The 119,299-nt window shown below is 36.8% G+C and overlaps 2 protein-coding genes and 1 pseudogene across 6 annotated transcripts; 2 read left to right on the forward strand and 1 right to left on the reverse strand.

Moving 5' to 3' along the window:
* The first annotated feature begins 2,897 nt into the window (after nt 1-2,897).
* On the forward strand, nt 2,898-71,553 carry LOC137244834 (probable peptidoglycan muropeptide transporter SLC46). 5 transcript variants are annotated; one of them, XM_067774430.1, is made up of 15 exons: nt 2,898-3,380; nt 3,446-3,555; nt 7,033-7,183; nt 7,266-7,449; nt 9,063-9,445; nt 9,534-9,670; nt 9,737-9,926; nt 64,704-64,813; nt 64,982-65,132; nt 65,254-65,437; nt 67,684-68,261; nt 68,363-68,499; nt 69,998-70,187; nt 71,151-71,307; nt 71,386-71,553. In XM_067774430.1, exons 1-15 carry the CDS (start codon nt 3,074-3,076, stop codon nt 71,441-71,443), a joined length of 3,027 nt encoding a protein of 1,008 aa, XP_067630531.1. In that variant the 5' UTR covers nt 2,898-3,073; the 3' UTR covers nt 71,444-71,553. The 5 variants fall into 5 exon arrangements, with proteins under 5 accessions (XP_067630531.1, XP_067630532.1, XP_067630535.1 ...); XM_067774431.1 differs by lacking the exons at nt 7,033-7,183; nt 7,266-7,449 and having other exon boundaries at nt 3,241-3,380; XM_067774433.1 differs by lacking the exons at nt 2,898-3,380; nt 3,446-3,555; nt 7,033-7,183; ... (2 more) ...; nt 9,534-9,670; nt 9,737-9,926 and adding exons at nt 58,495-58,579; nt 58,941-59,195.
* Nucleotides 71,554-72,481: 928 nt separating this feature from the next.
* LOC137244837 (probable peptidoglycan muropeptide transporter SLC46) lies at nt 72,482-104,108 on the reverse strand. Its single transcript, XM_067774437.1, has 10 exons — nt 103,163-104,108; nt 102,990-103,102; nt 92,899-93,049; nt 76,152-76,335; nt 75,905-76,091; nt 75,710-75,845; nt 73,457-73,593; nt 73,199-73,388; nt 72,955-73,111; nt 72,482-72,868 (listed from the first exon to the last, which is right to left on the reverse strand). Exons 1-10 carry the CDS (start codon nt 103,461-103,463, stop codon nt 72,805-72,807), a joined length of 1,620 nt encoding a protein of 539 aa, XP_067630538.1. The 5' UTR covers nt 103,464-104,108; the 3' UTR covers nt 72,482-72,804.
* On the forward strand, nt 76,684-78,346 carry LOC137243568 (uncharacterized; annotated as a pseudogene).
* Nucleotides 104,109-119,299: the final 15,191 nt, after the last annotated feature.

Raw genomic sequence — 119,299 nt, forward strand, 5'->3', positions numbered from 1 at the left:
CACGTCTGAGGAAACTCCTGATGCTACTGCTCCCATAATCTACGATGTATCCCAGTGGCTTGATGTTGGAAGCGTATTCTCTATAAAGTTGAATTAGATGAAAAGAAATAAAAAGGAAAAAGTCTATATAAATTAAGTTGTTGTTCGAATATGTTTTTAAATACATTTTTCTTCTTAATATTATTAATTTGTAATTATACATATGTATGCACGCACGCTTCGCGTAACGCGGCGGGTGCCGAATTAATAAAAACAAATTTAATGAAATAACATTTTTTTTAAGTTAGCAAAAAATAATTTAAAATCATACTTATGAACTTCTACGTGAAAACTAAAGGGGGAGGGAGTCTTAAAATATACTACTGATGGTCACCGAGGGGGGAGGGGGATAAAAAGTTGTAGGAAATGGGTCACGTAGTTTGGGTACGTTCCCTTACTAAAAAAGCTTAGACTGTTGATATTTTCAAAAAACTTCTTTGAAAATAGCTCAAATCTAGGCAACCGTATTTTGCATGAACTTTGTTTTTCATGTATGTGCAATCTTCCACACCCTTCTCTCTTTATCAGATCTCCGAATCATTCTCATAAATATCCCTCCTATTGTTCTCCCTTTCTTTTTTTGATCCGCCCCCACTTATTCTCCTTCTGATTTTCCCTCTCTCATTCCAACTCCAACTTCCCTTTGCTTTGGTTAGGAACTCCCTTTTCTGATGAAAATCACGGTAGCCGATTTAAGGGCTCACATCGTCGTCTTACAGGATATGGGATTTACGAGCAAAGCATGAAAGAAAAAATTCGAAAGGGGCTGGATTTGAGAAAAATTATGGCGCCAGGCATGGTTGTTGGGATTGTTCTTTAAACCGAAAAATTACTTTCGAAGGCTTAGCGAGTTCTTTAATAAATCTCATACGCTCCGGCACCTATCTTACTTCCTATACCGTCGGTCTTTCGAACTATTTTTTTGACGCCTCGAGCTTTTGGGTCTGTGGAATTTTACCTCGGGAATATTCATGTCTACTAACGAGCATTGCCTTCTGATCTGGTTTGGTTTTAAGTGAGGTTTTTCAATATTATGTGCGCCTAAGATCCGACAGAGAAGACGGCCGACGTGGATAACGCCTGATTATATGATATACTTGGACATTTTTACGAAGGGTGTGCAAGGGTCTGTGGTCCTCCAGCCTAAAAAATTTTGTCTCCAGGAAGAATTGGGGCATATTCCTGATTCACCAAGTACCGTCGCAGTGAACATTATAGGTTTCCCGCGAACCTGAAAAAATGTTTACTATTTTGAGGAACGCTGCGCTGCCTTTAGAGAGGGCGGTCAAGCTGTGCGTATGTGACGTCATTGCAATGTGAAAAGGAAACGAACCTGAATAGACGCCTAGAGAAAAGGAGGAACCATGAGGGTGATATGCTGTTAAATATTTAGAAATCTGGATATCCTAATAGGCAACTGATTGATGAGGCCCACTTCCCAGGGATATAAGGGGGGCATCCCGGCAACCACTTTGAAGAAATTCGGCGCACAAGAATTCAGTCATTTGAATAAAAATAATAATAAAAAGCCCTCAACCTCAGACGAGCTCCGTTCTCGGTATCCAAGTCCCGAAACTCGATGTAGGGAATAGCTGACTTCCCAGAGAGACGCACACAATTCCGATTCGGATACTGTAATAGGTTACACTCTTACTTATCCAGGATCAACTCCGAGATACGCAAAGTATGTCCAGCATGTAATGGGTCCCCACATGACACCAGTCATCCATTTAACTGCTATGTGGAACCAAAGCCTCTTATACTTATGGCCCAACCCCATTGATCTCGTTAGAGAATATCATTGAGAATTTGTGTGCACTGCTACAAGAAGAAGAAAAAGGATGCTGCAAAAGCTTAGCCAGCTAAGGGCTAATTATTTTTTGATAACGATAATGAGAAATTTTGCTCAGTGAGCGCTTTATTATAGCAAACTTGACTAATTGTTTAATTTGCCATCTGTGTAAAATGGAAATCATAAGCAAATTTTATTTTTGAAACAATTCAAATAATGGAGATATTTTCAAATTAGTCTAAAACATCAAAATTCACAGCTTGCAAAACTTTTGAATTACCTATTATTGTAAAAAATTTAATGAGCTGATAGGTCAGACTGAAATCGAAATATCGACGAAGTAAAACTTAAACACAACTATAAATATTGTGTTTTATTTAACTAAGGCCTATCAGCTCATTAAATTTTTTACAATAATAAGTACTTACAAGGCTATCAAAAATCAGCAATACTTTTGAATTACCTTCTTTTAAAAGTGGACGGTGCCATGCCCATTGTCCAAAATTGTATTAATTTTCTATTTTGCGTCATAAGGTCAATCCACCTACCAAGTTTCATTGCTTAGCCGTCTTTGGTAATGAATTATCGCACTTTTTCAGTACTTCGAAATTTTCGATATCGAAAAAGTGACCGTGGTTATAGTCCGATTTCGTTCATTTTAAATAACGATCTGAGATGAGTGCCCAGGAACTTACATACCCAATTACTCAAGTTATCGTGTTTACGGACGGACGGACGGACATCGCTAAATGAATTTCTTGTTTCGCCCAGATCATTTTGATATATAGAAGTATATATCTATCTCGATTAGTTTATGCCGTTACGGATTACCGTTATGCGAACAAAATTAATGTACTCTGTGAGTTCTGCTCAGCTGAGTATAAAAACAAAAATATTTTCTTTTTTTTTTTTTTATTTTCTTTGCATGGAAGGTGAGGCATTCTAATGTACATATGTAAATACGTCCAGCTTTATAAGCAGTTATGCGTTTTGACTGCTCACAATATTGGCGATAATGAAGTTCGCAAAATTTACAATGAGCTTTACTTGAAGACACAGTACATTTATAGCAGTTGGTAGGGATAGTTTAGTGGACGAGAAAAGCCGGCATAATTAAAAACAATACATTACATACAAACATACTAGCGCGATATTGCATTTGCATGCAGTCACTTATAGATTTAGAACTAAATTCGATTCAAAAAGTTCAGCTAGAAGATGTGAAATATTTTCGATTGGAAAATGCAAGTAGGACCAAACGAACATAGCACACTTTTAGCAAAAAATCTATGTGCCCGAAAATACAATAGAACCGGAAGTATCAGCAGTATTGACGCGCACGATATGACCACAGAAATACCAAGTTCCGCAGTGTCATCTGTGTCTGGATCGGTGACGGGACATGACACAGACTGTTGTGGCAGTCCTGCATCGGGGTCTATCTCATCGCTCACTTCAAGTGATTTGGATGAATTTAATTGGCGACGTTTACGTTTCTATTTAGTAGAACCAATGGTATTCATTTTGCTATTTTCGTTTAATTTGTCAGGTATTGCAATACATAAAAAGTTCTAAAACAAATTATTTTAATGGAAATTTGCCTTGCTGTTACAGAAACGGTTGTGAAAAACCAAATAATCTATCAAACATGCACAACCATTTTTTTATTCAACGAAACGGATTGCCGTCTATTGGGCACTAAAAATGCCAGCGATTATATTAAGGTAAGCTGAACAGCAATACAGCAGCGAACAGCAAAATAGCAGTAAAAGTTTTCGTTTTGGATATTTTACCAAAAACTACGCAAACTGATCTCAAAAAAGTTTTCGATGCAGTTCGAGAAAGTTTTACGAATATTTCGAATTTTCTACTTGGAGCACTCTGATTTTTTTAGGATGCAGTTTTGTAGTCTAATCAAGTATAGTCTAACAAAGTACGAAACTCGCATTGATTTTTGACCATTTTCTTTCCGGAAATACCCGATTTTCTCCCGTAGAAAGTGTTGCATTTTTTTATATGGAAGAAACTAAACGAAAAAAAAGTGTGAAAAACCAATGCAAAATTCGAGAGACTTCTACTTCGTTAGATTATAATTGATTGGGCTATAAAACTGCATACTCAAAGAAATTCAGAGAGCTCCAAAGGAAAAAGTTTGAAACTTTCGTAAAGTGTTCGCGAGCTTTCGAATTTCATCGAAAACTTTTCGAGTTTGGGTTGTATAGTCTCAGTTACAAATATCATAGAAGTTTTTTCTTAAAATATTAAAAATAAAAAATTTAAGAAATTTATTGGCGATGTGATACAAATTGCCACAGCTAATTTTTCTGTTTGCTGCTCATTTTTCTGTTCGTAGCTGTATATGTAAGGTTTATGCTTGATTGTGCAAAATAGCAACGGAAAGAGCGAAACTGGAGATTTGTTAATAATAATATTAAAATGCTCTGTACCCGATAGTGTTAGTGTGGTTCTCTGCAATATTGAAGATCTATGTATGTATGTATATGCGCCCTCTAAGATTCACAAAAATAATTCAAATTGTTTTCATTAATTAAATTTTTAATTTAAACTCTGATTTTCATTTTGATCTATTGATCGCAAATGTCACGATCTGTCAGTATCATCTCAAAGTGATGTGAATAGTTTATAAAATAGTGCTTTGTAGGTTTTTCACACATTTTTCTTTACATAGTTTCCATGTACTTACAGGTCCAAATTTAATATTTTAAGGGTCTGAGGCGGCCAATAATTGGTGTCGATTACCGGTTTGAAGCTAAAACACTATACGAAAAAATATTTATGATCTGTAAACATCTTTTCTCACGTAATGGAGAGTCCTGAATGTAAGCGTAGTCTTTGTAAGATACATGTAAAGTGTGCAATTGTAGGCATAGTGTGGTATTGGTATGCTGTATGGAGAAATAAAGAATGAGAGCAGTGTAGTGACTAACTGCAGCGTAATGTGGTAAATCTGATATGAGCGAAACCACGCTACTCAAAGAAAACATGCCACCTAAATACATATAAATTAAAGTTTCTGAGCATATAAACAATTTTTGTACATGAAAGTGGTCGAACAGATGTAAACACTGCTGTTTTGTTGAAAATCAAGAGCCAGAGCAAACATGAGCAGATGGGTGATTTATATTACTGTTACAAAAAGTGGTTACAAAAACAAATCACGTGGTTAGGTATTCAGGTCTAAGCTGAAAATAGTTTCTTATTTTTAGGGTTTTGTCAAGGTTTCGACTTAGACATTAGTGAGGAGGACAGCTCCGTCCGACCGCCGCTGAGTTATTTCCTAGGAAAAATCGACGAATATGAGAATAGGGAGACGGACTTGCTATGGACCAATAGGGTTGACTGCGAAGTCTCAAGGTCCTTATGGCTATGCTTGGATAGGAAAGGCACCAGCTTCCTTCTCAAACTGAACAAATCTGCAATGAGGGTATTTACGAGTGTCATCACAGGTCATTGTGCTATCGCACCAATGCTCCAACGGTGGCGAATACCAACAAGCTCCCTCTGCAGAAGCTGTCAGGATGAGGAAGAAGGGGAGTCGATCTACCACTTTCTCTGCCGATGTCCGGCGCTTCAAAGAAGAAGGCTCAGATTTCTGCGCTCACGCTTCTTCGACAGCCTGGCAGAGGTTGGGAAGGTGGACGTCTCGCTTCTTCTTAGGTTCATCAGGGAAAGCAAGTGGTTCGTTGAGGACCACTAGGAGGTAATGGGGCTAAACGAATTTTCCGCCACCCAGTACTTACTGAGGGCACTCACAATGGACAAAAATGTCTCCGAGTGGAAGTGTGGGTAGCACCCACGCACGCCCTCTTAACCTAACCTAACCTAGAGTTTTGTTGGTTGTAACATTTTTTACATTACTTGGTTACATTTATATGAAGTATAAAATAAAAAAATAAAATAAAACAAAATGACATAAAATAAAATAAACAAAAATAAAAAAATATAAAACAGAATAAAGTGAAATAAAGTTAAACAATAAAACAAATGAAAAAAAAATAAAATAAAATTAAAATAATATAAAATAAAATAAAGAAATAAAATAAAATTAATTACTTATAAAATTAATTAAATCGATTTTTAACCCGTTTGTTATCGGTAAGTTTTCGATTTGTTATCGAAAAACTATCGATTTGATATAGGATTCTTACCAATTCGGAGTGATATCGAAAGGTTATCGATTTGCTTTCAAAAAATTATCGAACTCTTACCAAAAAGGTATCGATATATAATAAAAAGGATACCATTTGTTTTAATAAACTTACAGATTTGTTAACGGCGTGTTACGGAAGAGTTATCGATTTCGTTATCAAAAAAGCAACGATTTGCTATCGAAAAGTTATAGCTATCTTATCTTTGTTATCGGCATGCTAACGACTTGCTAACGACGATTCATCTGCTTGTTGATATAAAATAGATGACAAGTGTGCAACCTCTTTCTGTGACAATCCAATAAGACACGAATAAGAGGCCGATGACTAGGCAATAACAAGCCAATTACAAACTGATAAGTCGGTGATAATTATTCGTTATCAATAACAAGCATATTATAAATATGGGTTGTTACAAATAAGTGACCGATGAAGCTCTCATCAAAAAAGTCTTGAATTTGTTTCTGACAAAGTTGCCTATGTTGTTGTGGGTTAACTTCAACCTCTGGGCGAGCTCTAGTTAAAAAAATTAGTTTCCAGACGTACACCTATATGTTATCGCATCGAATTTTACGAGCACTTGGTACTTGCATTACTTTTCGCGATGAATCACAAAATAGTCCACGAAATTTTTACCTCATTTATGTTGATTTATCATGGGGCCACATTTAACCAGGATTAACTTTGGGGAGGTGAAGTTGAGAAATGGCATTGTGAAACTGTGGCTCTATAAGCTTTTGTATTGCGCTTAACAGCCCCTTGAGTTCCACCTATTAGGAGTAGTCCAGCTATCAGATCTCAAAGCAGTAAATTTCTAGACTTTGCTAAGACGACAGCATTGTTATATAACATAGGGTTTTTTCGTAACGCTATGTACAAATTCAGTCCATGTCAGCTCCTTATTGACTCGCCAGTTCAACTTAACCTAACCTCTCCAATGAAAGGATTTGTATTCTTTTTAATAGTCAGTTGTTGTTGCTTTGATTATTTGAATCAATTCATTTTCACATCTGCACATTCTTATCATTACAGAATATAGAAACCATTATTCAGCCATATGCTGCTAGAATTTTCATGACATCCTCGCTCATCGAAAGTTTAGTGCCCGCCTTTTGTGGTGTTTTTATAGGCACTTGGTCGGATCATTTTGGGCGGAAGCCATTGCTGGTTACAGCGTACAGTGGTAAGTATAAAAAACAAAGTTAAACTTATTATAATTAATTCCTTTTGTGCAATAAATTTATACAAGGTCAGTAATTTTGTAGGTTTCGCATTGTATTATGCTATTACAGCGATAATTGCGCAATTCTCAACTTTTTGTCAGGTTAACCCTTGGTATTATATATTGGCTGCGTTGCCACTTTCATTAGTTGGTGGTCGTGTTACATATTCTGTGGCAGCCTTTTGTTATATTTCCGATGTGTCCAGTGCGCAGGAGCGACCATACCGGTGAGTGATTGCAATCGTTGACTTCGCATTTCTTTTTGTACATTGAGAAAAGCTATTCTAAAAATAGAATTTAAATTAGAATGCCAATAAAAAAAAAAGCTGTTCTCGCAAAGTTCGATGTGTAAACACACATGTGTAACGTCTAGGAAACTAATGCTTTTAAATTAATTAGAGCTCGAGCAGGGGTTGAAGTTAACCCGCAGCTGAGCTAACTTTACTAGAAACAAACAGTTTCGGGCTGTTTGAGAAGAGCTTCGGGGGCTTCTTATCGGTAGCAACCGATGGCTTATATATCGTGAAGTTTTCGATTTGTTATCAGAGAGAATATGACATTCTTATCAAAAGGTTACGCATCTGTCATCGGTTTTATATTGAAGTTTTAGTAATTAACCTTCCGATAACAAATTGGTAGTACCCCGATAAGAAATCCATAACTTTTCGATACAAATCGATAAATTTTTTATAAAAAAATTGATAACTTTTCTATACCACGCCAATAAAAAATTGGTTACACAATTGATATCCTTTTGTTGACATATCGACAACTTTTGAGTAAGTAATCAATAACTTTTTGATAACAATTCGATACTTTTCTATAATACTCCGATAAGAAGTCGGTAACAATCTGATAACAAATTGATAACATTTTGATAGCATATCGATAGTTTTTCGATGAAAAACGGATAACTCGTCGATTAAAAATCGATTTAATCAAATTAAATGTAGTTCAGTTTAATTTAACTTACTTAAATTAAATTTATTTTATTTTGTTTTACCCTATACTGTTTTATTTTATTTTATTTCATTTTATTTTGCTTTATTTTATTCTACTTTATTTTATTTAATTTAATTTATTTTTTTAGACTATTTTACTTTTTTATTTTATTTTATTTTTTTGCTTTTCTCTTATTTAATTTCGGTTTATTTTGTTATTTTATTCCTATTTTATTTTATTTTATTACAATCGTGAATTTAATGAGTTTGGACGTATTCACAATAATTTTTCTTATTAAATTATTGTATATTTATTATGATGGAAAAACTGAAAGGAATTAAACTTTCTTTTCTTTTTTTTTAACTTAAAAATACAAAGATATCTGGAGAGATCCGTGACAGGGTGTAAATAACTATAACATCAGCCAGTATATTTAACTCCTTTCAATTTAATTGTGAATACGTCTTGAACTGATTAAATTTACGAATGTAACAGATCAACAAACGAGTAAATCAAATAACATTTTATTTAATTTGTTTTTTATTTTATTTTTTATTTTTGTACTATTTTATTTAATTTTAACTTATTTCATTTAATTTTATTCTTTATTATTTCTTATAAATCGAACCAAATAATGCACAAAGATGGTAGATCCAACCAACCCCTTAAAAGAAACAAATTTCAACTTAAACCTGAATACCTGAATACGTGCCTTGCTTCGGTAAAACTTTGTGTATCAGTAATAAAATTCACGCATTTGCTCCTTTTTGCCATTATATCTCCGGCCCTCTATTTCCAACACAACAGCAGTTTCAGCTAGTCTAACAATCGTTAGATATTTTTCAACTAAAAAAGCACAGCCAAATTTTTTTTAATGTTACTAAATATCTACTTCCAGCATGGCCACCTACCAAGCCGCTTTATTTATGGGCCTGATGACTGGATCATTTACCGCCGGTTACCTTTACGAAGCTACCAATGCGACTTTTGTTTTCTTGACTTCTTGTTGTTGTATTTTTGTTGCCACCTGCATTATACTTTGTTTTGTACCGGAAAGTTTAAATAGACGACGGTTTCCTCTAATAAGTAATAGTAGTTTTATAAGTCAAACAACAAATGAAATGCAACCAACTGGAGCACAACTAACCGAATTTAGGAAATTATTCGACCTAAAAGCGGTGAAAGAAATGTGGAATACGTGTTTTAAGCAGCGTGAATGTAATGATCGTTCTATTGTTTGGTTGGCAATGATTGCGCTTTTGATTTCGGTTTTTGTGATAGGTAATGGACATTTCTAACTTTTCAGTCATATTTAATCACAGGTGCATAGTATTTACCAAAATAATATTATATTCTATTACTTACATAGACGGCTCCATGATGGTGTTTTATTTGTTCATACGTGCGAAGTTCCATTGGTCAATCAAAGAGTTTACAACGTACGAGACGACTAGCACGTTTGTGTCTACACTGGGTAATGTGATTGGTGTTATTATTTTAAGAAAAGTAAGCAGTGGTTAATTTACACTGACAAATTATTGAATGTAAAATTATTGTTTTTATCCATCATAGATATTTAAATTATCCATTGTATATTTGGGCATTTTGGCATTTCTAAGCGAATCGGTTGGCTATTTTACGCGGGCATTTGCTGACACAAATTGGCTTATGTATCTGTCTGTTGGTCTCAGCGCTTTGAAGTCTATGGCACAACCGATGTGTCGCACTATAATTTCAAATGCGTTACCAGCTAACGAGTTGGGTAAGAAAAATTAACTTATTTTACTTATATGTTTTAGGCCGACTGAAGTTTTACGAAGGGTTTTTAAGTGGCTGGATGAACTTGGATTTAGCGTACAAACCATGTACGGCCGCAAAGATTTCGCTTGCTTAGCCATTTTATGAGAATGAAGGAAAGGGGGTTGAGCCCATGTTTTACATATCCGTAGTTGGAAGCATAGAAAAGAGGCCATCACTGAGTTGGGAGAGATACGAGTATGTGATCGGCCTCTCTTTTGGCTCCAAATTGGTGTCAGGGATAGATAGCGTAACTTCTTACGCAAGATCTAAAACCAGCAAGGCACTTAAACGCCAAGTTATAATGATGATGATGATTAGGCCTGCTAGTCAGATAAAAAAAAATTTCCAATTTTCGGAGCTCTTGACTAAGTGTTCATTAGGGCCACACAAACATTTAATAGCCGTTTGCGGCGCTGCTTGAGGTAGTAAACTGCATCATATGTATTTCAATCCCATTAAAGCCTTATGTAAGGCTCAGGGGTTTCGATTCTTAATAACATGCGATATACTATCGAGATCGCTGAACAAGATGTTTTTTTAAAGGCCAATATTTTTTCAAGTTCCTAAAATGTAAATGAAATAAAGAAAATATTTGAAAAAAGGGGAAAAAATAAGTTGTGTAAAAACGGCAATGGAAAAATACAAAATAAACAAAATAAAATTTAATAAAAAGAAAGGATATACAATAAAATTTAAGATATGAAGATAAAATAAAACGACATAAATTAAAGTTTAGTAAAATAGAGATAAAGTAAAACAAAAATAATAAGGTCAAACAAAATAAAAAAACGAAAGAAAATTGGTATAGCGAAGTAAAATAAAAAACCAAAATAAAGAAAACTAGAGTAAAAGACAATAAAACAAAATAAGCTGAATAAAAAAGTTAAAAAAAAATTATTTAAGATGAAATAAACCAAAATGAACAAGAAAACAACAAAATTAAAAAATATGAAAAATAAAAAGAAATAAAATAAAACAAACGGTTTGATGAGATGAGTAACGAAAAGGATGCAGTGAGGAAATGTATAGCTTTGAGGAAATTTTGTAAATTTAATTAAATGTAATATCTCCCTGAGGAATGTACAAAATATACCGAAACGCGTAGGAAGATTAAGAAAACTTCATTTTTCGCTTAAACCACCGGCCAAATAGCTCTAATTAAAATAACCTAAAAATAATAAACTGAAAAAATAAAAATAAAAAAATAAAAAATAGAACAAAATTAGTATAATCAAAAATTAAGTAAAATAAAAAAAGTAGAACAAAAATAATAAAATTAAATAAATAAAGAGTAAAACAAAATAAAATAAAAAAAAAATCGCTTAAAAAGATTGTTTGAGGAAAAGCGGCCGTAAATGTTATATTCCTACTTAATTGGTAGAAGAAAAGGGAAAATAGAATAAGCTCCCAGGAAAAATTCAATTTAGAATCTAAAAAATTAACTTTGTTTCCTTGCTCACAGAGACCGAAATTACTTATTACTTCAAATTTTTAAATTGAAAACGTTGCTTTGTAATAATTACAAGTATTTTTGTTTTTTGAATTATAATTATAACTCAACATTTATTTTTACGTTGCTTAATAATTATTGTGACCCATAAGTATTTTTTTCGTTTGCAATAGGAAAATAATTTGATTTCTCTTGTTCATAATAGTGCCGCTAAATAAAGGTGTTGTGTGCATAAAACTTTTGCAAGATCTAAGCATGCTGACTTATTGTTTGCGTGATCGCATGTCCTAAGGATTATACGATCGTGTAACCATATTTTGCAAAAGCGTTAATGTAAGCTTCCAACCAACTGCTTATCTCCATGTTAGAACACATTAGGAAATAGTGTATTATTTCCTGGGCCAGTGTTCTTTGCCAACCGAATTGTTACCATATTTATTTTTCATAGTCCGACGGGGTATGGCCCATCTTATGGAATTAGGGAATCGAGCTCATCGACGCCTTGCCGCTTAGAAATGAGAGAAAGTGTTAACTCTATACATTCAATTCAATTCAATTCAATTTATTTATAAGACTCGTTGGTAGAGCGTAAGGCTAATGTCTTTTAATCCCATCATCATTAATTAATTTACAATAGTTTCATACATAATTAATAATAATAATATCTAATAACAATAATAATTACTGTATATGCATATCATAAAAATTTGCATTAATTTAAATCATAATTAACAACTTATAACAAATATTTTAGGTTTAGAAAGATTTATTCCTTAAAATATGAAAAACAGAAATTAAGGTCATAAGAATGAAAAAGTAAAAGAAAATAGGAAGAAATATTTAGATATTTAAAAACTTAAACACTTCCAATTTAAAGCGCCTGGGATTTGTTATCGATTTAATTGTGTTTGGTAAAGAGTTCCAGAGTTTGACAACACTGACAAAAAACGTTCGTGATGAAGTATTATAATGGTGTTTTGGTACGATGAGGTTGCGTGTTCTAATCGAATGGGCAAAAGCCAACTTTTCAAAAAGGTACTTTGGATTTCTCATATTAATGAGTTTATGCATATATATAAGATTACGGTACTTCAAGTAGCAAGTCAGATTGCAATCGAGTATCTTGTAACTAAATTGTGAGATGTGGTCATACTTACGCCTACAAAATACATACCTTGCACAGCTGTTTATGGCCATTGCAAGTTTTCGCTCAGATGCGCTATCTAGGTGCCCGTAGATGAGTTCGCCATAAGAAATGAGTGGAACTATAAAGGTTTTCACCAAACGTAATTTTGTGTCCTGCGGGACGAAGTTAGCTGTGTACCACAGCTTTCTTAGAATGAAATAAATTCTAGATATGATTTGGTTTATATAATCGGAGCACCCAAGGTATGAATTAACTTTGTAACCAATGCTAGTTACAACTGACTCGAAATTTATAGACGAGTCCTCTAAAATTATTGGGGGAAAGAATTCCTCACAATTCCGCCTGTGTGAAATACATATGGCTTTGGTTTTTTTTGCGTTAAGACTCAAATTATTACATTTGGCCCAAATAGAGATTGATTGCAAATCATCATTGATTCTAGCTATCAAATCTTCACATAGTCCTGTTGGACGGGATAGATATACTTGTGCATCATCCGCATACAGGTGTATGGACACATTTTTACAGCAGTAGACCATATCATTAATAAAAATACTGAACAAAATCGGGCCCAAAATGGATCCCTGAGGTAACCCCGAATGCAATCTTCTTAGCTCAGAAGCCATATTTTTAGTCACAACCTTTTGCCAACGATTACTAAGGTAGTTTTTGAGCAGATTTACCGCGTTTCCAGAAAACCCAAAATACTTTTCAAGCTTGTGCAAAAGTATTGTATGGTCAACTTTGTCAAAAGCCTTGGAGAAGTCCAATAGAGTTAAAACAGTTAAATCACCTTTATCGAAGGACGGTCTAATATCATCAATTATTTTAAGCATAGCAGTTGCACAGCTGTGACCCTTTTTATATCCTGACTGGTTTTCGGCAAGAAGATTATTGTTGTATAGATAATCAACTATTTGCGTAACCATTAGCCTTTCCAAAACCTTTGACAAAGAAGGAAGTATGCTAATTGGCCGAAAATCTGAAGGAATGGCACCCGAACGATTTTTAGAGATTGGATTAACTTTAGCTATTTTCCAGGAGTCCGGAAACGTCGAGGTAGTGATGGAAAAATTTAAAATGTGTGTTAGGGTTGAAAGTATGAATGAAATTATCAGCTTTATAAATTTTAAGCTTACGTTGTCCTCTCCAATGGCATTCGATTTAATTGAAAAAATACTTTTTAGAATATCATACTCAGTCACGGTTGAGAAGTCAAATGTTTTTATACTCAGTTGAGCAGAGCTCACATAGTATATTAAGTTTGATTGGATAACGGTTGGTTGTACATATATAAAGGAATCGAGATAGATATAGACTTCCATATATCAAAATAATCAGGATCGAAAAAAAATTTGATTGAGCCATGTCCGTCCGTCCGTTAACACGATAACTTGAGTAAATTTTGAGGTATCTTGATGAAATTTGGTATGTAGGTTCCTGAACACTCATCTCAGATCGCTATTTAAAATGAACGATATCGGACTATAACCACGCCCACTTTTTCGATATCGAAAATTTCGAAAAAACGAAAAAGTGCGATAATTCATTACAAAAGACAGATAAAGCGACGAAACTTGGTAGATGAGTTGAACTTATGACGCAGAATAGAAAATTAGTAAAATATTGGACAATGGGCGTGGCACCGCCCACTTTTAAAAGAAGGTAATTTAAAACTTTTGCAAGCTGTAATTTGGCAGTCGTTGAAGATATCATGGTATATCATAGCAAAATCGGAGAAGGACCACGCCCACTTTTAAAAAAAAATTTTTTTAAAGTAATATTTTAACAAAAAATTTAATATCTTTACAGTATATAAGTAAATTATGTCAACATTCAACTCCAGTAATGATATGGTGCAACAAAATACAAAAATAAAAGAAAATTTCAAAATGGGCGTGGCTCCGCCCTTTTTCATTTAATTTGTCTAGGATACTTTTAACGCACAAAAATTAACCAATCCTTTTGAAATTTGGTAAGGGCATAGATTTTATGACGTTAACTGTTTTCTGTGAAAATTGGCGAAATCGGTTGATACCACGCCCAGTTTTTATACGCAGTCGTCCGTCTGTCCTTCCGCGTGGCCGTTAACACGATAACTTGAGCAAAAATCGACATATCTGTAATAAACTGAGTTCACGTGCTTACTTGAACTCACTTTATCTTGGTATGAAAAATGAACGAAATCCGACTATGACCACGCCCACTTTTTCGATATCGAAAATTACGAAAAATGAAAAAAATGCCATAATTCTATACCAAATACGAAAAAAGGGATGAAACATGGTAAGGTAATTGTATTGTTTTATTGACGCGAAATATAACTTTCGAAAAAACTTTATAAAATGATTGTGAGACCTACCATATTCAGTAGAAGAAAATGAAAAAGTTCTGCAGGGCGAAATAAAAAACCCTTAAAATCTTGGCAGGTATTACATATATAAATAAATTGGCGGTATCCAACAGATGATGTTCTGGGTCACCCTGGTCCACATTTTGGTCGATATATGGAAAACGCCTTCACATATACTACCACCATTCCCTTTTAAAACTCTCATTAATACCTTTAATTTGATACCCATATCGTACAAACTCATTCTAGAGTCACCCCTGGTCCACCTTTATGACGATATATCGAAAAGGCGTTCACCTATAGAACTAAGCCCCACGCCCTTTTAAAATACTCATTAACACCTTTCATTTGATACCCATATCGTACAAACATATTCTAAAGTCACCCCTGGTCCACCTTTATGGCGATATCTCGAAAAGGCGAACACCTATAGAACGAAGGCCCACTCCCTTTTAAAAATACTCATTAACACCTTTCATTTGATACCCATATCGTACAAACAAAGTCTAGAGTCACCCCTGGTCCACCTTTATTGCAATACCTCGAAAAGGCGTCCACCTATAGAACTAAGGCCCACTCCCTTTTAAAATACTCATTAATTCCTTTCGTTTGATACCCATATTGCACAAACGAATTCTAGAGTCACCCCTGGCCCACCTTTATGGCGATATCTCGAAACGGCGTCCACCTATGGAACTAAGGATTACTCCCTTTTAAAATACTCATTAACACCTTTCTTTTGATACCCATATTGCACAAACAAATTCTAGGGTCACCTCTGGTCCACCTTTGTGGCGATATCTCGAAACGGCGTCCACCTATGGAACTAAGGATTTCTCCCTTTTAAAATACTCATTAACACCTTGCATTTGATACCCATATCGTACAAACGCATTCTAGAGTCAACCCTGATCCACCTTTATGGCTATATCCCTAAATGGCGTCCACCTATAGAACTATGGCCCACTCCCTCATAAAATACTCTTTAATGCCTTTCATTTGATATACATGTCATACAAACACATTCCAGGGTTTCCCTCGGTTCATTTTCCTACATGGTTATTTTCCCTTATGTTGTCACCATAGCTCTCAACTGAGTATCTAATGTTCGGTTACACCCGAACTTAACCTTCCTTACTTGTTTCTGTTGCAAGTATTAAGCTTTCATTCAGTTTAAAATCTCTGCTGCTTTGGATAATGTTAGACTCTAATAAGTAATCATTCATAGAGTTGGCGTCTAAATTGCATTCTATACTAGTTTTACTACCAATTCCAACAGACTTTAGATGGTTCCACAATACTTTGCCAGATAAGTTTACATCTAACTTGGTACGGTAGTGCTGCCTTTTAGAGTTTTTCGTGGTCATATTAGCTTTGTTACGGGCAACGCGGTATGCTTCCCAGTTTTCGCGCGTTGGTGTACGTTTCCAACGTATGTATAGCTGGTTTCTCGTTTTGTACTTTGTAATACCACTCTTGTAAACCATGGAGGTTTTTTATTGGAGACTTTGGCCATTCTTACAGGGATATATTTATCATAAAGATAATTTAAGCTTGAAGTGAAAAAGTCTAGTTTTTGGTTTATATCTGGAAAGAACCAAGCTGTGTTCCAATCAAGGATGCCAGCCTCATATCTTAATGCATCAATATCAACAGATTTAAAATCCCTGTAATAAAATTGTTTGTGTACATCAGTATTAAACTGTAAATCATACGCTAAAAACATCATATCGTGATCTGATACTCCTGGAATGGAAGACTGATCACAATGAAGTACGTTTGAACGATCAGACACACATATAATGTCAAGCAGACTTGATTTACAATTATGACCAAAGCCGGTGGGAAATTTATTTATTACTTCCAAACCAGCAGAAATCAGCCTATCTGTTAAATCAATGGAACTGCTATCACTATTGAGAAGATCAATATTGAAATCCCCACAGAGTTTTGTTGCTGCATTTTCGTTAACTGAATTTTTTTTTGATGCCTAATATGATGATCCCAGTCGATACTTGGATCTTCCAGAGACATCGATCATTTTGTCATTGATTGCCATTGATTTCGTTCAGGGATTTTTGATCAGGACAAAGCCAAGATGCTTGATGGGTTTTTCCGATCTGGTACATGATAAAACTGATACTCATAGATCAAGACGCGTCGAAGGCGAAGGGACTTTAGTTTTCAATTCCCTCTAAGTCCAGTTACCAAATAGAGTCCATTCCTTTTTAGAAATTATGGAAACTAACATTAACGTGGTTACCAAGACAAGATTTTGATGACCCTTTACATAACGGAAGCCTTATTTCAAATAGCATAGTATATTGCAAAGGCTGAACCAAATCGTAAATGAACCTATTCGGCAAAATTTTCTTCATACTCAAAATCTTTGAAAGTGGATATCCCGAAAACGAGCTGCTAATAAACCTTAAATTATTAGAAAATGATAGTTCGAAGGCTTTGCTGGATCATGGTACACTCCGTAGGAAGTTTACTGAATTGGGATAAACAGGTTATTAAAACTGGTTTTCCGGCTAATTAATAAGCGTCAACTTTTTCTAGGAAAATATTGCTGGCGTGCTTTGTTGTATACGGTCAAAGTCATCTCTACCAGCATTCTAGACTAAAAGCTATAAAAGAAAGAAATCAATAATATCTACTCTCAATTCTATTGAAATTATAATCATATAGTATATTATTTCTAATTGCTGTTTTTATTTACGGGTTCGTTTTTCGCTCTTTTTGGAATTGAAATCTATAAATAAAGTTTTGGTTGTAAAGATGGAGATTCGGGCTATTAGCGAGCTTTGGGCTATTTTGGTCGTAGAGCTTTCGCTTTTTTATTAAAATAATTTGTTAAAAATAAGCGATTGTGAGCACACAAAGAAATCAGAAACTTCTTGTGTGACAAACGTAAATGATGTAGTAAATTCTCGTACACCTAACAGGAATGCATGCAATACAAGCAGTTGTGGAAAAGAATTCGTACAAAGTCAGTTTTACAAGTTTAGTCTTCCTTCATGTAAAAATGCGGTATACCCGACAGTCGGACCAGCAGTACAACAAATCGAACAAGCGAGCAACACAGGCAAGTACATGATAATAAGAATCAACCTAATGATCAGAATGGTACCTATAATCGTTGTTATGATCACAATCAGAATAGTATGTACTGGGGGTCACCCTTGCGTGCTGAGCAGATACAAGCAAGGTATGCCATTCCAAAAGAGCTGCCAACATTCAGCGGTAAGCCGGAAGAATGGCCAATTTTCATTAGCAATTATGATAGCTCGACACGTATATGTGGATTCACTAATGACGAAAATATGCTAAGACTACAGCGCGCACTAAAAGGCAAAGCCCTTGAATATGTAAGCAGTCAACTGCTGCTACCTGATTTGGTACCAGAAGTTATTGCCACGTTGCGAATGGTTTTTGGTAGGCCTGAATTTATCATTAATAGCCTTCTTGAAAAAATTCGCTCAGCACCAAGTGTCAATGCAAATAAATTAGAAACGTTAGTTTCTTATTCAATGGAGGTCAGAAACTTAGTTTCATCAATGCGAGCTGCCGGCCTCATGACACATTTGAACAATCCAATCCTTCTGCAAGAATTAATTGGTAAATTGCCAGCTAGGTTTAGCTTGGACTGGGCACTTCATTGCAAATACGTTACCGGAGCAAACTTGTCAGACTTTAGTGACTGGTTGTTCGAGTTAGCGCAGGCAGCAAGTTCTATCATGATGAAACCACCAATCTCTAGTCAACAAGAAGTACGTCGTACGTACCGGGTGGGATTTCACGAAGAAGAGGAAAAGATATATACTAAGAATACCAAGGAACGTAAATGTGCAGCATGTGACGAAAATCATTTTATAGCACAATGTGAGAATTTTCAAGGGATGAGCTATGACGACAAGTGGAACATAATTCATCGCATGGAATTGTGTCGCTCTTGCCTTAAAAAACATAATCCGAAATTTTGTAAGGAGCGCAACGAATGTAGTATAAACGGCTGCACCGCAAAACACCACCCTAGTCTACACAAGCCGGTGGCAGTAAACAAAAAAGCTGGTGCGGGAGCAAGTCTGCTTGCCACGCAGATGCGTACTACATCAAAGGTGCTATACAGGATTGTACCAGTCACGATTCACGGCCAGCATGCTGACGTTGAGGTGTACGCATTATTCGATGATGGGTCAGGACCAACCACAATCGAACACGACGTAATAAAAATGTTGCAATTGAAGGGCGAGGTGCGTCCATTACACCTTCGTTGGACTGATGGGTCCACTCGAGTTGAGAATGATTCGGAACTGGTAAATCTGCAGGTATCAGCAAAAGGAAATAACAAGAGATTCACGATGAACGACGTTCGTACAGTAAAAAAACTTTATCTGCCTGCACAAACGCTTGTCATGTCAGAATTATCAAACAAGTACAAACATTTAAAGGGATTGCCCGTTAGGTCTTATCAAAACGCCGTACCACAACTAATTATCGGTGTAAATAACAAGCACTTGGCTATGCCATTGAAGTTTAGGGAAGGAAAGATTCACGAACCAGCTGCTACAAAAACACGTCTGGGCTGGACAGTGTATGACACCGTGGAGGGTAATGAGCGTAATATAAACAATGATTTTCAACTACATGTGTGCGAGTGTGACAATAACATGGCACTTGATAGACTAGTAAAAGAAAATATGAAACTCGAAAATCTAGAGCAAGCTGCAATATCAAGTTTACGTACTATCCCGAGCCAGCTAGATATTTTGGACAAGAACGTTACGCGAACAGGATATCACTTTACAACCCGCCTCTTGTGGCGCTCTGACGATATATCACTACCAAACAATTTTGAATTTGCAATGCGCAGACTTGTGTGTTTTGAGAAAAAGTTGGGAAAAGATAGCGATTTAAGAGGCCGAGTAAATGAGTTAATAGGTAGCATGGAAAAGAAACAGTACATACGGAAGCTCAGTGAGGGCGAGATCAAGCAAGAATTTCAACGTAAGTGGTACCTACCCATATTTTCAGTTAGCAATCCAAACAAGCCCAATAAAACACAAGTGGTGTGGGATGCAGCAGCTAAATATCAAGGAAGGTCCCTCAATAACTGCCTTGAGAAAGGCCCGGACCTACTGAGACCACTTATACACATACTTTTCAACTTTCGCATAGGAAAAATCGGTATTTGCGGCGATATATGTGAGATGTTTCACAGAATAAGAGTACACGAAGAAGACCAGCGACTTATTTGGCGCGATTGCGATTCGGCTCGAAAACCAGATATATGTATATGTGCTAGAAGTAATGTCATTTGGTGCAACTTGTTCCCCGTCTATCGCGCAATATGTTCGTAACAAAAATGCAATGGATTATGCCAACGAGTTCCCACGAGCTGCTAAGTCAATAACAGAACGTCACTATGTAGATGACATGCTGGATAGCGTTGATACCGTTGAGGAGGCTACCAAGCTAATAAGTGATGTAACTGAAGTGCACAAGCGAGGTAATTTCCATATTAGAGGATGGCTTACTAATTCGGGTGAGGTCCGGTAAGTGATGGTTCACAACGTGAATACTTTTGTACCGCTGGGAAAATTGTTGACCAAGTTATAGAACCGGATAAGGTACTCGGGTTATGGTGGAAAACCAGCGCTGACGTGTTTACATTTAGCACAAGGTTTACTAAAGCAAGTAAAGAAATTCTAAACGGACACAGGCTGCCAACCAAGAGAGAAGTTTTACGGTTGCTCATGTCAATATACGATCCACTAGGATTCTTGTCCTTCTACACTATACAACTAAAAATACTACTACAAGAGATCTGGCGCAGTGGGATTGATTGGGATGCACACATTACTACAGAACATGTTAGTGCGTGAAAGCAATGGTTATCTGTTTTCGAATTCGTCAAACCAGTACACGTTCCTAGGTGCTATTCAGGTACGTTGCCAAGCAAGATGTGTCAGATCGAGTTGCATGTGTTTGCGGATGCTAGCGAGGCGGCATCTGCGGCGGTGGCGTACTTCAAAATTACAAACGGCAATCAAGTTCAAGTTTCCCTCCAGAACTAAGGTAGCACCTTTGCGACCCATTTCGATCCCTCGTATGGAGTTACTGGCAGCGGTACTAAGTTCCCGTCTTGCTGCGGAAATCACTAGAGGCCATGACCTCCAAATTCAAAAAACATATTTTTATACTGATTCTAGAACAGTTCTTACATGGCTAATGTCAGACCCACGGAAGTATAAGCAGTTTGTTATGTTTAGAGTTGCTGAAATTCAGGAAAACACAAGGGTTAGTGAATGGAAGTATATTCCATCTAAACTGAATATAGCAGACGATGCCACGAAGTGTAAGAACACCACAGACTTTAGCCCCACCAGTAAATGGTTTTGTGGACCAGATTTTCTACACGCACCTCAGACAAAGCTGTCCGACTATGCATCAGATAGTAGCGACGGTAATTGCCAGGACGAAGTTAACTTGCTACAACCAGAATATGTTTGCGTCCACATAGAGAGACAGCCATTGATTGATCCCGCCCGATTTTCCAAGTGGGAACGTCTTGAAAGATGTATGGCATACGTTAAGCGTTTTGTAGAGCGCTGCAAAGACAAGATACGAGGAACCAGAAGCTCGACAATGGTATCCCTTACCTTAACCTCCGAAGAACTACACTGGAGTCAATGCTTCCTTTATCGGCTCGCTCAGGCCGATTCATTCCATGAGGAGTTTAAGTCACTTAAGAGTGACATCAAGTATATTTTACCAAAAGATAGTGCTTTACGAAAGCTGTCCCACTTTATTGACGAAGAGGACCTCATACGACAATGCAATCGCCTAGAGAAGGCACCAATTAAGGATGCGGCAAAAAATCCAATAATACTGCCTAAAAACCATAAAGTTACGCAACTCGTTATTGAATGGTATCACCGCAAGTATAAACATTTCCTTCACGAAACTGTAGTGAACGAAATATTTCAACGATTTTATATACCCGGCTTGCGACGAGCATTACGTACAGTGCGTCAAAATTGTCAATATTGTAAACTGCACTCCACTAAACCAGTTCCACCACGAATGGGAGTGTTACCAGAAGCACGCCTATCGCCGTACACACGACCGTTTTCATTTGTGGGAATAGATTTCTTCGGACCATTTCTAGCCACCGTCGGGAGGCGTACAGAAAAGCGATATGGAGTCTTATTTACTTGTATGACATGCAGAGCTATACACGTCGTGATGGCGTATTCCGTATCCATGAATTCATGTGTGACGGCTATCAGAAACTTCATGAGTCGACGGGGAATGCCAATACAGGTGTTCACTGACAACGGAACAAACTTGATGGCGGCAACACCACCTTACATTTAAAACAAGAAGTGTGGCAACACTAAAACAAGAATAAGAACCATTTTGTAATGAAGACGTATATCAACGCCAGAACGACTGAATAACACAAAGATTTCTCTTTTTATACTCAGTTGAGCAGAGCTCACAGAGTATATTAAGTTTGATTGGATAACGGTTGGTTGTACATATATAAAGGAATCGAGATAGATATAGACTTCCATATATCAAAATAATCAGGACCGAAAAAAAATTTGATTGAGCCATGTCCGTCCGTCCGTCCGTCCGTTAACACGATAACTTGAGTATATTTTGAGGTATCTTGATGAAATTTGGTATGTAGGTTCCTGAGCACTCATCTCAGATCGCTATTTAAAATTAACGATATCGGACTATAACCACGCCCACTTTTTCGATATCGAAAATTTCGAAAAACCGAAAAAGTGCGATAATTCATTACAAAAGACAGCTAAAGCGACGAAACTTAGTAGATGAGTTGAGTTTATGACGCAAAATAGAAAATTAGTAAAATTTTGGACAATGGGCGTGGCACTGCCCACTTTTAAAAGAAGGTAATTTAAAATTTTGCAAGCTGTAATTTGGCAGTCGTTGAAGATATCATGATGAAATTTGGCAGGAACGTTACTCCTATTACTATATGTACGCTTAATAAAAATTAGCAAAATCGGAGAAGGACCACGCCCACTTTTAAAAGAAAAATTTTTTTAAAGTAAAATTTTAACAAAAAATTTAATATCTTTACAGTATATAAGTAAATTATGTCAACATTCAACTCCAGTAATGATATGGTGCAACAAAATACAAAAATAAAAGAAAATTTCAAAATGGGCGTGGCTCTGCCCTTTTTCATTTAATTTGTCTAGGATACTTTTAACGCCATAAGTGGAAAAAAAATTAAGCAATCCTTTTGAAATTTGGTAGGGGCATAGATTTTATGACGTTAACTGTTTTCTGTGAAAATGGGCGAAATCGGTTGATGCCACGCCCAGTTTTTATACACAGTCGTCCGTCTGTCCTTCCGCATGGCCGTTAACACGATAACTTGAGCAAAAATCGACATATCTTTAATGAACTTAGTTCACTTGCTTACTTGAACTCACTTTATCTTGGTATGAAAAATGAGCGAAATCCGACTATGATCACGCCCACTTTTTCGATATCGAAAATTACGAAAAATGAAAAAATGCCATAATTCTATACCAAATACGAAAAAAGGGATGAAACATGGTAAGGTAATTGGATTGTTTTATTGACGCGAAATATAAATTTAGAAAAAACTTTATAAAATGATTGTGACACCTACCATATTAAGTAGAAGAAAATGAAAAAGTTCTGCAGGGCGAAATAAAAAACCCTTAAAATCTTGGCAGGTATTACATATATAAATAAATTAGCGGTATCCAACAGATGATGTTCTGGGTCACCCTGGTCCACATTTTGGTCGATATCTGGTAAACGCCTTCACACCACTCCCTTTTAAAACTCTCATTAACACCTTTCATTTGATACCCATATCGTACAAACAAAGTCTAGAGTCACCCCTGGTCCACCTGTATGGCGATATCTCGAAAAGGCGAACACCTATAGAACGAAGGCCCACTCCCTTTTAAAAATACTCATTAACACCTTTCATTTGATACCCATATCGTACAAACATATTCTAAAGTCACCTCTGGTCCACCTTTATGGCGATATCTCGAAAAGGCGAACACCTATAGAACGAAGGCCCACTCCCTTTTAAAATACTCATTAACTCCTTTCGTTTGATACCCATATTGCACAAACGAATTCTAGAGTCACCCTTGGTCCACCTTTATGGCGATATCTCGAAAATGCGACCACCTATACAACAACCACCACTCCCTTTTAAAACCCTCATTAATACCTTTAATTTGATACCCATATCGTACAAACACATTCTAGAGTCACCCCTGGTCCACCTTTATGGCGATATTTCGAAACGGGGTCCACCTATAGAACTAAGGCCCACTCCCTTTTAAAACACTCATTAACACCTTTCGTTTGATGCTCATATTGTACAAACAAATCCTAGGGTCTCCCCTGGTATACCTTTATGGCGATATCTCGAAACGGCGTCCACCTATGAAACTAAGGATTACTCCCTTTTAAAATACTCATTAACACCTTTCTTTTGATACCCATATTGTACAAACAAATTCTAGGGTCACCCTTGGTCCACCTTTATGGCGATATCTCGAAACGGCGTCCACCTATGGAACTAAGGATTACTCCCATTTAAAATAATCATTAACACCTTTCATTTGATACCCATTGCGTACAAACGCATTCTAGAGTCACTCCTGGTCCACCTTTATGGCGATATCTCGAAAAGGCGACCACCTATACAACAACCACCACTCCCTTTTAAAACCCTCATTAATACCTTTAATTTGATACCCATATCGTACAAACACATTCTAGAGTCACCCCTGGTCCGCCTTTATGGCGATATTTCGAAACGGCATCCACCTATAGAACTAAGGCCCACTCCCTTTTAAAATACTCATTAACACCATTCGTTTGATGCCCATATTGTACAAACAAATTCTAGGGTCACCCCTGGTCCACCTTTGTGGCGATATCTCGAAATGGCGTCCAACTATGGAACTAAGGATTACTCCCTTTTAAAATAATCATTAACACCTTTCATTTGATACCCATATCGTACAAACGCATTCTAGAGTCAACCCTGAGCTACCTTTATGGCTATATCCCTAAATGGCGTCCACCTATAGAACTATGGCCCACCCCCTCATAAAATACTCTTTTATGCCTTTCATTTGATACACATTCCAGAGTTTCCCTCGGTTCATTTTCCTACATGGTTATTTTCCCTTATGTTGTCACCATAGCTCTGAACTGAGTATGTAATGTTCGGTTACACCCGAACTTAACCTTCCTTACTTGTTTTCTAATATTATTCATTTTAACGGAAAACTAAAGTAAGAAAATGTTGTATTATACTATGGAAATATTGTAACACATTTCTCTATTAAACAGTTTTTTAAAGCTTCTGTAAGCACAAATTTACGTCTTATTTCTGGTGTGACAGTTGCTATTAAAAGGTGGTGGACCAACACATACATAGTATGATAATTTTCTATACCTTCCCATTTTAGGAAAGTTTTTCTCATTCCACAGTGTTTTGGAATCTTTCTTGCCGTTCATCGCCACGCCAGTATATACAGGCATTTACAGCATAACTCTCATCACATTTCCAGGCTTCTACAATTTACTGAATGCCAATTTGTTTTTGTTGGCAATCTGTTGCTTACTGTAAGTAAATCGAAATTAAGTATACAAAAACATATATTAGAGTTGAGCATTATTCGAATACATTTTTATTTTGATAATTATTCGAATAAAAATTCATCATAAGAAATTTATTCAATGTTAATTTATTCGTGAAGTATTCCTGAATAAGATTTCGATAGAAACTTTTATTTTTGAATAGTTTTCCAATTGAAAATTTGTTTTAAAAACTCTATAGTCTACTCATATAAATATGAAGCAAACAAAATTATTTAGCTAACACCTGAACGAAAACTAGTGTTTACTTTTCGTTGTTATTCATTATTCGAACAACAAACAAAGTAATTTATTCGTCACTAGAAACAAATTTCTTTAAGTAAAAAAATCTTTTTATTCGTGAATAACCAACAAAAAGTTATTTATCTTGTATGCATTATTCGTATAAATTTTGCCCAACTCTGCTTATATTCATATAATATATACTTACATAAATATTTAAAATTTTTAGCATCATTTTACGTAAAAAGCGTGTCTTTTCTTCACATTACCAAGAACGGTTCTAATATTACTGCAATATCAATTTTTTGAGTGTAATGAAGTGTGAAACAATTTTTGATAAATAAGAATGCGCGCAATAAATTACTCATTAATGAAAGTGTTTGTTTTTAATATAATTATAGTTAAAATTTTGTTTTTATAAACGTTATATAATTAGTAGCTGCGGTGGCCATAGTGGCCAATGTTAGCAATTTCGAACGATATGCCGCTAGTAAATAAAATAAATGCTGCACAACTACAACAGCAATAAAAGCAGGTGAGACAATAAACAACTACGTACCCATGTACACAGCAGCTAAGAGCGCAGACGACATTGCTTACACATAAACATATAAGATAACAGTGATTATGAGATGCAGAAAGATGAGAAAAGTAAGCAAGCAACTAATCGAGAAGGCTATTCGCGAGAAGGCTATTCGCGAGAAGGCTATTCGCGAGAAGGCTATTCGCGAGAAGGCTATTCGCGAGCAGGCTATTCGCGAGAAGGCTATTCGCGAGAAGGCTATTCGCGAGAAGTCTACACCATGGGAGTCGAACGAGACAACTGAGTTATAAGTGAAGTATGTGAATATTTTTAATTGTGAAGTTCTACTACCATAGTAGTGGTATAAATAAAGAATATTTTTTGTACGGAGCATTTGATGCTATTCATTCGACAGTTTAGTGTTTCGAACATTAACAGAAGTCAAAGGAATGACCGAGAATATTTAGATTTGCTACATTTTGGTAGCATGCACGTTATAAAATCTGCAAAAATTATGGGGATTTTTTCTACCGCTTACACATTTTTGCTGCTCTTTTAGAAAAAAAAGGTCAATTGGAAAACAAAAATTAATTAATTAGTTTCAATTAAATTTTTTTCTCTGCGAGCATAAAAAGTTTAGGAGCGAAAGAAAAGGAAGCGACCATTGTACAGGTTTACAAGTATGATATGTGTGAGAAGGAAACAATTCCTTTCTCTTTCTAACACACAGCCGTTTGACAATTCGGTCAGTGTCAAACTAGCGTGGAACCCAGTGGAACCTGCGTGGAACATGAGTTTGACACTGAACGAAGTGTCAAAATTACAGGGGTTGCTGTCGCCGAAAGCGATGCAGGGAAAGAAAAAAAGGAGCGGAATATCAGAAATGAGTTGCTGTGATGGTAAATTTTTTGAACGAATTTAGTATCAAAATGTAAAGTGCACCTATATGGGTCCTACAGACAATTATAGAAGGCTTCGAGTGGGATAACTGAGGATGCGTAGTTATGCCAGCATTAACAAGTCAGGAAGGTTAAGTTCGGGTGTAACCGAACTTTACATACTCAGTTGAGAGCTATGGTGACAACATAAGGGAAAATAACCATGTAGGAAAATGAACCGAGGGAAACCCTGGAATGTGTTTGTATGACATGCGTATCAAATGAAAGGCATTAAAGAGTATTTTATGAGGGAGTGGGCCATAGTTCTATAGGTGGACGCCATTTAGGGATATAGCCATAAAGGTGGATCAGGGTTGACTCTAGAATGCGTTTGTACGATATGGGTATCAAATGAAAGGTGTTAATGAGTATTTTAAAAAGGAGTACTCCTTAGTTCCATAGGTGGACGCAGTTTCGAGATATCTCCATAAAGGTGGACCAGGGGTGACCTTAGAATTTGTTTGTACAATATGGGCATCAAACGAATGGTGTTAATGAGTATTTTAAAAGGGAGTGGGCCTTAGTTCTATAGGTGGAAGCCGTTTCGAAATATCGCCATAAAGGTGGACCAGGGGTGACTCTAGAATGTGTTTGTACGATATGGTTATCAAATTAAAGGTATTAATGAGGTGTTTTTAAAAGGGAGTGGTGGTTGTTGTATAGGTGGTCGCCTTTTCGAGATATCGCCATAAAGGTGGACCAGGGGTGACTCTAGAATGCGTTTGTACGATATGGGTATCAAATGAAAGGTGTTAATGAGTATTTTAAAAGGGAGTAATCCTTAGTTCCATAGGTGGACGCCGTTTCGAGATATCGCCATAAAGGTGGACCAGGGGTGACCCTAGAATTTGTTTGTACAATATGGGTATCAAAAGAAAGGTGTTAATGAGTGTTTTAAAAGGGAGTAATCCTTAGTTCCATAGGTGGACGCCGTTTCGGATATCGCCATAAAGGTGGACCAGGGGTGACCCTAGAATTTGTTTGTACAATATGGGTATCAAAAGAAAGGTTTTAATGAGTATTTTAAAAGGGAGTAATCATTAGTTCCATAGGTGGACGCCGTTTCGAGATATCCACATAAAGGTGGAGCAGGGGTGACCCTAGAATTTGTTTGTACAATATGGGTATCAAAAGAAACTTGTTAATGAGTTTTTTAAAAGGGAGTAATCCTTAGTTCCATAGGTGGACGCCGTTTCGAGATATCGCCATAAAGGTGGACCAGGGGTGACCCTAGAATTTGTTTGTACAATATGGGTATCAAAAGAAAGGTGTTAATGAGTATTTTAAAAGGAAGTAATCCTTAGTTCCATAGGTGGACGCCGTTTCGAGATATAGCCATAAAGGTGGAGCAGGGGTGACCCTAGAATTTGTTTGTACAATATGGGTATCAAAAGAAAGGTGTTAATGAGTTTTTTAAAAGGGAGTAATCCTTAGTTCCATAGGTGGACACTGTTTCGAGATATCGTCATAAAGGTGGGCCAGGGGTGACTCTAGAATTCGTTTGTGCAATATGGGTATCAAACGAAAGGAGTTAATGAGTATTTTAAAAGGGAGTGGGCCTTAGTTCTATAGGTGGACGCCTTTTCGAGGTATCGCAATAAAGGTGGACCAGGGGTGACTCTAGGCTTTGTTTGTGCGGTATGGGTATCAAATGAAAGGTGTTAATGAGTATTTTAAAAGGGCGTGGGGCTTAGTTCTATAGGTGGACGCCTTTTCGAGATATCGCCATAAAGGTGGACCAGGGGTGACTCTAGAATGAGTTTGTACGATATGGGTATCAAATTAAAGGTATTAATGAGAGTTTTAAAAGGGAGTGGTGGTAGTTGTATATGTGAAGGCGTTTTCCAGATATCGACCAAAATGTAGACCAGGGTGACCCAGAATATTATCTGTTGGATACCGCTAATTTATTTATATATGTAATACCTGCCAAGATTTTAAGGGTTTTTTATTTCGCCCTGCAGAACTTTTTCATTTTCTTCTACTGAATATGGTAGGTGTCACAACCATTTTATAAATTTTTTCTAAAGTTATATTTCGCGTCAATAAAACAATACAATTACCTTACCATGTTTCATCCCTTTTTTCGTATTTGGTATAGAATTATGGCATTTTTTTCATTTTTCGTAATTTTCGATATCGAAAAAGTGGGCGTGGTCATAGTCGGATTTCGTTCATTTTTCATACCGAGATAAAGTGAGTTCTAGTAAGCACGTGAACTAAGTTCATTAAAGATATGTCGATTTTTGCTCAAGTTATCGTGTTAACGACCATGCGGAAGGACAGACGGACGACTGTGTATAAAAACTGGGCGTGGCATCAACCGATTCCGCCCATTTTCACAGAAAACAGTTAACGTCATAAAATCTATACCCCTACCAAATTTCAAAAGGATTGGTTAATTTTTATTCGACTTATAGCGTTAAAAGTATCCTAGATAAATTAAATGAAAAAGGGCGGAGCCACGCCCATTTTGAAATTTTCTTTTATTTTTATATTTTGTTGCACCACATCATTACTTGAGTTGAATGTTGACATAAATTACTTATATACTGTAAAGATATTAAATTTTTTGTTAAAATTTTACTTTAAAAAAAAATTTTTTTTAAAAGTGGTCGTGGTCCTTATCCTATTTTGCTAATTTTTATTAAGCGTACATACAGTAATAGGAGTAACGTTTCTGCCAAATTTCATCATGATATCTTCAACGACTGCCAAATTACAGCTTGCAAAAGTTTTAAATTACCTTATTTTAAAAGTGGGCGGTGCCACGCCCATTGTCCAATATTTTACTAATTTTCTATTCTGCGTCATAAGTTCAACTCATCTACCAAGTTTCGTCGCTTTATCTGTCTTTTGTAATGAATTATCGCACTTTTTCGGTTTTTCGAAATTTTCGATATCGAAAAAGTGGGCGTAGTTATAGTCCGATATCGTTCATTTTAAATAGCGATCTGAGATGAGTGCTCAGGAACCTATATACCAAATTTCATCAAGATACCTCAAAAGTTACTCAAGTTATCGTGTTAACGGACGGACGAACATGGCTCAATCAAATTTTTTTTCGATCCTGATTATTTTGATATATGGAAGTCTATATCTATCTCGATTCCTTTATATATGTACAACCAACCGTTATCCAATCAAACTTAATATACTCTGTGAGCTCTGCTCAACTGAGTATAAAAATGCAAACACGGGTGCTAAGTTTTTCTACCCGTTCAAAAGTTCTCCACGAAAAACAGTTTGAAACCATGGATGACTGCAATAACCCGCCCAAAAATGTGGAAAGAGGTCTATTAATACCTTCCCCGATGGTTCGGTCGTGTTTTACCAACCCTACCCGGTAATAAAGTATCAGGATTTTTTAACTAAAGCAGTCCAAAACATATGGGTTTTAAAGAGAGATGTTTGAAAGTAAATAAGGGTATTTCTTTGTAATTTTACAATAAAAATTTTAGGCACTTTTCGTTAGCAGCTCCTACACTTTTCTTGGACCTAAAGGGCGAATTAATGGTGACTTATAACCATAAAGCCATAACCAGATAAATCAGCTGATCGAACCTACCTTATGGAAAGGAATGTAATCGATTAATGGTGCCATACCATAACGCTAACGCCATAGCCAATCAATTGGTTTTTGGTTTCTCGCCATATCCATAACCTAAAAATATTTGAGTTGGTGAATTTAATAACTTTTTTTAGATTTTCTTCATTGTTTTGGATACGTTATGACTAGGATACTTATTTTTTGTGGAATATCTTTGCAATTTTTTGCGCTTTTATCATGTTTATGAAATTTTCACGATTATTAGGTTAAGGCACCATTAATCGATCACATTGAGATGGTTATGGATATAGGTATGGTTACGACTATGGCGTTAGAGTTAAGGAAGTTTAATTTGGCTTTAAGAAGTACAACAGTGCCAAATAGCATCCACAAACAAAAACGAACAAGATCAAGCATTTTATCAGGTGAGCGTGGATGTGTGTGTACGCGCTGCTACATCCCAGCAAAAAACACGATTACCTTAGAAGGGAAAGATGAATCGGAATAAATTTTCGGAATCGCTTCCACTTTCCCTTCTTTTCTTTATTACTTAAACATGGGCATGTCATTGGAGGTAAGCCCCTACTTTCTGGACCACCGTCAAACGAACTGGAACCAATTACAGCTACTATTGAAGAAGCTACTGCAGCATGCCTTACAGAGAAGCGGATGTAGAACGCCTTGTTATATTTAATCCATGGAAGCAAAGCAAGAACGCCATCGTAAAAACAAATGCAGAACGCCCTTCTTCATGAAACCCATGGTATCGAAGCAATAACCCCTTCCGGAGAAGAGGGTTTAGAATGCCTTCCTATATTAAATCTTTAGAAGCGAATCAAGAACCCCTTCCGGAGAAGAAGGTTTAGAATGCCTTCCTATATTAAATCTATAGAAGCGAAGCAAGAATGCCTTGCAGGAAAATAGAGTGAAACACCTAGAACTACACTGAACCAAAAATTTCATGAAAACCTCTACAAAAACCGGTGTATGAAAAAAAATATTTCTTAAAATATATATAATATATATAGATTTTAAGAAAAAATATCTATATTCTAAGAAATATTTTTTTTTAATTCTATGAAAACTGGTTTTTGGAGAAATTTTCATGAACTCTTTCTTAGAAAACATGTATTTTTTGGTTCAGTGTATTTAATAGGATTATATAAATAGTGTTTTAAAAAGTTTACATTTTATTTTATCTTTTTTGATAGCAGATCTTACAAATTAATTACCAATTATTGCGAAGGACTGCAAATTATGATTATATTTTTAACTTACTCAAGAATCAGTTTTTCATAATAAAAGAAAAAAGAAGAGTCATACATCCTGAACTACGCGGAACTTCGACTTAAACATTTTCAATTCTTCATACTAAAGTTAAGTTTTTGAAAATTTTACTTTAAATGGGGGAGCAGGTATTCAATTCATACCGATTTTCCGACACTTATAGTAGCATTTTCAATAACTTATCTTTGATATCAACACTTTCAGAGCAAGAGGGTGTTCGTTCAAATGTTTAAAGCGAAATTCAGCATAGTTCAGGATATATGACTATTTTAGTTTTATTATGAAAAACTCATTATTGAGTAAAACAAAACAAAAAATAATCATTATTTCTAGTCCTTGATTGTTACAGAAATTAAAAATTGGTAGGAATTCAGTCTTGTACGCAGTATATCAATAAAATTTAGTCTTGCATACATACTTATCAAATTAAACCTTTTATGACATAACATTATTTAGGCTTTGTTTCCTTGCTTTTATTCTGGAGTAGCTTCGGTGTGCTTTTTCTTTAAACATGAGACCTTGTGGTAGCAGTATTTTACGGCTTTCATTGCGTGTCGCAGCTGGTCTTTGTATTCCTTTCCCCAATTCCCAACTTGTTAGCAGCTTCTGAAATAAAAATATGAAAAGTTTGTAAACATATATAAAATAAACATCTTTTAAAAAGTGATTGTCAGCTCTTTAATAACTCGACTTACCCCCTTATTCTGCCATGGTTACACTCTTATTATCTTCTGGTAACATTACTATTTAGAAACTTTTGCAGATAGACCACCAAAAGATTGTAAAATTTCTTGTAACCAGGGTGTTCATTAAACTATAACCATGCCAGAACAATGCTCAGTTTTTCAGTGCGTGTTTAAACTACATTTAAAGTTGACTAGAGTTCAACCTTGCCATTATCTTCTTTTCCATAACATCATCTTAGGTTAAGCGGCAATACTGACAGGGTTAAACTCTAGTCAACTTTGACTGTAGTTTAAACCTGCACTGAAAAACTGTGCCTAAAGGCTGATTTACACGAGTCGATTTTACTGGTAGATTTTTGTCGTTCCACTGTGTAAATAGCAATTCGACTGATAAAAAGCATGTATTTGATGGTTGAACGCAGTCGAACGAAAAAAATCGAATTGAAAATCGACTCGTGCAAATCAGCCTAAAGGGTGTTAATTTACTGATATATTTATATTTTTTAAATATACTTACCAAAAAGTACTTTCATTAGTTTCGCGTATCAAAGTATTGACGTTTTCTCTTGTTTCTCATCCATATTATGTTGTAATATTATATCTTCACCCAAACTGGTAACACATGGTACCGGGGGAAAGAACTCCAGAAACCAATCCCTCAACTTGTTCCTAAGTGGTATCATTCCTAACGCAATATTTTCTTTATTAATTTCAATATTATTTTCCACTGATTAATCACGGTCACTATGTTGTCCTACTCCTGACGAAGTATTGTCTATATTAATTTCATTTTGTTCAACACTCACTAAAGTTACGGTCTATTTCGCTCTTTTTTATTTTTATTAAACGTTTTAATTGTCTTTTGCTTAACATTTTTATTTTATTTTAATAACTCACTTTTTTATTTGATCGCTTATAAAAGACGCGTCACAGACGGATAACAATTGCAGACTCAATTAAACAATTCCAAACATGATTGTTGTCGAATGGAAATTTCCACAGAAGGTAACGGGAATTAAGATTTTTTTTTTATTTATCTACCTATTGCGCTTTTTTGCATTACCCGTAATTGATAACAGAAGTGAATACAAATTAAGGTAGTGTAAATATGCGCGTCTCTGCGTATTTTATGTATTACCAGCAATGACAAATACATTATACTTCGAACTGAATAGCGATTCTTTGCAGCATTACCAGCAATGGGTTGGTGAAGTGAAACTACCCTTAGAAGACATTACCTTAGAAGCGATTACCCTAAGTAGCGACTACCGATTTTTTGCTGGGATATGCTACTTGTAAACCATTACAATGGGAAGCGACCTATGGTTCGGTATTTTTATACTCAGTTGAGCAGAGCTCACAGAGTATATTAAGTTTGATTGCATAACGGTTGGTTGTACAGGTATAAAGGAATCGAGATAGATATAGACTTCCATATATCAAAATCATCAGGATCGAAAAAAAATTTGATTTAGCCATGTCCGTCCGTTCGTCCGTCTGTCCGTTAACACGATAACTTGAGTAAATTTTGAGGTATCTTGATGAAATTTGGTATGTAGGTTCCTGAGCACTCATCTCAGATCGCTATTTAAAATGAACGATATCGGACTATAACCACGCCCACTTTTTCGATATCGAAAATTTCGAAAAACCGAAAAAGTGCAATAATTCATTACCAAAGATAGATAAAGCGATGAAATTTGGTAGGTGAGTTGAACTTATGACGCAGAATTGAAAATTAATAAAATTTTGGACAATGGGCGTGGCACCGCCCACTTTTAAAAGAAGGTAATTTAAAACTTTTGCAAGCTGTAATTTGGCAGTCGTTGAAGATATCATGATGAAATTTGGCAGGAACGTTACTCCTATTACTATATGTACGCTTAATAAAAATTAGCAAAATCGGAGAAGGACCACGCCCACTTTAAAAAAAAATTTTTTTTAAAGTAAAATTTTAACAAAAAATTTATATCTTTACAGTATATAAGTAAATTATGTCAACATTCACCCCCAGTAATGATATGGTGCAACAAAATACAAAAATAAAAGAAAATTTCAAAATGGGCGTGGCTCCGCCCTTTTTCATTTAATTTGTCTAGGATACTTTTAATGCCATAAGTCGAACAAAAATTTACCAATCCTTTTGAAATTTAGTAAGGGCATAGATTTTATGACGTTAACTGCTTTCTGTGAAAATGGGCGAAAGCGGTTGAAGCCACGCCCAGTTTTTATACACGGTCGTCCGTCTGTCCTTCCGCATGGCCGTTAACACGATAACTACAGCAAAAATCGACATATCTTTACTGAACTTAGTTCACGTACTTATCTGAACGCACTTTATCTTGGTGTAAAAAATGAACGAGATCCGACTATGACCACGCCCACTTTTTCGATATCGAAAATTCCGAAAAATGAAATAAATACCATAATTCTATACCAAATACGAAAAAAGGGATAAAACATGGTAATTGGATTGGTTTATTGACGCGAAATATAACTTTGGAAAAAACTTTGTAAAATGGTTGTGACACCTACCATATTAAGTAGAAGAAAATGAAAATGTTCTGCAGGGCGAACTAAAAAACCCTTGAAATCTTGGCAGGTATTACATATATAAATAAATTAGCGGTATCCAACAGATAATGTTCTGGGTTACCCTGGTCCACATTTTGGTCGATATCTGGAAAACGCCTTCACATATACAACTACCACAACTCCCTTTTAAAACTCTCATTAATACCTTTAATTTGATACTCATATTGTACAAACTCATTCTAGAGTCACCCCTGGTCCACCTTTATGGCGATATCTCGAAAAGGCGTCCACCTATAGAACTAAGCCCCACGCCCTTTTAAAATACTCATTAACACCTTTCGTTTGATACCCATATTATACAAACGCATTCTAGAGTCACCCCTGGTCCACCTTTATGGCGATATTTCGAAACGGCGTCCACCTATAGAACTAAGGCCCACTCCCTTTTAAAATACTCATTAACACCTTTCGTTTGATACCAATATTGTACAATTCTAGATTCACCCCTGGTCCACCTCTATGGCGATATCTCGAAAAAGCGACCACCTATACAAATACCACCACTCCCTTTTAAAACCCTCATTAATACCTTTAAGTTGATACCCATATCGTACAAACAAATCCTAGAGTCACCCCTGGTCCACCTTTATGGCGATATTTCGAAACGACGTCCACCTATAGAACTAAGCCCCATGCCCTTTTAAAATACTCATTAACACCTTTCATTTGATACCCATATCCTACAAACATATTCTAGAGTCACCCCTGGTCCACCTTTATGGCGATATCTCGAAAAGGCGTCCACCTATAGAACTAAGGCCCACTCCCTTTTAAAATACTCATTAACACCTTTCATTTAATACCCATATCGTACAAACAAAGTCTAGAGTCACCCCTGTTCCACCTTTATTGCGGTACCTCGAAAAGGCGTCAAGCTATAGAACTAAGGCCAACTCCCTTTTAAAATACTCATTAACACCTTTCGTTTGATACCCATATTGTACAAACGTATGCTAGAGTCACCCCTGGTCCACCTTTATGGCGATATCTCGAAAAGGCGACCACCTATACAACTGCCACCACTCCCTTTTAAAACCATCATTAATACCTTTAATTTGATACCCATATCGTACAAACAAATTCTAGGGTCATCTGGTCCACCTTCATGGCGATATCTCGAAACGGCGTTCACCTATGGAACTAAGGATCGCTCCCTTTTAAAATACTCATTAGCACCTTTTTTTTATACCCATATTGTACAAACAAATTCTAGGGTCATCCCTGGTCCATCTTTATGGCGATATCTCGAAACGGCGTCCACCTATGGAACTAAGGATCACTCCCTTTTAAAATACTCATTAGCACCTTTTTTTTATACCCATATTGTACAAACAAATTCTAGGGTCATCCCTGGTCCATCTTTATGGCGATATCTCGAAACGGCGTCCACCTATGGAACTAAGGATCACTCCCTTTTAAAATACTCATTAGCACCTTTTTTTTTGATACCCATATTGTACAAACAAATTCTAGAGTCAACCCTGATCCACCTTTATGGCGATATCCCTAAATGGCGTCCACCTATAGAACTATGGCCCACTCCCTCATAAAATACTCTTTAATGTCTTTCATTTGATACACATGTCATACAAACACATTCCACGGTTTCCCTCGGTTCATTTTCCTACATGGTTATTTTCCCTTATGCTGTCACCATAGCTCTCAACTGAGTATGTAATGTTCGGTTACACCCGAACTTAACCTTCCTTACTTGTTCATTTTAACACGATCTTTCACTAACGAATTTATTCTACCCAGGTAACCACATTCGTAAAACCGTTTACAAAAATTACAAGCAACTTTAACACGTTTTTCGTATTCGGCTTGTGAATAATAACGATAATATCAGAGCAGTGAGAATTAATAATGTAAGAATAGTCATAAGTAAATTTTCGAACCATGCATCGACTCTGAATATTTTTAAAGTAAATTTTTTAATTTTCAACATCTTTAGTTCAATAACACTGTGTCACAAATTCCAATTTTTTTTCTGCACCAGAGACGCCATTATGAAATTCCTATGTAAAATCACCCCCTGATTTCGAAAATCAAGGTTATTTTTAATTCTATGGTAACGTGTTTGAGATATTTACAAATAACGGTTTGGAATTGCTCAATTCGTTCTTGATATATATGTGATTAAGTGGACCCATTTTTTTTTTTTTTGAAAAAACCGTTATTCGTAAATACAAATACCATAGAATTAAAAATAACCTTGATTTTCGAAATCAGGGGGTGATTTTACATAGGAATTTCATAATGGCGTCTCTGGTGCATTTTGGCTGTAAACCAGTGTAATTAACATTTGCGTTTCATAGTGTTTATTAATGTAATTAGTTATACATACATACATACGGTGAATCCCATTCAATTGTTTAACAATAGTTTTCTCTTTTGTTTAATTGGCACATTACCTAAATTTATCGCATAAATATATATACGTATGTAGCTATAAATTTTGCTTTCCGAAAAAGTCCCATCCATTAGGTAATGACGAATGTGTGATATATGACATTGAACCTGCATTGGATTCGCGTCCATTTAGTGAAACATTTAAAAAAAATCTCACGTACAATTGTGAACGTGTGTATGTATTTTTTCGCACATACTCATTAACATTACTGTTCAGTAACAGATCGAGTTTTATTAAAGAACTAGCATTATTATCAAGTCGCAAACTTTAGCTCAATCCTAGATGTTTATTGGTCATGCACTAGAAATTTTAAGGCCTATTATATTGTTGATTGTCGGTATCGCCCGGACATCCAAGATCCGCCCGGACACCAAGTAGCAAGTAAGGTGCCATTTGGTGCATATATATGCTGAATCTGCTGATACTTTTTACAGAGCCAGTGTCCCATGATTGTGGCAGTGATCATAAAGATCCAGTTGAAGACTGCTAAAAAATTGAATCTAAAATGCATGCTTTCTTTGATTGCTGTGAACGGATGATGCTTCTCGACCGACTCCACTGCCCTTGAGAGTATGTCTGGTTTCTCGTTGCCCTCGATGCAAAGTAAGCTGCGGGTTGAAGCGACCTCTTGCATATGCTGATGGCCTTTGATGAAGTGATGGGAGAGTTAAGGCGCCATGAGCGCTGCTTGGCTATCTGAGTAAATATACACCTTAGTTGGATGAGATATAGATATAACAGTTAAAAGAAGCCCAACTTATTTTGCCGCTTAAGTAATTTTTCGGCCACTTCCAGAAAAAAGTAGTCAACTTTTTTCAAAGAAAATAAACAGATAATAGTGTTTAGATAACAGTGGTGTGGTAGTAGCGTACTCCGCCTACACCACCGAAGGTCCTTGTTTAAAAAAGTAAAATCAAAAATTTAGAAACAAGTTCTCTGATTTAGTAAACACTACGATTGTATTTCTGCCATAAAAAGATTTTCAGATGCCTTTCGGAGTCGACATAAAACATGTAGGTCCTGTCCCGCAAATTATAAGAAAAAACAAGTAAGGAAGGCTAAGTTCGGGTGTAACCGAACATTACATACTTAGCTGAGAGCTATGGAGACAAAATAAGGGAAATCCACCAAGTAGGAAAATAAACCTAGGGTAACCCTGGAATGTGTTTGTATGACATGCGTATCAAATGGAAGGCATTAAATAGTATTTTAAGAGGGAGTGGGCCACAGTTCTATAGGTGGACGCCATTTAGGGATATCGCCATAAAGGTGGGCCAGGGCTGACTCTAGAATTTGTTTGTACGATATGGGTATCAATTGAAAGGTGTTTATGAGTATTTCAAAAGGGCGTGGGCTTAGTTTTATAGGTGGACGCCTTTTCGAGATATCGCCATAAAGATGGATCTGGGGTGACTCTAGAATTTGTTTGTACGATATGGGTATTAAATGAAAGGTGTTAATGAGTATTTTAAAAGGGCGTGGGCCTTAGTTGTATAGGTGGACGCTTTTTCCAGATATCGCCATAAAGGTGGACCACGGGTGACTCTAGAATTTGTTTGTACGATATGGGTATCAAATGAAAGGTGTTAATGAGTATTTGGAAAGGGCGTGGGCCTTAGTTCTATAGGTGGAAGCCCTTTCGAGATATCGCCATAAAGGTGGACCACGGGTGACTCTAGAATTTGTTTGTACGATATGGGTATCAAATGAAAGGTGTTAATGAGTATTTGAAAAGGGCGTGGGCCTTAGTTCTATAGGTGGAAGCCTTTTCGAGATATCCCCATAAAGGTGGACCACGGGTGACTCTAGAATTTGTTTGTACGATATGGGTATCAAATGAAAAGTGTTAATGAGTATTTGGAAAGGGCGTGGGCCTTAGTTCTATAGGTGGAAGCCCTTTCGAGATATCGCCATAAAGGTGGACCACGGGTGACTCTAGAATTTGTTTGTACGATATGGGTATCAAATAAAGGTATTAATGAGGGTTTTAAAAGGGAGTGGTGGTAGTTGTATATGTGAAGGCGTTTTCGAGATATTGACCAAAATGTTGTCCAGGGTAACCCAAAACATCATCTGTCGGCTACCACTAATTTATTTATATATGTAATACCACGAACAGTATTCCTGCCAGTATTCCAAGGGCTTTGATTTCGCCTTGCAGAACGTTTTCATTTTCTTCTACTTAATATGGTAGGTGTCACACCTATTTTACAAAGTTGTTTTCTAAAGTGATATTTTGCGTCAACAAACCAATCCAATCGCAATGTTTCATCCCTGTTTCATATTTGGCATAGAATTATGGCATTTTTTTCATATTTCGTAATTTTCGATATAGAAAAAGGGGCGTGGTCATAGTCGGATTTCGGCCATTTTTTATACTAATACAAAGTGAGTTCAGATAAGTACGTGAACTAAGTTTAGTAAAGATATATCGATTTTTGCTCCAGTTGTCGTGTTAAGGGCCGAGCGGAAGGACAGACGGTCGACTGTGTATAAAAACTGGGTGCGTGGCTTCAACCGATTTCACCCTTTTTCACAGAAAACAGTTATCGTCCTAAAGTCTAAGCCCCTACACAAGGATTGGTAAGTTTTTGTTCGACTTATGGCATTAAAAGTATCCTAGACAAATTAAATGAAAAAGGGCGGAGCCAGGCCCATTTTGAAATTTCTTTTATATTGTAGTTTGTTGCACCATATCATTACTGGAGTGGAATGTTGACATAATTGAGTTATATACTGTAAATATATTAAATTTTTTGTTAAAATTTGACTTAAAAAAATTTTTTTTAAGTGGGCGTGGTCGTTCTCCGATTTTGCTAATTTTTATTAAGCATACATATAGTAATAGGAGTAACGTTCCTGCGAAATTTCATCATGATATCTTCAACGACTGCCAAATTACAGCTTGCAAAACTTTTAAATTACCTTCTTTTAAAAGTGGGCGGTGCCACGCCCATTGTCCAAAATTTTACTAATTTTCTATTTTGCGTCATAAGCTCAACTCACCTACCAAGCTTCAGCACTTTATCCGTCTCTGGTAATGAATTATCGCACTTTTTCGGTTTTTCGAAATTTTCGATATCGAAAAAGTCGGCGTGGTTATAGTCCGATATCCTTTATTTTAAATAGCGATCTGAGATGAGTGCCCAGGAACCTACATACCAAATTTCGTCAAGAAACCTCAAAATTTACACAAGTTATCGTGTTAACGGACAGACGGACGGACATGGCTCAATCAAATTTTTTTTGATACTGATGATTTTGATATATGGAAGTCTATATCTATCTTGATTCCTTTATACCTGTACAACCAACCGTTATCCAATCAAAGTTAATATACTCTGTGAGCTCTGCTCAACTCAGTTGCTCTGTCTGCTCTGCTCAGTTGAAATGGAAACAATATGAGTCGGATATTTTTTTATTTCCCACAAATACGATACTGTTGTTCCATATGTCTTAAAAAAACTTATATTAAAAATCCATTTGCTGTTTATTTTAAAGGTGAGGGGTTTCTAAGAAATAAAAATTTCGGGACAGGCAATAAGGGATGCAGAAAAATGAGAAGGAATTGAGAGAAGAGAAAAGAGAGAAGGAGATTGAGAAAGAGATAGAATGAGACGGAGATGGAGGTAGATGAAGCGAAAAAGACGTAGGGAGGAGTGAATAAAAGGATTAGGAAAAAGTGAAGAGGGTGGGAGGGCAGAGTCAGACGAAAAAAGCTTGTTAAAATGTATGCAGATAGGCCAAATTTAGGGCAGGACAACGTCTGCCGGGTCTTCTAGTTGTATATAAAATTGTTTAGCACAGCTCTTAAATATGTGTACGTCATCATTTTCGAAACAGTTGTTTGATAGAATAATATCCACATTAACACGGCAGTAAACTTCATTTGGGGTTAAGTGATTTTCGGCTGAATCAATATTTAACAGCCAAATAGGACTGGAGTCTAAATAAGATTTTTTTTTATAAAATTTTTAATTTGGTAATAAGTGAATGTGTGCGAATATTTTCAGACCGCATTTCTGTATTCACATTATTTATTTCATTTAAAATATAAAAAAGCAATGTAAACTATACTTTATAAATAGGACCTTGAAAATTTTCAGATATAAGATTAATATTTTGATTACTGCTTTTATTTTCAAATACGTAAAGATTAAAATAATACTTGAGGGCATCCCATTGCTCAAGAATTCTATCTATGACTGCTTGTCTAGAAATCCACCTTGTGGGGGCGTACTTTAGTATAACATGCATTTCTGTACCGAAATGTTCTTGAAAACTCTGAACGTCTGCCCTCCTAAGGGGGCTGTTACAAAAATGATAGTTAACGTATTTTAAAAATTTAGCAATTTTGTTGGGAAATACATCACAAGCGGCCATTGAAGCTAAATTTAAAATGTGACAAACACATCCATTAACATGCAGATTTGGAACAACTTTCTTCAGCCTTGCTTGCACTCAGCTTTTTGCTCCCATCATAACCGAGCAATTGTCGGCAGTGAAACCAATCATTTTTTCAAGTGGTATTGAATGGTATTTCAAAGATTTAATAATGACATTAAAAATACCCTCCGTGCTACTATAGGTCAAAGGTATCAAATCTAAAAATCTATCAACGCACTTTTTATCAAAAATTCGAATCGAAACTGCCAAATTTTTTGATATACGTATATCAGTCGTTTCATATATTATTAGAGAGTAATAACTCTTCTGACAAAATGCAATTGGCTCATTCCATTTCAAGACACCCGGTCCGCGCAGGACATGATTTTTGATTTCAATGAAATTATAATATGTTGATCTTTGGTCAAAATAATGAAACACGTGTATTTTTTTTTTGCCTCAAAAAATTTTTTTTTCGGATTTATCGGCAATTGAGTTCCATAAAATGCAATTGGTATTTTATTCACCTATTTTTTCAACTGTCGATAACTTTGTCAAAAATTAACCGATTCTCATGATTTTTTCTTTGAAATGTTCGCTATTACTTTATAAACAATTGCTTGTAGTTACAAAAAAGTTATTTTTTAGTATTTAGTAAACATTTATGACTTTTTTTCAAAAATTTATATTTCAAAAAAAAAAAAAAGGTTATTGTTTTTTGTTTAAACTTTTTTTATATCGAGTGAGCAGTTTATATTTCAACTTGGGTAAAAAATATCCATTGGCCAACGCTCGTTGCTTTCGAAATATGAATTTTTGAATATTAATCTTTTTTTCCATATATTAATGCATTACATATCAGCATACAAGGCGATCAATGCCAAATGCTTAAAACTAATTAAAATATCACATTTATTATTAAAAAAATTCATTTGTTGTTATTTTTCAGAATTACAGTGATTTTGTGGACATGGCAAAGGCTCTTGTGACGGCATTGTAGGTTTAGTGAAATATTTTGCCATAATCATGAGAATCGGTTAATTTTTGACAAAGTTATTGACAGTTGAAAAAAATAGGTGAATAAAATACCGATTGTATTTTATGGAATTCATTGCCGATAAATCCGAAAAAAAATTTTTTTGAGGCAAAAAAAATACACGTCTTTCATTATTTTGACCAAAGATCAACATATTAAAATTTCGTCCAAATCATGTCCTGCGCGGACCGGGTGTCTTGAAATGGAATGAGCCAATTATGGATTTATAATTTTCTGGCCCTGTTATTTGAGTTATTATTTTTTGTGCTTTAATTCTATTGATGCAAAATTTGTTCACAATTTTAGAATCAGTTATGCTATTTTTCATAAGCATATTTCAATTATCCATAATTGCAAATGGCAAATTGTGCTCGGCAACAAAACAGCTTAACTATGTACATATATATTTTCTTCGAAAAATTTAGAATTTTTTTGTACATTCAAATCGGCTTTGCAAATGACTTGAATTGTAGTGCTGTATGTTACAAAAATGTACCAAATATGTCAATGTAGTACCAACGTACTTTCGGGAAGCGAAATGTACCAAAAAAAGTACAAATGTACCATGATTATCATCACCGCTTCAAAATAATCGCGTGAATAATTTTGTGCAAAATTTAATGAGTAATTAAATACTAATTACTTTATCAACTTGAGCAAGCAAATTATTTTAAATATATCATAAATATGTATGGCACCACAGACAAATATTGATACTAACATGTATGCGGGTTAGGGTGGGACAATTTTATTGATATAATAAATGTTCATTTGACCATAGGTCTAAGATCATCCCAACCTCACCAAAGTACCTCGTGTGCAGAGCTCAGAAAAGAATAAGAACATAACAAAGTCTGGTTATGAAATATCGATTGAATATAAAAACCCAAGTAGATTTTTTCAAAGTTGATTGTCATTGAAAATTGACGATATTGATAATAAACCGATAAATTATCGATACCAAATCTATAACTTTTCAATAACAAACCAACACTTACTTACTTACTTAATTGGCGCAATCACAGATCTTCAACACTGACATTTCTTTAAAAAAATGGATGCACTACTGAGAGCAATCAATCCATGCCCATCAAGTTTATTAAGTTTAATTAATTATGAATTACTTTAAAAAAACACAAATTTGTTAGATGTATTCTAATATATTGAATGCTAAAAAAAAAAAAAAATGCCGCTTAACCGTTTAAACGGTTATGGCTCCAACAAGGCGCGCCAGTCGCTCCGCCTATCTGCTAACCGGCGCCAATTGGTCACACCAAGGGAGTTTAAATCGCTTTCCACCTGGTCCTTCCAGCGGAGTGGGGCCGCCCTCTACCTCTGCTTCCATCTTTCATTCGCATAACATGGACTAGCCAGCGCAGCCGCTGCGTTTTAATTCGCTGGACTATGCTGATGTCTGCGTAGAGCTCGTACAGCTCATCGTTAAATCTTCTTCGGTACTCGCCATCGCCAACGCGTAGAGGTCCATAAATCTTTCGAAGAACATTTCTCTAGGAAACTCCCAGAGCCGCTTCATCTGATGTTGTCATAGTCCATGCTTCTGCACCATATAGCAGGACGGGTACACTAAGTGACTTGTAGGGAATGATTTTGCTTTGCCGAGAGAAGACTTTACTTTTCAATTGCCTACCTAGTCCAAAGTAGCATTTATTGGCAAGAGTGATTCTTCGCTGGATTTCAGAGCTGATGTTGTTGCTAGTGTTGATGCTGGTTCCAAAATAAACGAAGTATTTTACTATTTCGAAATTATAGCTGCCAACAGTAGCGTGGTTGCCAAGGCGCATATGCGCTGACTCTTTGCTCGATGACAGCAGGTACTTCGTTTTGTCCTCATTCACCATCAAACCCAACTTTACCGTTTTTTTTTCCAGTTAGGAGTAAGTAGAACTAACGGCGCGGGTGCTTAGGCCGATGATATCGCACGATAGGGGATCACCCTGTTTGAAACTTCGTTTACTTTCGAACGGCTCGAAGAGGTTCTTCCCAATTCTGACTGAGCTGATGGTGCTGCTCAACGTTATACGTCAACAGCCGTATAAGTTTTGCGAGGAAACCAAATTTAGACATAGCGGCATATAGGCAGCTCCTTTTCGTGCTGTCGAAGGCGGCTTTTAAATCGACGAAGAGGTGATGTGTGTTGATTCTTTTTTCGCGGGTATTTTCCAAGATTTGGTGCATTGTGAAAATCTGATAGATGGTAGATTAACCAGGTCAGAAAATGGGGCCTTGTTGTTTTTCAATCTGGTTATTGCTATTCTGACTTCGTCAAATAACAAACCGACAACAAGACGATAATTCGCCGATAATAAACCGATCACTTTTCGACAACAGTTGTTATCGATAACATGTTGACATCAGAGTTCGAAATAGAAAAGTAAGAGATAACGAGAAAGAAAAAGAGGTGGAGTGAGGGAGAAGAAAGAAAGTGTAAGTAAAAAATGGAGATAAAAATGAAAGTGCGAAGGGAAGATAGGAAGGAGAAGAAGCAAGTGAAAGACAGGCGACCAAGAAAAATATATGGTAGTTGAGGGAGAGAAAGGGAAGTAGAAGAGAGAGACATCGAGAATGTGTAAGCGGGAAGATACGGAGTAGAGACAGGTATCAATGGGGAGGATGGCGAAGAGGCAAGAAGATTAAAACTTTTTTTCCCAGAAGAGACAATATGACAAATGCTTCTGTTTATATAAAAATGAGTGCAATTTTAAAAAGGCGTTAGTTTCATAGTGGTTTATACTACGCGGAAGCGAGGCCCAATTTTCAAATGAAGTCAAACCAATTTTTGGGCAAAACAAATTCATACATGGGTCCAGTGCAGTATACAGACCAGTTTACTGTGTACCAGTGTTATCAGAACAAACATCTGAAACAAGTGACCAAAAGCATATTTTTTATTGACCTTAACAATTCTTGACATTAGAAAGACACAAAAAGTACGGTCGGTATTGATATCTAAGCAATATTACTTTTTTTTTAATACACAGCCAAGTAATCGATTTCTTCAAAAATGATCCCATAAGAGATCTAAAATACTTTTGTACTTTATAAAATTTCCAACAATTTTTGAGTATCTTCTTTGTAGGCATTATCTGTGATATACAGATACTCATAAATGTTTGAAAACAACGATTAACAGCGATTATCAGCTGACAAACAAGCAATGGGTGAATGAAACCGGAACAAATCACACTTGATACGAAAATAGAATTTTTTATTTGTATAGACGAATTACTAAAATGACTACATACATACAAACATATGTAAATACAATTTAACCATTTTAAAATGTAACACAACATTTAGTATTGATAAATATGCATAAACGTAAATAAATACAAGGACACAAACAAAAAGGTGCGACGTCATCGATATTATCTTTGCTAAGCATTTATGGATTTACATATCAATGTCTGTAGGAACGTCTGTATTTACATATGTACGTATGCAAATATATAGGTATGTTATCGGCGTACTATGGCGCCTTTGCCGAAAAAGCCTGGCAAAAATCACAAATTTCAAAATACGGAGGTAGAGCTGCAAGAAGTTGAATAATTTTCAAAACTGGGAAAATGTGTAATTTTCGTTCGTTATCGATGTATTTAAAATGGTTTAATCTGTAAGTAAAGGGGCCGTTTACTGCTTTCGTGTATTGTAACGAAAGATTAGTATCTAAATTTCAAATTTAAAAAAATTTAAATCCTTTTTTTTTGGCAAAATTAGTTTTAACAAAAAAAGTCATTTTGTAGGCCCTTTTTAAAACTCTGATGGAAAATAAAAAAAATTCACAGAAACACCTCTGTGAAATTTACAGTAGTTGTTTGCTAAAGGTGCGATTTCACTTTTCACATCAAATAAAGTGAAACAACGTTCATTGTAAATGCGTGCTTGAGCAGGTATAGATCAGGCGAATTTTGTACGGTCGTAAAGTCCCCATTGCATTGGCTATTGCATAAAAAGTACGAAGAAAACCTTAAGTCTCATGTTACATCTGTAGTTGCGTTAGCAAGTCCAATGCCACTAGTAAGGGTAGGGATCCTAAGCAGAATTCCACAACACAATGACTTTTTCAACCATCTCTTCTAAACAAGTCATATGCGTACAGCTATGAAATGGTTTTTTTATTACATATATTTTCCAGTGACGATGATTTCAACTTAAAATAAAATATCCACATTTTTTTTAACCCAAAATGATTTATCGACAGTAAATTGGATTTATAAACCCAATGTTACTAAGCTATTAGCGCGCTTATAATTATTCCACACAATTAGGATTAAAAAGCACATAGAATTAGTTGCTGTCATCCGGTGGCAAAATCCTGGGACAGATAAATAATTTTGCATGTAAATGCAACAACAACGATTTGAGCCAGATAAATCCAGATAGAAGTGTGGTTCAATTTGTGAGCCAGATAATTTGTTAATTACTTCTTTTTAGGTTGGCAACGCGGTCTTTAATAAACCTACTTTTTCAAAAATAGAGGTCGCTGCTTAGCCTTTCGCCGTATGAGTTAAATGAAAAACAGAGGCGATATCTGTCTATCACATTTCACGTCTGCGAAAATTTCACGACATCTGCTTTTCAAGTCTCTCAATGACCCAGAGCATTCCCGTGAGAATTGAGCGTGAGCCGGAGCTGTAAAACTCACTGGAAGACGGCAAGTATGGCGAATAAAGCAACAATAGCAACAAAAAGGCAACACTTTGAGACCAATTTCAAAGCGAGCAGCGGGGCATTCATATGGCTGAGTGGAAAAAGGCATCTGCCTTTACACTAGTATAACGTATGAATATTGGAGATTTCGAGTACAATACTCGCTCCCGAAAAGCTAGTGAAAGTGAAATTAAGAAACATATCCTAGCACCCATCACCGCTTGTAAATTTTGTAATTTGGTTCTAATATCAATTTAGGTTATTTTGTTCAAAAAAAAAAATACGTTTTTATTTTTTATTGTAAGTTAAATTCGTAATTTATAAAAATATAATTATTATTATTATCGTTTTGCGTTTTTCAAAATTTTATGAAAATTTTTGATGGCATTTCTTTTTCAGAAGATTACTAAAATTTTACGGAAATCGATACGACTAAGAAGCTTTGTTAAATTTGGTAAAACGATCACTAAGAAAAAACTATTACGTATATAGTTTGATTTACCTACCTTCAATAACTTTTATTCGGTAATTAATAAAATATTTAGTTTTTGAATTTGTCAAAGTATGCAAATTTTACGATGAATTTTTAAGAACCCTGTTATTGTGAAACCCTGTATATATATTCATTTTAAAGCATGGACATTTGACTGTTATAACTTTTTTATATATTAAAAGAAGCGATGCGTCTATAGAATTTGGAACAGATTGATAACGCATATAGCTACTAAATTTTTTTGTTTATCATAAGTGGGCAGTGCCTAGCCCTTTCATAAAAATCATATCGTTTTGTCGGTTTACGCTAAAATTCATCTTCATGGACCAATTTTCATTTGTTTTCTTTAGTTTTTTTAATGGTGATTTCTTTTCTACACGAAAATGTCGCCACTTTCAGGGGCAAACATTTTTGAGATTCTCACTTCGCCCTGTGAAATTGTAGTAACTAAAAATGTTCAGTGCCACCCTGCATGACATGAAAAGAACAAAAATTGTAACCCTGTCACGTAGTCAGTTGTTTCTTCATGCCAAATAAACAAAAACTTTCGCAAATTATATTTATTCAAATAAAATTCATTTTAGTATACTGTTTTTAGTATACTGTGTGTGTTTATCAATTTAATTCATCAGCTGGTTGACAGAGCTGTTCTCTGCACCGTCAATGGCAGCGAGGGCAAGTAATGTTGCATTTTTGGCCATTTTTAGGGGTAGGTTGTTGAAAAAAGATAATGATGCCCTCTATTGAGGCTACACTGATTTTACAACAGAACACAACTTTTTGAAAAGTTGACGTGAGGCGACATTTTCGTGTAGAAAAGAAATCACCATAAGTTTTATTTTTGAATTTTTCTGAAATTTTTCAACTCTTACCACTTTTTGTATGTCACCCTGTTGCACTAGCACCCTGTGTTTTCAAATAAGTTCGAACCATTAGCGTCCAGGCTCAATTTAAATCTTTAATCTTGATATCTAGATTAGTTCAAATGTTATGATTTTTTAACAGAAAAATCTTAAAAGGCACCATAGTGCGGCGTTAAGGATGCTTTGATATATGTATATTAACCTGGGTCGATTTGAATGGACGAAAGTTAACCGATATCGCGCCATCGATTTTTCGATAGGATTTGGGCTCAGGAAAAAAAAGTTCCACTACGCATTCCCAAAAAAAATAATTTTCGAGCCTGCAAAAAAAAATGACAAAAGGATAAATTTTTCGACCAAAACACTCCCCAAACCCCAAAAAATATTTTTTTTCTTCAAAAAACTGTTGTAAAAACGTTGGCGATAACAGATTTTTGAAAAAAATATTTTTGGGTTTTGGGGAGTGTTTTGGTCGAAAAATTTACCCTTTCGTCATTTTTTTTTGCAGGCTCGAAAATTATTTTTTTGGAAATGCGTAGTGGAACTTTTTTTCCTGAGCCCAAATCCTATCGAAAAATCAATGGCGCGATATCGGTTAATAAATCGACCCAGTCTAATGTATATAGCATATATGGTCCTAACGATGATTCGGAAATATTGCAAAAAAGTCTTTAACAATGTGTATTTAGAATTATAATATTAGGCCGTTTCGATGTTTTTTTTTCAAACTAAAAAATTTCAAAGTGGCTATTTGCCGGCAAAAAAAATATATCCCAGTTCTCAAATTTACGCAAATTTCGCAATTTCCCTCGAAAAGCTGTTCCAGTCCGAACAAATTGAGGAAACTTATCGATTTAAAATTGAGTAGCATGTGAACTGAAAGTAGTTAAAATAAAATTTAAAACGGTTGCTAGTTTCGATTTGATAATTTTGTTTACGTCCAGAATGAAGATTACGAGAAAAAACATCAAAAAAAACAAATTTAATTAATGTTTGAAAATGCTTGTTCTAAATTTTCCTGTAGCGGTCCACGTCACGATTTATGCTTATTAAGGCAAACTTGCGCCATACATGGAAAAACACTTTCGTTTGGGATCAATGACAAATTGAACTTTGCCAACTTTATCAAAACTACTTATGATGTAAAAGTTTCATTTGGATGTGTACCTCCTGGAATATGAGCCTTTAATTGAATATTAAGTAGGTTGACGAAGTTTTTTTTCGATATGAAGGAATGTTCCCAAAATAAAGTGCACACTTCTGGAAAGTTTGGGAAGATTCTATTCTTTTTAATTCATCGTTCATGCGTTATTTTATAGAATTCTGCGGTTGAACTGAAGAAATGTGCAGAGACCAAATTAGGTCAAAATAAAGCTTACATAATGTGCTGCAATAGAAAGGCGCCAGACGTTACTAAAACCCTTCTCGTTTCTTGTTTCTTAAATTTAGTACCTCTGATACAAATTGTTTGCAAATAGGCGCTTGTCACCAAACTTTGCTATTTAAATTGCCGACACTGGAATGTATACAATCACATCCGTTGCTTTAATGTAAAACCTGAACTAGATAACAAATTTTCTTCTATTATAACGTTAAGTTTGACTAATATCAATAATTATCTAAAAGTGTGCAATTTCGGAACAGTCCTTATATAACACTGCCACTTTTATATTGTAGCAATGCTTCTCGCTTTAACTCTGTCTTCAGTTTAGAAAATTTATTCTTAATAAGGTCACCCTTATGTGAATGTTTTTTATATAGCCTTCGCTGGTCTTTTCAATTCAAAAAGAAAAACATTTATTTTTCCTCCAGGTTTACCCAACGTTTCCCCAAACTCCTTGGCATTCACAGGGGTTAAATCTTTTATTTGCACCGAAAAAAATGATAGAACAAAATTTATTTTAACATATTTTCTCACTATAACAAAAATTTTGACAAAGCAAGTCCAAGTTTCCACTCGTCATTCAGCAGACTTCATATGCTTTGCCCGTTCCAATTTGTCGGAAAAATAAAAAGCAGCACACCACAAATCGGGAGAGAAGTTTGGCCTTAAACTCAATAGACATTCTTTGGTTTGCAAAAAAAGTTAACAGATAATTTTAAAGTAATAATTAATAAATAAATATTGACCTTAAATAACACACGATTGAGTGGTCTAATTTATTTTTATTAAAATGTGCAAAAATTGTCAGTAAATTTTAAATCGAATCGTCCATTTATTTTGAAGTAAAAAAACTAACTGTTTTTTTTTACAAAACGGTCTAATGTTAATACATACCAAATCAATATTGGTTTATTTTTCTTCCAGTAATAAGTAGACATATCGGCGATAATAAGTAGGTAGACAATAATGTAAATTTACAAATATATTCCTTGTCACTGTGCTACAAGCAACAAAAAAAGACGATCCCATATCAGCTCATGAGTAAACTTAAGTGAGTGATTTGTGCATTCTACCCAACCAAGGTTTTTTGTAATAGTTTAGGAGGTAAAGCTAGGATGAACTGGCCGGTCAATAAAGACCTTACATAGACTGATTGTGTTCATAGTGTTACCAGAATTTGTTTGACGACCAAATATTAAAAACCTCAAATTGGTACCAGGACTTATGTTATAAAACAACTCTGTCCTCTTGGCGAATACTAAAAGTCTTCTAGGACCTAGCTTAATCGCGATCTGGCAACTCTGCCGCCCTTAATAGCTGGAGCCTTGACCTGGCGAGCGAAGGACATGAATACAAGACGTGCTCAACCATATTTTCCTGCAGCTCGCACTTCCTTCAGGAGACAAATTTCTGTAACAATATTTTTTAATTTGAAAATTAACGTTTGAGATTTTAGAAAAATTTTTTTCCAACTTGAGATCGAACAAAAATGTTTGTTGGGTAGTAAAAAAGAAATCAATGCAATAACCCGTTTATATTTTACTTTAATAATAGCCGTGTTTTTTTACATGTACGCCAGTGGCGTAGTGAGGTTTTCTTGCGCCCTGGGACCTTGCCCCATCCTTGATCGTAAATATGACAAAAGCAGTTATAATTTGCTGAATGAACGTTCGCAGCTAGCAATTGATACTGAGAAAGTCAAGAGTATTTGATAGGACTTCAAGTATTTGATAGGACTCGCAGGTTTGGAAAAACATCTTCTCCATATGAGATTATAAAAGTAAGTAATTCAACGGAGTTTTAGGTTCAATTTATATTCTACTGCGAAGTAATATTTTGCAGTCACACACTTCGATAAAAAGTTCTGTTCCATCGAAATCTGTATTATAAAATTCACCCAAGTTCTTGTTTAACAAATTTCCAACGTCTAAGAGAAATCCAAATTTAAAATGAAGGTCATTTAGTCGTGTAAATCTTGTACGTATATCTTGTTGGAGACGATCGAGAACACTTTTCATAACGCGAGGCATTTCACATTCTGCGGAAAGACCAACATCTCAAGCCGATTCTCCGAGCATTTTGCGGCGCCTTCTTACTCGTTTTACTATATCAGTATCCCATTTTTCACAAAGAGACTTCGCTTTTTCTTTTGCTTCTTCACAGAGATTGTCTCGAATTTCAGATAGTTCAGTCGATAATGATTTAAGATCATGATACGCTTCCCTAAAATTCATCCCCGGATCTTGTAATCTGAGCTACACACGATCAATCCTCCTTAGGATTTCATACCAGAAATGAACTAATGTTACGAAATTAAGTATATTTTGCAACAAAATTGTAGCTTCGCCTCTGGTGTCACTTGTGGTGTAGTGTCCTCTGCTAATTATTCTACTACATTCTTTAGCCCATCGACAATAATGCTAACCGCTTGTATTATGACGCTTCATCGTGTTTCAGATTCGCGTTTGACAGTTTTTGTTAAAACATTTTTTAATAATTCCCATCGTAACGTGGAACGTGAGAAAAAAAAGATATATGCTTTCGATTATTCCACAACCTGTCGCAAGTGTTCCGCATATATGCATGCATTTTTAGTATAGAAAATCCAGAAATCAGTTATAATAAAAATATAAATTATCCAGGAAGTTTTGCTTTGCGGACCATTTGCCGCCCCCTGTGAGTAGCGCCCAAGGCAAGATGCCCCCGTTGCAAGTCGCTCATCATATCTGTCTAATATATGGCTCGGAGTCACGGACGGTGTTGAGAAAATGTGAAATGGCCCGTGGAGTGTTCGAGAGAAAAGTTCTCCGTAAGATTTATGGTCCTGTCCCCGATACCGAATGTAACGACGAGCTCTATCAACTTTTCACAGATAATGAAGATAGCGCTAGGAATAAAAGCCCAATAGCTTCGCTGCCTAAGTCCGGTTATAAGAAGGGACGAAGACGCTCCGGCCCAGAAGGTATTTTTATCGACATCTGCATTTGGAAGCAGGGGAAGGGGAGACCTACATACACTGAGTTGGTGGAGGCAGGTGAAGAAAGACTTAAAACACTTTAAGTTCTTAATTGGCGCGAGTTATCGCTCGAAAACCTCGAAAACTTTTTCGCAAAAATTCAAAAACTTGAGAAGTTAATGCGAAAAACTTCTATAAACATTTTAAATTTAGTTTTCTTTGTACTGTGTCTTCGCACACGCCATTGTTTTTAACTCAAATAAACAGTAACAACGCTTTTAAACTAAAAAACATATTACAATATTACAAATCTAAAATATTCTTGTTGTCGAAACTCAAGTTTAGGTTTTTCAGAAAACTAACCAAATTTTTTACATTGGAAAATATTAAGCCTGCTACGTTCATAGAAATGCCCTTCACTCCAATGTTTCTCAACTTGTTCTCAAGTTAAAATTAACATTATATGTGAGGCATATACTTATCAGTAAACGAGAAGACGGATGCGTAGCCCATTAGAGTGAGAGTAGCCATAGAGCTCACGTAGCGTGCACCCGTACCCGAAGTAATGATAAACGCGGTCCGGTACGAGGATTTGCGCGGGCCGTGGGAGGTTAGGTTTTATTGGGTAGGCTTTCATGGAAGAAGGGAGTGCTACACTCGGAGAGTATCGCAGTGAGGCTTAAATATCCCGGTCAGTGCATAAAGCATTTCCTCCTTCCACGAAACAAAAAAAAAAAATTTACATTTGAGAAAACGTTGGGAAAAAGTTCTTAAACATAAACGTAAAGTATAAAACGAGACGTCTTGAATTGAAGCATTTTGGTTTGAATTTTCGTTCAGAAAATTTCCATTTTTAAACTTAAAACAATAAATAAATAATAGGCCGAGCTTCTTCTTCCAATTCGCGTCGTGCTCCTTTTTTTAATTTTCCCACACATTGGCGGGACGGGACTTACTTGTTTTATCCCGACTCCGAACGGCATCTGCAAGGCAGATGAGTTTTCACTGAGAGCTTTTCATGGCAGAAATACACTCGGAGGGTGTCGAGGGCGACCCCGCTTAGAAAAATTGTCTTCCAATTGAAAAAACTTGTTTCTAAAATTGTTGATGTTGCTTTGCCCGGGGGCGTTACCCCAGGATCTTCGGTGTGGCGGGCGGAACACGCTACCATCACACCACGGCGGCTTGTGGACTAAAATTTAAACCCAAATATCTTAAAATTTGGGTTTATCCTCTCATAATTTACATATAATAAAGGCAAACAAGTTTATAAACACGGTACGCGTTAAACTTTTTGTGCAAATCAATACGAGAATTAAAAAATGTTCTCGAACGTTTTAGAATTTTCATTCTGATCTTTATTGGGTTGAAGAACGACCGGAACAAAGCGGAATCGAAATATTATTCTCAAATGAATCTTCAACTCAATCTGAAAACTGTCGTTTGAAGCAAGTATGTGGAAAGTTCAAGTCGCAAACGATAAACAGCCTTATAAATCAAAATAAGAATAAGCATTTACTCCAAGCTTTGAGGTTTTTTTTCTGCTGTTGATTGGGAAGAAACTTGTTTATGGGTAATTAGCTGTATGGACGAGTCGAAGGTTATTAAGTTTGCATTAAAATATTCAAAAATTTTATGAACACAATCGAATTATGGAGTTTTTTGACGCTGTGTTTAGCATTTTTTTTCGAGCGATTTAAATATTTTAGGTATAGAGTAGAAAGCCAATTTATATTTTGAACTTATATTCTCATTGGTGAATTACAATATTTAATTTAGTAATTTAACCCTGTGCTTTATGTGCTTTGAGCAAGCGGCTGGCGGGCTTAAACCAGGGTTTTACGTTTACAGAAACCTCCAAATCATAGGCATGGATTTCGAAGTTGGAAATTGAAATATTACGCTTTATAAAATTTTTGAAAACTGGTTCGATTATGCCTTCTACTGCGGAAAAGTCAATATTTCAATATTTGGTATATTAAAATACTATATAAGGATGGGAGATATGTTTTGTAAATGTAAGCAATTAAATTTTAGTGCAGGACATCCTCTGCAAGCTTGATTGTTTAGAACAAAGATATACATATTTCATAAATTATTATTATTTAATTCATTGTGAGTTGGGCGTGAAAGCGAATCAATCCCATCAATCGGTATACAAGAAGCATTGATTGAATACAAAATTAATTATTTTTAAATATATGTAACGATCTTCTGATAATTTAATCGCCGTAGTCGTTCCGTATCGTGTTTATAAAGAAATATACCAACATACATAGAAATGCACTTATTTTTATTGTCATCTCACACATTTGTATAAAAAATTCTCTCGTTACATGGACATATATATGTATGCTTTTTTCTCGCATACTGGTGTTCATAAGCATACATATATTTACATACACCCAAAAAATTTTTTTAAACTTGAGGGGCTATTAAAAAGATGTGACTTAATTTTCGTCCCAGAAATGGGTTTCGAACTTAAGAAAAAAAAAATTTTAGAAACAAGTTTTTTTAATTAGAAGAACATTTTTCTAAGCGGGTGGCCCCTCAGCAGTGTTTTGGAAGCACTCCGAGTGTATTTCTGTCATGAAAAGCTCTCAGTGAAAACTCATCTGCCTTGCAGATGCGATTCGCAGTCGGCATAAACAAAAGTAGGTCGTGCCCCGCCAATTTGTAGGAAATATCAAGAGGGGCAAGACGCAATTTGGAAGAGAAGCTCGGCCTAAAATCTCTTCGGAGGTTATCACAGTACATTTCATTATTTTATAAAAATAAAATAAAGTTAAATAAAATAAAACAAAATAAAATAAATAAATTAAAATAAAATAGAATAAATGAAATAATACGAAACCAAATTAAATTAAATAAGATGAAACTAAATTAAATCAAATATATAAAGAAAAATAGCAAAAAATTTAAGAAAACGAAAATAAAAAAATGAAAATAATAGAACACAAAATAAAAAAGTTAAAATAGAATAGAATAAAATTATGTAAAATAACATAAAACAAAACTAAATAAACTATTATAAAAGTAAACAAATTAATAAAAAAAAAATAAAAATAAAACAAAATAAATAAAATTTAAATAAATTAAATTAAAAAAAAAAAATATATAAAATAAAAATTGAATTAAAATATATAAAAATAAAATATAATGAAATAAAATGAGGTAATATAAAATAAATAAAATAAAGACAAATAAAATATAATTTTTGATTTCTGATGGCCTTGTTTATTTAAAAAATATAGGGTTTTGTGAGCTCGAGGCCTTGCTTTGAATAAAACACTATGTTAACAACTTCCCTGTCCCCATACAAAGCGCTTTGAGAATGCCCCACGCCCATTATTTTTTTGTATTGCTTAATTGAACCATATAAATATATATTATAAAATATTATTTTTATAAATAATTTGACATATATTTACCTTATTTTGGCTATTTTATTTTGTGAGTCAAATGTGACTCCTGAACGGAGCAAAAACAATTTTGTTTACCACGTTCAATGAGTCACCTGTGAACATATAGGGCCATAAGACCACGTTTAATAACGGTAAATTGATATATAAATTTCAAAAGCGTGTATTGGTGTGCTTTTTTGTTTAATTGAAGTTAGAAGTATATACCAAAATTGAAGAAAATGAGAAAAAGGTATCAGAAAAAAATTTCGAAATGTTCTTTCATTTTCCTAAAGTTTAGGTCTTTTGATATACGCTCACATAGAATTCACAAATATATAACGTCACGTTCATACCAAGAAAGCGTCTTTAAATTGTATAAATAAATGAGTCACACGTGACTCATGAACTTATTTCAATACGCTCTTGTGAGTCGCATGTGACTCATTGGACAGGGAAGTTGTTAATATTCATACATTTATTTGGTCGATATTTCGACTGATCGACTCGATCAGGCATTTCCATGCAATCTTGAAAATGACTTCAGATTGAAGTCGAAATATCGACCAAATAAATGTATGAATATTAACATAGTGTTTTATTCAAATCAAGGCCTCGAGCTCACAAAACCTTAAATTTTTCGAAAAATAAAAAAATATAAACAATAAAATAAAACTACTATAAATAAGCTAATATACCGAATTCGCCAATAATGGGATTCCATAACATTCCTTCATGTAAAAGAAAAGTACACTTTAAAGTTTATCTGTCGCCTAAATTAATTTTTTGTGAACAAAAAGCGTCTATAAATAAATAAATGAGAGGCGTGATAACATCCGAAGAGATTTAAGGCCGAGCTTCTCTTCCAATTTGCGTAGTGCTCCTTTTAATTTTTCCTAGAAATTGGCGGGACGGGACCTACTTGTTTTATGCCGACTCCGAACGACATCTGCAAAGCAGATAAGTTTTCACTGAGGCTTTTCACGGCAGAAATACACTGGGAGTGCTTACCAAACACTGCCGAGGGGCGACCCCGCTTAGAAAAATTGTCCTCGAAATGGAAAAACGTGTTTCTAAAATTTTGATGTTGCTTTGGGGGGCGTGAACCCACGGTCTTCGGTGTGGTAGGCGGAGCACACTATCACTACACCACGGTGGCCGGCTTATAATAATTCGTCATGTAAGCCTTATTTTATGTGGACAAAAAGTCTATAGATAACCTTATCTATCAGATAAACCTTATGCCTGATGACATAAGTACAAAAAAATAAGGAGTATTATAAGGAATACGCCAAACAACTAATATTCGGTATAGATATAAGACCTGATGTCATAAGCCTTTTAGCCAAATGAAATAAGCTTTATATAAGGTTAACATCTGTTTACTGTGTACATACACACAAGCATTACTAGCAACTTCACATGCGATTTTTTTTCGTAATAACTGCCACAATGAAGTTTTGCTAGTATCAGAGTAATATCGGCTTGAAACGGATGCGTGTGTGCGGCACTTAAAACAGTGCAAGCGGAGATGATCAGTAGTAGCTTGAATTTGTAAATACAATAAACAATCTATGGGATTGATAGAAAGTGTAACAATGTACCATAAATCTATGTAGATATGTACTTAAGCACAAATGTCTACAAATAATTCGACAAAACTTGTGACGAACCAGCGAAGCGTAAATGCAAAAGGCGGTTCTATTCTAAATTTTTTTTCGAAATATTGGGTTAAAACATTCATTAAACAATTCATTCATTCAAAGCGGAACTTCAACTCGGATCAAGCACATCTATTTCGGACCTAAACGCATAAAATTTAGTGACAGTTACCCAAAGTTATTAAAAAACAAGTCTGGAAGCGCAGGCAATTAAATAAATTTTAAATAAATATTTATAGTGTTTGTTATTACAGTTATATTATGTACCAGCTGGGAATAAAAAAAGATTTGTGAAAGTTTGAATTAAAATTATGTGTTTATAATTGTGTTAACATTTTTTTTATGAAACAAATTATAATACAATTGTTGAAACAATATTACAAAAATGGTTGAGAAGGCGGCGAGCACGCTTGTGGCACGCATAAAACAGTTGCAATGGGGAAACATCTTCTATATGTATTATATAGAACCGATTGTTTTTACTTTGGTTTTTGCTCATAGTCTTTCAGGTAAAAAACGTGAAATAGCCGAATAGTTTTATTGAAAATAATTGTATTATTAGTTAATATAAATCACGAGTGTGTACTAACTGCTAGTCTGTCATCAGCATGGCTTTAGAAAACTCCATAGCACCACCACCGCGCTAAATGCCATTAGCACCCATATAAATTGCGGTTTAAATCAAACCCCCCACCATAGAACAGTACTGGTTGCGCTAGACTTATCTGGGTGGTCGGCAGGCATCGGTGCAATTTAGAAACAAAACATCAAAACCAAGAAGAATTGAACAAGGAGTGCCACATTATGGTGTCCTATCACTACTTTTGTTTAACTTCTACATATCAAAGCTACCTTCGCCACCAGAGGGAGTTACTATCATTTCCTACGCCGATGACTGCACAATAATGGCCACAGGCCCAGGCCCACAGATCGATGAGCTTTGAAAAAGAATAAACGGCTACCTCCCTGATTTCTCCAGTTTTTTCGCCTCGTGAAACCTGGCATTATCACCGAATAAATCCTCCGCGACCTTATTTACAACATGGACGTCCCAAATGTCGACCATTTTGAACATCCACGTCGATGGCACTACGCTACCGACTGTCCTACACCCCAACCTCTTAGGTGTGACGTTTGATCAGTATCTACATTTTGGTGAGCATGCTACGCGTCCCCTATATGGTCGCCAAGCCTAAAAACTACTCACTGGAAGAAGATACAGGCCTGCCAAAATACTGCTCTCAGAACGGCCACGGGCTGTCTTCTTATGTCCCCAGAATACCATCAACATAATGAGGCGAGAATACTCTCCATCAGTGAGAGAAATAAGATGCTAACCACACAGTTCCTGTTGAATACCCAAACACGTGGGCATCCCAACAGACATCTGATTGATGAGCCAACACCGCTCAGGGGCGGAGTCATCTCCGTAAGCATTATGAGGAAATACGACACCTGAGAACTCAGCCGTATGAAGCCAAAAAACACAAGCAGGTCCTCAGTGAACTCCACAAACAGACGTCGGAGCTTTATGCCATGAACTGCCCGGTGAATCCAGTACTCAAAGAACAGTACCCAAAAGTTGCTGAAGAGGAACGCATAATCCCCAGGGAAACGCGAGTCACTCTAGCTCAACTTCGATCTGGATACTGCAACAGGTTAAACTGTTGCCTACCCAGAATCAACCCCGACATACAAAATGTATGCCCCGCTTGCAATGTGTCCCACATGACACCAACCATCTCTTTAATTGTAATGTGGAACCAACGCCTGTAACACCCCTCTCATTATGGTCCACCCCTGTTGAAAGAGCAAGTTTCCTTGAACTTCCGTTAGAGGATATTGATGACAATTTGTGATCGGTCGCACCTATCGGATGGGGCGAAGCACTGTTACAACAACAACAACAGTCTGTACTAACGATAATTTGATTAATAAACGAGAAGGCGTGACTTGAAAAAGAAAACACTTTTTATTGAATACATGGTTTGAAGTTTGAGAGTAAATTTTAAACCATTAATCGATTTGAGCATTTTGCCAAGGAATTCAAGGGGTTGTGTGGCGCAACCCTCTCAAGGGGTTACCAGCCCAATATATAGCTTCTCCAACCCAATTGTCAACCTCACCTACCCGCGGCGAATCCTGTTTCATTAACAGACGAGGCTCTGATGACCCCAAGCTCCTCATGGAACTAGGGGGTGGGGAGGGAGGGATGGCCTTGAAGGTTTAATGTGTCCATATAAATCGTTCCCGAGATGGTCGGGCTAGTACCTTAATGGTGCTTTGTTACCGAAACGTACCGGATTTATATCCGGCAAAGGACCATCAACACCGATAAAACTCCCAAAAGCCTTCGGGGAGTGTCTTTATTGTTAATACAACAACAAGAACAGCATTTTTCCACTATTCTTTTATTTTAAATAGAAACATCTCAATTTACTACTACGTCTTTTAATTTTACTTGGTTAGGTAGTATTCATACCAAAGCTAGGGAAACCCGAGAAACTGCCCTTGTCGTAACCACCAATTGGCCTCAATTCGTTTCTCCTAAAGAGTACGGAAAAAAATTTGCATCAGTATATTAGGGCTGTCAACGTAAAGAAACCCCTCTAAGTAGGGCTCAATTTGCCTATTAGTCAGAAAAGTCCATAGAGATGGCTATTCATAGCTTCACGGAAAAAATTTAAAAGGCTTTGGAGTATAAAAATATAGCCTTCTGCGCCTTTATTGACATGTCAGGGGATTTCGAACCCCACGACACATCAAGCAATTGAACAAACCATGATTGGCCAATGATCATTTGCTGGTGATATAGAGAAAAAATCTTTAGCTGGCACGGACAACTGAGACAATTATGGCCACTAGGGGATGCCCTCAGGGGGGTGAACTATGTCCCCTATTGTGGATCCTAGTCATAGATGGCCTCCTTGACTTACTGAAATTCATTGGACTTGGCACGCAAGGGTATGTAGGTGACTTTCTTTTCTGAAAAAAGTGTTACGCTTTTAATAGGATGCGCACGGTTTGTAAATCTATTTTGTTCTATTTTAAAAGCAGGCAACACCTTTACGGGGTGTTTCGTTCTTTTGTAAAAATTGTTGCCTGCTGGCAACGCGAAAGCGTTACACTTTTATCCTGCATATAATGACGGTGTGGCAGTGTAAGCCTGCTAAATCAGTGATCGGAACAATTTATTTTCGTAACTTCACAAATTTTTAGCGAAGAAAATTGAAATAGAAAAGAAAACGATATTAGTAATCTCCATCGGGAGCTGGCATCTATGGGCCGAATTTCAAGAAATCGATACCAATTGGATGCTGCCCCAAATTTTTTTCAAGCAGACATCTATCCAATAGAAGTTTGCGTTAGATAATGTCTGCGAAGGGGCTTGTCCTCGCGCAGTATCCGTATTATGTCAGCCTTAAGTGCCTTGCGGTCTTACACAATTCCTTCTAAGCTAGCGGACATGAGGGTAATGTACAGGCAGACTATATAGCCAGGTAGGGTACTTGCCAGCATTTTATGGTACAGAGCCCTTCTTTAAACTCATAAAGCCACACACTAGGGAAACCATAAGTTACTTGGAAACAAAGCAGTTCAGACAACACTGGATGGAAAACCGAAAACCGAGCCAAATTATTTACACTCCCAGCAACGAGAGTATCAGCCAAACCCATTAATCTAAGCAGATAGGACCTACGAATTCCCACTGTATACTATACCCGACACTGCATTCTACCATATTACCTTCAATATACCCGAGACACAAATCTCTCGCTTTTGCGTGCGTTGCTCTGACAAGGAAGATACTCTCACATCTCGGTGCTGTGACTCTTACATACAGTAATATACTGAAAGGTCAAGCACAATAGATCCAAATAATGGTAGCAGTGTATCGAGGCTCATTAATAATAATAATTTTGTGTTAAAATCTACTAAGATGTATATGTTTCGAAGTAGAACTACGCGATAGCATTTTGAAAGATAACTGGTTGGGTTTTTGTTTGGCAACAACTGATATTGACCGAAATTCGGCACGTTCTTAAAAAAGCGTTCTCTGCTCCCTTTTCGGATCTGTCCATATTCGATTCTTATTTTATTACCAAACATGTTCGTTTTTTTTATACTCAGCTGAGCAGAGCTCACAGAGAGAATTTTGTTCGCATAACGGTACCCCGTAACGGCATAAACTAATCGAGATAGATATAGACTTCTATATATCAAAATGATCTGGGCGAAAAAAGAAATTCAATTAGCCATGTTTGTCCGTCCGTCTGTCCGTGAACACATAACTTGAGTAAATTTTGAGGTATCTTAATGAAATTTGGTATATAAGTTCCTGGGCACTCATCTCAGATAGCAATTTAAAATGAACGAAATCGGACTATAACCACGCCCACTTTTTCGATATCGAGAATTTCGAATAACCGTAAAAGTGCGATAATTCATTACCAAAGACGGATAAAGCGATGAAACTTAGCAGGTGAGTTGACCTTATGACGCAGCATAGAAAATTAGTAAAATTTTAGACAATGGGCGTGGCACCGCCCACTTTTAATAGGAGGTAATTTACAAGTTTTGCAAGCTGTAATTTGGCAGTCGTTGAAGATATCATGATGAAATTTGGCAGGATCGTTACTCCTATTACTGTTTGTGTTCTAAATAAAATTTAGCAAAATCGGATGACGAACACGCCCAATTTAAATTTAAAAAAATTTTAAAAGTAAAATTTTAACAAAAAATTTGATATCTTTACAGTATATAAGTAAATTATGTCAACATTCAACTCCAGTAATGATATGGTGCAACAAAATACAAAGATAAAAGAAATTTTTAAAATGGGCGTGGCTCCTCCCTTTTTCATTTAATTTGTCTAGAAAACGTTTAATGTCATAAGTCGAACAAAAATTCAACAATCCCTGTATAATTTGATAACGGCATAGCTTCTATGACGATAACTGTTTTTTGTGAAAATGGGTGAATTCGGTTGAAGCCACGCCCAGTTTTTATACACAGTCGACCGTCTATCCTTCCGCTAGGCCGTTAACACAATAACTTGAGCAAACATCGATATATCTTTACTAAATTTGGTTCACGTACTTATCTGAACTCACTTTATCTTGGTACTAAAAATGGGCGAAATCCAACTATGACTACGCCCACTTTTTCGCTATCGAAAATTTCAAAAAATTAATTATGTTAATAAAAAATGAGCTTAAAGGCCATGGTTAAATAAAACACAATGTTTAAAATTTCATTAGTTTTTTTAATTTGTCAATATTTCGGCTTCAGTCTGAAGCCACCTTCAGGAACTTGTGGTTATTCTTGATCGACGGCCTTTAAGCGCATAAGGCTATAAAAATTACCAAAAAATTAATTAATTAAAAAAATGCCATAATTCTATACCAAATACGAAAAAAGGGATGAAACATTGCGATTGGATTGGTTTGTTGACGCAAAATATAACTTTAGAAAAAACTTTGTAAAATGGGTGTGACACCTAAAATATTAAGTAGAAGAAAATGAAAAAGTTCTGCAGGGCGATATCAAAAGCCCTTGGAATCGTGGCAGGAATACTGTTCGTGGTATTACATATATAAATAAATTAGCGGTACCCGACAGATGGTGTTCTGGGTCACCCTGATCCATATTTTGGTCGATATCTCGAAAACACCTTCACATATACAACTAAGGCCCACTCGCTTTTAATACCCTCATTAATACCTTTAATTTGATACCCATATCGTACAAGTCACCCCTGGTCCACCTTTATGGCGATTTCTCGAAAATGCGTCCACCTATAGAACTATGGCCCCCTCCCTTTTAAAATACTCTTTAATACCTTCCATTTGATACACATGTCATAAAAACACGTTCAAGGGTTACCCTAGGCTCATTTTCCTACATGGTGATTTTACCATATTTTGTCTCCAAAGCTCTCAGCTGAGTATGTAATGTTCGGTTACACCCGAACTTAGCCTTCCTTATTTGTTAATTTATGCGCTTTTCTCCCTCAGGTACTATACTGCGAAATCAGATCATATATCAGGCCTGCACAACGGTATTTAACTATAATGAAAGCATTTGCCAAGAGTTGGGCACAAAAAATGTCAGTGAACAAGCAACGGTATGTAACAGTAACTCTCTCTAATAACAACAATAAACAATAAAAATTCTTACAAATGAAACTAACGCTTACATAGTTATAAAAAAAAATAAATAAATAAATTAAAATATGTTTTTAGTTATATTTATTACATCTGATTTGTGTTATTTCGATTTTTTTATGCACTAGAAAATTGAAACCGAAGTGCAGCCATACGTTGCAAATCTGTTTATGTTACGAACTTTGTTGGAAAGCATTGTACCGGCTTTGTGTGGTGTTTTTATTGGCTCATGGTCGGACCATTATGGACGTAAACCATTGTTAATCATTTCAATGATAGGTACGAATTGTATTAATTATAATGACACACAAAATTTCTGGTTTTTGCTTATATTTATTTAATGAACATATAAACATACGCAAATTTCTTTTTGCGCATTTCTATATACCAATTTCAACAGGTTTCTCGTTTACCTACATCATTGCTGCTGTCATATGTGAAATAGCCATCTACCAGCCCGTGAATCCATGGTATTATGTTTTGGCTGTTGTACCACACTCTATTCTAGGTGGTAACTGCGTTTTTTCAGTGGCTGCTTTTTGTTTCATATCTGATGTTACGGACACTAAGACTAGGCCCTACAGGTTGGTTATACTATTATGGAATGTGATTCATAAGTATACAAATGTGTGTTTAATTGACTTTTTAAAACAGGGATATTGTACTTGCAGCTTAAGTAAGCGGTTTGATAAAAAAAAAAAAAAAAATAAATAAAGCTTACCTCTCTAAGAACAAAGTTATAAAATTATATATATTGTAACGAATTTTGCGAAATTCCGCTTATTTGAAACCTTCTGCTAACGTTCGAATCGCTAAACTCTTGAATAAATCACTTAATATCAATATTCACTATTGCAAACTGTTCTTTATTTAGGTTACTTTGGGAGTAGTTCTTCACAATTATACTTCACAACCAATAGCGTGCTTAAATCAAAACTGATTAGTTATTACTCAGCTTCTGCTGCTTTTATACAATCGGTTTCCTCGTTCACCCATTTCTCCTAAGGTCTAGTAAATTCGCGAACAGTTGTATCTCATGCTGGGTGAGTTACCAGCTATATACATGTATATCTGTAGTCCACAGCTCTCCCATAGCCATAGGCGTGTGTATGTGTGAGTAACTACATCGGCTGATGACTACATAGTCGTGTGTGTGAGATATCTCTTCTTCGCCTTCTACATGCTTTATTGTTGTTGTGCACTTATTTAGTAGCAGCTTAGTGATGCTAATGTTCGTAACAATATGTAGGTCTAAAAAAACACTAAAAATTCATTTGAAAATTTTATCAGTTATTTTGTTCTTTTTGTATTATTGATATAAATTAAAACCAAGTTTATATAAATCAATTTCAAAAATGTTTTCGGAAAAATTCGAAAACTTTGACGCATACTTTATTCGAAAACCTCGATGAGCATTTCCAAATTTTTATTAAGAATTTTAGGAAACTTTTTGAGGCATGCTGCTCAAGACATGAACTCTTACAAAATTCACATTGATTTTGGACAAATTTTTATTCGAAGAGTGTTCTTAGTTTGAGTATTCGAAATTTGTTTAAAGTGTACGCTTTTTTTGTTTGAATCACCTTAAGTAAAAAGAAGAAAGTAACTGGTAAAAGTTACAAAAATAATTTTAGCTGCTATTTTTAAATCGGAAGTGTATGTATAATCTACGCAGAAGTGATATCTTTCAACTAATTACTAAATTTCGTTCCTATTTCAATACTACGATTATATGTTTTGAATTTTGTTCACATCTTTTAAGAGTTAAAATAAATTAAGAAAACTAAATTTTTTTAAAATCTTTAGTCAAAACCCCGAAAACACGTAAAATTCTAACAAATTGTGACTTTTGTATTTGGGCAATTTACAAGGCCTCCTATTCGTCGAATGTGCTAAATTTTAATCCAGGTTTAAATTGGACGACATTGAAATAACTGAAAACATAACACTTTAATAAGACACTTTTGCAAATTTGCCCAATTGAGATATAATCCCGTAATACTTCCAATATAATCCCAAAAACAAACCAGAAAAAGTTCCGGAAACTGTACTGAAATAGTGTGTTGCTACTAAGGATATATGTAGATAGTCCGAAAATAATAACAAAACAATCTCGAAAATATGCTGTGATAGTTCCGAAATGCCCTTGAAAACAATCGCGTTCTATTTTAACGATCAAACTGTTTCGAAGAAGTTTCTAAATGATCCTTAAACAATTCTCATACATTTCAGAACTATTCCCGAAAGTATCACGAAATCCTTTTCTGTGTGTGTGCTAACTCCTTTACTCTGGCATAACTCATTTTGTTAAAAAATTTCAAATAGGTGACAAGCTCGCCAGAACATCCTAACTAGCCACATAGAAATAAAAAGGCTTAGCATATAGAGCGTTACCTAAATATAAATTTGCAACCAAATCGGTCAAGCTGTTCCCGAGATAATAGCGGATATGCGGAGGATTATAAATAAAAAGCTTAGCGGCAGACATTTTTGTAGATAGCAAAGGATACACAAATATGTGAGAACTTGAAAAAGTGGACCTAAATGAGTAATTTAAAACGTTTAAATTGGCCTCATTCGCATTTCGCTTAACATTCGACTGCCAGGACATCACTCCAGGCGATCAAATGAGTCATTAAGGAAATGCTATTTGTATGAGGAAATGCATAGCATTTGAGTTGTTTACTCAAAATTAGATGTTTGATGCAGTGTAAATGTAGCATAAGTTTAAAACAGAAAGGTTTTAAGTTTAGAAAACTTATACTGTAGTTTAAACTCGCACCAAAAAAAATTGTTTTAACTCAATTCTTATTTTACTTTCTTCCTTTAGAATGATATTCATGGAAGCATTCTTTTTCATTGGCCTGATGGGTGGTTCATTGCTCTCAAGTTTCGTTTACGCTGCCACTGGTGCAACAACAACTTTCATGATATCTGGTTTGTTAATGTGCGGCGCCACAATATTCATAATCATTTATGTGCCAGAAAGTTTACATTACAATAGAAACCAAGAGATTCTCGCCGCGACGAATATAAAAGAAAAACAAATAGAAAATATACCAATAGATACATTAAGTAAATCTGTAGATGGCAAAGAAAAACGTAGAAGTGAACTTGTAATAGACGAAAATGGCAAAGTAGTTGAAATAACAATGGGTTTGGATGGCAAGATCTCACTGGAACAAGAAAATGAAGCGAACAAAAATTTAAGCAACTGTGAAAAGGCCAAGGTACCAGAAAAACAAAAGGCAGGTGCGATTGAGACGGGAAAATCTAAGAAAGCAGGACTCTTTAGTTATATTCATGTTAAAGATATGTTGGTGACTTGTTTCAAGGATCGTCCATACTATGATCGCAGCATTATTTGGCTTGTAACTGGGACAATGTTTTTATCGATATTTGTACTTGGTTAGTTGAATTCAATGTCTATGTATTTAATACTGTAATTGACAAATAATTTACAGCTGTTTTCAAATATTTATTAATACAACTTCATTTTTTTTTTGCAGATGGCGCAATGACGGTCTTTTATTTGTTTGTGCGCGAAAAATTCCAATGGTCTGTTCGTGATTTCACGTTTTACGAAACAGTTAGTCATATGGTGCCAATGTTGGGTGCCCTAATTGGTTTTCTCATATTGAGAAAGGTAAGAACGAAAATAGAAAAAAGTTGCTTTCAATTTAAGGGCTAATTAAACTTCCTTAACCCTAACGCCATAGTCGTAACCATATCCATATCCATAAAGCTGGAGACATTGGTGCTTTATCGGTAACCGTATCGGTAACCTTATAACAGCTGATTCGACCAACCTTATGGGAATCAATGCAATCGATTATTGGTGCCGCTAAAGTCGTAACCGTATCGTAGCCAACCAATTGGTTTTTGGTTTACCGTCGTAACGATAAACAGCTGATTACGTTAGGGATACGACTACAGCGATTCGACATACGGCACCAATGAATCCCGCTTAACCATCTCCCATGTGATCGTTTAATGGTGCCTTAACCTAAAAATCGTGAAAATTTCATAAAAATGGAGAAAAACAAAAAAATACAAACATATTCCACAGAAAATAAGCCTCTTAGTCATAACGTATCCAAAACAATGAATAAAATCTACAAAAAGTTATTAAATTCACCAAATCAAATATTTTTAGGTTATGGATATGGCTAGAAACCAAAAACCAATTGGTTGGCTATGGTATGGTTATGGCGTTAGCGTTATAGTATGGCATCATTAATCGATTACATTGATTTCCATAAGGTAGGTTCGATCAGCTGTTTTATCTGGTTATGGTTTTATGGTTATAAGTCACCATTAATTCTCCCTTTAAGATCTGTAACTTAGCGTTCAGTAGCGCCTAAAGCTAGACTTTAACACAGCGGCACGCCAAAACATAGCCCCAGCTGGGCAACAAACAGAAAACACTCCCTGAGTAAGCATCAGCTAAGTATCAACAGCAAATTCACACAAATGAAACAGGCAATCCAGCAATGCAAATTATCACTTTACAAATATAGGGTACCCGAAAGTAACGAAACAAAAAGAGTCAATACCAATATCACTAGCTGAACGATAAGTTTTCTTTTTAACTCAGAGATAACCTGGCATAGGGCGTAAAAAAGGTAACTTGCCGTTCTGCAAGTGGGCCGTAGGCCCTCTCAGACCTGAAGGTTCGAGGAGTCAAAAAATGTTGCTCCCGGTAGGCGGGCTTATACCAGAGCGTACGGAATTCATATCCGGCAAAGGACTGACTAAATTAACTGCTCGTTAAAAAAAAGACGCAGGCCTGAAAAGTCTAGCCCCTTTTAGAGGCGATTAGCTGAAAGAATTTGTTAGGAAAATATAGGAGCTCGTCGAATGTTACTAAACTGCTACGGGGTTAAGCTCTCAAATGATACCGCATCCACAATGAACCGTGATCTAACCTATCTGGAGGGGCAATCCGGCAACGTAATCAACTAGACAGAGAAAAGGCCAAGTACTATCCTTTTTCTCTCAACCTCGATATCAATTCCTGCTTTCCTTTACTATAGGAATTGATTTATATTAAACTTTAATAATGTTTGCTACTTTTACGTATGTACATATGTAAAAAAAAATTAATCTTTAATTTTTTTCAACTTTATTATCTTTCCTCGCAGGTTTTCAGCATGTCCGTTGTAACGCTTGCGCTCCTGGCGTTCTTTAGCGACATCCTGAGTAGCATCGTTAGAGGCGTCGCATATGAGCCTTGGCATTTGTATTTGGCTGTTGGTTTGGGCGCCTTTAAATCGGTTGGCGGACCAATGTGTCGTACAATTGTCTCGAATATAGTGCCGGCAACAGATTTGGGTAAGATATAAATGTAACAATGGTAAATTCAGCTGTGTATATGAAAATCGCCTTAAAAATTGTTTAAAATATTTTTATTAGCTATTTTTTAAAATTATTTCGTTTGGTTAATTTTAGAAAAATGTGAATGAATTGTATAACGGAAATCCTGGGAAAAAAGTTTTCTAAAATCAAATGGCTGGACTTTAAATCGATTTTTCTACAAACTGTATATAAGTTTCTAAAAATACTAAACCTTTTTTTTAAGTTTTATAAATATTTTTAAACGCCTTTTGAAACTGCGCTTTGTGGGGCCTTTGTTCCTCTGGTGATCTCATAAACATCATATTCGTACCTTTAAAAAAGAACCAACAAAGGCGCTTTCATGATGAAAATTTTTCATGTAATTATTCATTGTTCTTGGGAAAATCTTTGTACAAAGAATAGAAACGAAAACTTTGCGCCTTGAAGTATGCAATGTATTTTCTGTTCAAACAGGCATTGCTGGATTGTTAGTTTAGTAGATTTTCAATCAATGATACACCTTTGTAGGAAGCAAAAGGTCTTGGTATACGGACTTAACTATTCCGGGGGCAACCTTAGTCAAATTCCTTGGGCAACATTTTTATAAAACAGGTTAGCTCCTAGTGACTTTCTCACAAAAGAGATCTACAATTAGAAATAATTGCATATTTCAAGGCGCAAATATTTTTCTATTCCTCTGTCATCCGTAGTACAAGGAATTCCTCCAAGAGCAACCTTTCATTTATTCGGACCTCCAAAAAAAAGGACTGCAAATGCCTCTTAATAATACACGTAAAGGGTTAATTAAAAAAAAAATAATGTACTGAGATATGTATTTTTAAAACAGTCTAAAATTTTCTGAGAGGGAGCATTTTCGAGACCGACGACCGACAGTCTATCCGCTCGATATTTTCAATCTACATTTATGTATATATAATTTTTTTGTATATATATTTTCAGGCAAAATATTTTCTATTAAAAATGTCTTGCAATCCATTGCTCCCTTTATGGCGGCACCCCTCTACACCGTTATCTATAAGGAATCACTAAAAACATTTCCTGGTCTATTCAACATTGTAAGTGCTGCGCTATATTCAATTGCCTTCATTTTTCTGATGTGAGTAAATATAAATAAGCCGAAATCGGACTTTGAGTATAATTTTAATATTTTGTTTGTTGCTTTGCTTTCTTTCAGCATTGTATTACGGTTCAAATATTCCTACAAAGAGCATTATGCGTCAATATTGAAATAATGCAGCTATTAACCTCGGACTACCTCTATGTTACATACATAATGTGATATTTGTTAGAATTAAGATTAATGTCTTTTTGAATAAATGTACTGACTATAAGAAAACTTGAATGGAGGAATGAATTTTATTCTTCTTTCAGTTTTTGTAACGATAAGGAGACCCCCGAAGGTTTTGGGGACTTTTATCATTGCTGATAGTCCTTTGTTGTTGTTGTTGTAGCGATAGCGTTACTCCCCGAAGGCTTTGGGGAGTGTTATCGATGTGATGGTCCTTTGCCAGATACAGATCCGGTACGCTCCGGTAACACATCACCATTAAGGTGCTAGCCCGACCATCTCAGGAACGATTTATATTGCCACATTAAACCTTCAGGCCATCCCTCCCTCCCCACCACCAAGTTCCATGAGGAGCTTGGGATCGCCAGAGCCTCGTCTGTTAGTGAAACAGGATTCGCCGCGGATAGGTGAGGTTGACAATTAGGTTTGGAGAAACTATATATTGCACTGGCAACCTGAAGGGTTGCGCTACACAGCCCCTTTAATCTGGTATTTTTGTCGCCTCTTACGACAGGCATACCTACCGGGGGTATATTCTGACCCTCTTACCCGCTGGGGGTGATGGTCCTTTGTCGGATATTTATCTGGTACGCTCCGGAAAATAGCACCACTAAGGTGGTTGACAATAGCGGAGATGATTGATTCAACCATGTTGAATCTTCTTTACGAAGAGCTTGGGGTCAACAGAGCCTCGCCTTCTTAATAAACAGGATTCGCCACGGGTAGTTGAGGTTTACAATCGGAATAGAGAAGCTATACATTGCGGTGGCAGCGCCTTGAGGTAGTTGCACTACACAAGCACTATGCTATTTGGGTACAGCGGTTTTAACGGGCTGAATTCGAGTTCGTCATTAGAAATGGCCTTACAAGTTTTTTGATTCAGCCCTTACCTCACAGGTCTTTGTTCAGCCATAAACCCTTTTAAACCCTATTAACACTTTTTTTTTTTCAATTTTCGAGATTAGGGCCAAGCCCGTCAAAATGCAGTACATGTGATACGTTTATTTGTGACTGTGTTAGTTTTAAATTTGTTTAATACAAAAATGTATGTATATACAATTGCCTTTTAAAAATTACTTCACTTTTATTATAAAAATATTTTGTCTCAAAGTAAATTTTTATACATTTTTTACTCTGTTCTCACTTTTAATATGATACTTATAAAATATTTTTCACATCACATGAGATAATTTGCTAACAATGTAACTATGAACATTCCAACATCGCTTAATTATTATTGCATAAGAAACGAAATAAAAAGTATATATGTACATAAGGATATAAAACTCATATTTGTGACATTTTCTAACTACTGATTGCTTGATAAGCGGCAGTACTGCCTAATGATTTTTGAATGCCATAAATAACGCTGCAACGAAAAAAAATTACAATACACAGTCATTATTTTAATTATTCTTTACAATTTAAAGTTTGATTAGCAGCACTAAAACTTACGCGATCAATGTGAAGCAAAGCAGGTAGAGCCCCGCGCTGATGAAATTAAAAAGACCGGGATAGAATTCGAGCGTTGAATTGTAGACAATCGTATAGAGTGGTGCAGCACCGAGGGGTGAAAGTGATTCCATTGAAGTGGTGAATGCAAATATTTTACCTGTTTTTTTTTTTTGATGGAAATTAAACATATGAAATAAAAATGTTAGTAATATTCCATTTAACAATTTGTTTTCATGCGTCTTACCAACTTCTGTCGGTGGCGCTACATGTGAAAGTATAGCGCGTGCCATTGGTCCCATTATACCGCGCATACCACCAAGTATCATACCCAAATACAGCTCCCACCAAAATACCGCAGTAGCACGAACGGTGCTCTCGAGCACACAGCAAGCCAAAGATAACATTGTCATTGAGACAATTGAGAATTTTAAAACCTGTTAATATATTAATTTGTATTTACTTCAATTTATCGCCATCATGTTTGGCGTCGTTCAAAACTCACTTTTCGTAGAAACACTAAACCAAAAATGCTTCCAATAATTTGCACAACGATACGTGCTGCATTAAATAAAGTGTAGTCCTTCAAAGTCCACTCAAATTTCGCACGGAAAAATAGATATGTTACATTGCTATCACCCTCTGCAAAAAAAAAAAATGAGTAAAATTATTTATTAATAAGAATTAATAATTGCTTTTGTATGGAAAGTATTCATATGGGCAAATCCAACGTATTTTGTGTAGTACAATTTCGATACAGAATGCATTTAAAACCCTGTTCACAGGAGGAAAAACAATTAAAAATTTTTTTCGAAATAGTTCCGATGTAATCCTAAAATCAATCCCCAGGCAGTCCTGAAAGGAACATCGAAATATAGTCGAAATTATCCCAAAACAGCTCAAGATTATAATAAAAACATTACCGAAATGTTGCGGAAGTAATCAGAAAAATAACTCCGAAATAAACCCGAAAACAATCTTGAATGGTTCAGCCCATTATGATTCCTAAAACAATCCCGAAACGACCGTTAAATTATCTTGAAATCCACCCAGGCGTTACCCTGTAATAGTCTGGAGATGATATTTAAATAATTCCAAAATCGTCTCGAAATGATGTCTAAAATAATTCCAAAATTTTCCCAATGGTTGCCAAAATGTCTTGAAATCACCCGAAATAGTATCAAACCTGTCTGAAGAACAGTCCCAAAAAAGTTACCATGATCCTTAAAAAAGTCCATTCGAAATGATCCCTAGCACAATCTCGAATTACTGACGAGATTACACAGAAAATAATTCCCAAAATCTACCGCGATTTTCTCACAAACAATTTCGAAACAGTCTCGATTTTGTTCCGAAAACAATCTTAACATCGCACAGTGCAAACATGATAACGAAATAATTCCGAAATAGCCACGAAAAAGACTGAAAAACAATCCGGAAATGATATCGCAAAAATCCCTAAAGGGTCTCGTAATAATACTAATCCTGAAAACATTCCGAAATTACCAAAAAAAAAAAAATATATCTTAATAGTTCCGAAATTATTACGGAAGTGATCGGAAAACAGGTCAGAAATGATCTCGAAATAGTTCCTGAATAATCTCCCATGGCGGCCATTGTGGTGTGATGGTAGCGTGCTCCGCCTACCACACCGTATGCCCTGGGTTCAAACCCCGGGCAAAGCAACAACAAAATTTTAGAAATAAGGTTTTTCAATTAGAAGAAAATTTTTCTAAGCGGGGTCGCCCCTCGGCAGTGTTTGGCAAGCGCTCCGAGTGCATTTCTGCCATGAAAAGCTCTCAGTGAAAACTCATCTGCCGTGAAGATGCCGTTCGGAGTCGGCATAAAACATGTAGGTCCCATCCGGCCAATTTGTAAAGAAAATCAAGAGGAGCACAACGCAAATTGGAAGAGAAGCTCGGCCTAAAATCTCTTCGGAGGTTATCGCGCCTTACATTTATTTTTATTTTTTAATCTCCCTTTATGATCCAGAGGTAGTCCCGAAATGATCTATTACGAAATGGTCCCTACACAACTTCGAAACAATCCTGAAATATTCACACTAACTAGCCCCAAAATAATACGGAGATATTACTGAAATGGTAACGAAGTAGCCCCGTAAAAATTTCGAAATAATTCTGAAACAGTCCGAAATTTATCCTGAAATTATTATGATTATCCCGAAATAGTCACCAAATGATCTATAGCTTATCCTGAATATGTTTTGAAATGATATGATCTCAAAAAATTGTGTGAAACAGAATTTCTAAAATCGTTAAAAATAATGTCGAAATATTAAGTTTTGTATCGTACTGCGAGAGACGAGGATTTTTCAATAGGGGGACTCATGTAACCGTATAAATGCCTTATAAAGTGTTTACGCACGAGCTGTCAAATTTTGTATGAAAAATCATTTACACAATTTGTATAAATTTACGCGCACATTTCATTGTGTAAACGCGGTAAACTCAAAGGAATGCAACCTTGCAGACATTACAGCAGGCATTTTCATCAAAAATCTCCAAGATCAGCAAGTAAAGGCGTTTTAGTTTTGATTTTTCACTTAGTTTTGGCATTTTTTAATTTGTATAACAATCAGAAAATGTTGTTCGGCAATAATACAGCTGATAAACAATCAAGTTTATCAAGAGTATTACTAGGTGCGTTCATATAACAGCGTGTGTAAATGGATATAATTTTACACCTTATAAGTTTATATGCTATCATGAGTCCCCCTAATATGTATCTTTGAATTTACCCATGGTGAATATTGCAATTGTCAATGTAATCATCGTTAGCCAAATAATAGCGCGATCATAGCTGGGACGTCGTTCAAAGCATGTATGCACCAAATCTTTAACCAAATCGAAGCGAAAGAATTCGCGTATTTTAGACTAAAATTTGAAATAGCACATTAAACTTTTATTAGTCGAATAAAATATGTTAAACTTACGCCTGTATGTATTTGATCAGGTCTCAAACTTTCAACTACAAATATGAACACATACAGTAAGGAGAGCAACATTAGCAGCGCTGATATACCAAATACAGTAACTACATTTGTAGCAGCATAAACATAACCGCTAAGTACGTTGCCAATCATCATGCCAGCCAATAGTGATGCTTCATTCATGACCATTCTGTAAGTTTGGAAATAATTTCATTATCATTGCATGAACATGTAACAAAATTGTCCTTACCTTACTGCTCGCGCTTTCTCCTTAGCAACGTCTGATATGTAACAATAAATTCCAGTTATAAGCGCACAAGTACCACCACTAAGCACTGACGGAACGGAAGCCAGTAGAAATAGCCACGGACTTATTACAACTTTGGTAGCAATAAAAGCTAGAATCGTTAATATAATACACCCAGTGAGATAGCCTTAGGTAATGAAAAGAGTTGAAGATTTAGAAATATAATAAGTTTGATATATTGCAACAAAATTTTAAAGATGAGGTGTTATCCTGTAAAGCTTGTGATATTTTTTCCATACACACAGAGCCAAAAAGTTCACCTATAATCAAAGGGATCGACGTCTAAAAAAGCTTTTTGGGCGAGGAGAGCGAGACGGGACATAACTGAAGAAATTTTTGCTAGAAAATCTTCTAGATATAGATAAAATATAGTGGACAAATTATATTAATTAATAATAAAATATAGTACGGTGATTACTTTCGTTTTAATTTTGATGGTGCAGTACATGTGTATCCGAGAAAAGTGGAATTGAAGATGTTGAAGCTTTTTTTGATCGATTGGATACAAAATATTTCGGAGAGCGCATCAAATTTAAGGCGGGTTTGAGAGAGTGGCGAAAACAAAAGGTTTTATTGTTAAATAATATACTAATTTCTTTTTTTAAGGCAATTCCATTTATTTGTGACCAAGAGATTTTAGCGACAAACAACAAAATTCTGAATGGCTCGAAAAAATTTCTGAGGATTTATCTTCCGCTAAATCAAGAGAATCCAGTGCACCACCTTCTTGTTCTGGAAATTCCAGCTGTTTGTACCTTGTGGAGTTGTTAAAAAAAAACAGTAAAAGGTCAACTTGTTTTAACTTTCCACGAAAAAAATGGTTACCTGGATAGTAGAAACCAGAAGAATTTGACTCATTGCATAGTGGATAATTATACTGCCTTGGGGCGTATTGTTACGGTATTTCCAAAAGAAAACAAGGTAATTGCATGAGTTCGATGATAACTATCAAAAACTTACAAACATCCTTTGTTATTCTTATATTTTAGGAGTTTTACTTTTTGGAAAGGAAAAAGGGGAAAAAGAATCCTAGTGGGAAATTGTTCTTCCGTTGGGCCAATGCCATAAAATTGGAAAAGCAAGTCACTTCTGATACGAAAGATGCTCATGAAGATAATTTGGATGGTATGCTATACTTACTAATACTTTTTTGAGAATTTGTTCTTTGAACAATATTTAACTTTTTATATTGCAGATAATGTTTTGGAAAAACAATGTTGGCTAGCCCATAACTGTACTCCTTGGGAAAAAGTAAAACAGTATTGGGCAGATACATGCGTTTTTAGAAATAAGTGTAAGGGCTCTCTATCGGATTTGCTGGCAGCTTGGCGGCGCTACAATGATTTTAACGGTTACGAATTGGTAAGAAAAATGGGATAACTCAAAGTTTTTATTTTCATTACATTTTTTTTAAATTTATTAAATATATATAATTTATTAAATATTTAGGGAAAAATTAAAACGCGATATCAGTTGACCGTTTCGATGTCGCGTTGTTTAAATTTTTCCCATAATATTTATTAAATTAAAATTTTTTTAAATTGAGTTAAACATTTTTTCATACATTAAGCTTAAAAATAACAACTAAAAATTATTTATATATAACATGTTGATATTGATTTCAATATAATGCATCCAGGTATTGGAAACCAGCTATTTTTAAAACTGGGGAAATTTTATAAAATAATCCTTCCTATCTTAAATGCTGAAATAAAAGATCAAGCCAGCAGAGAGTTACTACTTTCGAAACTCTATTATAAAGATTTATAAAACGGTAAGAAAGCATCAAAATTATAAAATATTTATAAATTTTAATTAATTTTTTTTTCATATTCTAAATATTGTATTGTGTTGTTACTGCTTCATGCTGTTCTTCAACCACAGCGTCAGAGTAAAACCCAGAAGCCAACGATTACTGATGCACAATCGGAGTTTATAACACTAGCAACTACACCAAATGATGTTTTACCAAAAATTTCGGCTAAAATTGAGCAGTACGCGAGTAGAAAACAGCCATTGCAACCTCACATCATTGCAGTTTACAAATATATCAGATTTTTTTATATTTTGCGACGGGCTTAAGTGGAAGTGCGGAACCTTAATGAAACGTGTCGATTGTATTACTAAGCTTGAATATTCCCATAATAGCAAGCAAGTATGGGTATTTTTAGAACAATACTTTTTTGGTCTTAAATCTGAAGATTTTCCTTCAGTTTCAAATTTACTTAGCAAATTAGATAACAAATCCTTTATTTTCTTAATTGTTAAAAATGCCAAATTTTGCTTGTTATTTATGTAACAAAAACCACTTAACTTCATGTTTACTTATCAACCATTTAAAAAAAGATCAAGGGCTTCCACCCATAGTGAAATTTGTTTGCAATGAGCAATATTGCAATCAAATATTTCAAAATATGTATAGGCTTCAAAAACACTTAGGGAAACATAAACCTGATTGTTCTTCCCCGGTAAATAATATTTTAAATCAAGGTTCAGTTTCACAAGAGTCAGTTAAATATCAAGCTTCGGTTTCGCAAGAGCCAGTTACACATTTACAATGCCCTGATGAGTCTCAACTTACATGTCTTTCAAACTTCAAAAGCATTCAATCCTTGCATTTACTCTTGAACTTCACAATTATACACATTTTTCGAGAAAAGACATTCTGAATATTCAAAAATCTGTAACAGAACGTATTACGGCTCCAATAGCTGAAATTATTAACCCGTTAACTCAAAATTATGAAAATCAAGTTGTATCTCAAGAAATACTTCGAAATATATCTGAACCATTTCTGAACGTGCGTTCTGAATATAAATTTCTTAAAGAGTTGGAGGATTTGAAGCATTTTAAACATCCCAAAAATATGTAATTAGCAATGACCTGTCTGGAATTATTTTAAACAATAATCTGACTTTGACTAGCGCTAAGGCAGAGATAGTATTGACTGAAAAGTTCTTTGGGAGTGAAGAGATATGGGAAGAAATTATTGCTAATGTTGAAACCATATCAAAATTTACTGCTTATTACAACTTTATAAATGGAGATTTTTGGAAAATGGCGAAATTTGATGAAAACAAGTTGGCAATACCACTTTTCTTGTACATGGACGATTTTGAGATCAACGATCCTTTAGGCTCAAAAGCCTGCCAACAAAAAATATGTGGAATCTATTACACTTGTCCGACAATCCCTATTTATCAAGCTGGAAGGCTCATGAATGTATTTGTATGCGGATTTATGAAAAGTACAGATATATCTGAGTATGGTATTAATATTGCCTTCACTCCACTAATAGATATTTTCAAAAAATTATATGTAGATGGTTTGAATATTGATATAAGAGGCGAACAATTCAAAATTTATGTGCAGCTTGTTCAAATTTTAGGTGACAACTTAGGCCTCAACACAGCTTTGGGATACAAAAGCTCATTTTCATCAAACTCTTTTTGTAGAGTATGCAAGCGCAGCAAGAACGAAACACGCGTTGATTGTATCGAATATCCCGATTCTTTAAGAAATAATATTAATTACGAACTTGATATTACATTAAATGACCCAGCGTCAACTGGTGTTAAAAATAGTTCTATATTCAATTCTCTTCCATATTTTCATGTCACCGATAACATATCATGCGATATCGTGCATGATTTATTCAGTGGTGTATACAAATACAGTTTTAGTAAAATATTACATCTAATCTAATATCTAATCTAATATATATTATAAATGGGAAAGTTTGGATGTTAAGATGTTTGGATGTTAAGATGTTTGGATGTTTGGATGTTTGTTCAGACGTTTGTCTTTGTGACTCAATAACGCAAGAACGGCTGGACCGATTTGGATGAAATTTTGCACACATATAGCCAATAGTCTAGAAGGATCTACTAGCTATATATTTTTCAAAAGGGGCGTGGTCCCCGCCCCCTAGGAACAGTTATAATTTAATTATTATATTTTTTCGTCTTTGCGACTGAATCACGCCAGAATGGCTACACGGATTTTGATGAAATTTGGGACACAGACAGTAGTCTACTAGAGAAATTTTTTTCGAGCATGGAAAGAGGGGTGGGGGTCCCACGACCCCTTCGAGAAATTATTTTTCATAATTTTTACATATTATAACTTCACCAATATCACAGATTCAAGGGGTCAAATAAGTCGAGGGCTTACAAAGTAAGCAGTGACACTCTCCGCCCGCCCCCCTTTATCACCCCCTCTGGTGTAAAATCCATAAATTGTTATAACTCAATCTAAATTTTCTCCTAAATCAATAGTTTTTGGTATCTGGTACATACAGAACAAGATCTAGACAATTTTGGAGGAACGATCAGTGGTCCTCTCCTCTACTCCCGCCATCCGCCCTCCATCAATTGTTTTTATTAGCACGCTTTTTTTAGCTTTACCTGTATGTTTCTATCTATTTTTTTATTCGCTCCAATGCGCCTGCTGCCTTATTAACATGGTTTTATAATTAGCTTCACCTTATTTGTAATCCCGTAAGGGTCATATCGAGACCCTTCCGGGATCATTTCTGGATGGTTTTCGGGATCGTTCCGGGATTACGCCGGGGTAATTTCGGGACTTTTTCGGGACTATTTCGGGATCATTTTGGGACCCTTCCGGGATCATTTCTGTATAGTTTACGGGATCCGTCCGGGATCCCGTCGGGGTTATTTTGGAATATTTTCGGGACTATTCCGGAATCATTTCGGGACTATTTCGCGATCATTTGGGGACCCTTCCGGCATCATTTCTGGATGGTTTTCGGGATCCGTGCGGGATCTCGTCGGGGTCATATGGGGACTTTTTCGGAATCATTTGGGGGCTCTTCCGGCATCATTTCTGGATGGTTTTCGGTATCCGTCCGGGATATCGTCGGGGTCATTTGGGGACTTTTTCGGGATCATTTGGGGGCTCTTCCGGCATCATTTCTGGATGGTTTTCGGAATCCGTCCGGGATCTCGTCGGGGTCATTTGGGGACTTTTTCGGGATCATTTTGGGGCTCATCCGGCATCATTTCTGGATGGTTTTCGGGATCCGTCCGGGATCCCGTCGGGGTCATTTCGGGACTTTTTCGCGACTAATACGGGATCATTTGGGAACCCTTTCGCCATCATTTCTGGATGGTTTTCGGGATCCGTTCGGGATCCCGTTCGGGATCCCGTCGGGGTCATTTCAGGACTTTTTCGCGACTAATACGGGATCATTTGGGAACCCTTTCGGCATCATTTCTGTATGGTTTTCGGGATCCGTCCGGGATCCCATTAGGGTAATTTCGGGACTATTAGGGGATCATTTGGGAACCTTTCCGGCATCATTTCTGGATAATTTTCGGGATCCGTCCGGGATGCCGACGAGGTCATTTCGGGACTATTTCGGGATCATTTGGGATACCTACCGGCACCATATCTGGATGGTTTTTGGGATTCGTCCGGGATCCCGTCGTGGTCCTTTCGGGACTTTTTTTCGACTAATACGGGATCATTTGCGGACCCTTTCGGCATCATTTCTGGATAGTTGTCGGGATCCCGTCACGGTCATTTCGGGACTATTAGGGGATCATTTGAGGACCTTTCCGGCATCATTTCTGTATTGTTTTCGGAATCCTTTCGGGATCCCGTCAGGGTCATTTTGGGACTTTTTCGGGGCTAATACGGGATCATTTGGGGATCCTCTAGGGGTCGTTTCGTGACTTTTTCTGTTTTATTTCGGGATCATTTGGGGACCCTTCCGGCATAATTTCTTGATGGTTTGCCGGATCCATCAGGGTCATTTCGGGACCATTTTGGGATCATTTGGGGACCCTTCCGAGATCATTTCTGGATCCGTCCGGGATGCCGTAGGAGCCATTTCGGGATTTTTTGTTACTTTTCCGGGATAGTTTTTGAACCCTTCCGGGATCATTTCTGGATCTGTGCGGGATCCCATCTGGGTCATTTCCGGACTATTTCGGGATCATTTTGGGATCCTTCCGGAATCATTTCTGTATGGTTTTCGCGATCCGTCGTTGATTCCCTCGGAGCCATTTCGGAACCTTTTCTGGAGTATGTCGGGGTCATTTGGGGACTTTTTCGGGATCATTTCGGGCTCTTCCGGTATCATTTCTGGATGGTTTTCGGGATCCGTGCGGGATCTCGTCGGGGTCATTTGGGGACTTTTTCGGGATCATTTGGGGGCTCTTCCGGCATCATTTCTGGATGGTTTTCGGGATCCGTCCGGGATATCGTCGGGGTCATTTGGGGACTTTTTCGGGATCATTTGGGGGCTCTTCCGGCATCATTTCTGGATGGTTTTCGGGATCCGTCTTTGCGACTGAATCACGCCAGAATGGCTACACGGATTTTGATGAAATTTGGGACACAGACAGTAGTCTACTAGAGAAATTTTTTTCGAGCATGGAAAGAGGGGTGGGGGTCCCACGACCCCTTCGAGAAATTATTTTTCATAATTTATACACATTATAACTTCACCAATATCACAGATTCAAGGGGTCAAATAAGTCGAGGGCTTACAAAGTAAGCAGTGACACCCTCCGCCCGCCCCCCTTTATCACCCCCTCTGGTGTAAAATCCATAAATTGTTATAACTCAATCTAAATTTTCTCCTAAATCAATAGTTTTTGGTATCTGGTACATACAGAACAAGATCTAGACAATTTTGGAGGAACGATCAGTGGTCCTCTCCTCTACTCCCGCCATCCGCCCTCCATCAATTGTTTTTATTAGCACGCTTTTATTAGCTTTACCTGTATGTTTCTATCTATTTTTTTATTCGCTCCAATGCGCCTGCTGCCTTATTAACATGGTTTTATAATTAGCTTCACCTTATTTGTAATCCCGTAAGGGACATATCGAGACCCTTCCGGGATCATTTCTGGATGGTTTTCGGGATCGGTCCGGGATTACGCCGGGGTAATTTCGGGACTTTTTCGGGACTATTTCGGGATAATTTTGGGACCCTTCCGGGATCATTTCTGTATAGTTTACGGGATCCGTCCGGGATCCCGTCGGGGTTATTTTGGAACATTTTCGGGACTATTCCGGAATCATTTCGGGACTATTTCGCGATCATTTGGGGACCCTTCCGGCATCATTTCTGGATGGTTTTCGGGATCCGTGCGGGATCTCGTCGGGGTCATATGGGGACTTTTTCGGAATCATTTGGGGGCTCTTCCGGCATCATTTCTGGATGGTTTTCGGTATCCGTCCGGGATATCGTCGGGGTCATTTGGGGACTTTTTCGGGATCATTTGGGGGCTCTTCCGGCATCATTTCTGGATGGTTTTCGGAATCCGTCCGGGATCTCGTCGGGGTCATTTGGGGACTTTTTCGGGATCATTTTGGGGCTCATCCGGCATCATTTCTGGATGGTTTTCGGGATCCGTCCGGGATCCCGTCGGGGTCATTTCGGGACTTTTTCGCGACTAATACGGGATCATTTGGGAACCCTTTCGGCATCATTTCTGGATGGTTTTCGGGATCCGTTCGGGATCCCGTTCGGGATCCCGTCGGGGTCATTTCAGGACTTTTTCGCGACTAATACGGGATCATTTGGGAACCCTTTCGGCATCATTTCTGTATGGTTTTCCGGATCCGTCCGGGATCCCATTAGGGTAATTTCGGGACTATTAGGGGATCATTTGGGAACCTTTCCGGCATCATTTCTGGATAATTTTCGGGATCCGTCCGGGATGCCGACGAGGTCATTTCGGGACTATTTCGGGATCATTTGGGATACCTACCGGCACCATATCTGGATGGTTTTTGGGATTCGTCCGGGATCCCGTCGTGGTCCTTTCGGGACTTTTTTTCGACTAATACGGGATCATTTGCGGACCCTTTCGGCATCATTTCTGGATAGTTGTCGGGATCCCGTCACGGTCATTTCGGGACTATTAGGGGATAATTTGAGGACCTTTCCGGCATCATTTCTGTATTGTTTTCGTAATCCTTTCGGGATCCCGTCAGGGTCATTTTGGGACTTTTTCGGGGCTAATACGGGATCATTTGGGGATCCTCTAGGGGTCGTTTCGTGACTTTTTCTGTTTTATTTCGGGATCATTTGGGGACCCTTCCGGCATAATTTCTTGATGGTTTGCCGGATCCATCAGGGTCATTTCGGGACCATTTTCGGATCATTTGGGGACCCTTCCGAGATCATTTCTGGATCCGTCCGGGATGCCGTAGGAGCCATTTCGGGATTTTTTGTTACTTTTCCGGGATAGTTTTTGAACCCTTCCGGGATCATTTCTGGATCTGTGCGGGATCCCATCTGGGTCATTTCCGGACTATTTCGGGATCATTTTGGGATCCTTCCGGAATCATTTCTGTATGGTTTTCGCGATCCGTCGTTGATTCCCTCGGAGCCATTTCGGAACCTTTTCTGGAGTATGTCGGGGTCATTTGGGGACTTTTTCGGGATCATTTCGGGCTCTTCCGGTATCATTTCTGGATGGTTTTCGGGATCCGTTCGGGATCTCGTCGGGGTCATTTGGGGACTTTTTCGGGATCATTTGGGGGCTCTTCCGGCATCATTTCTGGATGGTTTTCGGGATCCGTCCGGGATATCGTTGGGGTCATTTGGGGACTTTTTCGGGATCATTTGGGGGCTCTTCCGGCATCATTTCTGGATGGTTTTCGGGATCCGTCCGGGATCCCATCCGGGTAATTTCGGGACTATTAGGGGATCATTTGTGGACCTTTCCGGCATCATTTCTGGATAATTTCGGGACTATTTCGGGATCATTTGGGATACCTACCGGCATCATTTCTGGATGGTTTTTGGGATTCGTCCGGGATCCCGTCGGGGTCATTTCGGGACTTTTTCTCGACTAATACGGGATCATTTGCGGACCCTTTCGGCATAATTTCTGGATAGTTGTCGGGATCCCTTCGGGATCCCGTCAGGGTCTTTTCGGAACTATTGGGAGATCATTTGAGGACCTTTCCGGCATCATTTCTGGTTAGTTTTCGGGATCCTTTCCGGGTCCCATCAGGGTCATTTCGGGACTTTTTCGGCATCATTTAAGATTGGTTTTCAGGATTCCTCCGGGATCCGTCAGGTTAATTTCTGGACCCTCCCAAGATCATTTCTGGATGTATTTCGGGATCTGTCCGGGATGCCGTCAGGGTCATTTTGGGACTATTAGGTGATCATTTGAGGACCTTTTCGGCATCACTTCTGGATGGTTTCGGTATCCGCTCAGGATCCCGTTGTAATTATTGCGGGACTTTTTCGGGATCATTTGGTGTCCCTTCCGGCATCATTTCTGGATGGTTTTTGGGATTCGTCCGGCATCCCGTCGGGTTCATTTCGGGACTTTTTCTCAACTAATACGGGATCATTTGCGGGCCCTTTCGGCATCATTTCTAGATAGTTGTCGGGATCCGTTCGGGATCCCGTCAGGGTCTTTTCGGAACTATTAGGTGATCATTTGAGGACATTTCCGGCATCATTTCTGGATGGTTTTCGGGATCCTTTCGGGGTCCAGTCAGGGTCATTTCGGGACTTTTTCGGGATTGTTTAGAGATGGCTTTCAAGATTCGTCCGGGACCCGTCAGGGTAATTTCTGAACTTTTCCGAGACTATTTCGGGATAATTTTGGGACCTTCCCAAGATCATTTCTGGATGGATTTTGGGATCAGTCCGGGATGCCGTCAGGGTCATTTTGGTATTAGGTGATCATTTGAGAACCTTTCCGGCATCACTTCTGGATGGTTTTCGGTATCCGATCAGGATCCCCTCGGAATCATTGCGGGACTTTTTCGGGATCATTTGGGGTCCCTCCCAAGATCATTTCTGGATGGATTTCGGGATCTGTCCGGGATCCCGTCAGGGTCATTTAGGGGTGCGTTCGAGATCCCGCCAGGGTCATTTCGGGACTTCTTCAGGACTATATCGGGATCATTTCTGGATGGTTTATGGGATCCGTCCATGACCCCTTAAGGGTCATTTCGGGACTATTAGGTGATCATTTGAGGACCTTTCCGGCATCACTTCTGGATGATTTTCGGTATCCGTTCGGGATCCCGTCGGAATCAATGCGGGACTTTTACGGAATCATTTGGGATTCCTTCCGGCATCATTTCTGGATGGTTTTCGGGATTTGTCCGGGATCCCGTCGGGGTTATTTCGGGACATTTTCGGGGCTAATACGGGATCATTTGGGGATCCTCTAGGGGTCGTTTCGTGACTTTTTCTGTATTATTTCGAGATCATTTTGGGACCCTTTCAGCATAATTTCTTGATGGTTTGCCGGATCCATCAGGGTCATTTCGGGACCATTTTGGGATCATTTGGGGACCCTTCCGAGATCATTTCTGGATCCGTCCGGGATGCCGTATGAGCCATTTTGGGATTTTTTGTTACTTTTCCGGGATAGTTTTTGCACCCTTCCGGGATCATTTCTGGATCTGTGCGGGATCCCATCTGGGTCAATTCCGGACTATTGCGGGATCATTTTGGAATCCTTCCGGAATCATTTCTGTATGGTTTTCGCGATCCATCGTGGATCCCCTCGGAGCCATTTCGGAACTTTTTCTGGAGTTAGTCTGAATAATTTAGGGACCCTTCCTTGATATTTTCTGGATGGTTTTTGAGATCCGCCCGGGAGCTCGTCAGGGTCATTTCGGAACCTTTTCGGGATCATTTTGGAACACCTTCAGGGATCATTTCTGTGTGGTTCTCTGGATACGTCTAGAATCGTGTCGCTCTCATTTCGGGTTTTTTTGGGACTATTCGGGGAACTTTTGGAGACCCTTTCGGGGCATTTCTGGATGGTTTTCGGGATCCGTCCGCGATAGCGTTGGGGTCATATCGTAGCTTTTTCTGGATAATTTCGGGATCATTTGGGATCCTATCAGGTTATCAGCTCATTTAGTTCTTTTTTTTACTCAATTACAAAAATAAAATGCATTAGACAGAAAACAAAATTTTAAACAGATAATAAGCAGGCTAACGCGAATAGCCCATATATTTAAAATTTTCCTTGCGGACGGGGCCACGGGTAAAGGCTAGTATATTATAAATGGCAAAGTTTGGATGTTTAGATGTTTGGATGTTTGTCCAGACGTTTGTCTTTGTGACTCAATCACGCAATAACGGCTGGACGGATTTGTATGAAATTTGGCATGCATATAGCCAATAGTCTAGAAGGATCTACTAGATATATATTTTTCAAAAGGGGCGTGGTCTCCGCCCCCTAGGAACAGTTATAATTTAATTATTATATTTTTTTGTCTTTGCGACTGAATCACGCCAGAACGGCTTCACGGATTTTGATGAAATTTAGGACAGAGATAATAGGCTACTGGCGAAATTTTTTTCCAACATAGAAAGGGGGTCCCACGACCCCTTCGAATAATTACTTTTTAACAATTTTTACACATTATAACTTTACGTATACTGACCTTCACCAATATTACAAACTCAATGGGTGAAATAAGTCGAGGGCTTACAAAGTGAGCAGTATGGGTTATTTCGGGACTATTTCGGGATCATTTGGGGTACCTTCCGGCATCATTTCTATATGGTTTTGAGGATCCGTCCGGGATCCCGTCGGGGTTATTTCGGGACTTTTTATCGACTGGTGTCGGATCATTGGGGACCCTTTCGGCATAATTTCTGGATGGGTTTCGGGATCCGTCCGGGATACCTTCGGGGTCATTTTGGAACTTTTTCGGGATCATTTGGGGTATTTTCCGGCATCATTTCTGTATGGTATTCGGGATCATTTGGGGTCCCTTCCGGCATAATTTCTGGATGGTTTTCGGTCATTTCGGGACTATTAGGGGATCATTTGAGGACCTTCCGGCATCATTTCTGGATAGTTTTTGGGATCCGTGCGGGATCCCGTCGGGGTAATTTCTGGACTTTTCAGAGATTGTTTCGGGATTATTTTGGGCCTTTCCAAGATGGATGGATTTCGAGATCTGTCCGGGATCCCGTCAGGGTCATTTAGGAGTCCGTTCGAGATCCCGTCAGGGTCATTTCGGGACTATTAGGGGATCATTTGAGGACCTTTCCGGCATCATTTCTGGATAGTTTTCGGAATCCGTCTGGGATCCCTTCGGGGTCATTTCAGGACTTTTTGGGGACTAATACGGGATCATTTTGGGACCCTTCCGGAATCATTTCTGTATGGTTTTCGCGATCCGTCGTGGATCCCCTAGGGACCCTTCCTGGATATTTTCTGGATGGTTTTTGAGAACCGTCCGGGAGCCCGTCAGGGTCATTTCGGAACTTTTTCGGGACTATTTTGGTACCCTTCAGGCATCATTTCTTTGTGGTTCTCTGGATAAGTCTAGAATCGTGTCGTTGTCATTTCGGGTTTTTTGGGACTATTCCGGGAACTTTTGGTGACTCTTCCGTGGCATTTCTAGATGGTTTTCGGGATCTGTCCGCGACAGCGTCGGGGTCATTTCGTGGATTTTTGTGGATAATTTCGGGATAATTTGGGGATCCTATCAGGTTATCAGCTCATTTAGTTCTTTTTTTACTCAATTACAAAAATAAAACGTATTAGACAGAAACATCTTTTTAAACAGATAACTTGATAAGCAGGCTAACGTGAATATCCCATATATTTAATTTTCTCCTTGCGGACGGGGCCGCGGGTAAAGGCTAGTTATTTTATATACGAAAAAAAATTTTTCACTTTGGAAACTTTCAATTCTCGGAAGCCAATGTTTCAATATGCACAAACAGAAATCGGTAATGAAAACTTTCTCCCACTTTGTACTGCTAATGATTGGCGATCTTATCCCCCCGAATGATTCTGTTTATAAGTTTTTAATTCGTTTCATTAAAATAATTGAGTGTGTGTTATTGCCAAATTTTGATGACGATGTCTTGATTAAACTTCAAATATTGATTGAAGAGCACAACAAACTATATCAATGTTTATTTAAAGATACTTTAAAACCCAAACACCACAATCTTGTACATTACCCGAGTATTATTAAGAAATTAGGACCCCTTAAATGCTTATGGTCATTCAGATTTGAAGCTGAACACCAAATTCATAAAAAATATGCCAGAAGTATAACGTCCAGAGTAAATATTCCTTTATGTCTAGTAATAAAATCAGCAGTAAGATTTGCAAACTCAGTTTTAACTAATAACTTTTTTCAACCCGAATTTGTTTTAAAAAGAACTAGGTCCTATTTCACAGGAAATTACATTCCGTCATTAAAACTATCCGATTTGAATTTTTATAAAAGAACAAATGCCGTTATTTTCCGAGGGAAAGCTTTCCAAGTTGGACATATTGTTTCAGTTACTGAAGATTGTTTTCTTATTTACGAAATATGCGATTTTTTAATAAAAGAAAATAATGTTAGTATTGTAGTCAAAAATCATACTTATTTAAATTTTTCTGAGAGATTTCAATCATATTTGGTTGGAAGTGAAACACATAATTACACTGTCATCAAATTTGATTCCTTAGATGGACTGCCAATAAATTTTTACGTTTTAAACAATGGACTTAAAGTTATAGGAGTCAAAAAGTATTGGAAGGTCTACGATTAATTTTCTATTATAAGTATAGTATAAGTATTAGAAAAATTAAAATAAAAATTAAAAGTGTAAGACTTACAAAAATACGAACTGTAAAAAATACTATACTTTATACAATACATTTTCACGTTTTTGAAGAATCGACGCTTAATTTTCTGTTAGAATTACAAGAAATATAAAAATTTAAATCAAAAGTGTAAGGTTTACAAGAATATAAATTATAAGCAAATATGTAAAGTACATTTTTATAATATTAAGTACTTTAACTTATTATAATTATATGTAAAAGGTGTTCATTTACTTAAATAAAAAACAGCTTAATAAAGTGTGGCATATATTTTTGGAAAGAAGTGTATTTGAATTTAGGTGGCAACCATTTCAAATTGACAAGATCATCGGCTTATTGCAATTAAGAGGAATTTCTAATGAAAATTTAGATTCCCTTCTTAAATATATTAAAGAGGGTTTATCTTAATTTTAAAAGATATCTACAAGATTATACTGAAAAGGATTTCATCTAAATTCTACGAGTAATCATTTTAATTTTATTGAAAAGGTTTTCATTTTATTTTTATAGATTATCTACTCATTTTTAATAAAAAGAGATATCCAGTCATAATAAGACGGGCATCTTATTGGAAAAAAATCATAGAGAAATCCGCTAAACTCAGTTCTGCTTTAGAGGGCATTTTAGGGGGTCTTTTCGCTGTGTGCATGAAGAGAATAAAACACCATTTATTTTTATGGTATTAAAAAAAAAAAACAAAAAAAAAATGTAAGGCGCGATAACCTTCGAAGAGATCTAAGGCCGAACTTATCTTCCAATTTGCGTCGTGCACCTCTTGATTTTCCCTACAAATTGGCCGGACGGGACCTACATGTTTTATGCCGACTCCGAACGGCATCTGCAAGGTAGATGAGTTTTCACTGAGAGCTTTTCATGGCAGAAATACACTCGGAGCGCTTGCCAAACACTGCCGAGGGGCGACCCCGTTTAGACAAATTTTCTTCTAATTGAAAAACCTTATTTCTAAAATTTTGATGTTGCTTTGCCCGGGGTGTGAACCCAAGGCATACGGTGTGGTAGGCGGAGCACGCTATCATCACATCACGGTGGCCGCCAGTATGGTATTAGATACTTAATTTTTTGGTCGATATTTGGGTTCCAATCTGAAACCATCCTCAGGAACAAATGAATGTACTTGTACGAAATATTGACCAAATATTATTGGCCTAGGTCGAATATACGCACAATTATAACTCTTTCCAGAAGCAATCTCAATATACTATCGAAAACTGTTCCGAAAAAGTCCCAAAATGATATCTCAGTCGACAACGATATTAAAATCAATTCTGAAACGTTACGGAGATAGTCATAAAATGAACCGAAGATAGCCCCGAAACTATCCCGAAAGATTCACCGAAGGTTGCTTTAATTGAGCCCGAAATTATCTTGAAAACACTCTCATGAGGTTCATTACAAAACCTTAACCAATCTCCAAATGGTTGTTATATTATCCCGAAAACTATCCCGAAGTTCCACCAAATTGTCCCGAAAAGGTCTTTAAAATTTGAGCAACCTGGAAATGTGTCGAAAAGATTCTCAATACAATTTAGAAACTATCCGCAAATAGCAGTGTTCTGAAATTGTTCCAGAATAGTATCAAAATGATTCCAAAAACAGTTCCGAAATAGTCCAAATAATCCTAAAACACAGTTCCGTGATGATTCCTAAAAACAACAAAATAATCCTTAAAACGTTCCTGGAATGATTTCAAAATTATGTGTTCGGAACACAATCCCCAAACGGTCCGAGATAAACCCGAAATCGTCCCGAAATTATTCTTGAATGTACCTGAAGAAGTCTGGGATGCTCTTTGGCAGTGACAGGTGAGTGATACCGCGATTTTTTCAAAATTGATTAGAACTCGGAACACGTTGTATTATAGACAAAATTTTGTAGTTGCTGAATGGGGCCCTAAAAACTTTCATTCGACTTCGAAAATGTGCGATATTTCGTACGCACAACGTATACGGATTCAGATTCAAATCTGTGTTGATTGCATTAATACATGCATGCATTAAAAAAGTAATTAACTTTATATTGTCATGGTCTGATTGCTAATTAATAAATAATAAGTAAACTTGCAGGGTTTGCTTTGTTTTGTTTATACAACTTGACAAGCTTAATAGATTGCAGTCGAGTCTGCTAACACTTAATATGATAACGAGGTACTAAAATTGGAATGAACGCATTTGAGGAAAAATATAATAGAAACATGCTTATACTAGGCGCATATGTATGTACATATATGCGCCAGAGCCATCATTCCAGCAGCACTTGTCGAAATTTTCAGGGCGAGTACTTTTTTGTCAATGAAAAAATATTAATAAGGGCTAAGTATTGATGATTTTGAATTTTGTTGCTGTAATATATGGATAGTTCTTTGCGGGATATGGGTCAAGTGTGCTCCGAGAGAAGCACCTTTTAACAGAACCTTCGGATTGTCATAAAATTCCCGAAATAATCCCAATTGATTACGTGTAAAATACTAAATGATGCGGAGTTAATAACTTAAAAATTTCAAAATAGTTCCGAAATTATCTAAGCCCGATCCCGAAAGCTTCTCAAAAACCATTAAGGAACGTTTTCGAGATAGTCCAGAACAATCTCAAAATGATCCGGAATAAAATACTGGACAGAGCCTAAAGATCCCGATCCCGAAAATAAGCATGAAATAGTGCGAAATTATACCGAATCTGTCCCGAAATTATTCGAAGAACAATCCTGAAGCGGTACCAAAATAGTCCCGAAATCAATCTTGAAATAACACCGAAGTTACTCTCTCAACTATAGTCTGGAAATGTTCCCGAAATCACAAAATGATCTTAGATAGAATATTCAAATTATTTCGAAATAGAGTGAGCCAAATTTCAAAAAAAAAATTTATCCAGCCATTTTGGCAAGCCCGGGGGGATTGCGACGCTTAACTGGGGAGGGGAACTGCGACTCCGCCTTTTCAACAAAATATTGTCATTACATCCTTTTAGATAGGCGAACATCTGGATATCTACCCGTCCGAAATTTCATATTGATAATAATAAAAAAAAAAGTATAACAAACAAAAAGTTTATAAAAAACATATATTCGCTAGTTATTAACCTTACCTGTATAAGTGGCAAGAATGATGGGACGACGGCCAAATTTATCCGACCATGGCCCAACAAACAAACTAACAAAAGCTGGGATGATGCTCTCCAAAAGAGAACGCGCCATTAGAATACGAGCTACATACGGCTGAACGCGTGTTTCAATTTCCTGTAAATAGTGGAAAAAACGATAAATTTATAGAGAGCCACAAAAAGCATTGTTTTTTTTTTTATATTTATGAATCATGAACCTGTTTTCATGAAAGCAGATGTTCTCATTAAATATAAGCCCTTACTGCCCTTTAAATATTTACGTGAAGTCTATGCGTAGTAAATAACTGTACATACATATATTATCCACAAATGTTTACTGTACTATTTTTCATATCAGAGAGCTTACAGATAATTCTAAACCAATTAAAAAAGGTCTAATAATTTCTGTTATGTAAGAAGACATACAAATCGACCAACAAATAACTTTTCAACTTTATAAATATGTATGAGTTTTTTTTGCTATCTGTCAGTGAAATAAAGATTTCCTCTCAGAGAGGCCAATATTAAGAAATAAATTTTATGAATTTTGATTAACGGGACAGGCTCATATTGCTATAAAAATTTCCTCTTCTTTTATTGATATTATAGAAATCAAAAATACATATAAATAATGTATGTAGATACAATGATGAGCAGCGGAACATTGCTATTAAACGCGGTGCTATAAAATCCAATGTCACCGATCAAGATCTGTTGAGGAGCCTAAAAATATTCCACACAATTTGGAATTAAAACCCGTCCGTCGGTTAAGAGTGAAAACCTTTTTATTGAGGCCAATATTTGCTGTTACTGTTGTGGCAGGTTGCTCTGTTACAGTAAACTGCATCAAAAAGTCCGTTTTGGAAATATAAGTTCCCTTAGCAGATTTGCCCTCTAAGCTGACGATAAAGGAAATATGTACAAAATTGTGTAAAAAGGAAAGGAAGGAAAGGGAGCAGCAAAAAGGCGGAATACAATATATACATGTATAATATAAACATGTATGTATGGTTTATATAAACATGTATAGAAGTCATTTGAAATAATGCATTTTATACTCATTTGTAACTGACCCATTTTACTAAAGTTCAATCAAAACGTGGAACAAAGGCGTTACTCATTGCAGTACTAGCAGCGCACAGACTCATACAAATTTGCAAACCTTATAAAGAATTAAGTATAATACAATTATATATTACATTTTTATAAATTTGGATATAAAAATGTCAACGACCTTGAGAATTACCCAATAGCACGAGTATGTGTACTAGGGTGGGTGGATTTGTATGAACGAAAGTTAACCGATATCGCGCCATCGATTTTTCGATAGGATTTGGGCTCAGGAAAAAAAGTTCCACTACGCATACCCAAAAAAATAATTTTCGAGCCTGCGAAATTTCATTTATTTGACTTTTTTTGACTTAGATTTTTAAGGTTTTTTTCATGATCTACTAAAAAAAATTTCATATGCGGACAGGGTATACATGAAAATTTTACAATCAAAAGACATTTTTTTAGTAGGTCATAAAAAAACCTTAAAAATCAAAGTCGAAAAAAGTAAAAAAATGAAATTGCGCAGGTTCGAAAATTATTTTTTTGCGTATGCGTAGTGGAACTTTTTTTCCTGAGCCCAAATCCTATCGAAAAATCGATGGCGCGATATCGGTTAATAAATCGACCCAGTCTAACGTGTACTGACCATAAAACTCGTATTTATGCAAATAAATACTCAAATTATCTATTAACTATCAATATAAATATATATTGACGAGATTGCAGCTTAAGCAAACTTCCTCTAGAAATTCTTATACTTTCTTCACGGCTACAATTTCCGCCTGAAAGACATTGCAGCGATCTGGCAGCCTGTGTGGTCTACTTATTTCTGGATCGACACTGTTAACAACAGACCCGACCGCTTCCATTAATATGGAAACATAGGTATACACGTGTATGTAATGTTCTGCCGTTTTCTCATGCTTGCCCTCCGGCTCTATTGTGGCAGCAATATCTCTTTTGAAGCTCAGGTGTGGGACCATGTAGTCCTTCGCGCTATATTTAATGGCGATATACTGCTGTGGCTATACGACCTGAACTCAAGCTGCCCCGATACATTAAGCCTTGTTGCAGTTGCAAGCGTTATCTTTCCTCTGTCTTCCACAAGGAGTTTCCACGAAAACTTACTAACAAGTATAGTCTCAGAGAACTAAAACTGAATATCATAATCACAACAAAGCCCTTTATATGGAGACGGTTGGATTTGATACTGTTTGGGCTCTCATTTCCACCATATAACATCTTCTATAAATATATTGTAAAATCATAAATGCAACCATGTCAACTAATTAATAGAATAAGCAAAAATACATGACTGTAAATGAAGAAAATGCCACCGTGGTGTGATGGTAGCGTGCTCCGCCTATCACACCGTATGCCCTGGGTTCGCACCCCGGGCAAAGCAACATCAAAATTTTAGAAATAAGGTTTCTCAATTAGAAGAAAATTTTTCTAAGCGGGGTCGCCCCTCGGCAGTGCTTGGCAAGCGCTCCGGGTGTGTTTCTGCCATGAAAAGCTGTCAGTGAAAACTCATCTGCCTCGCATATGCCGTTCGGAGTCGGCATAAAACATTTCCCGTCCGGCCAATTTGTAGGGAAAATCAAGAGGTGCACGACGCAAATTGGAAGAAAAGCTCGGCCTTAGATCTCTTCGGAGGTTATCGCGCCTTCCATTTTTTTTTTTGTTATTTATTTAAAGGAAGAAAAGAGAAGATGGTGGACTTCCGGTTTATGATTGGATTGACGGCTGAAGAATAAAGTATTAAGATAATTAATCCGGACGTTTCTGCTGTTTTGTTAACCATCGAAGGTAGAAATTACATCTCAGGTGTGTTACGAACCTCGCGCACTATTATAAACAACTATTTTGTAAAATGGATGCTCGAGAAGGCATTATTAAAGTTTTAACTGAAAATAATGTGGATTTCCTCCTACTGCCAACATTATACAATTACGCAGATTACTGCAAAATATAATTGGCGTGGGAGATAATAGCTCCGCAAATACGATGAATACCACTCCGAACACAAATATATTGGAGAACATTCCGGACGAAATGATTGAGATAAACGCTGCCGTTTCTACTGAGTCCTCTGCCGCCATTGCTGTTACCGCCGTTCATACTGCCGCCACTGCCATTCTAACTGCCTCTACCACTGCCGCTACCGTCTGCTCTGCCGCCACTGCCATCACCGCCGTTCATACATTAAGTTATACTGTATCGAGGTCGATTACAGTGTCAGATTGGCCGAGCGGTAACTCTGAACACAAATAGCGAATTGTATTAGATTTAGATTAGGTATTAGATTAAGAAGTGTACGATAGTGAAGATTGAAATTAAGTTATAATGTATCAAGGTCAATACAGTGCGAGCTGTAACTCTGAACACAAATAGCGAATTGTATCAGATTAAGAAATGTATGAAAGTAAAAATAGAAATTAAGATAATGTATCGAGGTCGATACAGTTTCAGGCTGGCCGAGTTGTGAAATCATAAATGCAACCATGTCAACTAATTAATAGAATGAGCAAAAATACATCACTGTAAAGGAAGAAAAGAGAAGATGGTGGACATCCGGTTTATGATTGGATTGACGGCTGAAGAATAAAGTATTAAGATAATTAAACCGGACGTTTCTGCTGTTTTATTAACCATCGAAGGTAGAAATTACAATATATCTTTTAATTCTTCAAAAAAGTGAATGGAGACTAAAACGTTAAGACTCCCAAAACGACAAATTAGAATTTTTGGGCAAAAAACAGATTAACTCTATTGAGTCCAGGATTCCATAAGGAAGGTGATTGGAGTTCCCAAAACTTTTTTATGCAGAGGATCGGTATGATCTTGTTCGGCAGATATGCGAAGTTTTAGAAATTCTTCTTCAAAATTAACGAAAGTAGCTGCGAGTACAGCAAAACAGTGAATATACAACATATAAAACATCCCAATTCCAATTCCGTATCGTGTTATACGATCACGTATCGAAAACTAATTTCACTCAAACGGTAAATATCTGTCAAGCTATTAATTATGATTCTAAAAGGTACTTGTAGCCATTATTTCAGGTAATTTCTCGGTCCCAATCACGAACACTTGTATATATCTTTAACGTTGACCTCTGAAAAGAGTCTTCACTCAAGCAATTCTAATATTAAATTATAGAATCCGTGATAGTATGACCCATCATCTAAACATATGTGACCCGTTCTATGAAAAGGTGGCTTATGACTAAAAAAAAATTACTACTACTAAGAAACTGAAGAAATGCATTGTTTAACTTTAAGAGACATACACACGCATATGGCTATAAGAAACGCCTAAACTACAAATATATATGTATATAGCTGGTAACCAAGCATGAGATACAATTGTTCTCGAACTGTTCGCGAAATGACTAGACCTTAGGAGAAATAGATGAACGAGAAAACCGAGAGTATAAAAGCAGCACAAGCTGAGGAATGAGTAATCAGTTTGATTTAAACACGCTATTAGTTGTGCAGTGAAGTATAATTGTGAAGTACTCCCAAAGTAATCTAAATAAAGACCAGTTTGCAATACTGAATATTGGAGTTATTTATTCGACAGTTTAGCGATTCGAACGTTAGTAGAAGGTGCATACATTTCAGGAATTACCCAAAATTCGTTACAATATGGTTTTCGGATTATAACATTGGTGATCGTACTATTTGATTCGTATTCGGCACGATGATATGGTACAAAATCATGAAGGTAGAAAATTTGAGTAAGTAAAAGTTTTCTGATTAATGTTCCAGGGATTTTTAGATTTTATTTTGGTTTCTGCTTAACGTTTCTGATATTCAGCAACACATTTCAGAATTTCAGCAAAATTCATTTCTAGATAAATGTTATCCTAATTTTAAGTAACTACCATCGTAATGTTAGCTATATATCAATATTTTATAATTAGTATATACCAAGTTAATTAAAAGCGTCGTGGTATGGATATGATTTAAAAATTTTCCGAGTATAAATTCGTAATTTCGTGAACGCAAGGAAACATATCAAAGCTTTTTTCACTGAAAGCGCCGACTTCATTAAGAAGCCTTTCTGAAAAGTATTTTACAAATGAAATAAGGATCGAAAGAATCAAAATATATTTCGGATATTGTTTGCATTATTGTTTGCAAGTTTCCGAAATGATATTTTGCACTGCTTTTCACCATAAATCGAAAAGTGTGCAGTACATATCGAATGGTAACGTAAACTAACTGGTGGCATTGAAAAATTATTTCAATAATGAAGTTGATTTCTTATTATCAAATTTTTCACCTCTATGGTTTAGTGCCATATATGTATGTAGGTGAACGAGTGATTGAACGTAATCGCTGTATTAATTATTTTGAAAACCAATTCGACATTTTTATTCTTTATGATTTTGAAATATGTTCCAGCGTACTGTTGGTCCTCAAAATTCATTCAAAATAACTAGAGATTTGTTTGTTATTGTATGAACCGACCGACGTATCACGTAATCATATCGATAAGCTTACACTGCCAAGGGGCTTAAGGAGTCATCTCCGTAAGCATTATGAGGAAATACGGCACCTGAGAACTCAGCCGTATGAAGCCAAAAAACACAAGCAGGTCCTCAGTGAAATCCACAATTAGGCGTCGGACCTCTATGCCAAGAACTGCCCGGTGAATCCTGTACTCAAAGAATAATACCCAGAACTAACAGAGGAGGAACGCACTCTCCCTAGGAAAACGCGCGTCCCTCTAGCTCAACTTCGATCTGGGTACTGTAACAGGTTAAACTCTTACCTATCGAGAATCAACCCCGACATACAAAATGTATGTCCTACTTGCAATGTGTCCCAACATGACACCAACCATCTCTTCAATTGTAATGTGGAACCAATGCCTCTAACACCCCTCTCATTATGATCCACCCCAGTTGAAGCAGCAAGTTTCCTTGGACTCCCGTTAGAGACATTGAAGACGATTTGTGATTGGTCGCACCTATTGGATGGGCCGAAGCACTGCTACAACAACAACAACAACAACATGGTGTGGCGGCAGCGTGTTCGCCTACACGCCAAAGATCCAGGGTCCAAGGCCCCACTACAGTGGCTTGGCAAACTCTCCTAGTTATATTTAGTTATTTGTTTATTTATGGAACGATTGGGATCAACTCTACTGCTTGACTTTGTCATACTTAAAAGACAGAAAACTGATCGTTAGTCTACAATAGCTACTCGCAAGAATTATTGTATAAATTTGCACCGAGATTACATTCCCTCGTACTACAGTGCAACTGCAACGGATTGCTCATAATTTTAAAAAGTTAACGTCGTTACCTAGTGATAGAACTTTTAGAAAAAATATCGATACCGGTACTCATATAAAATACTCGGATCAAAGTATCGATGCTTCTACTCATACTCAGTAAAAGGTATCGAGTATACTTGATACAAGTTGAAGACACTTTGTTTAAAATGTGATCGTATGTTTTGAATTAAAACAAGGAAGTTTAAGTTTGGTCAAAACCGAAAATTATATACACATTTAAGGAGAAACGTCGCGAACATTAAATGTTTAAACGATTTCTGATCAGCCACTCACAAATTGTCATCAATATCCTTTAACGGGAGTCCAAGGAAACGTGCAGTTTCAAGAGGGATGGATCAGAGAGGAAAGGGTGTTAGGGGCGTTGGTTCCACATTGAAATTGAAAAGATGGTTGTTGTCATGTGGCGACACATGGCAAGCAGGATATAAATTATGTAAGTCGGGGTTGATTCTGTTTAGGTAAGAGTTTAACCTGTTACAGTATCCAGAACGAAGTTGAGCAAGAGTGACACGCGTTTCCCTGGGGAGTATGCGTTCCTCTTCCACACGTTTTGGGTACTTTTCTTTGAGTACTGGATTCACCGGGCAATTCCTGACATAAAGGTCCGATGCCTGTTTGTAGATTTCTCTGAGGACCTTTTTGTTTTCTTCTTCTAGATACGGCTGAGATCTCAGGTGGTATATTTCCTCATACTGCTTGGGAAGATAATTTCTTAAGACCCTGGGGGGCGCTTTAATAAGATGTCTGTTGGGATGCCAAGGTTTCTGTATATTGAACCGAAACCGTTTGTTCAGCATTTCGTTTCTTTCCCTAAAGGGGAGTACTCTCGCCTCACTATGTAGGTGGTGCTCTGGGGACATAAGAAGACAGCCCGTGTCGGTTCTGAGAGCGGTGTTTAGGCAGGCCTGTATTTTCTTCCAGTGAGTAACCGTTGGGCTCGGTGACCATATTTGGGACGCGTAGCATGCAAGCGGCCTGCCAATTGCTTTATAAGTGATAATGAGCATCTCCTTATCTTTACCCCAAATGCTGCCCGCAAGAGATTTGAGAATTTTGTAACGGCTCTGGATTCTAGGTACAACTGCTAATGCATGCTCGCCAAAATGTAGATCCTGATAGAGCGTCACACCTAGAATTTTTGGTAGTCGGTAACGCAATGCCATCGACGTGGATGTTCAATATGGTCGACATTTTCGATGGGTGGGCCAGGGCCTGTAGCCATTATCGTGCCGTCATCGGCGTAACACTGGTTGCTGTTGATGTTGTTGTTGTTGTAGCGATAAGGTTGCTCCCCGAAGGCTTTAGGGAGTGTTATCGATGTGATAGTCCTTTGCCGGATACAGATCCGGTACGCTCCGGTACCACAGCACCATTAAGGTGCTGGCCCGACCATCTCGGGAACGATTTATGTGGCCACATTAAACCTTCAGGCCATCCCCTCCCTCCCCAGACCCAAGTTCCATAAGGAGCTTAGGGTCGCCAGAGCCTCGTCTGTTAGTGAAACAGGATTCGCCGCGGATAAGTGAGGTTGACAATTGGGTTTGGAGAAGCTATATGTTGCGCTGGCAACCTGCAAGGTTGCGCTACACAGCCCCTTGAATCTGGTATTTTAGTCGCCTCTTACGACAGGCATACCTACCGCGGGTATATTCTGACCCCCCTAACCCGCTGGGGGGCGTAACACTGGTAATTCCTTTTGGTGGCGAAGGTAACTTCGATAGGTGTAAGTTAAACAATAGCGCGGCGATAGAACACCACCTTGTTTAATTCCTCTGGGCTTAAATGCTTCTCTCCTGAATTGCACCGATGTCTGCCGACCAGACGGATAGTTTGCGGTCCATCTTTTGAGACTGGAAGGAAAGGGGGCACGTTGCAGTAACGTGCCGTGGTTAACTGTATCAAAAGCTTTTGATAAGTCTGTCTCTTTTGAAAATATTGTTACGTACCATATATGTATTTTTGTTAAGATTAAAACTGTAAGCCCATTTCTTCAAAGTAGACGTGGACCTTATCCGTTTTTGATCCGATCTACATATAATACCAAGGACCATATTTCCGCCATATTGCAAAGTGGCCGCCGTGGTGTGATGGTAGTGTGCTCCGCCTACCGCCCCTCGGCAGTGTTTGACAAGCACTCCGAGGATATTTCTGCCATGAAAAGTTCTCAGTGAAAACTCATATACCTTGAAGATGCCGTTAGGAGTCAGCATAAAACGAGTAGGTCCCGTCCCCCCAATTTGTAGAAAAAATTAGAAAGGAGCACGACGCAAATTGGAAGAGAAGCTCGGCCTAAAATTTCTTCGGAGGTTATCGCGCCTTAAATGTATTTGTTTATTTTGCAAAGTGATATCAACGGTTTTTGATTAACGGTTTGCAAAACTTGCAAATTTTTTTCTGCCTTTACAAATTTGTTTTGTACACTATAACTTTTTTACCACTCATCAAGTTTCACAACCTCAGCAGTGTTTGTTAAAGTATTGTTCCTTTTTCCCATTTTGAAAGTAGGCGTGGATATAATCTGATTTCGAACATTTTCAAACCCAATATATCGTCGACGATGCTGTAACAGCATGACAAGTTAAAATGTATTGACATTTTATGGAGTTAACTGCTTTTCATAATTTTGTTGCAGCTAGTGATTTTGGACAATACACACATACTTATCTTTTACCGCCATATTCAGAAGTTGTCACCCACTCCCCCATTATCAAAAAGTTGGTTAAAGTTAAATGCTGAGCTTTCACCACATCGTCGAGGATCTCAATTTATGATCAAGTTATAGTGTCAATGGACTGAACTTTGTTGATCCTAAACATGTAGACCATCGGCACTTGATAAATTATAGGCGAAAAGTATCGAGGCAAAGTATCGATACTTTATTCAGTACTTAGAAAAAAGTATAGAGTACGAAATACTTGAGTATTTTCTGGAAAAGTATCGATACTACTCACTCAGTAATCGTACCATTCGATCACTAAATGAGCTGAAAATGCTTGCCAGGTTGTTTCTTCAATCGTGATGTTTAGTTCTATTACGTTTTTCAATGCAAATTTTTTGGGGCAAGCAGCTTGTCCAAAAATAGCGTCTGTAGTGTTCTACCCGAAGAATCTGAAATGCTTAATCGGATTGACGGCATATATTAATAAGTGACTACGAGTACTTATTAAATCCAAAAGTTATTATCACTTTTAAGAATAGTACGACGGATTCATATTTATCGTCTGAGTGGAATTATTTTTCGATACGTGATCGTAAAACACGATTCGGGCGTATGAAGCAAAAAAACACAAGCAGGGCCTTGGTGAACTCCACAAACAGGCGTCGGACCTTTATGCCGGGAATTGCCCGGTGAATCCAGTACTCAGGGAACAGTACCCAAAACTTGCGGAAGAGAAACGCATACTCCCCAGGGAAATGCGAGTCACTCTAGCTCAACTTCGTTCTGGATGCTGTTACAGGTTAAACTCTTACATATCCAGAATCAACCCCGACATACAAAATGTATACCCCTGTCGAAACAGCAAGTTTCCTTGGACTCCCGTTAGAGGATATTGACGACAATTTGTGATCGGTCGCAGCTATTAGGTGGGGCGAAACATTGCTACAACAACAACAACAACGATTTTGGCCCTAGATTATACAGAATTATGTCAAGTTATTTAAATTTGTAACAGTCTGACACAATAAATCATAAATATGCTGAGTTCACATACTTGCGCTTCTTTCGTTTCTCTGCTAACACCCAATAGCGGCTGGCAATCACTCTCATTGTATTTGTACACAGCAATGCAAGTTTGGTATAAAACTTGGTTTTGATAAACCGCCCCTTAAATAGAAATTAAATTGACTTATTTTATATAATATAATAATAAATTATTTGCTTTACCTGATAAGTACATAGCAAGGAAAACTAAAAACACTGCAGGCTCCAAAATGAACCAACGCTTCTGATGTGAACTAATATGTGCTGCATCATTGTCACTTAATCCAATTCGGACATCATTTTTACTGTCCGTGTCGTCACTATGATTACTGCTGGTTTCACTGTTTTGTGCGGTTGTGGTAGACGGTGTGCCGCCAATGTTTCTCACACTACCACCACTCCCAATTATCGAGCTTGCTTCGTATACCTGAGCAGAATTTTCTGCCACTTCAGGGTCGTATAAGACTTCTTGACCCGAATTCATTTTTTTGCAATATCACAGAAATGAAAAGCGAGATTTAATTGTTGTTATATCATTCGATCGGAACTGATCTACGTCGCTAACAATTGAATGCTATTAGTCACTGGGTTTTTGTTGTTTTTGAGCACTCAAATACTGATATAATCTCTTTGTTATTATGCAGATATTTTCATTTTGTTTTCACTAAGCGCTTGCATGCCCTTTCGCTTTACCAACAAAGCAGCTGAGAAGAGCTTTGATGAATTACTGCCGTGACTGTCTGTTATCGTTTATTAGATTTGCGCTTATTGCTAATAAAAACAAAACGTCGGATGACGGCGTAAAGACTCCAAATCACGAATTGCGCTAAGAATATAATAGTTGTACCAACACGCCAATGCTAAGTTTTCTTGTGTTATTTGCACTTTGATAAATAAAATTAGAATTATTTTGCAATTTACAATAATATTTGCGTCATTTTTGTTATTTGCGGTCCATCAAATGTCAAGAAGTAGCACGAAATACGGGGAAATTATACAGCTGATTAACTCCTTCTTTAGCCCGATATTAGAGTTGGGCCGTTTCGTTCTGAACCTGTTCAATTGACCGGGTCTCTCAACTGAACAAGTGAACTAGATCTTCGATTTCGATTCTATTTGTTCTTTTAGTTCGTTTTACCTAAAGTTGTTCTTTCTCTCTTCTCGTTCGCGAACATTGTAAATTCATACACATACGCTGAAATTCACAGTGAGCACGAAAGATATGTGTGGTCATGTGTGTGTGGCACTGCTACAACAATTATGTATGGACTATTTATGAAAAACATCTTTGATAAGAAGCTAATTATTACATTTATTAAACTTGAAAAGTTCATATTTACAATTTGTGTCTCTACTCTTTCAATTTCCTGGATCTTCCGAAATTTGTAACTTTTTTTGAAGTTAATTATACATAACTTATTTATTCTAACACATTTAAATATACCTACACAAAGCATTGCTGCATACACACCCCCAACTATACTTGTTGGCTTTTTTCGCGGGTGCGAGCAGCAGTGAACAAATTTGCTTGAAAAAAAAAGAACACATGAACAAAAAGAACAACTTGTTCGTTCATCAGAAAAAGAACGAAAGATTCGAATCTCTGAAATGAACGAAAAAGCACAACTCTACCCGATATCATGGTTCAATTATATGGTTGGCTCATCTCATCAGCTGATTTTATTTATTTCATTGCATGGCCGAAGGGATTGTCAAAAGGAGATGGCAAACTCAAAATGAAAAATGGCAACATTTTCTTACACATACAAAAACTGCTAAGTTTTACTTTTTCCATATAATTCGCACCAACACCAATAAAACAGATCCTGACAATTTGAACAGACATATTTTGTTGCTTTACAGATGAGCCAACCATATAATTGAACCATGCCCGATATCAACACGTTGGTCCGCAAAGTACTTATTGTGTTATTTTTTTAAAGGGAAATACTAATCACGTTCCAATGGTAATAATTCAGTTCCAAATAAAATGTACCTTGCACATGCAAAGACTTTCGAAAAACAAGTGAAGGTGTCTAAGTTCGGATGTAACCGAACTTTATACAATCAGCGTGAGCTTCAATTGTACATTTCATTTCAGATAAATTACTTTTCTACATAACACGTGGCACCGCCCGTTAAAAAAAAAATATCTCCCCTACGTTATAGCTTATTATTCTAGTCTACGACCCTTTTAAACTTGTTTTATATCTAAATTGCCACTTAACCACTTATTTTTACTAGAAATATTTTCTGCTATAAGGAAAATATGTGCATACAATTTGATTACGATCCGTGAATTTTTCTTCGAGTTATGACTCCCGAAACATAGAAAATTGCTCAGTCATAAAGGGGCGGTGCCACGCCCATTTTTTTAAATTTGAAGTTTTTCCTATTTGTTGTTATAAATCCACTTAGGAAATGAAATACCATTGATATAAAGTTCTTTTTTGCAAAGATGTAGCTTATTTTATTCGTCCACGACCCTTTTAAAATCTTTTATATAAAAGTGGGCGTGGTTATTAACCGATTTCGTTAATTTTTCTTCAAATCATTCCTTATAGTAAAGGAAACCTCTCTGCCGAATTTTGTTACGTTAGGTTTAACGATTTTTGATTTATGATTAATAATATTTGTAAAATTTATTTTATCATAATTGAAAATGTTTTCCAAATTTTTATCAAGATTCTCAATATCAGTATATATGTAAAATTTCAACATTCTAGGTATATTTTTTACTAAATTATCAGGTTTTTTGTGTTTTCCAAAATTTTATATATATAAAAAGTGGGCGTGGTTATCATCCGATTTCGCTCATTTTCAATACCAATCTATTCTGGGCCCAGATAAGCTAGTGTACCAAATTTGGTAAAGATATCTCAATATTTACTGAAGTTATCAAGCTAACGAACGGACGGACGGGCGGACATGGCTCAATCAAATTTTTTTTCGATACTGATGATTTTGATATATGGATGTCTATATCTATCTCGATTCCTTTATACCTGTACAACCAACCGTTATCCAATCAAAGTTAATATACTCTGTGTGCAAAGATGTTGCATGCGCGAACTTCGATGGAAAGCAGCGGAGCTTCACAAAAATCTAAAAGGTCTCTTTCAGCACACCACAAACTTTAACACAACTTTTAACATAATTTAAGCACACAAAATACACTGATTGTAGTAGTTTTAGAATGTAAAAATGTAAATTCTGAAGACATTAGCTTAATAAGAAGTGTACAAATAAATAAATAATAAATAAATACAGACAGTTGTAGTTTAACACATTCTGCTATGGCGAGTGGTGAATGGGGCCTACTATAGTTTTATGAAGCTTGCGGTCACACTATTTTTCGTTCCTGCAACATCTCTATTTTAAATAGTCTCTGCCACATGTTACATTAACGTTGCTTTTATGATGTATGACGGGGTAATAATTTACAACAGGATCCGACTGCAAATACACCCCCAGCGGGTTAGGAGGTTAGAATATACCCGCGGTAGGTATGCCTGTCGTAAGAGGCGACTAAAATACCAAATAAATTCAAGCGGTTGTGTAGCGTAACCCTTTCAGGTTGCCAGCGCAATATATAGCTTCTCCAAACCCAATTGTCAACCTCACATATCCGCGGTGAATCGTGTTTCATAAACAACCGAGACTCTGACGACCCCGAACTCCTCATGGATCTAGGGGGTGGGAGGGCTGTATGGCCTGGAAGGTCGCATGTGGTCATAACAAATCGTTCCCGAGATGGTCGGGCTTGGCACCGGAACGTACCGGATCTGCATCCGGCGAAGGACCATCAACATCGATAACACTCCCCAAGGCCTTCGGGGAGTGTCATTATCGCTACGACAACAACAACTGCAAATACACGTAAAACCGCAAGGGGTAATTCTATAGGAAAGCATGACACTGTTAATACATGCCCAAAAATATCAATAGGGGTATCAGAAGACGCGTTTTGGATCCACTTATGTTCACAATTTTTTTGGTGGGTACACCAAAATCATCAAATTAACGACAACCACATGCAAATTTTCACTTTCTTTTAGCAAATATCACTTGACTGACCAACAAATTTTGACCTCCTGGATCCAAAATGCATCTTTTGATACCCCCTTGATACTTTTGAACGTGAGTTAGGAGTGTCATGCCGTCGTATAGAATTACCCAACAAGGTTTAAATCGTTCTAAAGATTCTAACGAAAACCCGAAAAATTACCGCAGGCCCCTCCGAAACCGTGGGGTCATATCCAATTTTTTTGCGCCTTTGAACTTCTTTGTGCATTGGCGGCCTTCGGCCACGTTTTTTTTTGTTTAATTTCCTTGACCGTTCCACCAATGGTGTGGGATCAAAATCTAATCCGTGCAAAATATCGTTGTTTTCCTTTTTCGGAAAGTAAGGCCACCGTATTATTTTCATAAAAATAGATTACTAATTTCTTATATATTGTAACGAGTTTACTGAAATTCCGCTTATTCCAAATCTTCTGCTAACGTTCGAATCACTAAACTGTTGAATAAATAACTCCAATATTGAATAATGTAAAATGGTCTTTATTAGACTACTTGAAAATAACACTTATACTTCGCAACTGACAGCTTGCTTGAATCAAACTGATTGTCGTGCCTCAACTGTTGCTGCTTTTTATACTGTTTGGTTTCCTCGTTGACATATTTCTAGGCGCTTCTATTTCTGGAATTTACTAGTTAGTTATCATCTATAAAATTACCAACTATATCTACGTTTACAGCTTCTCATATGCGCGTGTATATGTGAGTGATACTTGCATAATTATAGCTTCTCATATGCGCGTGTATATGTGAGTGATACTTGCACAAATGATTGCATACTTTTGGGAGTATCTAGATATATGAATGTGGTTGTGCGTTGCTCTCCGCTGCTTGTATGGACATAATGATACATTTGGTTATGTGCATACGAGTCACTGCTCAGTATCGGCTTAGAGATGATAGTATCCCTTAGTGTTGCTAATACTCGTCATAATATATATTATAATACTAGCATACCTGGCAGACTTAGCTCTGCTAGAAAACCGGTTTAAGTTTATTTAATAAGTTATCCTCGCTTCCAGTCTTTACTCTCTATCCCATTCTCTTCTACTTTATTTTCCATTTTTCTTCTTATTTTTCTTCATAACTTATTCCATTTATCTCTCCGCCACTTCCAAACCCAATTCCACCCCCACCCCAAATTTCATTCCTGGTTTATCTTTTGGGCCCGGTTTTTCAGTATGCAGTTTTCCAGTTAACTATAATTGAAGCTGACTTTAAGCTGAGCGTAAGCCATAGATCTGACAGGGTTAAACTCTAGTTAACCTATCAGTAACTTGCGTTCTCGTTTGTTTTGACATAAAAAATATAAACAATTTATACTTACTCTGAGGAAAGTCGTCGCTGTTTTTTAATTTATACTTTTCAATTCTTTGGTCTCAGCATTGGCGGCAAATAAGCCCCCAATAAGTATGTTTCTGCTTGAGTACCAATAGAGCTCATGTTGATAGCTAGCATACTTCTAAAATCTTAAGCATTGTTTCTAAACCGTCGCTCAACTTGACAATCATAGCGTTATTAACACAAACGGCATTATTTATAAATCAAAAAATACTGTTACTCAAATTGAGAAAAACATACTTAGCTTTCAACTTTTACTGATATGTGATTCTCTAACTGACTCAAATTGCAGCAACTTCATGAAAATAAAATAAAACGTTTATAAAAAATATTTTTAGTTTAAAATGCTTCATTAATGCTACGAACCATTTGTTTATTCTTCAAAATAAACAGCCTTTGGCTTTCGTGGTGCTACCTTGAAGACAATTATTTTTTCAACTCCTCCTCAACTCGATACCAAATGAAGGATATCAATGTGTATGATATCAAATATGCTAGATATTGATCTAAGAACTATGAATTTATCAAAGTCTCCTTAAGGTTGGGGAATAACTTTAGAACGATGTTGGAGACCAGCTCTAGAGCTATTAATTTAACAAAATTTCCAATTTCTGTTGCTATATCGGCCTACTGATTCGTAAGATCGCGGGTTTGAATCGAGCTTAAGGCATAACAATAATTATTTTATCATTATAATAATTATTTTATCATTATTATTGTTATGAGCGGGGGCCAAGATACTTGGCTTGGATATCATAAGTGGTTTCAGGCTCTGGATCAGGGACTGATTTCAGTCTTAGACCGGCCATAGTGACGAATGTCACGCGTGATTAGTTTTCACGTCCTGCACGAGGTGCCCCTGCTTCTACTGATAATGGCGGATCTAGAGAGGACAACTCGATAAAACCCGCACCCCCTTAGTCATTGTGCCGAGCTCAGGGGAGGGAGTACTCTTTAAGAGGCAAGATCGGTACACAACGGTGACGAACTGGACTGTTTAAGGGCTTTGATTTGACATTAAATTTGGACTTGATGACTTTGGGCTAGTAGGTGCGGTATTCTGCCACTTTAGTAGGTCGGGGTGAAACCCTACCGAAATGGCTGGTAGGCTAATGCTGCACCTGCCCACGTCCCGTTAAAACCGTGGCGGGCCTCAAGGTACGTTCCGGCTCCGTCGCCGTTAAGTTGGTGGTGTAGTTGCGGTTGAAGATTTTCTCGCTTCACGTCCGGTCTGGCTCTGAACGCATTACTCATAAGGTAATGCGTCAACCCTCGCGTGGCCTCCCTGCGTAGCATAGATAACCACGAGACCATTAAAGGGCGACTACACAATCGGCTCCGGATAGCGGCCTTGAGGGGGGACTTTTTTAGAATGGACAAGACTAATACGAATCCGTCAAGGATGGGGTGCGGGAGAAGAGCGCTTTTGATGGAAATCCGTCAAATCAATCTTCAGCACTCTAAGGCGGCTTCCGCAAATTTGATGCTCTGCCTTGAAAAAGGCGGAGTGGATATATTCCTTGTCCAGGAGCCGTGGCTGAGTAGTAACGGCAGTAAGATTTCTGGATTAAGGACTGGAAAATTCAACATCTTGGTGCATGGGGAGGCAAGTAGGCCTAGATCCTGCGTGCTTGTTAAAAAAGAGATTAAAGCTTTTATTCTCTCTAATTTCAGCAATGCTGACGTAACCACGGTCTGGCTCGAGCGAGGAAGTAATGAAATGTGGGTGGTCTCAGCGTACATGCCCCACGGGGACGTAGAGGGACCACCACCTGCGATACTGGGTGAAATCACCGCTGAAGCAAGGCGGAGAGGTGTTGGCGTGATCATCGGTGCCGATGCTAATGCCCATCATAGCATTTGGGGAAGCTCGGATACCAACACTAGAGGTGAGTCTTTATTTACTTTTATTGTAGATGAGGGACTTTGTATATGTAATAGGGGGAATGACCCGACTTTTATTACTGCGGTAAAGGAGGAGGTGCTGGACCTCACCCTGGTTAGTAGAGAACTGGAAGGTCGGATATCTGGATGGAGGGTTCTCAACGAGCACTCCTTCTCTGATCACCGATATATTCAGTTCTCAGTGAACGAAGAACGTCCCGGTAAAATATCTTTTAGGAACCCTAAAAGTACTAACTGGGACTTGTATTGTAGGAAGCTGGGAGAGCTACTGCCTGCGGTGCCTATCATTAGTTCGGGCCCGTCCGAATCTGAGATAGACGTTCTGGTGGAAAACTTCACCTCGGCAAGCAATAGCGCCTTTCAGCTGTCCTGCCCATTGAAAACTTACAGGGGGAAGGGCAAGCCGCCCTGGTGGTCGGATTCTCTTGACGACCTAAGAGCGTCCAGTCGGCGGCTCTTCAACAGAGCCAGGAGGAGTAAATTACCCTCGGACTGGGAGCTCTATAAGGTGAGTCTGGGGATTTATAAATATGAAATAAGGATAGCCAAGCGAGATGCATGGCGAAGCTTCTGCAAAAACGTAGAAGGCTGCAATGAATCCGCGAGATTTAGGAAAATACTCTCTAGGAACCCCGCTCCTGGGGACTGGTCGATGAGTAGCGAGGAGTCCCTAAGGCTTTTACTGGACAATCATTTTCCCCATGTCCCAGTTGCGCAGGGATCTTCGCCTGCATGGTCGGCGGTCGTTGGCCATGCAGAAGTACCTGCCATTCCAATACGGGAAAGTCAAATAACCTGGGCTATAGGGTCGTTCAAGCCCTATAAGTCTCCGGGACCGGATAGAATCATTCCTGCGCAGCTTCAAAGGTCTTTGGGGATTTCCTGCCGCTGGTTGGCCATCATATATACTAACTGCCTCAGGCTTAACTATATCCCGAAGTCTTGGCACACGGTTAGGGTTATTTTCATTCCGAAGGCCGGCAGAAGCTCTCATGTATCACCTAAGGATTTCAGGCCAATCAGTCTCTCGTCGTTTCTTCTTAAGACGTTTGAGCGGTTGATTGACCTGTACCTACGGGAAAGGATACCTCGGGGGTTACTGTCGGCTTCACAGCATGCGTACTGCAAGGGCAGATCGACGGAAACGGCTCTCCATTCGATTGTAAAGCAACTAGAGGGGTCCTTAGAACACAAAGAGTATGCTCTGGGTGCCTTTCTAGACATGGAGGGAGCTTTTAACAATGTCTTACCGGGGGCAATCGAAAGAGCTCTGGTGGGTTTAGGAGTTGAGGCGGCTCTGGTTGAATTTATTAGCAAACTTCTATGCGGCAGAATTGTTGCAGCGGAGTGGGGAGGGGCCATAATTAAGAGGAAGGTGTGCAGGGGCACGTCACAGGGGGGTGTCCTATCTCCTCCCCTCTGGGTTGTGGTAGTCAACGAGCGTCTTGTGGAGCTGGAAGCCAATGGTTGTCGGGTGGTTGCCTATGCAGATGACCTCGCTATCCTAGTCAGAGGCAAATTTCTGGGCACCCTGCGCGATGTTCTGCAGGGCTACCTGGATACTGTGGCTAGGTGGGCTGAATCATGTGGATTGGCGGCCAAGCCGGGAAAAACGGAATTGGTCCTTTTCACAAGGAGATATAAGATGTCCGATTTCAGAACTCCCTCGACTGGAGGGGTACCGTTGGTACTTTCTGATAGGGTTAAATATTTGGGGATTGTTTTGGACAAGAAACTGTCCTGGAGACCCAATGTGGAAGATCGGGCCAGGAAGGCCGCCATTGCCTTGTACTGCTGCAGAGGAGCTATCGGGAAGAGATGGGGACTCTCGCCAAGAATAGTACACTGGCTTTATGAGATGGTGGTCAAACCGATTCTGCTATATGGGGTGCTCGTCTGGTGGAAAGCACTGGACACGGCGAGCACCTCCAAAATGTTAGTGTCAGTGCAATGGACGGTGCTGATCGGTATCAGTAGCGCTCTCAGAACAACACCTACCTTGGCACTGAACGTCATGCTGAACATATACCCAGTAGATATTGCGGGAAAGGCGGCCGCGGCAAGGTCGTTGGTCAGGCTTCGTGATATGGGATATAGACTTTCTGACCGCGGACACTCTAGCCTTCTTACCAGTTTCGACCTCATCCCGGACAGAACGGACTACTGTATGCCGATGACTGCTCCCTATACAACCTTCACCCCAGTTATTCCAAAGAGAGAGGATTGGGGAAAAGGAATTATCTGGGGCATGGGACCGGTTAAATTTTTCACGGATGGGTCAAAGCTGGATGGAAAGGTTGGTGGGGGGGGGGGGGGGGTCTTTTGTCAAGAGCTAAATTTAAGCCGTAAGTTTAAGTTGGCTGATCACTGCAGTGTATTCCAAGCGGAAATTGCTGCGATTAAGGATGCGGTGGATGGAATGCTATCCAGTGCTACCACGGTTAGGGAATTTAACATCAACTCTGATAGCCAAGCGGCTATCAAGGCCTTGAGCTCAACTACAGTGCGATCGAGGGTGGTCTGGGAGTGCCTGACCTCGCTTGCGATTGCATCGAATTATTTTACAATTAAGATTATCTGGGTCCCGGGCCATAGTGATATCCCGGGTAACTGTCAAGCGGATCTCTTACTGGGCCTCGAATCAGCTCAGCAAACGTTGGGCGGATACCACGTCTTGCAGGGTAGCAAGATCTTTCTGGCCAAAAGTGGATGGCAGGAGGTCTGCTGAAATAATTGGGTTCATTAAGGCTCACCTATCAATGGTCATCGGGGTTTTGACAGGGCACTGTCCCATGGGTATCCATGCGGTACGTCTCAATATACTGGAAACTCCATCCTGCTGCAGCTGTATGGAGGATGATGAGGTGGAATCACCAAATCACTTTATGCTTGATTGTCCAGCTTTTGCCAGAACTAAGCGAAAGTACTTCGGTCGCGACTCACTTGGATCTCCCCAGGATATATCCAAAGTTGAGATCGGTATCATTCGGAGATTTATCGTTGCTACCCAACGATTCTCTAAGTAGCTAGATCTAAGTCACCGTTATTTTTTGGATATGTGGTATCACAACGGACCTTCGTGTTGTCCAAGTGAGCTATCCTTATCAGGGCAGCTACCATCTAACCTATCCTATCCTTGTTATGAGCATTTTTTTCTTAATTGAAAATATTTTTAAATTAGAATAAATGAAAAAAATTTTTTTAATGATAAAATAATTATTGTTAGGCCTGTAGGGTTTATAATTTTACTCTATTTATTTAAACCTTGTTAAAATAAAAAAAATAGATTTAAGTTGTTTTTGAATTGTTGCATCAAACAAAGAAAATTTTTGATTATTAATATTAATATTGTCTGTATTGAAATAAATGGATTCAATATTTTATAAAATGTAAAAATACAAATCTATAAATAAGTACACCACATTTGGCAAACCTGCCAGGAGGATATAACTAAACATCAACCTTGAAACAAAAAAGAATGTGATATTTTAAATATTTATTATACGCGTAAAGATCACAAACAAACATAATTTATTAGTGCGCCTAAAATCAGGCAGAAATTCGAAAATACCAAAAATTAGTGTGACCCATCAGTTTAAATTCAGTTCTATAATTTTTGAATTTACAATATATGTATAATTTTTATCAGTTGCGCCATATTGTTGAACGACATCGAGAAAATAAGAATTGACAATAAATATTTAAACTAGAACTACAAAAAAAGCAATATCAAAGCAGAAATTATAGAAGAAAGGAATATTTAAAACGAAAGCAACTAATACCAAATTGTGTAAATTGATTTGAGTGTTTCTAACAAATAAAATTAATTGATAATACATAAAACTGCAAAACCGCCCCGTTTTAATTCTTAATTTGATTACCCAATTTCATCAGTCAATTTTAAAGTCAATGCACAATACATTGGCCAATTTCTTTAATCAATTTTAAAGCCATTACACAATACATTGTCCAATTTCATCAATAAATTTTAAAGCCATTGCACTATATTAAAACCATCGTCAAATTTCATCAATCAATTTAAAGCAATTACTTACTTACTAAATTGGCGCTTAACCGTCTAAACGGTTATGGCCGCCCAACAAGGCGCGCCAGTCGCTCCTTCGCTCCCCCAACCGGCGCCAATTGGTCACACCAAGGGAGTTTAAATCGTTTTCCACCTGGTCCTTCCAACGGAGTGGGGGCCGCCCTCTACCTCTGCTTCCATAGGTGGGTTCCGATAGAAACACTTTCTTGGCCGGAGCATCATCATTCATTCGCATAACATGGCCTAGCCAGTGCAGCCGCTGCGTTTTAATTCGCTGGACTATGTTGATGTCTGCGTATAGCTCGTACAGTTCATCTTTAAATCTTCTTCAGTACTCGCCATCGCCAACCCGTAGAGGTCCATAAATCTTTCGAAGAACTTTTCTCTCGAACACTCCCAAAGCCGCTTCATCTGCTATTGTCATGGTCCATGCTTCTGCCCCATATAGCAGGACGGGTACGCTAAGTGACTTGTAGAGTATGATTTTCGTTCGCCGAGAGAGGACTTTACTTTTCAATTGCCTACCTACTCCAAAGTAGCATTTATTGGCAAGATTGATTCTTCGCTGGATTTCAGTGCTGATGTTGTTGTTAGTGTTTATGCTGGTTCCCAAATAAACGAAGTCTTTTACTATTTCGAAATTATGGCTGCCAACAGTAGCGTAGTTGCCAAGGCGCGTATGCGCTGACTCTTTGCTCGATGACAGCAGGTACTTCGTTTTGTCCTCATTCACCATCAAACCCATCTTTATCGCTTCTTTTTCCAGTTTGGAGTAAGCAATTACACAATTTAAAAGGGAACAAAATTTGGAAGAAGAAATAACAAAAATTCTGGAAGAAGAATTTTGAGATTGGTTTGTTCTAAGTAATATATATATATATATATAAATATGTATTTTTTTTTGTTTATTTAAATAATTATTATAAAATATAAATATTTTTAATATTGATATTAAATTTTTTACTAAATTTGTAAACTCCTTCTTCAGTTTAGTTAAAATGTTTCATTCTCCATGACACAATACGCACACTTCTACACTCACACAAAATTTAAATTATTCGCTTATTGATTTACAGAATACTTCTCAAGAAGAATTAGTAAATCCATATGCAAATCAAAATAATTCTGAAATTTGTGCTACATCAGTCAAACTTCCACAATTTTGGACTAGCGTGGTTTATACATGCTGAAACATAATTTAGCACCAAAAATATAACTCAAGAGAATACTAAATACGAACACATTATAACAGCACTTCCACAAGACGTAATAGTAACAATTTTAGATTTTATCCAAAACCCTCCCCTCACTAACAAGTTTAGTGAACTTAAAAAAGTTTTAATAGAAAGATATTCTCTTAGTGAAAATTCAAAACTTGACAAAATCTTAAATGATTCTGAAATAGGTGATCGCAAGCCCTCTGAGTTTTATCGGTCATTAATTTTGTTAGCCGGTTCAAATTTTAGTGAAAATATTTTAAAGAGAATTTGGTTGAGAAAACTTCCCAAAAATTTAAATGCGATTTTGGCTAGCTCAAGTTCTAACAATATTAATGAATTAGTAAAATTAGCGGAAAATATTTTTGAAGTTATGAATAAAAACGAAGTTTTCTCAGCAAATACAATTTCAGATACAAAAGTTCAAAATTCGGTTGTTGAAAATCTAGTTAAAACCACCTCTTTGATGTGTGAAAATTTTCAGAAAATTTCTTTGGAGTTAGCTGAAATTAAAACAGAAATGTATGGAAATCAGTCTAGGTCGAGATCTAATTCTAGGAAAATTTTCATAAATTATTTTAGGCGTTGTTCTAGCTCGCGTAAAAATCCAAATTGGTTGTATAGATTCCACTACAAATTTGGAAATAACGCTCGAAGTTGTGAACAACCTTGTTCTTACAATAAAAATAAAGATTCGACAAACTAAATTCGACCGTTGTTGTAGCGACGAACAACGGGAATTTAGAATTTTCAACTAGTCGCTTATTCATTTTTGACAAAGATAATAAACAAAATTTTTTGATTGATAGTGGGGTAGAAATTTCGGTATTACCCGCTTCTAAATTTCCTCATACGAAACGTTCAGATATAATTCTCACAGCAGCTAACGGTTCAACAATTTCTACTTTCGGCAAAAGGCCTTTAAATGTAAATTTAGGTTTAAGACGTGAATTTTCTTTTACGTTTTTGATAGCTGATATACATAGCTAAGCCGATAATTGGAGCCGATTTTCTTTGCAAATATGGTTTATTGATCGATATTAAGCATAAATGTTTAGTAGATCCTTTAACAAATCTTTCGGTCAATGCCATATCTTATTTTTACGATATGCAATTACTAAAATTATTTGCAGTTAACAATAAATTTACAAAATTATTAAAAGAGTTTCCGTCCCTTATTGCGGAGCCAGACCATACAAAACCTGTTAAACATACCACGGTACACGCACTTTTAACGGAAGGAAGAGTTCCATTTTCTAAGCCAAGGCGCTTAGATCCGGTTAAATACAAAGTCGCTAAAATAGAATTTGATTTTTTGGTTAAGACAGGAATTTTCCGGCCTTCAAATTCTTCAGTGGCCTCTCACTTCATCTTGTACCTAAGAAAGAAGAAAACGATTGGCGTCCTTGTGGTGACTTTAGAAGATTAAATAGTGTAACTGTACCCGATCGTTATCCTCTACCCCACATTCAGGATTTTAATATGAATCTTCGTAATAAAAATATATTTTCAAAATTAGACTTAGTAAGGGCATATCATCAAATTCCTATGGCTGAAGAAGATATTTATAAACCTGCAATTACAATTCCTTTCGGTATGTTCGAATTCATAAGAATGCCTTTCGGACTTAAAAATTCTGCACAAACCTTTCAAAGATTCATAAATGAGGTAGTTGGTGACTTAGATTTTGTATATGTTTACATCGACGACTTACTTATTGCAAGTAAAGGCGAAGAACAACATTTAAAAGATTTATATATTCTGTTTCAACGCCTTACAAAGGTATGGTTTAAACATTAAGCCAAGTAAATGTACTTTTGGTGTACCTAGTATCGATTTTTTAGGACATAACATTTTGGAACAGATATTCGACCTTCTGATGAAAAGGTATCAGCTATTTGCAATTTCGAACGTCTAAAATCAGTTAAACAAACACAAAAATTTATTGGGATGGTTAACTACTACCATCGGTACATATCAAAATTAGCGGAGTTTACATCAAAATTATATGACTTAATAAATCAGACGAGTAAAAGACGTGACAAGACTTTAATTTGGGATGGCATATCAAATAAGGCATTAAAGAAAAGTTTGCCTCTACGATATTGTTGAACCACTTCAACAAAGATGCAAAACTTTCTTTAAATGTATATGCTTCTAACATAGCAATTGGTGGTGTCATACATCAAACGTTTAATGGGATTTCAGAGCCTCTTGCTTTCTTTTCAAAAAAATTTTCTTCATCTGAAACTAAATACAGTGCATTTGACAGAGAACTACTAGCTATTTATTTAAACATTTCAGATACCTTTTAGAAGGGCGAAATTTTACAGTCTTCACTGAACAAAACCTTTAATATTTGCTTTAAGTGCAAAGACGGAACGAAGCCCCAGGCAAACTAGACATATGGAGTTTATTGCACAGTTCACTACTGATAAAAAAAGGTAAAGAGAATGTTGTAGCTGACACATTATCTCGAGCTTTTGAAGTCGAAGCTATTAAAAATACAGAATTAAATTTCAAAATTTTGCAATTTGAACAAAATCAAGACAAAGAATTAAATGAGTTAAAATCTTCAGATAAATCACATAATCTTAAATTTATTGAAGCTCCATTGTTAAATTTTAGTATTTGGTGCGAAATGACCGGTGAAAGTCCTAGACCATTTGTACCGAATAATTTACGAAAGATAGTGTTTAATATGCTACATGGGATTACACATTCTGGGGTCAGAGCTACACGTCGTCTTATTATCAAAAAATATTTTTGGCCAAAAATGAGCAAGGAAATTAAAATTTGGTCGAGAGAATGTATAAATTGTCAAAAATCAAAAGTAAATCGTTATACCAAATCGCCAGTTACAAAAATTCCAATACCTAACAAAAGATTTGAACATATTCATTTAGATATTGTCGGACCTCCGCCTAGTTCGAAAGGACATCGTTATATTTTAAGAATAATTGATAGATTTACACGTTGGCCAGAAGCTTATACATTTAGAGAAATTTCAGCAACAGTAGTTGCAAATAAATTTGTAAGAGAATACATTTCGCGGTTTGGAGTTCCTTTACAAATCACCACTGATCAAGGTGCGCAATTTACGTCAAAGTTGTTTTTAGAATTAACAAAATTGCTTGGTAGTCACCATATTACAACTTCTGCATATCATCCTCAAGGAAATGGTATGGTAGAACGATTTCACAGACAATTAAAAGCAACGATTATGGCAAGAAATGGAGTCAGTAATTGGTATGATGGACTTCCGATAATGTTTTGGGTTTACGATCGATATATAAAGAAAGTATTTCAGCTACGTCACCAGAAATGGTATACGGACAAAATTTACGTCTTCCCGGTGAATTAGTAGTTCCTTCTCAAGAAAAGTTTTCTGCCACAGATATTTTAAGTAGTTTACGAGAGAATTTTAAAAGTTTAAATTTAAATTTAATACATAATCAAAATTCTGATACTGGCGTTTATATACCAAAAAATTTAAAAAATCGTAAATATATTTTTATAAGAGTTATCAATAAAAAGAATTTGCAGCAACCATTTGAAGGACCATATAAAGTTGTAGAAAAGGATAAAAAATAATTTAAAATTGAAATAGGAGATGAAATTAAAACAATTTTAATAGATAGACTCAAACCAGCTATAATTGAAACAACTCAACAAATGATATTACAAAAAAAAAAAGAAACATGTTACATTTAATTTATTTCATATTATTTC

This window comes from Eurosta solidaginis, chromosome 3, assembly GCF_040869045.1.
Source record: "Eurosta solidaginis isolate ZX-2024a chromosome 3, ASM4086904v1, whole genome shotgun sequence".
Lineage (NCBI taxonomy): Eukaryota > Metazoa > Arthropoda > Insecta > Diptera > Tephritidae > Eurosta > Eurosta solidaginis.

Coding starts and splice junctions, on each gene's coding strand:
- LOC137244837 (XM_067774437.1), bottom strand. CDS start 103,463: ATGAATTCGGGTCAAGAAGTCTTATACGACCCTGAAGTGGCAGAAAAT. Junction 93,050..102,989: donor GAGAAACGAAAGAAGCGCAA/GTATGTGAACTC, acceptor CACTATTTACAG/GAAATTGAAACACGCGTTCA. Junction 73,112..73,198: donor AGCGCCACCGACAGAAGTTG/GTAAGACGCATG, acceptor AAAAAAAAACAG/GTAAAATATTTGCATTCACC.
- LOC137244834 (XM_067774430.1), top strand. CDS start 3,074: ATGCAAGTAGGACCAAACGAACATAGCACACTTTTAGCAAAAAATCTA. Junction 7,184..7,265: donor GCTGGTTACAGCGTACAGTG/GTAAGTATAAAA, acceptor GTAATTTTGTAG/GTTTCGCATTGTATTATGCT. Junction 71,308..71,385: donor ATTGCCTTCATTTTTCTGAT/GTGAGTAAATAT, acceptor GCTTTCTTTCAG/CATTGTATTACGGTTCAAAT.